This window comes from Podarcis gaigeae (genome assembly GCF_964106915.1).
Source record: "Podarcis gaigeae genome assembly, chromosome: 6".
In the NCBI taxonomy this organism is placed as follows: domain Eukaryota; kingdom Metazoa; phylum Chordata; class Lepidosauria; order Squamata; family Lacertidae; genus Podarcis; species Podarcis gaigeae.
Window position 1 is genome coordinate 46,311,475 of NC_139682.1, and position 143,394 is coordinate 46,454,868.

Sequence of the window (143,394 nt, forward strand, 5' to 3'; positions counted from 1 at the left end):
TCTTCCAATTTGAATTTCTTGAAATCTGTAAACAACTTAAAAATCAACAACGGTGAAATTAGTTTTCTAATGAAAACAGCTGTTTATAAGCAAATTCCACAAGTATGAAGAAAATCCACATGCTAATCATAAATCAGCCTGTAAACAAGAACAAAACACTGTGTTCAGTGTCTGTTCAGAGATAATGACAATAATTGGAGCATAAATAGTGCCAAGTATGCTGCATTTTAAATATTGTTTTGCTTATAATAATAACTTCTCTCTCGATTCTGCTACAGCTTTGGACTTGCGTTTGCAGGCTCAAAGATTAAAATATCATACCATCTGATAGGAAACATCAGATTAAAAAATATTCAGCTTTGTGGCTCTAAAATATTTTTTGATGACAAGGGTGCTATTTTTGTGGTCATCATAGATTCCCAACTGGGAAGTGAAAATTCTGCAGAAATCTGGCCCTCAAATGAATACAAGGGGAAATGAATAATAAAGTAATTAAAAGAAATGTGAGGGGGCAGCCTTGGACCCTCCGTTGGAAAAATCCCTGGGATGGATTTTTTTTTTAAAGTCTCCTGGCATGCACCCCCCAACCCTAAGGCCAGGATAAAGATGTTAGGGCAGGGGTAGCAAACATGGTGCCCTCCAGATGTTGTTAGACTCAAGCTCCCATCAGCCTATTTAACAATCAAGGATAATGTGAGTTAGTACAATAGTATCTGGAGGGCACCACATTGGCAATCCTTGTTAGAGGCTTGAACAGGCCACTAAACTCTTCATCCCCTCCCTGCCAACTCAATCACTTTTTCTTTTTCCAAACTTTCCCCCCTTCAACTAGAGCAAAGAAACTTCAGAAGGAGTATGCAGTGTGAAACATGCTATCACTTGTGGACTGAAAGAAAACAGAGGAGCTTTAGCATATTGTGTTAACTGGCCTAACAATTCTTGTGCTTTCAACTGTTTGATGGTTTAACTGGTTAACTGTATAATTATTATCACTGCACTTCCCCCCCCCCTGCACTTCATTTCCCTTTGACCTCATTGTTTATAATTCCTCCCACCCCACCCCACCCCATAGCTGCAAGTCAAAATAACAATTTAAGCTTCCAATAAAATGGACTATAACCCATGCAAATGTATGCTATTGTGTTAAGTCTTTAAGATGCCATAAGCCCTATGGAAATCTCAAGATTCTGTACAGCACAGGAACATAAGAGCATAAGAAGAGTCAATGGCCCATCTTGTCCAGCATCCTGTTCTCAGTTACCAACTAGATGCCTGTGGCAAACCAGCAAGCAGAATTTGAGCAGAAGAGCACTCATCCGTTGCGTGGCTTCCAGCAACTGGTATCTGGAAGCATTGCTGCCGCCCAACCATGAAAGCAGAGCATAGCCATCATGGCTAGTAGCCATTGATGGCTCCATGAATTTGTCTAATTGCCTTTTAAAGCCACCCAGGTTAGTGGTCATCACTGTCTCCTGGGGGAGCAAGTTCCATTGTTTGACTATGCACTGTGTGAAGAAGTACTTGAAACCACAGATACTTGAGTTTTTATTTTATTTTTACAAACATATATATTTCTGCTTACTTAGGGATTCCTAGGAGTATATAGAAATCACTACCTTCTTTTTGGGTGCCCCCGTTTTCTTTGCAAATAGACATGCACTCAAGCGCCTAATGGAGGGAATGAGGATGATGGTTCATAGCTATAGCCTACTTTCCTGAAATGACTGAATGAATGTTGAGGCAATCGCCAGGGAACCTGTTTGAAAATGTCATCTACCAACCCTGCTACACTATGAGTCCAGGGCTGGCAATGAAGACTGCAGTTCCGTGGCTCTTACTACTTGGAAGTAAGCCCCACTGAATTCAGCAGACTTAACCTCCACATACAGTACAGTGGTACCTTGGGTTAAGTACTTAATTCGTTCTGGAGGTCCGTTCTTAACCTGAAACTGTTCTTAACCTGAAGTACCACTTTAGCTAATGGGGCCTCCCGCTGCCGGAGCACTATTTCTGTTCTCATCCTGAAGCAAAGTTCTTAACCTGAGGCACTATCTCTGGGTTAGCGGAGTCTGTAACCTGAAGCATATGTAACCTGAAGCATATGTAACCCGAGGTACCACTGTATTTTGCATTAGGTTTGGTCTCACAGAAGCCATCCTGGACGACATTCTTGTCAAGAAGACAAGTAGTGCAAGCCTATTTGTGTCTGCTCAGAACTAAGCCCCCTCCCCCCCCCATGAGTTCAATGTAACTTCCTCCCAGATCTATCAATCTGGGACGAAGCCCCTTCATTCACACCCTAGACCCGTGCTTCCCAACGTGGGGCACACGCCCCACAGGGTGGCAATTTGATTTTTAAGGGGGGCAATTCGAGAATGAGTTATTAACAGTTAATGGTCTTTTAGGCTTCCTCCAGTGAATAGGAGTTCACGTTTTGAATAATAAGAATATGTCAGAGGAGGGGGTGGGAATAAGGATTTTAGAGATGCTTAGAAAGGAACCACTGCCCTAGACAGATGATGCCAGCCAGCATCCCGCTGCCAGTCACTGTGGAGCAAAACGGGCTCGGCGGGTTCTGACTCAGCTGAGTCCGCTTCCTCGGGGCGCAAGCCCCGCTGACCGCCAGGGTGCGGCCTTCCTCACGAGTAAACGCCCACGTGACGGGGCTGCACCGCACAGCCGGAGGGCCGCTGACCACCAACTGGCGACCATGGGCGGTGGCTTCTTGAACCGCGGCGAGCTAGAGCCCGTGTCCGGGGAGGTGGCGCGGCTGTTGGGGCGCCTCCGAGCGAGGCGAAAGTGCTGCGGGGAATCTGCGGCCTCGCTCCCGTTCCGCAGCCCGGAAGCAGGAAGCGGCAGGCCCAGCCCTCCTCCTCGCCTGCACGGGGAGCGTCGCTCCCATGCTCCCTGCGCTCCGCCTCTCCAGTCTGGTGGGAGCCACCCGGGCGGCGGTTCATGGGGTGAGGAGGCGCGTGGGCGAGCGAGGGCCGCTTTCAAGTGAAGGCGGGAGAAGCCTCCGGGTGGGGGTGGGGTCTCTTGGCCGCTTGGTGGGGATTGGGGCGGGGGGTCTGGTCGGGAGCCTGGGCATGACAGGGGAGAAGGGCAGCCCTAAAGGACTGTCCCAGGCCAGCTGCCCCCTTCGGAGGAGACCGGGGTGTGTGTGTGTCGGGGGGGGGGCAAAGGCCTCCATGCTCCTGTCAGTGGCCGGTGCTTTCCTCGCGCCCCACAGCTTGGAATGTCAGTGGCGGTCAGTGGGAGAGAAAAAAAGGGGTGTTTTAAGGGGGTAGCAGTAAGTTCCATAAATTGTGGTCCAGCGCTCCCTTAAGTGGGTTCTAACGTGTATGATGTTTCCCAATTAGCTAAGTATTTTGGATCCCCTGTTTTTCGAAAGCAAAGTCACAGAACCCCTCCTTTTGTAAATATTGATAACTCCAGGGTAGTTTTTGTTATATGAATGGTGCCACGGACCCTCTGGGTGGGTTACACGGATTCCCTGGGGTCTGCCGACTAGCAACTGGGAAGAACCACTGCCTAGCGGAAATCTGGAAGTTTGTGTTTGACATAAATAGGCCTGTGCTTTTGTCATTTGTGCATGTCGAGGATCATATTTCTTGCAGCTGGTGTTTACAATCTCACCAGTGTTACATAATCCCTAAAGGCGTATAGGGTTAGAATCTCAGGTATGTTGTTGATTTCATACAGGTGAATGAATGAATGCTAGAATGAGTTCCTGTGTCATTTATGCTGAGTCTTGTGAATGTTGGCAGTTTCATGAGACTTTTACAGTAAGTGATGAGGCTTTACCTCTTCATGCATATGCACATAAAGTAAAACAGGGCTGCATTATAGATTTGCAAAGTCAACCATGGAATGTAAATGCCCCATTTCAATTCAGACTCTGGAGTAGTGTCTCTAAGGCTTCAATCCTGTGTTGTTGGGAGGAAGCCAAACAGCGTGCCTTACTTCTGAGTAAACATGCATAGAAGTGTGCTGTTAAAACAAAACTGTTCTAACCATTATGGGGTATTCTTACTTCTGAGTTATCTCTTTAAGTCTGAATTATCCCTTGGCTACAAAAATGTGAGACCAGAACAAATCTGAAGGTCATATTGCCCATCCCTCTCCATTGATGCAGCTCCTTATTCATTTAACAACGGTAGAGGTTAGAATGTGGTACATTAAAGAAGTTGACAGAAAGCAGTGTGTACATCTAGTGACTGAAATCTAGGTGGCTCAAGGGAGCCACAGATGATCTATAGTTTTCCTTTCTTTGCTACAGAGGGCAAGAAAAATCTTAGGTTCTCAAACCAGTCTCACCTGGAGAAAGTTTGTTGCCCAAATCTAGATTCTAACTAGGTCTGTTGATGCAATCCTGTAAAATAGGAAATTGTACTAGATTTAATATCTAGTTGAAAACATATTAACTGATGTATATGATGTATATACTACCTTATGTAAGACAATTATGTGAACATATATTTAAAAAATCACTTTGTAAAGCATTATCTGGAGGCAATTGACTTAGAGCATGCCTGGATAGCTCAGGTGATTATAATGCCAATGTTGCAGGTTCGATCCCTGTATGGGACAACTGCATTGCAGGGGGTTGGACTAGATGATCCTCAGGTTCCCTTCCTACGATTCTATGATTCTATGCCAGTTTCCTCATCTCCAACAAATTCAGAGGTTGATTTGACCCCAGCCCCTTGTTCCCGATGTAGATCTTTATTCTCCCATTGTTTCTGATGTAGATCTTCACTCACTCTTTCTTCCTTGGGGAGGGACACACACACACCATTTTGTGGTTTGCCTTAGGTGCCAAAATGTACTGGGCTGGCCCTGCATCTGCACACACTTCCTATTTTGGGGAGGAATTTTGCTGGGTATTTTGTTCCCAGGGCTGGAACACTGAATCCAACACAGGATCAGGAATCGTGTCTGACTGTGTATGAAGATCAGAGCTGCTGTTGCCGCTTGTTTGTTGTGGAGTGTTGGATCTCACAAGGAAGTCAGAATTCTAAAGCACATCTTTTGCTGGGGAAATGCTATAAAAACAATAGTAATACAGCTGTAAACCCGTTGCGTCCTCCTGTTGATACATAGCTCATTTTGGACTCTCTCTCTCTACTTAGAAATTAAGCATTTCTCCCGCCAGTACATGATTGCAAGACCTTGAGGGGTACTTCAGGAATGGCTTGACCCTCTACATATTTTCTCCTTTCAGTATCCTCTTGTCACATTTTTAGTTGTACGTGGGTGGGTTGGCCTTGATACTAAATTGTTGAGAGTTTCATAAATAACAGAGTACCCTTGCAGTAAAGAAATCGTGAATGAAAGGTTTGATAACTGAATTGTAGTTTTGTGCTAAAACAGATGTTTAACAAATGCTAAACTATAAGAAGGCTCAAAAGTTTAGCTGTAAGTCTGCTTGTGTATGTTGTTCTTGCTCTCCCTTGACCAGAAATAGGTTTTGTGAGTCAGATCCTCATTTGTAAAAAATGGACCTTTTGTGAAATAGCTTTTGTGCTGCCTTGATATGGTATACACAATAAAACTTCATTGTGTATACCATATTTACTCAAGTCTAATACGCCATCGAATCTAACGCACACCTGAATTTTCGCAATGTAATTTGGCCAAAAAGGTGAGCATTAGATTCGAGTAAATACAGTGGTTTCTGTCTGTAAATGTATCTAATCCCGCATTCGCTATGGCTTCCCATGTTTTCTTGGAAATTCACAAGCAGGGCATGAAGGCAACCACTTCCTATTAGGTGGTATTCGTAGTTGTAGGACCAAGAGCCTTGGCCTAGCATGTTTGTAATGCCACAAGATTTTGTGCATTACAGTCCACTTCCTTAGATGTCTATGAAAGCTTTTACCATAATATGTTTGTGTACAGTTGCATCTAACTAAGACATTGCATGAGGAAAACAGTGAAACAGCTTCCACTGGTTTAATAGAAGTTCCTCTCCTTCTCCTACCCCCAGCTCCATCAGCTCTGGAGGGTTGGAGAACCCCCACCGTAGATGGAGGAGGGGGGAGGAAAGAGCGAAGTTATATTGCATGAGTGACATTATTCCACTTGCACAGTGACTTCATCCCTCTCTGTGCCAATTCGTGCATTTTCAATGTAAACAACGATGATACTTTTATAGTAGTCATTATGTGTTTTACTTAGATGAGCAAACTAGCCCTATTTTAGAATGTTTAAAATCAAGGATCTGGGTGGAGTTTAATGAGCTATGTTAATGAGACCTCACAGCCAGCTTTGCAATTTTAACACAAAGAAACCTTGCTTAGATTAGGAATTTGCTGTCCTCTCCTATGATATTCTTTGAGGCACTGGAATATCTTGTATCTTAATGTTTTGAATTTTCCTTAATAGGATTTTTCACCAGAGGACATGGAGCTTTCTGCCAGCGAACTCAGCATTTATGATAAACTCTCGGAGACCATTGACTTAGTGAGGCAGACTGGTTATCAGTGTGGTATGTCTGAAAAGGCCATTGAGAAATTCATCAGGCAACTCTTGGAAAAAAATGAGCCCCAAAGGGGACCCCCACGCTACCCTCTTTTGATGGTACTCTATAAGGTAAAGCATTTGTGGATGATCTTGTATGTGTGCATTTCCTTATACAAAGTGGACCACAGTTTGAGGTCAACCTAATGGAGTGAAACCTAACGGCCAGAATATATCAAGCGAGATAAAGGCTTGAATCACTGCAATGCCTTTCATTACCATGCCTGTTGTCTGGCAGGAATGTCAGAAAGAACTGGCACACAGGGTCAAACTTTTGGTGCCTGGATGCCTGACCTAGTTTCGTTGCTGAAAGTCTGGCTGCATATTTTGGCCACTACTGTATTATTAAATGCACAGGGACCACATTATGCTACTGATGTATAGGCAAGAGCATGCACTGAGCGATAATGCACTGCACGTAACATCCCCTCATTGATAACCATATTCACTAGAGTATTTGAGCCTACATTCCTGCAACAGCTTTTGCCAGCAGGCAGTGACACTAAAGCAGGGATGGGGAAGGCCAATGGTCAGGGCTGATGGGAGCTGGAGTCCATCCACATCTGGAGGGCCCCAGGTTCCCCATCCTCGCTCTGTAACTTCATGTTGCAAGCTTTGGTGTCAAAGTGATGTAGCTCAGCAGATCATAACCTACATGATTACCTGAAAGGGACAGTTCTCACTCTGAACAAGTGCCTGTGACTAATCTAATGCTTGTCTTCTCTTGCAGGGCCTGGTTATGCTGGGGTTAGTTTTACTAACTGCGTACTTTATGATCCAGCCGCATACGCTTTCGCCACCCGAAACGACGCTCTCCAGAACCTATGCATGGGGCTCCCTCATTAGTCATATCCGACTGCTGCCTTTACCAATTACCAAGAAGTATATGCTGGAGAGTAAGAGAGTTATTTGCATATTTACTTAACCATAACATATTTGGGGTGCATTGGTGGTAGCACACATGATGATATGCTAAGACAATACATGCTAGGGAAAAATATTCAGTAATGATGCCCCTACTTTTCATTGCAAAATAATACTGCTTTTTACAGGGAGCAAAATGAGTACTACCAAGGTCTATATGAGGTCTGCCTGGAGTAATCACTAATTAACTCATCAACATGCTCAAAGGCTTTGTTTTTGTGTTCACAACAAAGCTTAGCAAATTGCCTCCAGTGGGCATGTTCTGAGACATTACACTCTGCAGCATGGCAACCTGCTAGCATTTTTTTTTAATGTTCTAAAATGGTTCCAAACCAGTCACAAATGAGGATAGGCAGAGCCTAACGTCGTGAAGGAAAGTTTAGAAAGCACAGGGAAGTTTGCTTATTGTTGGGAGAGCGGTTTAGTTTGTTCTGGGTTTTTTGAGAGTGAAAACAAACCAGTTACCATTGGCCCCTTATTTAACAAACTCGTGCTTCATGAAATTGGCGCAGGATTGCACGTACAAACAGATTGTACAAGATAATGTGTTGCAAAAGGGAGGTTCTGGGAAGCCAAATCGGACAAGGTGAGGTTTTTCTCTGCTGCTATTAAGTCTCCTCCTAGCATGAGCAGCTTGCCCCAGAGTGGAGTTTCCAGATTTTTGTTTTTCCTGGATGGCCTCTGGCTGCACAACTAACAGGTGCAGCTTTTCCTGGCATGCTTTACTTATCACACAGCTTTACATTTTTTGGAGGGCTGCCAGGAACAAAAATACTTTGGTAAATTTGTCCGCAGTTTAAACTGGACTCAGAAGGCTTGTATTCATTTTTTTAGCAGTTGCATCAGACTTTCACCCTTTACTGCCTCTCAGGATGCAGAGTTCCTGGCTTTACACCTCCTCTATCAAGCACATATCCACAAACGATATCACCAGTTATCATTTTTTGCTATTTCAATACATTTAAAAATGTTAAAATCTTTAAGAATTGTTGTATGTTTTCCCACTTGGCTAAATATTTAAATCACCCATTTAGTTGTGCTTGGAGTATTTCAACAATGTCCAAGCATATAGGAAGAGCCTGATCAGGATGCTGCTAATGGTAAAGTGACCATTAACTCTGGTATTACCTGTAAAAACTGCTTGCAACATAATTCTGAGTCTTTCCATTAGTGCCCTAAAACATTCAAAGCAGCATTTGTACAGGATTACTCTGCACTTAAGGTGGTGCTTTGAGTTCTGCATGGAACTTTGGTTCAAAGTTCAGTACCGGTAAATCTGATTTCAGCAGGTAGGCTATGAAAGGTAGTGGTGCAAATCTCTTCTGTTTATTTTTTGTGGTAGTGATTGAAATGTACACGTCAGGAAATGTAGCAATCTCGGTCTTTGTCAACAGAAATGAGGAAGCCCCTCCAAGGAAACTCGGAATGAGACTAGTGTTTTGTAGCTGAACTTAGTATTCAGCTGCTGCAGGAAGGTTTCAGAGCAGTTAACTCTGAGATAATAAACCACCAAGACTTAGCATAAACCAGACATAGGTGCGGGCAGAACTGTCTAAATTGCAGAAAGGTCATCACAACTGTGCTGCCTTCTCGGGCAGATTTGTTTAAAAACCTTATCATGTCTACATGTGTTGCTTTTTTTTGTTTTGTTAGCACTCAGTTGAAGGAAATTTTATTTCTGGGAATGCTTGGCACACAAATGGTTGTTTTTCCTTTGTGACAGTTGAGAATAAACAAGGGGTGGGTAAGGCAGAAGATAGATTGGAATGTATTACTACTACTACTGCAACTACTACTATTTATTACCTGTCCTTCACCCTAGGGTCCCAGAGTGGGTTGCAATTAAAATGTAACATTAATATTAAAACCCATTATCACACAATATTAAAAACCAGTTTAAAATGGGTAGTTTTCTAGCTGATTGGCAGTGGATTAACAAAGACTATCTCCAAAATTATTTATTTTTAGCCATAGCAATAACAAAACAACCCCTTCCACCTAAATTAGGTTGTTGAAATAAGGAAAGGTTACCAGAAATGAATTTCTATGTGTGGAAGGATCATGAGCAGAGATCAGTACTGGTATTGAAACCAGTTCCTCAGCTCAGAATGCATATGTTGGCAAAAACCCATTCCTGCAGAAATAAACAAAACCACATCCTATTTTTGTAATAGGTCCCTAAATCTATTGAAGATGATTTCCTGAAATCTCACACTCCATTTAAAAATGGTGTGTGTGTGTTTAACCTTTCCCCTTCCAATCATGTCTCCTTCAAAATCATACGGTCCAGCTGCATCTACCTTTGCATAGATCAGGATGCATATTTGCAAGACTAAATAAGCATATGGAATCCCTTGGGTGGGGAGTTTTGACTGAAAAAAGGCCTAGCAGGGAAAGGCTAAGCACTCCCTATGCTGCTGCTGTGTTTGAAATTGTAGCCTCCCAATAGTACTTTTCATCAAACAAACAAAGAGCATTGGTGTTTGAATACACACAATTTATATGTGTTATGCAGTCTGCCACTCTCAAGTTTTAATCCTGGGCATAATCACTTCTAGGTAAGCTCTGATTTTGTACAATGAGACTTATACCCTAATAGGCATGCCTAGGATTACAGACTGAATTGTTTCATGACTATTCTTACATGTACATAAGAGAGAGGATCCTTTTTTTGCTTAGCTTTTCATACTGGGCTTCTACATGTTAAAGCAATGACTTTTCTAGCTCCCAATTATAATAGCTTATCTGATACTATTTGCATTCTGTCAAAAGCAAATTGAAGGAATGCCATGGAACATTGCCACCTCATTCTATTAGGTATCTCAAGGCCTCAAAGGAAGATGAGGCTTTAAGTGTAGTACAGCAGTACCTCAGGTTAAGTACTTAATTCGTTCCGGAGGCCCGTTCTTAACCTGAAACTGTTCTTAACCTGAAGCACCACTTTAGCTAATGGGGCCTCCTGCTGCCATCGTGCCGCTGCTGCACGATTTCTGTTCTCATCCTGAAGCAAAGTTCTTAACCCTCAGGTGCTATTTCTGGATTAGCAGAATCTGTAACCTGAAGCATATGTAACCTGAAGCGTATGTAACCTGAGGTACCACTGTAATTGGATGGGTTTCCTGACATATTTTTAAAGGAAAGACTGATGGACTGTGTAGTCGCAGCTGTTCACTGCTCTCTGATTCTTTCTAGCTTGGGAACTGTCATAGTTTCAGGAATCCTACATTCTGCAAAATCTCCCATCTTAAATTTAGCTCACTGCCGTGCCCTTGCATTAGTTGGTTGATTAGGTCCAGCCATGTAAGTCACTTCCTGCAACTCTTAAGCTGGGAAATGATAAAAGGGAGTAAAGGCTGCTGCCATATCAACGTGTGTTTCATAATGTACAATGCAAAGAGCAAATGTAACTAAGCAGCTTTGGTGGGATGGAGAAGAATCCTGTTTAGAGGCTGACTCAAGCTAGATGCCAAGCATCTTTGAAGAGCTGCTGTTTATATTTTCTGTTGCAATATCACATCAGTACATAATGAAAATGATTAGACATTAAAGGAATTGCTTTGGTAGCTTGAATTAGCTGGCAAATGAAAACAGGAGGGAGCTCTTTGAAGAGAATCGCTCTTGTTTGCGAAGGCTGTTGACAGGGATGGAAAACTTCTTCATCACTGTTGCAGTGCCCTGAAAGAGGAAAGTGTAGTGGGCACTTTATATTTCCTTTGCCTGGACTGATATGGTCACTGGAACTCAACGTTCTAGAAACCCTTTCTCCCCCACTTCCAAGAGACTAGATCTATCCTTCAATCACAGATTTAAATAATGAACTATATAATAATGTACTGGGTGAAACCCAAGATACGCAGGGCTATTTGGAGACATGATTACTCTTAGCACTAGGATGTGGTCCAGTGGGAAGCCCTCCATTTGTTCTTGGCACAGAGAAGTATCTTTAAAATGATGGTAGTATGGAGCTAGGCCAACATTCATTCGTCCCACATTTCTAAATTCCTTTGACATACCAAATCCAAGGCTAGAAATGATTATGTTCTTTGCCAGGCATTTCTGCTTCTCTGAAATTGTTTGTAAAAACAGGTCAGACTCTTGGGCTCAGTTTTGGCTGTTTGCAGAGGTGCATGATGTAAAGTGGTGGGCGAAATTCCAGCAGGTCACTTTTAAGCTGGCATATGAGCCACAACTGCCTTGTTAGTAATGAACTGCAACTGAGGTCTGAAATAATATGATTGGAAGAAGCAGTGAGGAGTCTTTCTACATTTCAGAACCCTTAAGCACTACCTCCAAGCTGTAAATTATGAACAAGGGTGCGGTTAGCAAAAATGGTTCATTTGGGAAGATTTGCAGCAACAATATCTATCTTTTTGGCTCTCTAGCTTAGCGTGAGACATGCTTGACTTCCATCCAACATTCAGGGCCCTCTCAGGCTAAATCATGTCTTGGATAGTTTCAGTTGAGTCTGCTATAGAGCATGCACAAAGATTTCCTTTGCAGATTAGTGTTCTTTCCCACCAGAAAATACTGATGCCTCTAGAATGTTGTCCATTAACGTCAGCCCAGCTGCAGCATCCTTACACCATTATGAACTGAACTGTAACTGATGCCCCAGGGCTCTGAATCTCATTGTAAACATCTCATTTTATTATAATCTGAGGCCTAATAACAGGCACATGTGTTGGTACACATTTTTAAAGGTCCAGGCTGGCTTTGTACAGATGGGTGGTGTAAATTCTTTTTAAACAATGACTTTATCTTGGCTATTCAGTAGTTGAACTCTTTGTTTGACATTTATTATAGCAAACCAGCTCCATGTTATTTTGGGAATCTGGAAAGTGGAAAACTCTTTTGCATTTTTTTGCATTTAGGGTAACATGATTTATATATATATATCTGGCCACAAAAGATGGGTTTGTTGTGGGGGTGAACTGTTGGGGTTTACCCAGTGGCAAATAAGGTTTGCCATTCAAAGCTTAGTGTTGAGCACATTCTAAGAGAGTTAGCTATTTTTTTAAAAAAATTCTTGAGCACTGCATTGTATAACGTGTTAAATTATTCTTTCAAGTTCACTAGACGTGCAGAATTGGGTATTTTAACGTACTGCTATTTGAAAACCTGTTTCCAACTCTTAGATGTAGAAACTAGCTATGAAAATGTTTGCTTATATTTCTTGGTAACCCAAAGCAATTGAAAGAGGTATTAACATGATTTCCCAGGGGATCAAGGAATGGGGCTTCTATTCCATCTCCATTCCTACCACTGTCTCTCCCACAGCATAGAACTGCGCAAGATACCCTTGTCTTACCCTCTTTGCATTCTTTTCTTTGAAAACATTGGGATTGAGGGGAGGCCAAAGAAAGTGCAGATTTAGGAGATGGAGTAAATGAAATAAGTAGTAATTCATTTATTTTGGACAAAATGTTGATATTTGAATGTGAGTGCACCTGGTGGTAATTCCACCTTGGTCGTGTTCAGCTTTGCAAAGTTGTGAAGAAGCAGTTTCTTCCTTGCTTCAGGATTGGTATGCTTATTATGTAAAACATGGTAGAGTGATGTGTCCCCTTCTTTCTCCCTCTCTCCATGCATTTACCGAGCATGTGCATTTCATAAAAAATCAGTTTTGACATCTGGTTTCCACTGAACCATGTCTGTTGTTCCAGCTGGGGTAATTTGAGGATGACAACACTAGAACTCTTGTGGCTTGAAATTTGAGGTTTTTTTAAATTGTGCATTTCTTTTTAATTAAATTCTAATGTTTGAGTTTTTCTGTTCATGCTAAAGCCCAGTTTCCAAGTTTTTATCTCCAATCTTAAACGCTAAAACTTCCCCACAAAAAATGGAAGTTATGATTTTGAAGTCACTGTTGAATACACATAGCACAAGACGCTTTGAATCCTTGCCATAAAATTGACTTTGATAATTAATGGCTATAACACTTAATATCCCTGTAAGGTGGTCATAACAGGAGCACCTTTCAGCTCTTTCTGCTGAGTCATGATATGCCACGATATTCTTAGAACCTCTGGTGACAGATAGAAATAAGAGAGGAGGATGACAGATGAGGTCTCCCCCTTTCAGTTATACTGTGACTGTGGCTAAGCTAGAAACTGGGAGGTGGGGGACAGACCTGTATCAGTTCAGTGCTTCAAAGCGCAATCTGCTATTAATTGGAGGTTAAGTACAATTAAGCTTACTCCAAGAGAAGTGTGCATAGGATTGTTTTCTTAATCTCCCTAGTCTTTTACTCTCAAATGTGAAGGACTCGTACTATCCAGGTCTCTGCAAGTTAGTTTTGGTGACTTTCAGATGCAAAATTGAGTCTCGCTATGTTTTCCCCCCCCCAATGTCTAAATGAAGTCAGAGCTTGTGCTGCTACTTTTAAATGAATGAAAATAATGGTTTTCTTTCCCTGACTAAACCTATTATTAGTTTTATTCCAATATACATATTTATCCTTGCAGAAAAAAACAAGTCAGTTGCAATGAGTGGCTTTATATTTTACCGCCACTGCTTCTTTCTTTCCTTGTAGAGTGCTAAGTTGTAAGACAGAGCAGCAATAGCAACGAGGGTATGATTGATTGATTGATTACGGCATTGGCCATACATCAAAATTTATCCATAAACAATACAATTTAAACAGTTCCAAGTTAAAACACCCCTATAAAACCAATTTTACTTCAATTAAGTAAACTATACACAATAAGCTCCCTCTATGTCAACCGCAATTCAAATCCCTCAGATTTTGGGGGATATGCGTCTTAGTTCCGGCACTTATTGATGGTTCTTAAGTTTGGCTAAGCTGTCAGAGTCATACAGTGATCCATTTCTCCTCTTATGAAATAAGACATTAATCAGGTATCTAGCGACTGCAAGGGATCTACTTGAGTCTTCGTCGTTTAATAAGTATATTATTTGGGCTTCCTGAGGTCTGTCAGCAATTCTCGATAAACATGGGGCCAGAAACTTGGACCGTGAAGCCGAATGTAAAGGACAACAGAAGATTATATGATATAACGATTCTATAGATCCACTTTTACAGTCACAGAGGAGTGAGATCTGTCCGTTGGAGAGTCTGTTACCCAACACATTTGATGGGAAAACAGCAACGAGGGTAGCAATTGTGAGTATTGTATGGCCATGTTTTGAGATTGAGGATGTCTGCTAAGCAGGGAAAAATCACTTCTGCTTGGAGTAATGTTGGCTGCTGCAGAGCATGGTGCAACTGGTGGGGGTTTTTTTGGCTAGTGCAGGTTATTAATGGTTTATGCTTTAAAGGATCTTAGCATCATTTTGAATGTGTGCACCTGCATAAATCCAAAGGAGGCAGCCACATTGCCTGTAGTGATCTCATCTGTTAGTGGAGATTTTTACTCTTCCTGAATCAAATAAATAATTTGGCACAGGATAGCCCAGTACAGGCATGACACTTCTACCTAGTCATGCCAAGAAATGGTGCAGCCTGTTACCAAAGCTATGCAGGGCGGATGCATGTTACAGATTTTGCGGGTTGGATAATCAAAGTGTGAGCCAACCCTTGGAGACCATGTGGCGTTGCTGAGCTTACTCAGCTCCTGATGTGCAAAAACGTTCTAAACGTGATGTTACTTGAGTTTATTTGTAGTATGATTTAGCCTATATAGCATGAAAGATAAATATTTTTTTTAAAAATGAATGTATGATATCAGTGTAACCACACACGCTATTCACCTAAGATTTATGGACAAAATGTCCAGTTCTGGTTTGTCTGTCCAGTTTCTATATAATTCTGGGGAAAGTTCTTCACACGCTTGAGGATCAAAAGGCCAACTTTAGATACATGCAGTGGGCTGTACATGCCAGAGAATTTTTTGAACATTTTGAAACATAGCCACTTTTGCTATATCTCAAACTGCTTTTGAAACTCTCTTTAAATTTCGAAAGCAATTTGGCATGTACCACAGGGCGCTGTTATTTGCGTATTGTTGGTCTAAAATCCCCTTTGGGGACTAGCTTGTCTGGGCTAGTTGGTTGGTTTTCAGATATTTACATCCCACACATAGGCGGACCCCTGTGGTGGGTAGAAAAGAATATTTAAAACACAACAATAAGGGAGCAGCAACTTAAGACCAGCACAGTTTAAAACCACATCCACAGCCAAAAACAAAACCAGTGACAAGAGCCAACTTGGAAATAGGAAGGGGTGGAGGTGACAACAATTCCAGCTCTGTGTGCCAAAGGCACATTGAAATGAAACAGTCAACTAGGCCTTGAAATGTCAACCAAAGAAGCCTCCCAGGACAGAAAGTTCCCCTTCCTGGGGACAATAACTATAAAGTCTCTGACATGCATACCCAGCAGCTGCACGTCTGTTCAGTGGTGGTGGAGCAGTATCCCCATTGAAGACCCAAGCACGTAAGAGATGATGATCCTTTAAATAAACAAAGACAATGAGAAACATTTTGGAGCTTGGAAACTGACTGGATGCTCCAAAAAGCCACCACCAACAAATTTATTTATATCCCTCCTTTTCTCCAGACGGTGCTTAAGATTTGATAAATTTAAACTAGCTACATATATAAAATCTATTAAAACCATACCAATAATTACAAAACAGCACAGCGCCAGCCCTTTAATTAATAGCAGTCTGTTCCCAATCAGAACATGTTTGGGCTAGTTGGTTAGTCCTTACTTTTGAGTGTTTTGCAGTTAACCAGCCAACCTAGGAGGTGTGATAGGTCCATCTTCTCCAGGAAAGGGCCCAGCCAGTGGCCAGTTGTGAGTTCTCTGGATCTAGACTGTTGTGTCTTAACTTCCCGACTCCCTTAGCTTTTGGGGTCCATCTTTCCTATCAAATTAGCTACTTAGCATGCCAAAAGTTGTTACTGCATGTGAAGTGATTTGAAGTGACTGAAAGATTAAAATGGTGATTATATGGATTAAAAACATAATTAAAAGTGCCTGGTGGTTTGTATGGATAGCCAAGAGAAACAGTTGGTAATGATACAGTACTCTGACCTCAGGTCTGAGTGACAGGCTGACTCCCATATGAAGTTGCTGAGCCTCTAAGGAGAGATGCAGAAACTGCTCCTGCATACACTTCTGGTCAGTAGGGGGAAAACAGCAACACAATTGTGATGCTCAGTGCAGTAGTGAGAAGAACCAGGGAGGAGCAAAGTGTCTGTGAGCTCCTCTCCAAGAGCATGTACATTTATGCTGAGCTAGGGTTTGGCTTAATGTGACGTGTGAACCTGGCCAAAGTGGGACTCTGCTGTCTAATGAGGATCAAAATATCCTCTTTGGTGTTTTGGCACAGAAATATACTGCTTAGTAACAGCACAACACAATCTTCCTCCTTTAGTTGATTTTAAATGATGTGGGTCTCCGTATTCCCTGTCAGATAAATGCAGAATTGCGTTATTTCAGCTTCGCTATCTCTTTGTCATGGTAACAGCAGCTCATTTATAATAACTTCTATGTTAGTCGAAACAAAATAAAAAAATTCCTTCCAGTAGCATCTTAGAGACCAACTAAGTTTGTTATTGGTGTGAGCTTTCGTGTGCATGCACGCTTCTATGTTAGTCTCAGCTTTGCAAAGCTCTTGTGTGTGCCTGGTCTCTTTAAACTGGCAGGCGAAAATATACACATCACTGCAAGTTACATGAATTAGGTGTTGGAAATAGCCTGCCTATTTTTAAGAGTTGAGAAGGAGAGCCTTCCCAGATATGTGGTATCTTAAGCTGCTTGTTTCAAGGATCTATGTTGCAGTCTTGGTGGGGATGCGATCCTACTGGTGAGAGCCTGTATGCATATTTGTAGGCCCACTGCTTGTACAGTCATACCTTGGGTTGAAGTCGCTTCAGGTTAAGACTTTTTGGGTTGTGCTCTGCGGCGACCCGGAAGTAACGGGGGACCGTTACTTCTGGGTTTCACCACTCACACATGCGTAGACGCTCAAAATGATGTCACGCGCGTGCGTGGAAGCAGCAGATCGCAACCTGCAGACGTGGGTTGCGTTCGCTTCAGGATCGGAAAGGATCCCGTTCGCATCCAGAGGTACCACTGTAGTTGCAAATGGATTGCTCTCAGAATTCAGACTTGTGAAAGTAGGGACTGGTGGTGGGGACACATCTAGAACTGGGTGCTGGCCCTGGAATCAAGCACAATTGCTCTTGAAACCTTAACCGACATGTTTTAACTACAGCATTCCAGCTTGAATATTCTTTTTTGAGAATTTACAAACTGGCTATGCTACAAACGGATCAAGGCCTGCTACACTTAAAGGTCAAATACACCTTGAGTGTGCCCACAGATAGACTGATAATCTCAAAGGAATGCAGAGGAGTATAACTGAAGGTAGTAGAGGAGAGAAGACTACTATGTCAAGCTCCAGTTCAGTCCTCTTCTACACTCCTGTGTTTGCATTGCCTCTGCTCTTTGCTCAGTCTGTTATTCTTCTATGTCACCCTTCAGTCTCTCTCCAAATCCAGGCTAGCCTGCTGCCCTCCCTCCCTTTTCCCACTGCACTTTTTATGCAAGTCACACACTTTCTGGTGTACAAAGGAACACCCTCAACAATAAATCTCAGATTGATTAAACAATTTTTTTTAAGCCCACTTGGAATACTTGAGTGGGTTATTCATGGCAAACAAAAACCTCCTGAATCATGCAATTGAGAATGCAAATACCCAGAATTGGCTGCAAAGATAAATTGGGCTCTGTTTGGTAGATGTGATTAATGCACACCCGTACAGATTGCTCTGTGCTTCTATATCTTGCGATGCTAAACATCTCAGTCTTTCAAACTGGGTAAACCTCCTGAAATGGATTCAAAGACTTTAAAGGCATCAGAAGCATTTTAACGGTCCTCCTTTTCCATGAATTTTGTATTGTCTTCTGTTAGGATGTACTGAAGGAAATCAAAGGAAGCATTGTTGATTGCTTGTTACAGAAGTTGATCCTTAAGATCAGGAGTGGGGATCCCCAGGCCTAGGGCCAATACAGCAGCTCCCCAGCCTCTCTGTCTATTGGGAAACCATCCCTCTGGCTAATAATATTACCGACCCTGATTTGTGCCCTTCCTGAGTGCATTTGCCTGGCTAGAATGTGCCCTTGAACTTTTAGGATACAGAGGAGTGTGCAAGTGTGTGTAGAACCTAGCCTATTGTACAAAAGAAAAATTCAAATTAATTGCTCTGTCCCTTTTTACCTCTGGCCGCACCCACCAATACCATGTGGCCCCCTGAAGGGCTATCATTTGCAACCTCTTTTTCTTGATTCTTTCTGCCCCATTGGGCAGAGGTTTTCTGTAATTTAGCCTCTGTGCAGTTGGGAGGTGCACATTGAAGCAATTGTTCTTGCTTACTAAAACATCAAGAATTTGCATGCGTGCTTAAGAATACAATGTCGTTATCAAGTATCTTTTTAAGAAGGCTCTGATGCAAGTTTTCCAGTAACAAACAAGTCATATTGTGATCTTTCTAGAACACATCCCAGAGGTAACACATGAAACACAGCATTCAGTCAGATACTGCAAGCTTTCCTGTGATCCTTGGATGAAGGGTGGTACAGAAATTTGATAAATAGTGATGATAATGAACAAGCCATAAAGAATTAACCACTGTGGTTTCTTCTGTCTCTTGAGAGAATCCCTTTCTCAAAAGTGTAATGATGAAAAAGCTCCCCTCTTTTCTTCTCCTGAGATGTCATTCTGTGTAACATGATTACAGTTACCTATTTGCAAAAGGAGGGGAGAGACCCTGGTGGGAAATAAGCCACCATCTCTTCATTTCCCCCCAATAAGGGGTCATATGCTAACCATCACTTCCAAGCTACAACAACAAAAAGTCTAACCAATAAAAGACAAAGCCTTACTTATCTTGTTGTATTATATGGTATTGTAAAATGACCATTTAAGCTAAGTCTCTCTAATCAAAGGAGATTGATTGAAATCCTTAAATAAGAGACACGGGGGAATGATTAATGGGCTTCAATGTCTGTACACTAATGCGCAAAGCATGGGAAATAAACAAGATGAGCTTAAGCTCTTGGTACAGCAAACTAAATATGACATAATAGGCATCACTGAAATCTGGTGGGATAAGTCCCACGATTGGAATGTAATAATGGAGGGATGCAATCTATTTCAGAGAAACAGACCAGACAAGAAAGGAGGAGGAGTGGCGTTATATGTCAGGGATGTGTATACCTGTGGAGAGATCCAAGATTTAGAAACTCAAAGCCAAAGTGAGAGCATTTGGGTCAAAATTAAGGGAGAGAAGAATAACAGTGACCTCATTGTGGGAGTTTACTATAGATCCCCAAGCCAAACGGAGGACATAGATGATGCCTTCCTGGAACAGATGGCCAAGCATGCAAAAGGAAGGGAGATAGTAGTAATGGGGGACTTCAATTACCCGGATATTTGTTGGATGTCAAACTCAGCCAGGAGCATAAGGTCAAACAGATTCCTCACTGGCCTTGCAGACAACTTCATTGTCCAGAAAGTGGGAGAAGCAACAAGAGGAACAGCCATTTTAGATCTGGTCCTAACCAATGTTGATGACCTGGTTAGTGGGGTAGAAGTGGAAGGATCATTAGGCGCAAGTGATCATGCTCTTCTGAAGTTTACTATACAGCGGAAAGGAGCAGCCAAGCATACTAGGACTCAATTTCTTGACTTTAAGAAAGCCGACTTCATAAAACTTAGGGAAGTGCTGGGTGAGATCCCATGGACAGTAATACTAAAAGGAAAGGGAGTTCATGATGGCTGGGAGTTTGTTAAGAGGGAGATAGTAAAAGCACAACTTCAGGCAATACCAATGAGACGGAAACATGGAAGGTGCCTAAAGAAGCCAGGGTGGCTATCTAAAGAACTTTTAACTGAGTTAAGATTAAAAAAGGATGTGTACAAAAAATGGAAAAGGGGGGAAACCACCAAAGAGGAATTCAAACAAATAGCCAGCACGTGTAGACACAAAGTCAGAAAAGCTAAAGCACAGAATGAACTCAGGCTTGCTAGAGAGGTTAAAAGCAACAAAAAAGGCTTTTATGGGTGTTCGTAGCAAAAGGAAGAACAAAGAAACAGAGGAGAAGATGGTGAAATGCAAACAGGGGACACAGAAAGGGCTGAACTCCTCAATGCCTTCTTTGCCTCAGTCTTCTCCGATAAATAAAACAATGCCCGACCTGAAGAATTTGGAGCAAATGATTCAGCAGAGGAAACACAGCCCAGAATAACTAAGGAGATAGTACAAGAATACTTGGCTAGTTTAGATGTATTCAAGTCTCCAGGGCCAGATCAACTGCATCCAAGAGTATTAAAAGAACTGGCAGATGTGATCTCAGAACCACTGGCAGTCATCTTTGAGAATTCCTGGAGAACAGGCGAAGTCCCGGCAGACTGGAGGAGGGCAAATGTTGTCCCTATTTTCAAAAAGTGGAAAAGAGAGGACCCAAATAATTACCACCCAGTCAGTCTGACATCAATACCAGGGAAGATTCTGGAGCAGATCATTAAGCAAACAGTCTGTGAGCACCTAGAAAGGAATGCTGTGATCACCAATAGTCAGCATGGATTTCTGAAAAATAAGTCATGTCAGACTAACCTGATCTCGTTTTTTGACAGAATTACAACCCTGGTAGATGAAGGGAACGCAGTGGATGTAGCCTACCTTGATTTCACAAGGCATTTGACAAGGTGCCCCATGATATTCTTGTAAAGAAGCTGGTAAAATGCGGTCTTGACTATGCTACCACTCAGTGGATTTGTAACTGGCTGACTGACCGAACCCAAAGGGTGCTCATCAATGGTTCCTCTTCATCCTGGAGAAGAGTGACTAGTGGGGTGCCACAGGGTTCTGTCTTGGGCCCAGTCTTATTCAACATCTTTATCAACGACTTGGATGATGGACTCAAGGGCATCCTGATCAAATTTGCAGATGACACCAAACTGGGAGGGGTGGCTAACACCCCAGAGGACAGGATCACACTTCAAAACGATCTTGACAGATTAGAGAACTGGGCCAAAACAAACAAGATGAATTTTAACAGGGAGAAATGTAAAGTATTGCACTTGGGCAAAAAAAATGAGAGGCACAAATACAAGATGGGTGACACCTGGCTTGAGAGCAGTACATGTGAAAAGGATCTAGGAGTCTTGGTTGATCACAAACTTGACATGAGCCAACAGTGTGACGCGGCAGCTAAAAAAGCCAATGCAATTCTGGGCTGCATCAATAGGAGTATAGCATCTAGATCAAGGGAAGTAATAGTGCCACTGTATTCTGCTCTGGTCAGACCTCACCTGGAGTACTGTGTCCAGTTCTGGGCACCACAGTTCAAGAAGGACACTGACAAACTGGAACGTGTCCAGAGGAGGGCAACCAAAATGGTCAAAGGCCTGGAAACGATGCCTTATGAGGAACGGCTAAGGGAGCTGGGCATGTTTAGCCTGGAGAAGAGGAGGTTAAGGGGTGATATGATAGCCATGTTCAAATATATAAAAGGATGTCACATAGAGGAGGGAGAAAGGTTGTTTTTTGCTGCTCCAGAGAAGCGGACACGGAGCAATGGATCCAAACTACAAGAAAGAAGATTCCACCTATACATTAGGAAGAACTTCTTGACAGTAAGAGGTGTTCGACAGTGGAATTTGCTGCCAAGGAGTGTGGTGGAGTCTCCTTCTTTGGAGGTCTTTAAGCAGAGGCTTGACAACCATATGTCAGGAGTGCTCTGATGGTGTTTCCTGCTTGGCAGGGGGTTGGACTCGATGGCCCTTGTGGTCTCTTCCAACTCTATGATTCTATGATTCTATTCTATGATTCCCCAAAGGGAGTGCTGAAATTTGATTTCCATTGAGGCCAGGCAAATTGCTTATGCTCTGTTTTTCCTATTAAAATTAGAAACAGAATGCCTGATCCTCAAATATAATTTGCCCGTAATTTAAATCACACGCTCCTGTTACATAAGAATGCTAGAAGAGCACTGTTGGTTCAGACCAAAGGCCCATCTTGCCAGTGTCCTTTTCCCCACAGTGGCCAGCCAGATGCCTATGGGAAGCCTGCTAGCAGGACCATATCGTGACAGTGCTTTCTCTGCTTGTGATTCCCAGCAGCTGGTGGTATTTAGAGGCATATAGCCTTGGATACTGGAGGTAGTACACAGCCATCAAAGGTAGTGGTCAATTATAGCCTTATTTGCTGTGAATTTGTCCAATCACCTTTTAAGTTATCAGTTTGGTAGCCTTTACTGTATCTTCTGGTAGTGAATTCCAGAGTCTGAACTATGTGCTTTGTGAATAAGTTCTTCCTCCTGTCTATCCTGAATCTTCCATCCTTCAGCTTCACTAGATTACTCCACTTCTAGTGTGATGAGAGAGAGGGAGAAAGAAAGGCTTTTCTCTATCTACTTCCTTCACACTATGCATACTTTTATGTTGTATGATTATCACCCCCTTACTTGCATTTTTCTAAACTAAAAAAGTCCAAATGTTGGATGATAATTCTGGTTGCCCTTTTCTGAAACTTTTCCAGCCCTGTGATAAGAGTATTTTAGATGCCTCACACCATAGGTTTGTCAATATTGCAATGCTCTTAATTTTTTTTATTTTCAGTCCTTTTAACATGGAGTTTGCTTTTTTCACAGCTGCCATTTTCACTGAGGTCTCATTTCTGGTCATTCAGACCAGATCAGACCCTATTGGCATATATGTGAAGACAGGGATTATTTGCACTAGTGTGCATCAATTACACTTGCTTACATTTGCCACTTTAATGCCCGTTCAACCAGTTGGAAAATATAATTTTGGATCTGCTCACAATTCCTTTTTGTTTGTGCTACCCTGAACAATTTGGTGTCACCAGCAAACTTGGCCACCTCACTGCTCACCCCTAACTTTAGGTTGTTTATGAAGAACTTAAAAAGCCCAGGGTTAAGCAGGGCTTTTTTTCTAGAAAAATAGGTGGTGGAACTTGTTGACCTATTTTAAGGGGAAATACCCACCCAAAGTTGTTGAGCTTTATCAACAGCTTTATCAAAAGCTTTTTGGCAGTCCAAGTACACAATATCTACTGAATCTCTCCTATCCATATGCTTGCTGACGCTGTTGGATAACACTCCAAGGTTAGTTACATGGAATTTACCTTTGTGGAAGCCATGCTAGTCCTTTATTAGGAAGAACCATGTACTACATTTGAGTAGCAAGTATGTACCTGTAATGATGTACCTAATGGTATGCATTGCCATCTGGGGGTGTTCCGGGGGGGGGGGGCGCTCATTCTGAGACAGAACTGTGAAATGACCACTTGTTTGTTCTCGAATGGGGTGACAGGTGTTGCCCATACAGTGGTGCCCCGCAAGACGAATGCCTCGCAAGATAAAAAACTCACTAGACGAAAGAGTTTTCCGTTTTTGAGGTGCTTCGCAAGATGAATTTCCCTATGGGCTCGCTTCGCAAGACGAAAACGTCTTGCGAGTTCTTGCGAGTTTTTTCCCTTCCCCCCCTTTTTCTAAGCCGCTAATAGCCGCTAAGCCGCTAATAGCCGCTCAGCCGCTAATAGCGCTAATCCGCTAAGCTGCTAATGGCCGTGCTTCGCAAGATGAAAAAACCGCTAGATGAAGAGACTCGCAGAACGAATTATTTTCGTCTTGCGAGGGACCACTGTATCAAGTTTAAAGATTCCTTTCCAATGAATTATGTCATGATAGTCCACGGCAATGACAAGTGTGATGTTTGGAATCTGTTACTGTTTGCTTAAGTGAAATCTTGGGGCTCACAAACCACTTATATCCTTTTGCTTCAAAGAGTGTCAAGACTGGTGGGGCTTGGATTGTAGACAGAATGTGTCTCAGACTGCCAACTGCTCCTGCTCCGTGAAGAACCTTGTGGCTGCTGCTGACCTAGGGCAGCTACCAGAGAAACTACTGCAAACTCAGCCTCTCTTCATCAAGGTAACTTCACAGTGTGGGATGCCTGTCAGAATGTGGCCTACTCATTGGTTGTATGAGAAAACACAACTCATAAAAATACCATTCCATCTCCTCTCTTTTTCACAAGACAGGACAGTATCGGTCTTATGCTGAAATGAAGCATTTTCAGTCTCTGTACCCCGGATTGACAGATTTCATCATACTGGAGGAATCAGCTGAGAGATGGAGCAGTCATCCAGGGCAAGGAGTTCACATTTTCTGGTGAGTGAGTTTGAGCTATTCACTGAAATTGTAGACACACACACTTTCTTGAATTTGACCCAAGTGAACTTTCTGGGATGCGTCTTCCAAAAGGCTAGGTGGGTGGGTGGCGGGTGAAGAACGCTAGAAAGGATGATGTGGATTTGCTGTTTTTGTAGCTGTCTTATTCTGATATGTAATGTATCATCTTGACCCAAATGGAAAATTGGTCTGCTCAATTTTATTTCCTTTATATATTTATTACATTTTTAATCCCACCATTCCTTCAAGGAGCTTAAGGTAGTGTACGTAACAACCCTGTGAGGTAGGTTAGGCTGAAAATGAGTGACTGGCCAAGGTCACCCAATGAGCTTCATGGCTGAGTGGGGATTTGAACCCTGGTCTCCCAGGTCCTAGTCAGACACTCTAACCACTACACCAGACCAGCAATCAAATTTATAATGTGGCATTTTGGCACATGTGCCTTGGGATTCTGAGAGGGCCTTTTGTGGTAGGATTCCTTAAGCATTTAAAAATACCAGCAGATTTCTTTCCAAACATGGTTTGACGGAAAGTTTGGTGTGTGTGTTGCGGAGGTGAAATACACAGAAAAATACAATGGAGTTGGGATGTGAAACTCAACAGAACTATTTTGGTTTCCCCGGTCAAATTCTGCCTCTTAGATGCCTGTATCTTCCCCCACATGCAGGGGCAGCAGAGGTCCAATTCACATTGTGCAGGTTACAGACTTTGCAGAAGCCTCTACAGTGCATGCAAGTGGTGCCACCAATACATGCCACTACTTACAGGCCTTTAAAAAGGCCAACTACATTGAGTAACTAATGGATTCAGAGAAGCCCATATTTGGCTGGAATTTGTTCAACCCCCAGAATTTCTGCAGAAATCTCTCCCTACCCCTGCAATTTAGAGTATTTTATTCCAAAAAATGCTGCTTGCTAGTTTTGCCAATTCTTGTTTAAAATGTTGTCTAACAGCCCCATACATTCAGGTTACAGACTCCACTAACCCAGAAATAGTACCTCTGGTTAAGAACTTTGCTTCAGGATGAGAACAGAAATTGCGTGGCGGTGCGGTGGCAGAGGGAGGCCCCATTAGCTAAAGTCGTACCTCAGGTTAAGAACGATTTCAGGTTAAGAACGGACCTCCAGAACAAATTAAGTTCTTAACCCCAGGTACCACTGTACTGAATTGCTCCAGTGTTGAGTATGTGTGTGAGAGAGAATAAAGGGCTCTTCAGTTGCTTGGAGATAAATTCTCAAAAGGCAACAACATCACCTAAGTCACTTTATTTAAGCTGCTCACTTCAGAGGCTGCTGCTCAGAGGTTGCCAAAGAAACTAGCATGCAGCAACAACTTAAGGCTACAATCTTAAACCGAAGCGAATGTGTGCATAGATACAGGACCTAAAGATTTTAGGCTTTGAGTCATATTTGGTCACTTCGTAATTGTGGGACACGGTGTTGTCTCTCATTCAGTGCTGTTCTTACTTTATGAACTTGTGCTAGACAGTTTGGGTGCAGAATATCAAGCTGTGAATCATGACGGATCCCCACACTGGGATTTCTAAAATGCGTCCCTGCCCTCCCTTTTCTTGGAATGGCGAATAGGCTAGGATTCCCAAACTCTTTCCCATGTGGTTTTAGTTAATGTTTGACTAGGTGACGCCTTCCTTTATTTCCCTTCATCAGCATTTTATTAAATGAACTTGACATTTATATATATATATATATATATATATATATATATATATCGTCGTTGCATCAGCCTCTTTGTTCCCTGAGCATATTGTTTTCTTGGGAGGTGATAGGTGATCTGAACTCATCCCAAGGAGTCCCTGTCTCTAGTTCAAGCTCTGGGAAAATCACATTCTTATGCTTTTCCCCGCTTTTTGGTCACTTTTGCAAAATGGAGGCAATAATAGTGATTCAGGATGACAGAGGTGGATATCTTTTGAAGGGACTTGGCAGCAATGTAAGATGCTAAGCACAGTCTGGTTCTCTAAAATGCCCCATAGGCAAAATCCTCTGAATAAAACTCGGATTCTGCAGGAGATTTTCCCCATCTTCTCTTCACTGCTGCTTCCAAAGACTATTTCTCTGAAAAGCTGTTTTCTCATTCACAACTCAAGACTTCAGGATAAGGTGAGCATTTTAATGCTTCTTGAAATATTTTTTGTGCTGCTTCTCCGAAAGTTCAAAGCAGTTTACATCACAATAAAATGCATAACGAAAACGAAAGAAAAAAAGGCACCTAAACATCAGCAGAAAATGTTTCCCCAGACAATGGCAGGGTCCCCTTTCTTTATATACTTATATACTTATATACGATATATACTTGCACCTCCGGGTGCAAGTAGATAAATAGGGACCGCTTACCAGCGGGAAGGTAAACGGCGTTTCCGTGTGCGGCTCTGGCTCGCCAGAGCAGCGATGTCACACTGGCCACGTGACCCGGAAGTGTCTCCGGACAGCGCTGGCCCCTGGCCTCTTGAGTGAGATGGGCGCACAACCCCAGAGTCTGTCAAGACTGGCCCGTACGGGCAGGGGTACCTTTACCTTTTACCCCTTTCTTTGGGGGGAATGCATGCACAATTTTCTGCAGTTGTCCCAATGTGCCTTATGCTCAGCAGTCTCAGATAAATGGTGGTGGTGATCATTACTTGTCCACATTTCTCCCCAAGAGCATAAGTGCACATGTAGGTTGCGGCAGTAGCATTCAGCACCTAGTCCATTCTAAAAGGCAAAGTGCTTCAGATGGTAGTTATGGGAAACAGCTCTGTGGTAGTCAGCTCTTCTGCATCTTTGTGTCACCTGGGTTAATTCGGCAGGGAAATGTTCCTTCATTCTCTTGCTTTCCAATAAAGCTCTGAAAGGGCATGGGATAATTTGAAGCTTCTTCATCTTCATATTTTTCAGACATACAGACTGCAGAGCACCTTTGTGGTTGGAAGTGGTCAGCTTACCTTAAATGTTATCCCTTCTCCATTGTGCAGAGAACATTGCAAAACAGTGATAGTGGAGCTGGAAGCCGGGGATATTGGTAAATACAAATACAGATGATGTGACACTGCAGCCATGTTGCATTCTGGGAGCTGTTCATTGCATCCCATTGAACCTTATACTCTGGAAAAAGGCAAGCAGTGGCTTGCTGCTCGTGATTATGCCCTGCTAAATGTTCTAATCTTTATTATGCAGCAGAGGAGAAAATGTATTCCACACCCTGTCTTTTGGGGGAAAAATATGAACTCTGAATACACAATGTGGTATTCTGAATTGGCTTTTCCCAACCTGGAAGGATGCCTCGCCATTGTGGGAAGCTTGAGATCAGCGCTTTGTAGCAGTTAAAAGCCAAATAACTGTTTAGAGTAAAGGGCATGCTATATTGCGTAATGTCGCTACGCCACTAAGCAAACCCATCTTGATATAGAACACTAGACTTAACATTTGCTACATTTCAAAGAAGAGAGTGTAGAAGTGGGAAAGGAACAGAGAAGGGCTCAGGTGTAAAGAGGCGTGCTAGCAAAATAATTATGGTGATCTACTGTAGTAACAATGAAGGAGTTTTGTGGCACCTTAAAGATTTAGAAATGTGGGGTGGAATCCTTTGCACTCATCCCTTTAGCACAACAGAACATTCCCCTGTCTTCTACACATGCCCAGAATCCTCTCCAAAGGTGCTGCAGAGGGTTGGGGAAACAGACTTAGGGAGCACTAGGGGAGGAAAGGGGGAAATTCTGTTGCACAGGTGTAAATCCTTATGCTAACAGAACGAATTACTTAGCACTACTTTGGATACAATCCATATTGTGTCATGGAAATTCATAGGACAGGATCCATCTTCACTGGGTGCATCTAGTGAAGTGATTTCTGGCTATGAAAGCATGTACCACAATACATTCATTAGTTTTTTACAGTAACGTGGAAGTCTCTGTAAAACTTTAGGGTTCTGAAAAAATAGAAGAACTGACCTATATGACTTGACGTAGTAAATGTTTTTAATCTTTAAGGTGCTCTATTATCAATAGAGATGGGACGCAGGTGGCGCTGTGGGTTAAAGCCTCAGCGCCTAGGACTTGCTGATCGAAAGGTCGGCGGTTCGAATCCCTGCGGCGGGGTGCGCTCCCGCTGCTCGGTCCCAGCGCCTGCCAACCTAGCAGTTCGAAAGCACCTCCGGGTGCAAGTAGATAAATAGGGACTGCTTACCAGCGGGAAGGTAAACGGCGTTTCCGTGTGCGGCTCTGGCTCGCCAGAGCAGCGATGTCACGCTGGCCACGTGACCCGGAAGTGTCTCCGGACAGCGCTAGCCCCTGGCCTCTTAAGTGAGATGGGCGCACAACCCCAGAGTCTGTCAAGACTGGCCCGTACGGGCAGGGGTACCTTTACCTTACCTTTATTATCAATAGTGTGGGGCAGGAGAAATATATAGAATGCCTTTCTTTGCTGTTAGGCCTAAGGAACTGTAAGAGAGGATTTTTTTAAAAAAGGGAAATTCTTTTTCTAATTTAATTTCTATGGGATGGAGTGAAGCCTTCAAGTCTAAGGGTTGCACCCAACACTGCCATTGCAGTTGTGCCATGGAACTTCCCACTCTTCTTCCCTGCCGTCCCTTCTGCATCCTCCAAATCTGCTTCAGAGGAACCCTCTAAAGGTTCCTCTGAAGATTGGGGAACCCTCAGGAGCAGATTTTGGAGGTACGCAGGAAGTGGAGAGGAAGGGACATCCTTTTCTGTGAGCAGAACTCCACACACACAGCATTGGATACAATCCTAACAGTATAAGTATGTTTTGAAAGGTAAGCTCAGTTCATAGACAAGACTGTCAATAGCATTGTCTTTACAAAGAATAGTAATGCAGATCACTTTTCCAATGTTTTCTCATTTTTCTCCCTAAAGGATTTGCAAATGTGGATTATTGGACAACAGGCTTTAACTCCAGGGGATCAGAACCTACTGTTGTTTGTGATGGAGCTGCCAGTTAAAAACTGTCGAGAGGTGCCTTTTGCTGAGTAAGAGCACTCGGGATCCAAGGCGAAGGAAATGGAACACAGAAGATTTAAGGATGGTTAGCCACCATTTCCAAGGATGTATCTTTACCCCGTTGTGTGCACCTGCAGTGAAGGAAGGAATACACTTTAGAAGGGCATCTTCTCTTGACCTTCAAGATAACTTTGGCCTTTCCTTCAAACATCTTGGTAGGAGTTGGAGGTGCCCCCCCTTTCCTTGTGTGTAGATTTCTCCTTGAAAGCAGATGTGTTCTGGTGTGGGGTGAGGGTGGAATTGCTCTTTTGACACACTGTACAAGTGTGCAATGCACTCTACAAGTTTCTTTTTCCACCTCTTCCCTAGTGTTGAGATACGCATTCTTGCTGCTTTCTTGGCCTGGGTCAGTTTAATGCCAGATCCAAGATTTTTTTCAAAATGACTAATAGTTGCGTCAAGCAGCCAAATTTGCTAGAGGGTTTCTTCTTCTTTTTAACATTTCAGAACATGCCAAGCACTACTCTTCTGAAAACTAGGTCTTTTTGAGCTGTCTAGGTTGGACTACTTTGGTCTCATTTAATCACTGCCTAGGAAATTAAAACGTTTTGTGCATATTTTGCTTGAACACTGTCCAGCTCTTGTTTCAAAGATGCTGATGGGTGGACGCTTTTGCGGGCAGGATTGGAACAAACAGATTCTTAATGCTTGGCCCATGAATAATCTTGCCCTCTTCTTTCCCCGTATGTTTTGTTAGTGTTTTCTCATGTCTTAATCCATGGTTTTGAATACATGTTGATTATTCTTGAGCTCCTTCCAAGCTTTGTGCGTTTCCTCTAAAGGCTCATCTGTGCCTTTAGAGAGGATCAGTTTCAAGCATGTGCTGTCTACATTTGTAGTAGTGCTTCCCAGGAGTGAATCTTTTAGGTTCCTGTTGTGTTAAGACAATTTGCAGATGTGTGAGGTTGAAGACGGATCCCAGTTAATGAGGGCTGGGGCATACAGTTTAGCATGTTTTATGTGCTATTGGGGATTATTTTGTTTCAACCAAGTTAACAATGCAACTTTCCACGTGAAAAGTAAAAAAAAAAGTTCATTTGTAAATATAGGTCAATTTTAAGGAAGAAATTCAAGCAATCTCTCTATCTTTGCTAGAAGATAAGGTGGGATATATTAATTTTATGATAATAGCAATTAAGGGCCCCTAACTGGGTCCCATTCTACTTGATTTTCTGCAGATATGCAGACTGCATCTTCGCCACCTTTTTTCTGTATATATTCTATTTTGGAAACATGCATAAACTGATTTGCAGTCTTAAGTGGGAGATGCATATGATGGTGAACTTAGCTGTATGTGTGTTTAAAAGATCAGTATATAAATAATAGGCAGCACTATAGAGACTTGGGTTTTTGGAGGGTTTTTGCATTTAATCTGCCTCATTCTTTAGCGTTTCCCTTAACCAGATGGTGAACCTCCCTCCCACCTTCCTTTTCTGCGTAGAGGAAATTCTCACACTTTTTATTAACCTACTTGGAAGTCCATAAAGAAAAACAACAACTCTACATTAGAGCCCCAGTATCATTTTAAGCAGGTTTGTGATAATAGCAAGTTCAGTAGGAAAACCGTACTTTGTTTAATTCTAATGAAAAAGCAGAGGGATTTAACTGAGACAGAACAACATGTTCATATAAGTTGAAAAGGACCACATTCCACATAAGTTAATAGAAGTTTTGCGACATCATCGTTTTACTCTCCTGGCACCTCTGCTGCTGGGATTTACACACTGAAGCCAGCAGGTATCAAAATTCTTATGTACCAGCTTTTAACCAAGGGTTATTGTAGATTTACACAGAGTACAGTTTGCCCTGAATTGTGGTGTGTCGGCATCCTCCCCCCCCCCCCCCCGTAAGTAATGCAAATAGCAACAAATCCAAAGTAGAATTTTACATGATGGAAGATACAGAGATTGATCAACCCTTACATGAACAAAGCTTTGATAAACTCTTACATGAACAAAGCTTTGATAGTGAAATGCCTGTATTTTAGAGAATTGTGTTAGTGATGCTAACTGCTTAATAGTTGGTAGGGGGTGGGGAAGAATCAGTGTTTCAGTCAACTCGGGGTCTCTAGAGAGGAATAGTTTTAAAGGCCAGTTTATACATGTGCTGCACAAGTGTTCCCATAAAAATGCTTTCTCTTTCCCAACCTCAAATGCCAGTCAGGAAATAGTCTCTTGGCCGAAGATAATGAATTTGTCCTGCATATGGACTGGCTTTCCACGTGCTCTTGGTCTTTGCATAGGTTTCCAGATCTTTGTCTAGGAGGTGCTATGCACATGTCCAAGCCTCATTCCCTCTGGAGTTTACATCATTTGTTTTCAAACTTCCAGTACATTTTCTCCTTCTCTTTCACAAGCTGCAAGGAATTAAAACAAGTAATTGCCCAACAAGAATCAGAGCTCCAAGTTCTCTGATTTTCAACTGATTAAGAGCATTCAATTAGATCAGAGTTTCTCTTGTCTGGTTTTTGCAGTACAAGCTACCATTCTGAAGCGTTTTTAAGCACCTGTTACTGTCCTTTTCGGCAATGGCTAAAGAAGTTGTGTCGGCACCTTTTTGCATTTATGGTTGGAGAATATGGAAAAGAATCTTTGCCTAGATGAGGTTCATTGCAAACTAAAACTTAGCACCTGTGACTAAGTATCTAATGATGCAAATATTAAGCGTAAGAAACCTATTCTGGAGACAAGTCAGTCTCATCAAAGCAAAACACTCAAAGTCATTGGTGTTTGTGATGCACAATCAAAGTGGAATAGTTTCCAAAAGTCTGCAGGAAGCATGTGCTGAGAACCCTTGGAAGTTGGACAAATTCCAAACGCTGTTGCTATTTGTGATGAAATGTTCTGGTGACACACTTTTTTGAAAGAGAAGCTCAGCAAGGAATAAATGCAAATATTGGCTCTCACTATTTTTCACACCCCTTGAATCCTATATATTGCTTCTGTTGCATGCCATTAATTCTTTCCTGAAGAAAATGTTTTTGGTTCCTTCTGTGATCTTAGCAGTGTACCTTGGCCTGCTTTGCTCTTTTCATCTTCTGAAGAAGCAAACTGTCTCATCTGCTGTGCTGCAATATTTACAGAGATCAATGACTGTCTGAAATTACAGCACATTCCTAAATCCTGTGACTAAAATCCTAAGGAGGGGCTCGTCATGGCGCCATGGGTTGGCAGGTTTAGTTGTTCACTTTGACAAGCCAAGATATGAAGATCATTTGCCAGTTTCTTAGTAATAAAGATTTTTCCTTATGAGCAAATCAGATTGCCTTGGTGAACTGAAGTGACGTGACATAGAATTATAGAATTGTAGAGCTGGAAGGGACCCCAAGGGCCATCTAGTCCAACCCTCTGCAATGCAGCCATCTCAGCTAGGTAATACATGGCAGATGGCCATCCAACCTCTGCTTAAAAACCTCCAAGGCAGTAATGTTCACCACCTCTTGTGGGAGCCTGCTTCACTGTTGAGCAGCTCTTACTGTCAGAAAGTTCCTCCTGCTGTTTAGTCAGAATCTCCTCTTATGTCCAACATGCCCCTCCTCTACATGCCCAACTCTCTCAACCATTCCGCGTAAGGCTTGGTTTCCAGACCCTTGATCATCTTGGTCCCCCCTTCCCCCCGCACACACTCCAGAATGTCAGTATCCTCCTTATGTTGTGCTCATAACTGGACACAGTACTCCAGGTGCGGTCTGACCAAAGCAGAATAGAGCGGGACTATTACTTCCCTTGATTGGGACACTCTGCTTCTGTTGATGCAACCTAGAATAGCATTAGCTTTTTTGCTTCTGCATCACACTGTTGATTCACGTTAAGCTTGTGGTCTACAAAGATCCCTAGATCCTTTTCACATGTACTACTGGCAATCCAAGTGTCCCTCATCTCATATTTGTGTAGCTGGTTCTTGTCCCGTTCCCCAGTCTGTTAAGGTGATGTTTTATCTTCAGTTTTATCTTCAGCGCCATTGGCTACCCATCCCAGGGTGGTGTCATCTGCAAATTTGATGAGCATCCCCTCAATACCTTCATCCAAGTAATGGCAGGAAGAAGTGAATGGGGTGGAGAGAAGCTTATTGGTCATAAGGCATTCAATAAAGGCTTTCCCAGTTGCCTAGGAACATGGACATCTATTGTTTAAATTGGCATGATTCCCTTCCACCCAGCCCCCTTGGCAACCTTCAGACTTAGTTTCAAAAAGCCCTGTGCAATTTTTCTGAAGCAAAGTAGAGTTTGGAGCATTCTTAGTCTTTTTCAACAATGATAAAGAGAGCAGAACCCTTCCTGATGCAGAATGGGAGAAGATTGTGTGTGTGTGTGTGTGTGTGTGTGTGTGTGTGGTATCTGGAGAGTTTTAGATTTGAAAGGGAAGGGGCAACCCCATTTCATTAAGACCTGTTATGAATTGGGCTTGCAGGATCAGGCCTTCCTTGAACCACTGTTCTGCCAGATGATGATCATCCTTAGGATTCATTAGTTACACTGGCGTCTCTGGGCTCCCTGGGCCCACAAAGACCAAATCACAAGTGTCAAGAAATTCAGCTGCTTTGTAACCAGTGAATGGAAGGCATTAGCATCTCAGAGTATTGGGCTCTTTTTCTTTGTTTATCTTATGTAGGGAAATGTATAGTTTGAGGAAGCCTGAAAATGATGGCTTTTAAAAAGGAAACTATGTAATTTGCTCTTTCATTGAATGTGGGAAATGCTGGGCTTTCCTGTTGTATTTGAGACTTGAACAAATGACTCTTTATTTTTTATTAATGTTTTTTGTCTGTTCAGGGAATATGGGTAAAATGGCTCACTGTTATACATAATAATGGCTCAGGGGTAACAGGGAAAGTAACTGTATGTACACATACAGTTTTGGACAAGCGTATACACCAAATTATGGAACTCTGTTTCTAATAAAAGAATGTAAATATGCAATTTTATGAACAATTATAGATTAATATATTGCAACAATTTGTAAATACTTGGGAAATGCCTGTAAATAATGTAAATATGTCAGATTTGTATGTTTGTGGGTGGGGTCAATTTCTACTTTTTGCAATTAAATACAGCTGTTGATGCACTTTCCCCCATATGGCTCTTTTTGTTTATTAAAGACACAGTGTCACTAAAAGCCACTGTTTTCTTTGTCCTCCTTCATAGATTAATGAAATCTGTGTGTGGGAATATGTTTTTTAGGAATCTCAAATACACCCTTCCGTGCAGTTCTGAAAAGACAGCATTTCTGCCAATAAATAAATACACGATTTATTTTCCAAGGAAACATAAATCTGGAAAACAAAGCCAAGTTACATTAGCTTGCCTAATTTTGATTGTAGTGTTTGGCTCTGTAGAACTTGGGGATAGTGTTCTTAAAGTTTGGGGTCAAAAAGAAGAAAGGGGGAGACGTGCAGGTGATATAGTGAAGACAGACACATTTGAATATTAGAGTGGAACACAAGGGGAAAAGATGGTTTCAAAAGCAGGGGCCCTCTTTGAAGAGACAGCTTCAAATCACGGGTAAGTGCCATTCTGATATCATTTAGTTGTTAGATTTAGATTTCCTATTTGTGTGCTACTTTTGTATGACTTGCTTTTGTACCATTTTGGAAAACTGAACAGAGCACGAGAAATGATGGGAGGAATTTCTTCAATTTCAGTTTCAGATCTGAGGGAATATCCATAGAGAGGAGGAAAATAATATATCAATGGTATGTGACCTCAGTGAAAGTAAATGCATTTTTTTAAAAAACAAACAAACCCCAAATGCTTTCAAATGTTGGAAATGTTATAATGATTACACCAAATTTATCTCAGGTTGATCCTTGGGTAGAAGGTGGTGTCCTTCAAAGAACAAGTATTTGACTTGCATTTGATGTGTTTTCTTTTGAGCCTTTGTTAGGATGGCTGACAAATGTTGTCTAAATCGTTGCAAAATGTGTTTATGGCAAAAATTAGAAAGTGGCATCAGTACCCACTGTTAAGGGGAAACAATAAAGTCCTGCGACATCTTAAAGCAGGAGTGGCTGAACCACCAGATGTTGCTGAGACTCTTAATTTCCGTCAGCCCCAACAGCATTGCCATTGGACAGGGATAATGGGATTTGTAGTTGAACAGCATCTGGAATGCCAGAGGTTAGCCACCTGCCTTTAAGACTAACACATTTTTTTAAAGGCATATAAAGTTTCAAGGACTTGAGTTCACTTCACCAGATGCATGAAATGTTATCCTTAGTTGACAAGTACATGTACACATGATTTGAAGATGGAAGGGGAATGGTCAGCTGTAAACAGAGTCATCAGAGGGAAACGAAATGCAAAATAAAAATACAGTGGTGCCTCGCAAGACGAAAAGAATCCTTTCCGCGAGTATCTTCGTCTTGCGTTTTTTTCGTCTTGCGAAGCAAGCCCATTAGCGGCTTAGCGGATTAGCACTATTAGCGGCTTAGCGGGCTTAGTGGATCAGCTGATAAGCGGCTTAGCGGCTTGGGAAAAAGGGGGGGAAGGGGGAAAAACCCGCAGGAACTCACAAGACATTTTCGTCTTGCGAAGCAAGCCCATAGGAAATTCGTTTTGCGAAGCACCTCCAAAACGGAAAAACCTTTCGTCTAGCGGGTTTTCCATCTTGAGAGGCATTCGTCTTGCGGGGCACCACTGTAAAAATGCAGAGCGTTACAATTATGCTACAGTGCAAATGGATATAAAATTATTAGACTGACCATTTCTAGTAGTGATACAGACATCCTGCCATCGTGGAATAAGACCTGTTACTGTCAGGCCATGGGTGTTAGAACTGACCCTGATAAGTCATAATTCAGTGGTTTTATAATGGAGTCTCCCTTTGACAGTTCTTCAGATCAGGAATGGCCTCCAGTAACCGTATGGAAATTGTTGCTGTTAAAGAATAGCTGATTTGAAGTTTTAGATATAGCCGAAATGAGTAAGCTATTGGATAAGGTGCAGGAAAGGACTAGTTGTGTTATTTCGGTTGGTTTTCTGGAAAAGTGAGACACACTTGTTTATGTCAGGCATGAGGAACCGCTGGCCAAGATAGGCCCACCAGGAGAACTTGTTTGATTCACAAGATCATTTCCCCCTAGCACTCCCAAGAGTTCTTCTTCAAGTGGGGCTTGCATTCAGTGCCTTTAAAATTTGGAGCCAGGTGCAAGCTCTGTTGGGATCGACTCCACTCGGGGCCTCCCAGGTGGAGCCCATCCCTGTGGCAGCGATTGTCTTTTGTAGACATGGCTTGAATCCAAGCTGCGCCTATAAAGGAAGAAAGGAAAGACTCAGGGGCGCAATCTGGATTCCTTTCCTTTGAAGTTCCCCCTCCTTCTGCATTTTTTATTTATTTAACAAATTTTAAATGCCGCTTGATTGTAATAAATCCTCTAAGCAGTTTATGGGAAATATTCAGGTTATCAGTAAAACAGTTAATTTTAATAATCTTTAAATGTTTTTTAACAGCAAATAAATAAATAAATAAAATGAAGCATATCTATGGGCCTGGATAAGCTTGCTTAAACGAATGTTTTATGCAGGTGCTAAAAATGATGTCAATAGGCAGGGAGTTCCACAGCGTAGGTCGTGCCACACTAACAGACTGATTTCCTACAACTGTGGAATGAGTATAGCGTGGCACCGGTAACAGTGCCATTTCCACAAATGGAGCGGTTGAGTGAGCATATATGGGGTAAGGCAACCCCACAAGTAAACTGATCCCAACCTGTTGAGGGCTTCCTATACTAAGGAACACCTTGAACTTGGCCAGTTACAAATCAGCAACCAGTCTGGAATAGAACCTCAACTATTTAGATGTTTTATAGAAATAAAACATGACATTGAATTGTCCTGCAAGACAATAAGATACAAATTCTAGGGCGTTCTTGTTGGTCCAGAGAAGTCAAGAGGCATATTGTCTCACGATGCAGCAACTCAAGCTCCTAACCTACCAACAAAGATAACAAACCTACCAAGAAACCTAGAACACATTCACTTGTTAGTAAAAGGAGCTTAAACATATTGCACATGCTCCTCCTGGAAGCACCCTCTCCTGTGGATCCAACTGAAGGAGCAGCAGAACCCCCACCGTCCAATATTCTCGCCCTATGCCGTGTTTGGTTTCCTCGGAGCTACAATGCTGATCTCCAGCATTAGGTAAAGTTTTCCTGCCCCAGGTTTTGACTGTGCATAGGGCTATGGGTGCTGCAAATTTCTACGTACACTGAAAGCTCATACCACTTTTTTATATACCGCTTCCCCACCTCTGAAAAAAGCTCCCATCCAATTGCTAGGGAGTCCTCTTGCTTATTGTAGTAACTGCGGCACTGCGTATTGTCCATGTGTGCCCCACGTGTCATCTCTCCCATATTTGCTTGGAAATACTTTTAACTACCTTGTTTGGGTCAGGCTTTGAATGACCCATTTTGCATGAAGGAGGGAGGGGGGAGAGAAATGGACAAATGTCTGACTTTTATGGTTCTCCAGTGATCAGGGTATGTTGAACTATGCCTATATAATTTTTTCAAGGCCACTCCCAACATGTGCAGGTTTTCCTTGCGATTTTGAAGCTCCAGTGAGACTCGAGCATCTCCACAGATTGTTGCACACGACTTGTACATGGAGCAATATACAGTGGTACCTCGGGTTAAGAACTTAATTCGTTATGGAGGTCTGTTCCTAACCTGAAACTTGAAGCACCACTTTAGCTAATGGGGCCTCCTGCTGCCACTGTGCCGCCGCTGCACAATTTCTGTTCTCATCCTGAAGCAAAGTTCTTAACCCGAGGTAATATTTCTGGGTTAGCGGAGTCTGTAACCTGAAGCGTATGTAACCTGAAGCGTATGTAACCTGAGGTACCACTGTATTGGAATACATACTGTAGAAAGATAAAAAGAGTGATGTGTTATTTAGATGTCAGTCAAAATAATGTTTAGAGCTTGGGCATTTAATGCATCTAAAAACAGCATTATTATTATTATTTGCCTTGATGCAATATCAAGCTATTGGATGAAGCTACCATGCATCTGGATTAGCCCACATCTGCCCACTGTGAGTTCTTGGCATTCTTCTGAAACATCTGGCTTTGGTTGTCCTTTGAGGGGATATGATAGCTGCATCCCAGCACTGAGCCAGTAGGACAGTTCATATGTTCCTAACGTTTTATGTGCAGAAATACAGGGCCTCACCGCATGCCTGTCATCTTGGCTCCCAGTCTACAATGTGTCAAAATGCGAAGCACATGCAGCTGTTACGTAGCCACATTTGTTTTTCCCCAGTTACAACCGGGCTTGTTATAGTTGGACCATACATTTCTGTGCTAAAGCACTTAATAATAATGAGAGCCACATTTTCATGCGCTTACCTAATATTTGTCTAGCAGGCCCCGTAGAAGACAAGTTCGTCAGTCTGTGGGTGGGAAGTCGATCTGTCTTCTAGAATTTGGTGTAACAAATATCAGTTCCAAAACAAACAGTTCTGGATAGGACCCTGAAATGGGGGGGAGGGACCCAACCCAACCTTCCCAAACCAATTTTCGTTATTGTTCAGCACAATAGCATAGGCAGTGTTAATATTATCCAGATGCATAGAAATGTTTCAATTAAACCACAGTCAGATGTAATATTGTGCTGAGTTGATGTACTGTGTTTGTTGTGATCTGCTCTATGACTGTTCTATGGAAGAAGGTGGGATATTAATCCAATAAATGATAATTTGGGACTCTGCAGCCTCAAGAGAAATGGGTGAAGTGCAGGTGCTGCTGGGTAATTGGATTCCAAGGTCGTGGGATGAAATTGAGGAGAGGATGGCAGCCTGGAAGCCAGATGGTTTGAGTACATAACGCCAGTTCTGACCTGACTGCACTGGCTGCCATTTAATTTCCGGGCCCAATTGAAAGTCTATATGACCTATAAAGCCTTAAACAACTTGGGACTGCAATGCCTCAAGGACTGCCTCTCCACATATGAACCAACCCAGACCCTGCGATCATGATCTGAGGCCCTTCTTCGTGTGCTTCCTCAGTGAGGAGTCCAGAGGGTGGCAACATGAGAATGGGCCTTTTCTGCAGTGGCTCCCCATTTGTAGAATGCTCTCCCCTGGCAGGCACGCCTGGTGCCTTCATTGCATATCTTTAGGTGTCAGGCAAAAGCATTGCTCTTTTTCCAGACCTTTGGCTAATTAAGCAAGCTATGGCCTTTAAACTCTGTTTGTGTGGGTATTGTTTTAGTTTCTTACTATGTTAGGTAGTTTTGTGTTTTTATATATTGTAACCTACCCTGTGAGCCTCAGATGAAGGGCGGTATAGAATAATAATAATAATAATAATAATAATAATAATAATAATAATAATAATAAATTTTAAACTGGGCTTTTCAGAGTGTCACTTCTGCTCTGATTGAAGTCACCTCATTTGTTTTTCTGCATTCCTCTTTTTTCTCTCCATCGCTACTGGAATACTTGCTCACCTGCTTGTTTATCCCCTTCGGCACATTCACTCACATTACAGTGTCCTGATGAAGTGCTGCAAGCAAGGATTTAAGCGGCTCTTTTTGGTTCTCCAGTTTCTTTTCTGCTGCTAATGAGTTTTCAAAATGTTTCCTGAGCTGTTTTCACTCTGAATATTTCCTTCTAGGTTATATTGGCCAATAAACTTGGTGCAATTTGTTAGTAGTACTATATTGGCGCTGTAACTCTCCCATCGGTTTGACTTCACCCTTGAACACGCACTCTTCCATTGCCTCCCGAGACAGACAGGTGCCAACTGACTGGTTGTTAAAATACTCTGTTAAAATTCCTGATGTTCTGAGTTTTAATCCCTGTACTCATTATAGTGAAATTGGTCTGGAGCATAATGGAGCATGTGTGTATACATGTTGGTAAAGTGAGTTGGTACGGTTATGATGATGATTACAATTTATGAATTGCTTTCTAAACTGCTGTTTCAAGGTGATTTGCATGTAAGATAATTAAAAGCAGATAAAAACACAAAAGCTTTTTTTTTTAAAAAAAGGTGTGAAACCTTAATAAGCGGACACTTTTATGCAGCTGGGAGAGACTGTTAAAACACTGCCCCACTCTTCCGTAGATAAGACAGAAAGATACCATGGTCAATGAAATCAAAAGCTGATGCAAGATTTGCAGAGGAAGGACTTGGGTGTTTTTCTGGGAAACTCAAACCTGAGCTGCACTCATGTTTGGTCATGGTAGCTGATCTTGAAGCCTTCCTTAATGGTCTCTGTGCAGTTCCACACATCAGGCATTTTTTAAAAAAGAATGCCATGGCTGTGGGAGCAAGCTCCCTCTAGGCACAGCTGGTTTGCCTGGGTGAGAAACGTCTTATAGACTCTTGCCCATGTTATAGGCTCTTGCCGCCCACTGTCAGAAATCGACAAAGAATGCATGTCATAACAGACTCTTGAGCAACTCTGTGGGAGCAGGCCATCTCTGCAGTTAAATCTTTGGCCAGGGCCACTATGACACTGAGTTCAGTTTCACCCTGTTTGCCCTTGCTATTGTCTCTTCAATCAGTTTCAGTTGCTGTGACAGCTCTCGTTGGCTACACAGTGAGCCCTCTTGCTTCCACTTATTGGTACTTACTCAAATGTCTTTCATATTCGATTGCAGTCTATAGAGTACTCAAGTAGCAAGTGGGTTGTGTGGAAGACTTCCCTCTTGGGTTTGAGACCACTAGGAGACCACTTGAAGACTTTTGTGTCAGATAGGCGTGAATGCATGAGATGCAGGATGAGGGCCGTCCACTTTCACAGAGTTGATTTGCCAATCTATTATGTTGTGTGTGTTTGGTGGATTTCTTAATATTGCAAACATGAGTTGATGTTCCTCCCACAGGCAAAATGGTTGTGCCAGTCAAAGGAAATTTACCTCCGAAGTTATTACCTTTGTTTTTTTGAAAAATATCCTTTAAACTATATATGGGACAGCACAGGTGACCACTCAAAGAATTAGATGCAGGTAAGCAACCTTCCTCTTCCATGAGGTTATGGTGAGAAACCACTGGCTTTTTAATTACTTGCAATAGCTGCAGATTATATACCATGGGCATTTAGGCTTCCCATAAGACTTAAATGTAAATTATATGTTGATCTCCAGCAGCAGTTTCTAGATCAACTCTGCATCCCCAAATGGAAACCAGAGTTAGAGGTCATACATTTTCTATTATTGGGGAATAATCAGGAGCTCACCAGGTTAGTGGCTAAATATCTTTATCTGGTTTTTGTCGTTGAAACACATTGCAGACGTCTGATCTCCCTGGAGTCCTAGAGATGTAATGTTAGACTGCTCTGCCTCTTTCATTCGACAAATGTTTTGTGTCACTGGGAAGGCAGTAATTCTGTATTGATTTGCTATGGATGTTTGTATGTGATGCCAATAAAAGGTTTGATGATGATAAGACTTACAATGTGTTCAAAATAAACTAATTAAAACAATCTCATTACATAGACTGCATTGAAACTAAAGTGATTCCATTCCCTTAGTTAATGAACTTTCTTATTACGGTAAATATTATATAAAACGGAGCTTATCGTGACCAGCGATGCCTGTGCACAGTCTGCTTCCCTTTAACTGTACCCCTCAATCTCCTCTATTCGCTCTTGTATTTCAGCTTCAGACGCCTTTATATTAATGTGAAGAAGGTGCCTTTACTGGACAAGATTTCAAGCTACCCTGCATATTCTATCAATCGTTGTAAAAAGACAGGTGTATTTCTCAGCTATAGACAGGGAATGGGCTTACCTATTTCTCATTCACGTATAGGAGTCAGATGGTTTGCAAACCCATTGGGATTTTATATACAATGCAATGACCTGCAGAAGGATAGGAATGGCCAGGTTGTCTTCATATAGCATTACAACAGATAGCCTATAAAAGGCAGTCCATATATTGTTTGGTGGATTATCCCTTTACTGGGATGCAACTGATGTGAATGAATAGTTGGAGGGTTTTGGATATGATTTGCTGGGGTGGTTATAATCAACACCCTGGGGCTACTTCCAACATTTTTCTTTGCTGCACATCACTTTTTATTGTATATAATTTTTAGGTCACCTTGAAACCTTCATGGTATAAAGCAGGCACCCCCAAACTCAGCCCTCCAGATGTTTTGGGACTACAACTCCCGTCATCCCTAGCTAATAGGACCAGTGGTCAGGGATGATGGGAATTGTAGTCCCAAAACATCTGGAGGGCTGAGTTTGGGGGTGCCTGGTATAAAGCCACAAATCTATCATCTATATCATCTATCTATCATCTATCTATCTATCATCTATCTATCATCTATCTATCTATCTATCTATCTATCTATCTATCTATCATCTATCATCATCCATGATTAGGGTCTTTCCAGATGGTTGTTTAACCATGAAAGACTGATTCAATCAATCAATCAATCAATCAATCAATCACCCACCCACCCAGATCTTAGCACTGTACTGTACACTATACTTGCCCTAAACAATGTTAAGTTTCATAAAAAGCAGAAGCCTTGCTTCAGAGGAATAACCTTGTCCCACATCCCACGTTTGCAAGCTTACAAAAATGATTAGTACAGATGTGCATTCCTTTATGAGAGAGTGGGGAGCAGCACACAGCCTTCAAAGAACTCGAAAGGAGAGAGAGATGGAGGAGTCACAACCTGGGTGCAGTTCTGAGGGAAGCGGTTAGCACTACTATCCCGTTTGAAGGTGTAGCGAGGAGCATAGCCTAGAAAGCCTTTTTTAAAAGGATATTATTAATGGTGGTGTTGGTGTTGCACAACTGTTCCTCATTTCATGTGATATCCCAGGCATATCTAACCAGTGTCCCCGGCATGCAGCCACATTCTACGGAGCATTCAAAATTCCAGTTAAGTTCTCATGGGGAAAAAAGCTTAATTTTGCTACAGTAAGCAATTACCACTTTTCCCAGAAGTAAAACTGTATTTCACACCAAGTTTTATCTTCTGGAAATACATGTTGCACATGATCCAGAAGTAACGACTTCACAATTAATATGCATCAATTGGAAAACACCGTTTGGAAGCACCAAGAAGCTATATGGGCTGCTTCTCTCTCACTAGATATTTTCTAAAAACTGTAGGTTCAGCTCTGTAGATGGCATGTCTTTCCACCCAAGCCTGATCTTCCCTGTTGAGTAACAGCCTCCTGGGTCATAGATCTTCATGTGGAATTCCCCTGAACTCTTGCAGACATGCAGATCTTGCCATATCTGGTTCAACTTCCAGATGATACCATCAGAGTATTAAAACACCATATGCCTTTCACTATTTTGTTGTTGCTGTCCTTTATCATTGCTGTAGGTGCAAAACTGCCAAAAGTCTTTCCCTCTGTTGCGCTGCAACACACAAGGGGCTCATTGCTGCTCAAACATATAGCTTATCCTTGCCCATTTCCCCCAGCCTGAGCCATGTAGATAGACAATGGTCTGGAAGGACCACAGGGTTGATCCAAGTCTGATAATGGCTTTGGTCCTGATATTATTATTATTATTATTATTATTATTATTATTATTATTATTATTAAACTCAGTGTTACTGGCAGCACCATCACATGCAGTCACTGCGTCTGGCATAATTTTGCTGATGAGTGTAGACAACCCTGAGGATAGTTTTTGAGTTTGGTTGACATGTAAACTATTTGGAAAGTGAGGGGGAGGGGTGGGTTATGTGCACAAATGGGCTGGATCATGCTTAGGGTTACTGGTATGCTTCAGCATCAGGTTACAGCACCATGACCCCTCAAGCCAGAGTTCCTCTTACTGGAGGAACAGTTGATGCATCATTTTCATGCACACAATTGATTTCATCGAATGGGCATGGCTCATCTGACCGTCCCTTAAGGACCATTATTCTCCTTCCATCAATGATACTCTGTGAGATGGGTGTGTCCCCTCTATGGCTCCGAAAGGCATTCTAATAAAAAGATAAATTTCCTCCTTGCGATCTTGGGCTTTGGGTGTTCCTTACTCTGGGAAGGGATTTAAAGCTGTCTGCCAGACCCGTGGGCTGTTAAAACAAGACAGTGCCACAATGCTGAGCTCAGGCCTGCAAATTCCCCCCCTCTTCCTCCTCCTCCTCCTCCTCCTGTTGCTCACAGCGATGGAGCTCAGCTGCTCTTTTACAGAGGAGGACAAGAAGTTACTCGTGGACCTGCACAATCAGTATCGGGCTAAGGTTTCCCCTCCAGCTGCAGATATGCTGAAAATGGTAAGTGAGCCTTGGGCAGCCCTGGACTTTGCTGTAATGTTGGGATTCAGAGACTTTCTGTCTTCTTGCTCAGAATATTTCTCTGGAAAGAGCAACTTTGTTTGTTTGTTTGTTTAATAAAATGATGGTTTAGAGTTTCCCTTTCTTTTGTGCGTCTGCATCTAAGTAAGTGACTGAGACAAGTAAGTGCAAAGCTTTTCGGTTCTAACTGAAATGAGCACCTAGACTGATTTTCTCTGTAGATCTCCATGGTGTACTTTTACATGCCAAATATTTGTTATAAGCACTGTGATCTATTTGTGTGTAAGGTGTTCTGTTAATTTCAGAAGTCTGTTTCCTTAAATGAGTTTGAGCTTTGTAGATACCGTAGCACTAAGCATTTCACTGGAGCTTTTCAAATGGAAGGATCACCTGCATTTTATCAGCTTCCTGTGATGAATTAGTTTAAGTTAAAGAAGGCATCTTGGACCCAGCCGCCACAATTCTGTGCCTGGTTATGATATCAAGCAGCTTTGTCATTTGGGGGCAAGTTCCTTTTCCTCTGTTCCCTCCCACCCTTATTGTTTGTACTGAGAACGCACAGCTCACAATTCTACCAGAGCATCATTTGGACTTCTATACATACTGAAAGAAAAAAGAAAAAAAAAGATCAGGCTGCACGTTTGTAACTCATTAGTTTCAGGGGACACAAAACAGACCTCTTGCCTTTTGGTTGTGCTCCTGTTGCCGGAGACTCGGCACTCAAACATCACTCTGGCATGGCTGATTACAAATGATTCTCCTTCCTTCAGCCCATCTGATGGTAGCACCATTATTAGTGAGACCCTGTGTGTTAACATGGTCATCTAGTTTCAACAGGAATCTATTGGATAGTGCCTGTGCCATCATTGTTGACAAGATCCGCAACACCTACTTCTACCCATCTCCACCCCCCACCCCCCCGCAAAAAGGTTTTGTTTTAAATTTATTTCTTCATTGCTGGGCTTAATGCTTCAGCTTCCCCTCCTATGATTCAGGTCTGTTTAGGTTCAGGAAAGGGGTGAGAGAACTCACTGCTTACCTGCTTTGCAGTGAAAGCTGAAGGACCGCCACCTGCACGATGTTTTGATGGAGAATGCAATTTATTGGAGGTAGGCTGGCCTGGCTGTGATGTCGAGGGCCTGCTGATTGGACATTTTAAATCTGAGTCCTGCCTCTTTGAACTGGAGGCAGAGGGAGGAACAAGAAATCAGGCTGTACTGAGGAAGGCTGGGCAAGCACAAGTGAGGTGAGAGAAAAAGGGGTTTCCCGTCTTTTGGGGGGCAGGAGAAGTGAGTCTTTGGGAGTAAATGAACTGATTGGGGGGTTTGCCAGTGGGAAATGTGGAATTATTTTTTGGGGGGAAATGATCCAGAGAGTTAATGTTTTGGGCTAGAATTGCACCTCTGCCTTGTACTTTTGTGGTCTTCAGTAAGTAACTCATCTGCATGTAACCCAGACCTCTTAAGAGTCAAAGTAGATGAATATGGGAGTCTGTCAACTGATTTCCCGAATATTGACTCTTTTTGAGATTTATAAAGCAACTGTGGGGAGGAGATCAGAGGCACAGTGTGATTGGGAAGCAGGTTAAACTTTGCTCCTATGCCTGTAACTAAATCTAAATTGCCGTCCTGCCACTGGTATTAGCCATGGGTGGGGAAGGGGGTATAGGCAAGCCCCTCCCTGGTGCCTGCATTTAAGTGTTGACCCATTGGGAGCCATCTAGGATGGCTCCTGCAGTGGCTGGCCAAATGTGTCTGTGATGTTTTCAGAGAGGACATGGGGGAAAGAGCACATAACTGTATGCTGCCTCTGAACTTAGCTATCCCATTTAGCTAGCACAGCTGGTAGGTGATGCTTCCATGGCTGGAGCAGGTAGGAGAAGCTTTGAAGGAACCTGGGTGATAAGAATGGCTTAGCAAGGTAAGCGGGGGATGACTTTGAACAGCATCTCTTCTTGGCAGCAACGGCTGCCCCCATTATGATACAGTTTTGTGTACAGTGACAAACCCTTTTTTCAAATATAAAAATTAACCCAAAGTTAGACTCACATTCAATGTGAGTGATAAGTGACGGGATGACAAATGATCACCAGCCTTAATTGGCTTTATCACTTTTCTCAGCTTCTCTGTGATGAGATTAATCATACAACAGAAAGCAGATCCTTAGATTCGTGTTAGCTAAGCAAGATATGCAACGATCATGTTTATTTTATTTACGGCATTTGTACCCTGCCATTTAGCCAAAAAAAAGTTCTCAGAGCTGCTTACGAAAATCAGTACTAAGACAGAGCCTGCCCTCGGGCTCACAATCTCTAGAAAGGCATGACACACAAGGAAAAAGGATTGAGGGGGAGGAGGGAGCACACACACTTAAACATACAGCCAACAAAAATACCTTCAAGAATAAACTGACCCTTAGTTACTTTGTTGTTGTTGCTTAGTGGACCATATTTGCTTGGGACAGATTCACACACAGGCTAAAATTTTACTACACGTTTTCCCCCCACATGGTGACTCATAGCTGAATATATGAACTGTCTCCTGTCATTGCAAAATCCTGGAAGCCATGTCAGACGTCACCTGATGCTACAAACATACATGGGTGGATTCCTTCTTTTAAGCACAAGTGTATAGGTACAATATGAGTTAGAAGTTCAATAAATTCTAAACTAGTCAGAAAAACAAATTTTAGCTAAATGCTGTTGAATTGTGAAATATGCTGGCTTTATTCAGCATAAAAACCACTTTTAAAAAGACATTTCAAGTGCATTGTACGTCTTGGGCATTTCTGGGCTGATACAGATGGATTTAATTTTATTTCACTTTTATACCTCAGCTGTGCCTGTATTAATCTTTTCATGGTTCTTGTACATATGCATATCTTTCTGAAATACTGCAATTGTTTTCTTTAAAAATACTGAATTTTCTGAATTGTACAAGCATAGCCATACACATCCTGATACGTCTGATACTTTAAGGAGGCTGGAGCTTGAGATAAGATTGTGTAGTTGCCTGTTGCAGGATGCTAATAATACTTTATTTTAAAAGTAATTAAAATATTCTATATCACTTTTGGGTGGCTTTAGAAGAAAAGAAAATACAATTCAAAGCAATAACAGAATTAAGCCAAACTTTTAAAACCAACATTAAAATAATGTCAAAACCCAGCCAGAATAAAAATGTTTTTACCCTCGTGCCAAAACAAAACTCACCAGGGATGGGGGCAGGTCTAACCTCCCTAGGGAAGGAGATCCATAACCAGGGTGCTGCCACCAACAAGGCCCTGTCCTATGTTTTCACCAACCTTCTGGTGGTGAGTTGCTTCCCCCCAAAAAAGCCACCAGGTGTCTGTGGTGAGTGACTGTAGGGGTGCAACCGAAACACAAAAAGAACAGCTCTTATTGAAGAGGATAACTAGTAAGAGTCTAAAACTTTTTAGAAGTTTTCTAACCTGGTGCTCTTCCAAGTGTTAATGGACTACAGCTCCCATCATCCCCAACCACTGGCCATGCTGTCTGGGGCTGATGGCAGTTGGAATCATGCAACATCAGGAGGGTCTGAGGTTACCCATCCCTGCTGTAAGAATTCTGCCAAGAACCATTCATAGCCCTTTAATTAGATATGTCCTCCTGCAGTTGGTTGTTTGGGTATGTGGTTCTCTCAGTAAGTGGAGCACAGACAGTAATGGAGCATGGAATGTGGTGTGCTTTTTCCTTAAGTTATTTCCTGTAGCAGGTCATGGATTTATTTATTTTTAATGATAGCCCACTTTTCCTCCGTTCTTGACTTCAGATCAGCTAACAACAAGACATTTAAAATAATACCCTGTCAATAAACTAGACCCATAATCAGACAGCAATATATAATCAATCTTGGCGGAACGATAGCTAGAAAAACACCTGTCTTCTAAAAAACCCCACATTTAGCCAGCTGGTGGAATGCATATAAAGATGAGACCGGACAGATCTCAGCAAAGACATTTCAACACATTGGTGCCATGACTGAAAAGACCCTGCTTCTTGTACCCACCCACCCCATCTCAGTTGTGGCTTCTGATGTCAACCAGAAAACACTGGAGGGAACATGCAGAGAAAAGCAGCTCTGCAGTACCTAGGCCTTGTAAGCTATTTGAACCTTAAGGTAAGAAGTAGTAGCTTTAAAACTGGAAGCAGTTGCAGATCAACAACTACCAGAACAATATGCTCCATCTGGCCTTCAGCAGGACGTTGTGAAAATGTGAAGAACTACTCGTCTGGACAGACCCTTTGGCTTATTAGTGGAACAAAACGTGCTGATGTGTATATATTTTGTTTCACTTCTGGCCTGAAGAGTGGGAAAGACCTGCTGATGTTGTGAGGCTGCTTCTAAGCTGAAGGCTTTTGAAATTATCAGGTGTGTCTCAGGAGTCTCGTGTTTGATTATACTTGCAATACAGATGGGAATGGTGCTGATGGCTGCTAGTCCAAAAAATGAACTGATTGGGTTCTGCTCAGGTGACATGGCAACTGTGGGGCTTAAATAATTTCAGTTATGTCAGCCCCTATGCTATACTTCCTAGATGTATCCTGTGTGGTAGTACTAGTACTAGTACTGCTTCTGGAAATGCTCCTTCTCTCTATTCAAAATGTGGATGCTAAAAGTTACCTCCATCTGCTTCAGGCTTCTCCCTATGCTTTCCACCCCTCTTTAAGATCAGACTTGCGGTCAGTTTCTTCTGTTCCCAACCCCCCCCCCCCTCTGAAGTCACACTTTTCAATTTTGTTTGGATCAGCAGAACTGGTTGCCTTGGAAATTTTTATATATGCATTAAGCTATGTCTGCCAAACTATATTCTAATGGAACAAGAAAACCAGCTGTTGGATCCTTATATATGGAGTCTGGCTCTGGTTCACGAAAAAGGGAATAATAAACTCAAGCTGGACCTGCCATTTCAGCCCCTCCCAAAAATTATGCAGAGGGCTGCCCCAGAGGGGGAGGAATTAGTGTCCCAGGAACTGACCTTCTGTTCTTCCAACCTTTCAAAGCTATTTTGATGAAGAAAAATGAGAATGATTGCACCACAGACCAAATAGTTTTAATGGTAACACCTTCTCCCCAGAAAACTATAAGCTAGACCAGTGGTTCCCAATTAGCGAAGTACTGTGGGCCCCTTGTTTTTCAAAAGTCAATCCATGGACACCCTACTTTTGAAAATGTTTTTGTTATGTGAATGGTGCCATGGACCCCCTGGGTGGATTATGTGGACCCCCTGGGGTCCACGGACCCCCAATTGGGAACCACTGAGCTAGGTTGTTCTCTCCAAGGCCCCCAAATGTGACAGCCTTGTTTGCAAATGGCCAGTTGGTGTTGCCTTCAGCATTCTGGGCTGGGCTGATCTTTTAGCAGTAGCAGTAGGACCTTTCATTCCTTTTCAAAAAAAAATCACCACCACAGATGGTGGCAGCAGACCTTCCCTCTTGACCCAGATGCCATGTTTATTATCAGAGATTCTGGTAAATTAAAGGAGCTGGGCTTGGAGACAACCTTGGTAGTTTGGAAGATCCTTCTCAAAATGTGTGGCCAGCATCCCAAACATAGCTGTCAATGCTTCCCTTTTGAAATGGGAAATTCCCTTATTCCGAATAGAATTCCTCGCAAGAAAAGGGAAAAGTTGACAGCTATACTCCCAAATCTCCAGCTTCCTCTGCCAGCACAGATCAAAATCCAAGTGTGAAGTCCACCTGACTTAACTGCCTCCTGCAAGCGTGCCAAAGCTTTCTCCAGGATCAAAAGGGGAAGGGCGTCATAATATTGTTTAAGTGAAGGGATATGTTGTACTATGGGAGGGGAGTGCTTTCAGGTCCAGGGCAGTTGTAACAGCCAGTGAAAGAACTGCACATTCTGTAATACTCTGTGCTACTGTATTAAAGCAGGCAGGAAGTGAGGACATGGCAGGCACCTGTGGTGGTCTTGGAAAGGCTCACAGGTGCCAGGTGCTGCTACTAGCACTGCATTCTGGGCAACCTGCACTGTGGATGCAGCAGCCAAAACAGGAACATAAGGCAGGCTTAGGCAAACTCTGGCCCTCCAGATGTTGGGGACTACAATTCCCATCATCCCTAGCTAACATTTTGCCTATGCCTGACAAAAGGCAATGGGGGTGGAGACTGCGGGCCTAATTAAGGAAGCTGTTTTCTCCAAACCATGCCCACATATGACTATCATATATGACATCTTGTTTGAAGCCAAATCAATCCAGGCTTGCACTTTGAGAAACATCCTGTGAACCGTAATGCAGCTAGCTTTTGAAATTTGCATGTATCTAAATTTTGCTATGCAGTTCACGAAACAGTTTTTTAAAAATAAAAATGCATACATTAGGGGAAAGTGTGTGTAAAAATGAACATATCGATGAAAATAGCACACAAGAATGCACGAGGTTAGGAAAAAATGCTTGCAAAAATGTGCACATTAGTAAAAAAAAAATGCATATAAAAATGCGTATATTAGGAGAAATCTGCACCAAAATGCTAATGATTTTTTATTTTAAAAATCCTCAATTGCTGCAAAATGTGGAGAACTGGATTTAAGCCTGGGAAAATGGGAAACGGAGAGAACCACAATCCTTGTAGCAGAATGAGGTGGGAATGAAGTGGCAAGTTCTAAAGCAGTCTTGGACAGCCTGGTGCCCTCCAGATATTTTTGACTCTATCTCTCAACAGCCACAGCCACAGCCAGCATGGTTCTGGTGGCTAAGCTTGATGAAAGCGCCAGTTCAGAACATCTGGAAGGCACCAAGCTGATGAAGATGGTTCTGAGAATGGGCTATGTCACTCCAGACTACAGGTGGAAGAATCACTTTTTACAACAGATCTTTGAATAACCAACTCCCTGCAAATAGAAAACTAGCACATAAAGGAACTTGAACTTTTACCCTGACAGGCTACCTTTTTATTGGCAAAAAGTTTTTGTTTTTTTTGAAACTTCCACATGTTGATGCATTCAAAAATGGTACTTTCCATGAAGTGATGTAGGGTTGGGACAGGAGAGTCCATTCTAGCAGCTCAGATTTCTACCGTTCTGCTGTATTTATATGCTAAGTCTCCATGTATTCCTATGGGAGTTTGAAAATTCACATCTGCAATGCAGGACTGTGAAGATTCCTGTTCTGCTTCTGTATGTGCTCCTTGGCATCCTCAAAAGTCATGCAACAAAAACCTCCCCACAGAGGTGTGTCTGGCATCTTCATTACACATGTTTTGGCAAATGCTGAAAACACACCCCTTCATCCTGGCTTTTGACCCTTGAGATGCATATTTTTAGGACCCACCTTGTTTCTGCGCTTGTCAGCTGTTTCAAGCTGTTTTCAATTATTGTAACCTACCCTGGGACATTTGGGTGAATGCTGGGCAATAAATTATAACAATAAAATAACAACAATAATTATCAATAAAAAAGACTAGCTACCCTCAAAGTGACCTTCAAGAGACCTACTGCTGGATCCCACTTGGGCTGAATAAAGTTCCAGCTGTTTATTTAAAAACCACAGGAGACTCCGTCTTTTAAATACTTTGATTTACTCAGACCTTCCTCCTTAAAACTCCACCAGATATTACAATAGAATAACTATGGGGAACTTAAATCTCACTTTGACATCCACCAAATGAAATATTAACATAGAGAGCATTAAAATGTTGTTATTGGTGGTGGTGGTAGCATTCATCTGTCTTGAGAGACAATGGAATGCACTTCCGGGGGTGAAGTCAAACCACTGAAAAATCATAGCAGCACTGGAGTGACCGTGTGGGGGTGTGTGGAGGTCCAAAGGGAAAGCAGAGCAATGCGTTTGGCACCAGCTTGGCTGCAGGAGTTGCCGAAAGGAGGGATACAAGGCGCCATCCAACCATCTTAGGGACTCAGCTCCAGATTTGTGCAGGGTTTACACCAGGGGTCAGCAACCTTTTTCAGCCATGGGCCGGTCCACTGTCCCTCAGGCCATATGTCGGGGGCCGGATTATATTTTGGGGGGGAAATGAACGAATTCCTATGCCCCACAAATAACCCAGAGTTGCATTTTAAATAAAAGGACACATTCTACTCATGTAAAAACACGCTGATTCCCGGACCATCTGCGGGCCAGATTGAGAAGGCGATTGGGTTGGATCCAGCCCCTGGGCCTTAGATTGCCTACCCCTGGTTTACACCTTGGTCTTTTCTTCTCCTGGAGATATCCTGCAAGGCAGCAGAGGTTTAGGATCAGAGTTTTTCTTCTCCAAAATTCACGTTGTGGTTACTGTAATGCACTCTATCTGGGGCTTCCCTTAGACTTGATCCTGAAACTGCAGTTAGTACAGGTCAGGGCGGTTGCTCACAGGAGTGTGACCTTTTCTGCATATATCGCCTCTGCTCAGAGATCTGCACCATTTACCCATTTGCCAAATTGTTGGAATATTCTGCACGGTTCAAGCTGTTGCCCCTCTGTAAAGGATATTGTAGGACAGGGAAAGGTATAGATGAGGGCAGCCAAAGTGATCCAGCAGCTGGAGCAGCTCTCCAGCAAGGAAAGGTTACAATCTTTGGCACAATTCAGTTTAGAGAAAAGTGGGGACAACTTAGAGGTGTATGAATTCATGCAAGGCTATTGTCTGCATGTCCTGTTTGTGGACTTTTCAGAACAATCTGGTTGGTCATTTTGGGTAACAGGATGCTGCACTAGGTAGGCCTTTGGCCTGACTCAGCAGGGCTTTCCCTCCCCTACCTTCCTCCACATGGTCACAGTCATACAATTCCATTGTGCATTGTTCTAGCTCTGTGCTGAGATTCCCACCCTTCAGTCTGCATTGTTTTGTAGAACTCCCCAATCCTGCCTGTCACATTGGAAAGGCAAGAGGAAACTCAGTGTGTTGAGTTCAACAAAACCTGCGGCCAGAACAGGGTGGGAAATTCACCATAGGGATGCTGGATTCCATGTCAAGAATAGCTTCACGCTTGGAAGCGAAGTGGAACCAGGACCATTTCTCCTCTGCCTCCACCAAAGCAAATTTCTCTCTCCTCCTGACCAAATAGATGACACACCATTCCTTGCGGCAAACGGCTCGCTCCAAGATGTCTTAGAGGGGTGGGCCTCAGAATTTGTTAGTCAAGGCTGTCTCTTGGTTTTGCTTGACTGTTTTGGATGGCAGCGCAGAAGCCCTGGCAGCTCCTTTGAAGAAGAAGAAAACATTGCCTCAGTTTTCTACTGTAACCTTCCCTAACCGCACTCTCTTGTGCGTAAACGCTCTCTGCTCTTCCTGCTTAGCAACTGCTGCTGCTAAAGTAGCCTGTGGAGCTCAGCTGGATAAGAAGGGACTGTCTATCACGGCACTAGAGGGATCTGCTGGCAAGCAGCTGTTGGTCTCTGTTAAGTAACAAGCTTTCCAGATGTTTGCATTGGCTCTGGCCAAGCACAGCTGTTAAACTGGGCATGACTTTATCCTCACAGTAGGGAGGAGTTCTGCATATTTACTGTACCTTCCTCTTAGCAGGGTTGTAAGGGAGAGAGGGGGCTTTGTACCTCAGCTCTGCTACTGGCCTCCGAACCCATCCTGCACCTTATGCCAAATGAGGTGGTAGGCTGTGAGAGTCCTGGATGGCGGCCCTCTCCCTGACGTGCTAGATTACGACATCTGGGAAGCATTTCTTAACGCTCCTCCACATAAAATCCTCACGGAGGATTTCAGAAACTGCCCTGTGAGGAAGAGCAGCAAACAATCTGCTCAGGGAGTGGGAAGTGGTGGAGTCAGCTGCCCACCGCACCAGGTCTACCTCTAGTGACAGGAGCGATAAGTAGCTGGCAGGTTCCATCTGGTCACCCAGAAGGCCAAAGCCTCACCCTATGAAGTCAGCAAATTCTGGCTGACCAGGAAGGTTGAGTCACTAGACTATTTCTCTGTGGTCTGACAGGCCTGCCTTTTGAACTCTGAGAAGCCCTTTTTCATCCTAGCTGACTGTTATAAAATCTTTTGTAACATTAAGAATGTTGTGCCTTGGTTTGCTTGTTTTTCCTCTTCCCTCCTCATCCCCTTTTCCTTTTGTGTCATGAAGGCAGAGACGGTGTCATTTTTGTTGACAAAAACCACTCTGGGAACATTTCTGGATGAAGAACAGGCTATAAATGCAGTTAATAAATAATAAGTAAATTTTTAAAAACCAATTTTTTGTAGTAAGCTAGCTCATCAGAGTGAGGACAGCACTAATTCTGTTTTGCTGGTGTAGTAGTTTATTGCAAACCAAGAGTTGGAGCCTTAAAAAAATGTAATCTCCAACTTGCAGTCTAGAGTGGCTGCCCCATAATTTTAGCTCTTCATCCTGCATAATGTTTAAAGCTCCCTGGCTTAAAAATGTTTTGCCACATCTAAAAGAGCCAACTGAACACTAATGTTTTGCATCTTTAAATTTATTTATATAAATGAATATACAGTAATCTGTAAGGTTGGGAAGCATCTTGTGCTGTCTGTGGTTCAGCCGGTTCGGCAGTAAAGCAGGTTAAGCGATGCTGCAATATTTTCACTATGGATATTGCAGACAGATTTGCCTTGGACTGGTATTTGCAAAGGCACCTGAAGAGGTCCAGTGTTCTCCAAATAGCCAGAAATGATTGCGATTGTGCCTTACAGATGCCTTGAACCACTCAGAGGTCTCTAAACAAGTGTGCTGCATCTGGATACACTAGCTAATTAGGAAGGGTACATGTGAAAACCATTTATAACTGAAGCTGGAAAAGCTGCCTTGAGGACTGACTCCCATTTTTCCTTCTGATGACAACAGCTCCCTCGCCTTGGGCTGAGCTCCAGGCCTTCCTATTGCTAGGCCGGCCAGGCACGCTGACCAAATTCCAGTGGGAAGCACTCCTGCGGTTGGCCTGTATGAGAAGCCGTTCTGCGTGATGGTGACGTCCTGCTTTGTCCTAATTTCAGAGCTGGGATCCAGAGTTGGAAGCCTTTGCCAAGGACTACGCAACAAAATGCATCTGGGAACACAATGCGGAGCGCGGACGGCGAGGCGAGAACCTCTTTGCCATGTCTGGCGACCTGGATGTGAAGATGGCGGTGGATGAGTGGTACAACGAGTACGCCTTTTATAATATGACAACATTAACCTGCCAAGAAGGGCAGATGTGTGGTCACTATACACAGGTATCTGATTATATCAGTGGTTTTCAACCAGTGTGCCATAACATCCCGGGGTGCCTTGAATGATGGTCAGGGGTGCCATGGGCAACACTGGCCTCTGTCCATCTTTCCTTCCTTCCTTCCTTCCCTCCTCTGATGCCCTCTCTCATCTATGCTTTCCAAAAGCTTGCACAGCTGTTTGTTGCAGCAGCCCTGGCTATAAGCTCCGAGGGCAAATGGTGCCTCTGGGGCTGGCCAGGGGGTGCTGGTTGCCAGGAGCTGAGGCGGCCTTGGAGTAAGCAAGCAAGCAGGCAAGGGAGCCCTTGCTATTGGGAATGGGCAGACAAGTCCCAGGCCCCTGTGGGGCAGTGTGCTTTTCTTTTTCTTTCTTTCTTTCTTTTTTTGCATTTTATGTTATTTTGAATAATGAATGGAACAGCTGTAATATTTAATAAAATCAATAAAGATCATGGGGGGGGGGACAAGTCCCAGGCTCCTGTGGGGCAGTGTGAGGAGGCACCTCTCTTTGGGGTGGGGGTGGGGGCAGCTCAGAGACCAGGGGTGGCAGCAGCAGCAGCATCTGCCCAGAGGACTCCCAAGGAGAGGAGGCTAAGGGAACACCTCTGGATTATGTCATCCTGGGAAGAGCTGAGGGTAAAGCCTGGGAAATGGTGGCATTATCCATGATGGCTGCGTTCTACCTCCTCTGTTGGAGAGGCGATGTGCCTCTGCCAGTTGCTGGGGATTCACAAACACTCATGTCCTGCATGCAGGCTTCCCATAGGCATCTGGCTGGCCACTGGGGGAACAGGATGCTGGAGCAAATGGGCTATTGGCCTGGTCTAGCAGGCTCTTCTCATGTACAGTGGTACCTCAGGTTAAAAACTTAATTCGTTCTGGAGGTCCGTTCTTTACCTGAAACTGTATTTAACCTGAGGTACCACTTTAGCTAATGGGGCCTGCTGCTGCGCCACCAGCGCACAATTTCTGTTCTTATCCTGAAGCAAAGTTCTTAACTTGAGGTACTATTTCTGGGTTAGCGGAGTCTGTAACCTGAAGCTTATGTAACCCAAGGTACCACTGTATATCCCCATATTGTTACTAAAATGAACCGACTCTGTCATGATGGGGCTCCATTGTTTGGGTCCAAAAGGTGGAGGGTATCTTGGCTTCAGTTTTAATTTGTGGCTGAGATAGCAATAAAGATGTCACTCACGTAGTCCCATGTGCTGTGCTGCCATCAGGCAACCAGTGGCTTCCATACAAATGCTTCAAGACTAGGGTGGCAATATCTGTCAATTCTTTTTCTGACTGCAATAGCAAACAGAACTTGCTCTTCCTTACTTCTATAGGTGGTCTGGGCAAGTAGTGAGCGTGTGGGCTGTGGGACGGTGTTCTGCGAAACCCTGGAATTCCTGAATGACACCGACATGCATTTGGTAGTCTGCAACTATCAGCCACCGTAAGTTTCATTTTGTTGGTGTTTTTTCCTGAGTGTTTTTTGCCTGGCTGGAATGGGTGCTTTGAGCCATGTTGATTCTTCCTGTTTGTGCAGTTGCTGCAATTTATTTTCAACTCTTTTTGATGTTTTATTTTACATTGCTGTGAGCCGCCCTGAGCTCTTCTGGTGAAGGGTGGGAGGGTGATAATACTAAAAATAATGCATAGTACTAAATTTCCCAAAACTATGGTAGTGGCAAGAGGGTGCCTCCCTTGGTCTTAGCAGATAGGGAGGTCTGTTATGGGAGAAGGCATTTCACCAAGTGTCCAGATCCTAAGCCATGTAGGGTTTTAAATATCACTACAAGCACTATGGGTGTGTGTGGGGAGAAATTCAATCCAGTTTGCATTTACAAGTGAATCTCCCTAACCCAAACCCAGATGCCTTTTGCAATTTGCAGTTCTCCTAATTTTGCAATGCAGTTTACAGCCAAGTAATACAAATACTGAGGTACATGTACATAAAAATGCATTAGTGAAAATAGCATATTATAGAAGGGAAAGTTGGTTTACAAAAATGTGTACATTGAGCAAATTTAATAATGTGTACATTAGGAGAAATTCTCATGAGGACTTTTTTGGGGGTGGGGTGGGGGTGGAATCACAAGCTGATATGGAAGTGTGAATGACTGATGGGGAGGAAAATGAGAAACTGAGAAAAACTAAAACTGACAGATTCATCTGTTCCCCGCTCCACCCAAAGCACAATAGCATATTGACAGTCAGTACAACTCCTTCAGAACTGTTGTATTATGTTCTTGGCAGCTTGGCTGCAGAGTTTTGCTTTTCTCTCATCATTGGGGGTGTGTGTCATAGAATTTATTGTGAACAAGGAACTATAGCAATGGTAGTCCAAGTGGAGCCTTTCAGTTATTCCACTCCCATCAAGACCAGGCAGCATGGTAAGAGGTTATGAGGGCTCCTGCCCATCATTATCTGGGGTAGGTAAGTGGACACCACAACAGCAATAGTTACAGATCAAGGTAGCAAACAGTTACTTGGATTTCATTGTATGTGTACTTCTGACAGCAGTTAACAGGTACCGTAAATATACAAGATAATGAAGAGCCACTTTAGGAGTCAAGCTTAGTTAAACTGCAGTTACTCTTGGCACCAGGTTTTTGTATTAATTCCAGGATTAACAGATCTGTGATGCTGCTGCTTCTGAAAATGGGGTCAAATTGGTCAGTATGTTCCCGATGATCTTTGTCCTTTCTCTGCCTTCCTTTACCTCATTTTAAAATGGCAACTTCCAATCACCTTCATAAGGTCTACTGGCTATAGAATCAAGGACAAAAGAGACACAAACAGGCACCAAATAACTGATGCCTTTTGGCAGTCCCTCAAAGCATCCTCTTTAGCTGAGCTGGCCACCTTCCATCTTCCGAGTGAAGCTGGGAAGGTAGTTACATGCTGGAGAAATGAACTCTTGGCAAAAGCAAAAACGGTGATCATAGAGTGTTCTTAGGTGCAGCTGTCAATGTGAGGGAGCAACAAAATGTTATGAAATTCTTATTTCTATTGTGTCAATGCTCTCCTTCCTTAGGGAAATGCCTAGTCAATTTTTTGGGTAACGCCTGGGACTTTTCACTTCCAGGGGGAACATAAAGGGACGCAAACCATACAAGGAAGGGGCTCCATGTTCCATGTGCCCAGATGGTTATTCCTGTAAGGACTCTCTTTGTGGTAAGTGAGTGGAACTAGAGGAGCCAGCAGATAAGGTGGAGAGCTCCTTATCTGCACCCCAAATTAATGCCACTCAAGGTTACTGTGAAATAAATTTCCACTGGCTGACAGGTGCAGATTATCCAGCCACCTAGGAGTGTAGTGATTTCCTTGGCTGCCTTCACCCAATGATTATCCTTGTCAAAGCTGTTCTCCAGCAGGAGAAGTAAATTCCTTCTTCCCTCTTGTTTTGCTGCTTTGCCAAGGATGGGCAAAGATGCTTGGAGGAACAGTTTCCCTTTCAGCTGCAAACACCTGTCTCCTGCCTTCAGTGCACCACCATTATACACAAGGACCTGCCAGCATTAATCCCCTTCCTCTCCCAGGGTGATGACAGTGTGTTTAAACATGCTAGCTTTTCTTGTCCTTACCATGGCACCAGGAAGTGGCACTTTGGCTTATATGAATTCATGCAGCACACGCACGCTAGAGGTCTTAGCCCTTATTGGTCCCCAGATGGATGGTTATGTCACTCCATGTACACAGGCCATGTACACCTTTAAAGCACATTTGGAACAGATTCTTTCCCTCAAAGAATTCTGGGCATTGAAGTTTACGAATTGACCATTGGCTGCCCCCTAATGCTGCTCCATCTGAAACAGACCTCCTCACCCTAATTGTAGGGATGGCACTGGAAGCCATGACATTCCTTTCATGCATTCTGTCTCTGCTTGGGGTGTCCTATGTCTTGAGTACTATGCTATATGCTGTTTCACTGAGTTCTGCCCAAGATGTTTTTTGCACCTTTGGGAGAAAATTCAAATGACATTCCAGTCCAAGTTATGAAGAAATGGATGGCAATGTGCTGCCCTTTAACGGCATCTAGAATCTGCTGCCTGTGACCCTGGCCACACTTGGTTTCAAAGGAGGGCTCACCTTCTGTGCAAAAGTGAAATATCAGCCTTCCGTTCTCACTGGTTTTCTGGGAGGAGGGTGTGGCTTTGTGCATCTGTTTGCTGATTGTTCTGCTGGTCTCTCTTTTTGCCCACCAGAATCCGGTGTCGACATGGGAGACGCCACCGCATTGCCTAAGCCAGAGCCAACGGCTGTCTTGACTGCAAGCCCAGCTCTGCAGACTACACCAGATTCAACCCCTGATACTCCAGACAGTCCCCAAACAGGAGCAGAATCTGAATCCCCAACAGCTGAAGGGCCAACCTCTTCGCTAGAGCTAACTTCAGACTTATCAAACTCAGACGCAACTGTTTCCTCTTTGGTGACAATGGGAGCTACAACTCTTCGTCCTGCCTCCCCAGAATCAAGAACTGAAAAAGCCACTTCCGCAGAATTTCCTTCGTCTGGTGGCTTAGCCACACCTGAAGCCACCATTAAAAAACCTGAGCCACCTTCAACTCCCCCCACACCAGTGCATTCTACCCCCAAGTCACCCTTGGTCCCTAAACCTGCATCCGCCCCTAAACCTCCATCGACAGGTAAACCTCCCTCCATGCCCAAACCCCTTTCAGCCCATAAGCACCCCTTCTTCTCCAAGCTACCTGCTCCAAAGAAGCCTCCCGTCTCTAAAACACCTGCACGCCATCGCTTGTCAGCTTACTCCAAAGCAATAAACAAGCACAGCAATGCTGCTCAGGCCTCTGCAGATAAGGTACCTGTTCACAACACTGCAGCTAAGGCAGCTTCAATCTCGGTCTGCCTGCCTTGCCTTGGATGCAAACAGATTAGCCACCATGAAGAAATAAAGACTGCGCTTAAAGAGCTGACTTCCAGGTACCCCTATGCTCCGTGCTTTTCCCCACTTCCCCGGTGGCAGAGGCATAGTAAGTGGGGCAATACACTTAGGAAGGCCAGGCCTTATTGGCTCAACAGTTTATAGCGGTATTTGATCCAACATATTTATAGGCTGAGCCCTCTGTCTTCTCTTTCTCTTTCTGCCCTTTTAGTGAGTTTGCCAGTCTGCTGGGAATAGCACTGTAGCATGGCCAGTGGCTGAAAATTCTGTAGATGGTGGTACAAATCTTGCCCAAGCAATAATGCTCTTGGGAGGTTGCATTTTATTTCCACAACCCCGTGTTTTCACCTCTTCAGGAATGTGGAGCACATCTGATTTCTTTTCCCTATTTTCCTTCTCTTTAAGCTTTGCTAGGGTCAAGCATGACATACTGTCATGAAACCTCATTCCACCCAATGACCCACCTGTGATCATCCTCCCTCTTGTCTGTGCTCTGTGCATCACAAATGGGGAATCTATTTATTTGCAGGACTGTGCCTGGAAGTCATTCCCAGGCTTCCCATTCTGCTTGTGAATTGGTGACAAGGTGTCTGCATTCTCCACTGGCAACCCATTCTTTACCCCAAAATGCTGATAAAAACCTGGATCTTGAAAACCTGGATAATGTAAAAAACCTGTATCTTGAAAGCTGAACAAATTGTGCAAGATAGGCAAAGGCCTGCACACCTACTGAATTCCTTTAGCTGATCCCAAAACATGAATTTGTGCTCCCTTGGTACAGACTCTGGAGCTTTGTGGCTTGGAATACAAACAGTTGTGTTGATCAAAGAATTGGTTGTGCCCACCTGAAATGTAAAGCAAACTGATATGGCTTGTTTGTAAGGAGGATGGAGAGAAAATGAATGACTGATTAAGGAGAGTGATGTGAGTCTCTATAGAAACTCAGTGCACAAGAGCTACATTAAGCAATCAATAAATAAAGTGCATGTGGACCAAATATTTGCATGTGAAAGTGAAGCGAGTGCCTCTGTGAGTGTTTGCATTTGTAGTTCTTCAACTCTGTTCATTACAGTAGATCTTTCTTCAATTGGAACCCTACAAACCACAGTATTTTGATCAGGCAGCATTATTAAGGCTCATTGATAAGGCTATGGCCCTTGCACTTCAGAGGACTTTTTTGACTAGGCATGCTTGCATATCAGAGATATGTATTAGACTGGACCCCCACAATAGCTGCATTTTGAGCTTTGCACATGTGTTTTGGTAGCATGCTGCATCCCTTCCTGTTTCTGTTGCACAGAACCAGGGCAGGTTCCTCCTCTCTGCAGCTGACCCGTCTCTTACGTTTTTTCAAAGCACAACCAGGTGCCAAAGATACCAAAGATCTGGTGACAGACCCACCCAGGAAAGATTCTGAGCAGGTAGCAGCCCTATTTTGCTTTTCTGTTTTCCATTCTTGAGTACTCCCGTTCTGATAAGCCTTCTCCTTTGATGGTTGTCTTATAAGAATATTTGCTCCTGATTGCCATTCTCCTATGCTACTTATGGTTTGTTTCTTCATCTTGCTGTGTTTGGGGTGCGTGAAAGACAAAGATGAAACTCTCCCCCTATTTCTTGCTCCCCCTGACCTCTGTGGCCATTCCGGTTAGATTAGAAACATAGGAAGCTGCCCTTTATCAGGTCAAGTCACCTAGCCCAGAATTGTGACTGGCAATGGTCCGCAGACAGAAGGATTTCCTATCAGCTGCTAACTGATTCTTTAAAAGAAGGAAAAGAGAGGAGATGCCAGGATAGAGCTTGAAATTTTCTGCATGCAAAGCATGCGATGTGCTCTAAGGTCCCTCTCAATAAAAAGGCCTGGAGAGTCTAACAGAGCTCCTACTTCTTGGCATCTAGCCTCAGGTGTGATGATATGGTTCTTTGTGGGTGTGTAAATGAAGGAGGAGAGATCATTTGTATGAGTCTGATTCACAAAGCCATTTTTATCAGTTGCTACAATGGATGAAACATGATGGTGTGAGATGCCTCTTGGCTCAGCTAATAACTGACTGAGCTTTCTTATCATGTGACTGTTGTACAATATGCAAAAGTACATTGCTTGATAACCGACTAGCATCTCAGCCAGGTATGTGAATATGCCTTCAACTTATCACCAAGTTCAACCTGAAACTACTTGACAATACTGGAATGCTATAGTATGCATGTTTGGTTGGATGACTATTCCACTCATTTCAACTGAGCTCACTTTCCGAGTAACTGGGCTTAGAACTGCAACTCTGCATCCCACCTAAAAGTGTGCATAGCTACGGGGGTACACAGAGCAACTTAGGCTGTCATAGCTACAGGAGCAGTCTTTGCTTAGTCTGGCCCACAGTATTTGCAGCTCCCTAAAGCAGAGGTGGCGAACCTGTGACTTTTCAGATGTTGCTGGACTCCAACTCTCATCAGCCCTAGGCAGCACAGTAAAATTTGCAGGATTGTACATCAGAACTTGCGCCCAGTTTACTGCATCTTTGCTACTTCCCTGGGTGGAATCCAGTGTAGTGCTAATGTCCTCATCCTATTAGCACAAGGATTTCCACTTGCATAATGGGATTTCGCCCCCTCTTCTACCTGTGTGCCCCCTGTTCTGGGGCTTCTCCTGACCCTCCACAACAGTTTGGGGGAGGGTGTGGGACATGCATGGGGAGAAGAGCGGGAAAGCTCCATTGCACAAGTAGAAATCCTAGTGCTGACGGAACGAGGCAGTTGGATACCGCCCCGGTATGGGGCCACACCACCTCCAAAGATCTGCGATCATGTGCTGCTCCTGAAGTCATTCAGTATCCCATCCTTTACTCCAGGTTAGCCAGTGGTGTGGTTCATAGGAGTGAGACCAAGGGACCAAGACTACATCAGTTCATTTCTTTCCTGTAATTCTGCAGGCAGTGAGCTGTACTACTGTCTCCAATCTGAGAGCAATAAGGCAAAGTTCTCCAGTATCCATATGGAGCCGGCCCTTTCCAGTTGTCTCTAAGGAAGGCCTAGCAAGGCAGGCTTGGGGAAGCTGTGGTCCCGCAACTCCTCCCAATCCCAGCCAGTATGGCTGATGTTCAGAGATGTGGGAAGCTGTAGTCCACTGACATCTGGAGGATCATGGGTTAGGTGCCTTCTCTTAGCAATGGCTGACTCCTAGTTTGAAGGAATAGCTGAAACATTGCACACCCCAGTTCTTTCATACAGGTCTTGGCATAGATCAGCTCTAAAGATCAGCTCATCAGTTTTGCCTTGCCTCTTGGGCACATTCCATGTCACCCAGCAAAACAAGGTGTGTTGGTTTCCAAAACACCTTGTGGGGTGGCTGCAGTATTTTAGATGGATTTCTCAAATTAGGGATATATTTAAAGTGAGATGCCAACCACACTCCTTGCCAAACCAGATGATACTGGCTCTAGCCAATGAAGAACGGAGACCAAATTGCTGGACAATTAGGTTCATTGCACGCCACATCCAGGCATTCTCCTCCCCCCCCCCCCGTATTGCTGAATGGTCCTTGCATTATACTAACCTCATCATGACAAGCCACAGCTGGCCTAGCTAAGATCCAGTTGAAGGTGCTACTTGAAACGGAGGTCAGCCAATGTGGTGTTCTTTGCTAACAAGAGTTGTGAAGACGGGATTAATTTTGAAACGGTGCAATGAAGTAACATTGTGAGGTGTGTCTTTTAATGCACCTGGAAAATCCTGCTATTAATAAATGTTCTTCTAAAAAACATTGGTCCGGAAAATGCACTGTTTTTGCTGGGTGGTTGCTGGATTCTCTTGTGGATACATTGCTAGAGCTGTTTTGAAAAGGAGGGTTTGAACTAGGTAGCAAGTGGAGTTGCCTGCCCTGCTGAAGGCACCTGAGAAGGGGAGAGTAGCTTGTCTACTAGTGCAAGTGACTCAACAGGTGTATAGGCCACAGATCAAGGAATGCTATATAGCATTTCCCACATCAACTAGTATCCTGGCCTCAGAGAAATGGGATAGTCAGGATTTCCTTACTGAAAAATATAGGCTCAGGACTATCTTTCCATCATTTGAGCAATTGAGATGTAAAGAATGCATGAACACTTAATCCTATTCTGCACCCAAGCAGAAAGGAAGAATAATGAAGGCAGAAATCCTCTTCACACTTACTGTATATGGAAATAAGTCTCATTAAACACTGCAGGACTTGCTTCTTAGTAAACACACAGAGGCTCGTGCTGCCACTATAAAGTGTGTTTTTTAGTTTTGGCTGAACTTTACACAAGAGTGCAAAAGCTACAAAGTTAGGGAAATTTCAGTGGTTATTATAATGCTTAAACAATAGTGAAACTGTGGCATTGGCGCACTCTAAATTGCATCAAACAGTGTTGAATGCTAACATAACTTGTGCACTCTTGTGTCATTATGGTTTGCATGGCATTTCAGCAAAATCATGCCCCAAATGGGCATTTCCTGAGTTTAGAGTCTGGTTAATTTGCATTAAAGTATGCAGAGTGCTTCTTTCATTAATATCTGTACAATAATGCAGCAGTTGCATAATGACGAGCTAAGGTTTTTTGAGGTCACATATTCCCACCAGCTGTTCTAACGTCTAGCCAGTAGATGGCACTGATGAAGGCTGACTGTATTTTTAAACGGCTGACAGTTTTTAAAAAGAAGAGGAAAAGCAACACAGATCCTTGAGCAGCGCCGAACAGACAGCAAGCCTGTTTCTGGCACAGATCTACAGAGACTTTAACTTCTTTAATTAATCAGGAAACTCACTTGTATTTAAGCATCAAATCAAAAGTAATGCCATCTCACACTTGTGCTCTGGCAAGCTGAAAGGAGTGTAATCTTGATGGTTAATAGGATTTAAGACCTACTGATCCTTCTCTCTTGTAATAACCATTAAACAACACAAACACCTAAAAGTGGGTTGTGCTGAGAGTATGGAATGTGCTGAAATGATCTGTCTGCCACGTGTGCTTTAGTTGAATGCTGCACAGACGCCATTCAACATGCAAATCTGGACACGTTGATTACAAATACATACCTTTACCTTTCACCCTTTTTTCTTTTGTACAGCTATTGCACCTGCTGCTGCTGGATGCTGGTGATGACTGGTTAATGGTCTGCTAGGCATCACCAATACAGTGACTAAAACAGGGGTGGGGAATTTGTGGCCCACTGTATGTGTTGGACTCCAACTCCCATCAGCCCCAGGCATGGTCAGAGGCCAGGGATGATGGGAACTGGAGTCAGAGCAATAGGGTTGCCAAACATCCAGATTTCCCCAGACATATCTGGAATGCTGCAGTCGGCATCAGTGTCCAGGCGGAAATCAGGAAAGTGTCCGGGGAAATCCGTATAGCAGCCCATGTTGACAGTGCCATTATTATTATTATTATTATTATTATTATTATTTTGCCGTTTTCCAATCAAAATAGCTCAAAAACAGTATTTATTTATTTTTTTCGATTTTGCCCACAAAGCTCAACAGCTTTGGGCAAAACTTTAAAAAGCTCAAAAACTTTTCTGTCCGGATTTTCACCGTTCGAAGTATGGCAACCCTACACAACAACATCCAAAGAGATATCAGACACAAGCTAACGGCTTTTAAAAGATGTCTCAAATACCTTTTGCTTTTCTCTTCCCATTCAATATATACACCATATTTGGGTGTAACAATAAATTATCATTAATACCATTTATAAGGGTTCATTGCTTCAGAAATAAGACTAGGTGAGCCTTGGGCTCCTATCTGCCCTGAATCATCCACTAATGTGGCCAAAAGGAGCATTTTGGATGTTTTCACATCTACTTTAACAAGGGTGGGGAACCTGTGGCGCTTTATATATTGTCAACCTCAACTCATTGGTCATGGTGGCTGGCTGGTGCTGGAGATGTAGATCAGCAACCTCTGGAGGGCACCAGGTTGGGGAAGGCTGCTGCAACATTTTGAAAGGAAACCCCAGGCCCTTATATATGTATTTTCTGCCACCAGAACACTAGCCAATAGAGGCTCAGAGGGTTGAAGCAGAGAAGCATATTAAAGCTGCTTTAATCACAACATCAACCTGTCTGGTTCAGTACAGCCAGCTCAGCCTGGCAGTGGCTTACTCTCAAAGACCTGGGGGCAAGGTCTTTTTCAGCATCTGAGGTTCCTTTTACACTGGAAGCGTCGCAGGGATCAGCAACCTTTTCCAGCAGGGGGCCGGTCCACCGTCCCTCAAACCATGTGGGGGCCGGACTATATTTTGAAGAGAGAAAAAATGAATGAATTCCTATGCCCCACAAATAACCCAGAGATGCATTTTAAATAAAAGGACACATTCTACTTATGTAAAAACACGCTGATTCCCGGATTGTCCGCAGGCCGGACTGAGAAGGTGAATGGGCCGCATCCGGCCCCCGGGCCTTATTTGTCTACCCCTGCATCAGGAACTTTTGCATGCAAAGATTCTACTGATGAATGTTGGCTTTCTCCCTACAACTCCCATCAGCCCCGGATAATATGATGGGAGTTATAGTCCAAAATGTCCAGAGGGCCCCAGGTTATTGAAAGCTGCACTACAGTCCGAATGCTGTTGCATGAATCCATTTTTTAAAAAGGTGCTTGTGGTTTTTTTTGGGTCAGATCACTGCTCTTTTCAAGATTTTGAAACACTTGAGATCGACAATGTGAAAAGCAGGTGCCACATCATTTGTTTCAGATGAGCTATGAATCTGGTCAGGCTCCCGAATGCAGGAACAGCTGATCCCAGCTTCTTGAGCAAGGCCATTCTTGCTTAGCTCTGACTTAGATTAAAAACAAATGAAAGAATAAACAAAACTGTGGAGTCATCCTAGAAGAACACTTTTATTAGGTGCATCTCAAGATCATCTAACTTCTTGTCTCGAATTGTGACTATCCTCCATGACCTAGAGCAGGGATGGGAAATCTAAGACCCTCCAACATTGTTGGTTCAGCCCCAGCAAGTGATCTCAGATGACCAGTGATCACAGATGATCCTAAAGCTTCTGGAGGGCTTCAGGGTCCTCAGCTTTGGCCTCGAGGAAGTCAGGGGAATATTGAGAAAAAATGTGAAATCCGGCGAATTTCAAAATATTCATATTTTGAACTCCAAATCGCCCATGCCAAATCTTGATTTATAAATGCAGTTCTTAGATCCTGATGTCAGATTTTGAAATCCAAATATGTATTTCAACTTTTCCCCTCTGCACGTTTCAAATTTTCCTAAAAGTCCCCCCCCCCCTCATTGGATTGTTTTAAGTATCCACCGTACTTGCTACTGGATGTCAAAACCCAAATGTTTACTCAGTAACCTGCCAAAACACACAGAGAGGAACTTTTGACATTTTTATTTAAATAAAAACATTAAGTTAAGGGATGAAACCCTTAAACTTACATTGCTACAATGCCTCTGTATGGCACAACCAGTGCTCAAAAGTCTCCTCTGGGCTCATTGTTGATGGTGATAAAAGCTACTTTAAAAAATCTACCAAGGTTATATAGATCAAGCACAAGAGCTGCAGAAGCTGCAAACCCCTCCTACAACCGTGGATTGCAGGCAAATGAGAGGGAGCTGGCAGTCCCACCCTCGCTTGCCCTGCTGGCCGTGGGCATTGATGACTCCCTTTTTGCCTAAACTTGCCTCTCCCGAGAGTTGCAGGATGGGACAGCTAACACTCTTTATCTGCAACCATGTTGCTATAGCAGCTGAAGCTGTCAAACACAAGCCCTTTTGTTAGCATTCATGGACCAGCTCCAAGCTACCCCTCCCTTCGCTCTGTCAGAGGCTTCACAAGTCTCTGAATTACACATTCTGCGCATAGGAAGGGTGAAGCTCCAGGGAGGCAGGACTGCGTGCAGCTGGGGTTTCAGCTCCCCTCGCTATGGTGACCCCCAATGGTGAGGTGCTTGCATGAGGCCCGGCACCAGAGAATTACCCATTTGCATGCATTTAGCAGGAGAGGGTGCTACGTTCGTAGGTCACTGCTGCTGAAGCTCAGAGTCACTTTATGGATTTTCATGACTCATGAAACAGCTTCTGCAAGCTCCCTGTCACTGTGATAAGAGCTGAACTGTTGGCATAAGGTGTTGGGTATCTACAGCAAGTCTGAGGCAAGTGTTGATTTAGCCACAGACAGCACACAAAGCCAGCCACGCACTCCAACGGCAGCAAAACCAATGAGAAGTTCAAAAATGCTCCATTCTGAATTCCCGCATCTCTCACTTCCTCCTCCTCTCCCCCAAGCGATGCAAAAATGTAAGGGTTTATATTACACTTGGCATTTGTCCTAGAAATTTATTGTCATGTGGTTGGCTGTATTTAAACTGGATTGGCCTGGCTGGGTCCAACCAAGAGACCATCCTGCCTAGTGTCTTGTCTGTGGCACCAGCGAGATCTGGATGTGTGGGGAGATTTGTATCAGTTGCTGTTACCCAACCTGATCTTACCACACTTAACTGGATTGTTGCAGTGCATTAATTGTGGTGCCGTCTCGGAAGGAAAAATTAAAAAACCTCAGTTGGTACAAAATACGGCAGCACAATTAATAACAGGGATCCATAGATTTGGCTGTTTTTCTCCAATGTTCAAAGACCTTCACTAGATATGAACGTGTTTCCAGGAAAACTTCAAGCTACTGTTTCTTGCACAAGAGCTGCCTGCTTCCATACAAACCTGCCCATGTATTATGCCTGTGGTGAACACGTGGTCTTCATGGTATCATTTGACTCCAACTCCCATCAGCCCCAGCCTGCATGACTAATCATCAGCGATGATGGGAGCTGTAGATCAGAAACATTAGGAGACCCACACAATCCTTCTCCCTAGGTCTCTGTTTCAAGTGCAACTTGAAGCAGCAGTCACAGTGATATGTAACAAGAGTTGGCCAGAGTTTCTTGTGCTCTATTCGTGTGCCTCTGTCCTGGTTCTGGGCACATGTCTGTGCTTCCTGGCCTGCTCAGTCTCTCTAGTCTCCCACCACAGTCATTCCAGAGGCCCATCCAGAAGATACTGGTTTCCTATTAGTTAGCCCTTTGACATCTCCTGAGAATCAAAAAATAAAGGCATAGAACAATATACAATCTTTAAGAGTTCCATACTTCACAACTCACCTATTTTAAAACATAACGTAAAATGTAAGACAAATACAATATACTTTCGCTTGTGTCCTACTTCATGTGAGGGAAAGCTCTATGGTCAGAGGCCCAAGAGGCATGGAACAGTTTTCATCAGATCAGGGTGCCGGTTGTGATCCCTCCTGGAGAGTTATAGTTTTGCTACAGTTACCAATGATCTGGTAAACTGCAGTTAGTACAAAGCACAACTGCCAAAATTGTCCATCTTCCATGTACGTAGGACAGGAACGAGAGAAAGTTAGTTCAGGATCTACTGGTGATTTGCAGTTGATCATCCAGGAATTACTGACCCTCAATTGTCTTAACATCATTCCACTATAGGCTTGTGGCCCTCGGAAGGAAATGTGACCTTTGGGCAGAAGAAAGTGGAAAAGGGAAGGAGGGAAAGTAGCACGTGAAGGACCCTCAAAAGGAAAACTCATGGTGTGCTTTGTAAGAAACAAGTTCCTGAACATAATGAGGGCCCTGTGTCATGAAAGGAGAAACCATTCTGAAGTTGAGTGCATCAAATTGTTCCTAAGGCAGATTTGCTGCTCCTTAAGGAAGGCAATAGACTGTATAGTTATCACCTGAACTGGGATGTAATCCCTCCCACAAACTATACAACCTACTACCTCACCTCCACGGGGCAGGACAGAGGATGTCCCAGAATTTCCAGCAGCTGTGGGAGCATGGGCCCAAAGGGGGCAAAAGCGATATTCTCCATGGCAGGTGAGGATGGGTGATCTGAAAGGGTGAGATGACCTGACTGTCTCCTTAGGAAAGACAGTAGATTGTATAGTTAGCTCAGAGGGAGAATATGGCTCCACAACTATTCAATCTACTACCTCAGCCTCAAGGACAGCATCATTTTGTTGATGATCCTGAATGGCGAACTCGATGGCGAAGCCATGGCAGAGGAGAACGGCGATGCTCTGGAGGCTTTAGGAAGAGGGAGCTGGTGAAGTGCAGCCTGTAGAAAAAAGAGACAAAGAAACATAAGCGCAATGTGAGGGCCTCTTACAACCACTCTGAGGCTGTTACTCCTTCGCTTGCCTTCCCCCAGTTCAGCTGTGCATTTGTCAAAAACATTGGATATGTAGTTGAAAGCACATGTAAAACCCAAAAGACATAACTTGCATGAATCTATGGTAATAATAATAATAATAATAATTTATATCCTGCCCATCTGGCTGGGTTCCCCCAGCAGCCACTCCGGACGGCTACTGGGTGTTATATAATGAAAATAACAATAGTAAATTAAAATCACTGAACAGACTGGACTATAATCCTCATCTTAATTTATTTATGAATTAAAATGATTCTACAGTTGGAACAGACCAGTGCTTTTTTCCCTGGGGGTATGCAGGGGTACACTTACCCCTAAATGTTATGTGAATCTTTGTACTTTTGTCCGTCCGTATTTATTTTTTCCTATTTGAACTATAAAATGGTGATTCTTCTTGAGTCAAAATGAGAGTACCCCTGAGCATTTTTTAAAATAAAAAAGCACTGAAACAGATCCATAAGGCAGCTAACGATATCTTTAAAAAGCAAAACATTCAACACTGCTCACAACTAAAACAATATAAATTTTTAGGCAAAAGGAGATACAGACATAATTTAAAACATGCCAACAGCTAATAAATCATATAATGAATGAAACCTAAAGAGCTAGGTCTTTGCTTCTTGCTGAAAAGCGAGCAATGAAGACCCCACACTAGCTTCCTGAGGGAAGTCATTCCAAAGTTAGTGGCCATGTTAATATCAGTCTAATATGAATGGGAACCTGTGGTTTTCCATATGTTGCTGCATTATGACTCCAATCATCCCTGAACATTGGTCATGCTGGCAGATACTGTAAAGGTAAAGGGACCCCTGACCATTAGGTCCAGTCGTGGCCGACTCTGGGGTTGTGGAGCTCATCTCGCTTTATTGGCCGAGGGAGCCGGCGTACAGCTTCCGGGTCATGTGGCCAGCATGACTAAGCCGCTTCTGGCGAACCAGAGCAGTGCACGGAAACGCCGTTTACCTTCCCGCCAGAGCGGTACCTATTTATCTACTTGCACTTTGACATGCTTTTGAACTGCTAGGTTGGCAGGAGCAGGGACCGAGTAACGGGAGCTCACCCCGTCACGGGGATTCGAACCGCTGACCTTCTGATCAGCAAGTCCTAGGCTCTGTGGTTTAACCCACAGCACCACCCGCTTCCCTTGGCAGAGACTGAGGGGAGTCCAAAAACCTGTGAGGGGGCCACAGCCGCCCTGCCTCGGAGCATGCAATATATTGGTATCCTGTTATTTTTTTTATTCTAGAGGCACCAATTCTTCCATCCCACCAGCCGATCATTGTCTAAAAACAACAAAGTTTCTCTCTTAACTTGTCTCCTGGCCAAAATGTTACCACGGGGATTAGTCTTCATTGAGCATTAGTATGTGTGAAGCTCTTAGGTTTGTTTTTTGTTTGTTTGTTTTTAAAGAAAGGCAGAAAATATTCTGCAGGCAGAATTGCCTTTTTGCTGGGTCTCGCCAGTTCAAGAAGTAGGGTTCATGTTAACACTGCTGTCAGACAAATTCAAGATAGCCTGTTTTGCGGATGAGAAAAAGTTGTGTGTGATAAAGAGCTTTCCCCCTTCCTTTTTCCCTTCAAAAAAGAAGTATGATTCATTAAACATGATACAAGTGCAGCACAAATCTACCTTTAGCAATGCCTGAGCAAATCCTCTTTAGGGTTGCCATCTGTTCATTCTCATTTTTAAAGCTTAACCTCAATACTAGGTCAATTTTATATATGTTATATATTTATATGGATTAATATTCTAGAGAATTATCTATCCTAATCCCTTTATTTTGGAGCTGTGAGACTACCACTCCCAGCAAGCTATGCTGTAGATCCAGGAGACTACAATTCCCAGTCGACAATGTTATATAAAGCAAGGAGCAACATGGAAAGCAAAGTATCACAATAACTTGCATTGCCCCTCATAGCAACAGCTAGAAGCTGATCCAGGAAACTTGGTTTTCTATTTTTAGTATTACAATAGGGGACAGAGGCGCCAACTGTAACAAGTACCCCGCCTTAACTTGAAACTGTGCAAGCACAGTTGAAAAGTGCTGTTATGAGGAAGAAAACACAAAACAACTAAATAAGACCATCAGAAAGACACACAAGTGGGCATTGAACCTGCGATCAGAGCCAGACGTTTTGTGGTGGCGGGTAGGGAACATAAATAAGTCAACATAAAACTGCAGAGGCATAAATATAAGTAATGTAATGTGTCTACAGTATTTAATTAAATAATGCGAATCTTTTTTTAAAGCCCCAGTAAAATTAAATAATTAATAGGCACTTGGCATTTATTATCTCCGTGCCTTTACACTCCTTGGTCAGAACACTGGAAATCAAAACCACATTTACTTAGTATTGTGCTAGTGAACAGAATATACTGTCCACATTATTGTTATTTAAATGAGATCTCCAAAAGAGCTAGAGACTTACTAAAATAATGTTTTCGGAGCATGGGAAAAACTTTATTGTTCCACCAAGCCAGCCTTTCTGACATGTGGTTTCAGTGTTTTAAAATGACTGCTTTTATTATTATTATTTTAAAATGTAACTTCTTTTTAATGTTTATTTTTTAAATGGCATTTTAAATAAACTCCTTAGAACGTCTTGCAAACCACTTAGAGGATTTGTGCTCCAGTAAACAGTATGCATAGTTAAACAAAAGATACATAAAAATGATGAAAGGTGAATGTTCAGGAACAGCCCTGCAATATTCTTGAGAAAGGCTGTCCTTCCACAACCCTGCCTTGCCCTCCTTATAGCAAGGGACCTGCTGTAACCTTGAAATTATGACATAAAAGCTCCTTTTCCATTCCTCTGATGGCTGCTACATTGTACAGTACAGGATGGGGAAGAACTACGGTTGGGGGGGGGGGAGAGGCAAATCCAGCAGCTAAAAGAAAGTGATTTTGTTTTGCTTTCGGGCCAATTGCCAGAAAAGCAGGCAGCAAGGCTGGTCCCCAGCCCACCCTTCTGAAATTATTGTTTCCTACTTGTTTAGTTGTTTTAGGCACACACAACTTGCTGAGGGAGGAAGGCATCCAGGAGAGCAAAAGAGCAAATGCAAGAATAATCCCAACATTGTGTGCGCGTGTGTGTTGTGATAAAAATAGTGAACATATGGCAGGAAAGAAATTCATGGTATGGACAAGGAAAATTTTAAACCCCACCCCTAATACCCAAATAACGTATTTATTTGGTAAAGTTTAGCATTCTGTACAGAAATAGAGCTCTTCGGCATGCTGGTATCACCGCCTCCCTCTCTGTGTAGATTTTAGAGGAAATATCTGCTCCAGTCTCCAGAAAGAGCATAGACCAAAACAGGATGTTCTTCTCCGCCCCCCCCCCCCCACGGCCACAGCTAAAAAGTTCAAGCAGTTTAACACAGCAGTGTGGGGCAGGGGGAAGCAATATGGTTTGCAAAGACTATTCATTGTGCAGACTGGGATGGTTCTCAAGATGTCATGGGTTTTTTTTTTTAAAAAAATCACCCATAGCAAGAAATCAGGTGCTTTGAATGCTGGTTTCATGCACATTTCTGGGGGATGGGGGGCGGGCGGGAGAGATGCCACAGCTGTGCTTTCCCTATGGCTTGGTATCAAAGCAGCATTGTCCATGACCAGCATATCTGATCAAATGTCTTAGAATTTGAGCGTTCGCAATGCCAGAAAGTGAAAGTCTGAAAGTAGTTAAGGCAGCAATTTAGAATGCAAACAAACTTGAGCCATTGTGAAATCCTAAGCTCACTTCAAAACCGAAAAAGGTTTTAGGAGACGTTTCTAAAAGCTTCAGGTGCTGATCTGGTTTATTAAGAGAGTCTGTCAAACTGAAAAAACAAAGAACAAAATAGCTCTTTTAAAAGAGGACGCTGCTTTCAGCTTTTGTGTAGTCACAGTCCGGAGAGGCGCTGCCAAAAAGATCCGGGGACATTTCCCAGAGAGAAAAATTTGTGCCAGTCTCTCCTAAAATCTTTTCAGTGCCGCACAGTGATAGCTAAATTGGGAGACAACCAACCTGAAAGAAAAGAACTGCATTAAGTCAGCTGTCTGCATTCCTACAAAATGGCTGACAGTCAGCCATTTTGTCATTTAGATTTGCCTATGGAAGGCTGCAGCGATTTGATATCCAATTTGTGTAACTGATTTCTTTAGAAAGCAGGAAAACGAAAAGGAATGAATATTTTTTAAAGTCACCCAAACTTTCAAAACATTGCAGTATTACTATTTGCATCCAGAGTACTTTCTAATCTAGACTTGGAACTATTTTATTTAAAACACACAGTAGCATCTTAACCGTCATGGGCTTTCTTCTGTGTGTGCCCAGTTGAAGTACCCAGATTATTTTAAATTTTTTTGCTTTCAGTTAGTTTGCCAAATGCCAAGCTCAATCCTTTATGGCAAGGATGAAAGTCCAAATAATAGGGAAGCAACGAAGCATCTGTAAAACATTCAGGAACTTTCTCGCAAACAAAACAAAACAAAACAAAACCCCATTTTTATATATAAAAAACTTTTACTTAAAATTTGAATCCACTTTATACCTTGTTTAAAAGCAGCTGACAGCCATAATCTGAAAACCAAAATGATCGCAAAATGCATACAGATAAACAGATCCGGCAGTCATTAATCCACAAGCAGAAAGGCAGCAAAGATCAGCACACAACAATGTGTACAGCTGTAAAATAAGGACTAGGTGCCGTAGGATAGCAGATTCTAGTCTGAAAGTAGCAAAGCAATAATTTGTCCCTTATCTGAGCAATGGACAATGGACTGGGGTGAGTATTGGCCTTGCAGTGGGTTATAGGGATGGAGGAGAAATTCAGTTCAATTTGCATTTAAAAGTGAATCTACCTAATCTGCATTTTCTAAAACAATATGCAATCCAAAACAAGCATCCTTTGAAATTCGCTCTTCTCTGAATTTTGCAATGTAATACTCTAGCCAAGTAATGCATGCACAAATTCGTATACTGTGGTAAAGTGTGCATAAAAAATGCATACATCAGTGAAAGCTGCATGCAAAACTGCATTACATTAGAGGGAATATATCCATTTGCCGAATTCTGTATATCACGCAAAATCGCATACGAAAATTAGGAGACTTTTACACTAAAATGCTGGTGAGTTTTCATTAGGATTTTTGAAAAACAACAGCAACAAACTGATGTGGAAATGTGAGGAACTCAGGTTAAGCTTGAAAAAAATCCGAAACTGAGAGATACCCAGACTCACAGATTTACCCATTTCTATGCTGATGGCTTTCTTTAAAAAAAATTAAAAAGAATTTTCAGCAGGGGAGGAAATAAAAATGAAGACATGGCCATCCAGAGCCCTGCATGTATTTGCTTGCATGCATTTATTTAACATGACCATCAGCTGCCTTGACAGCATTTTTGAAGCAGAAGGGTCTTCCTAGATGTGTGTCCATCTTCCACTTTTAGAAAGGCTTTATGAGTATTCCTGGGCTAGGAGGAGATACATATTGAATTAAACTAAACCAAGCCTTTATAGGAAGTGCACAATATGCTAAAGTTCTCATTCATTTCACTCAGCACCAGTGATGCTACAGGCACATTCCATATGGCAATAGCATGAGAAATGAGGGTAGTGTCAGGCAGTTCCCCAGCAACAAAGTTTTGCAATCCGGGAAAAAGCAATGAGTGACATCAGTGGACAAGTTAGTTATAAGACTGACTTAAGCCCATTTAATTCAATAGGCCATCTCTGAATTTGATACCACCCAGTATCACTGCAACAGAAGCACTACCTGAAGGGAAGATTTCTGGTTCACAACAATAAGCAGGTGACGATTGCTCATATAGAGTTGAAACCTAGGCTGGTCCTGCTCAGAGCAGTCCTACTGAAATTAATGAGCATGGCTAACTTAGTTCATTAATTTCAATGGGTCTACTCTTAGTAAACTTTAGTTGGCTACAATCCATATTGCACTAATAAATGAAACTTGGAAATGCCCTTAGAATGGCCCGTTGCCATTCCCACTTCTGGGAGGGAAAATATTTTCCTAACTCCGCAGGCAGCTCAACAGATTATTCAATGGCTTGACACCTCAATTCTTTAGACAAACTATGCAACTCATTCTATGTTTTAAAAATAGGAACAGCTCAAGTGAGAAATTCCCCCTTCTTTTGCTTCAGTTGTAATTCAAGTTGGAGATTAATGTGACGTTTGTAAAAACGACTCATATCAGAAACAATCACTGTATTAAGGAATATAGCAGTTGAGTTTACTGATTTACAGTGAAATCCTGTATGTGGCTATTCAGTTTAATACTGCTTGCTTCAGATAAGTGATTATAGGCAGTGCTGGATTTACGTTTACAGTAAGCTAAACAAGCTATAGTTTACGACCCCACTCTCTTGGGGGCGCCCCCAAAAAATTATAGGGGAAAAAAACCACCTGGGTGTACATTTCCAAAATATAAGATAAAAAACAAATAAAATAGCTTAATAATTATTTCACTATTAATATACTTCTTCTTAATTGTATTTCAGTTCAACAATTACTTTGATAAAATGCATATTTTGTTATGTGTAAATGGATTTAGATACCTATTAGGTCCATAAAAAAACACAAAAAACAGTGACAATTTGTTGTTGACAAAGGACAGCTGAACATATAAAGGGCCCCATTACCTTCAGTAGCTTAGGGCCTCATCAAATCTAAATGCAGCCCTGGTTATAGGTCTGCAGCTCTAAATATATTGTCACAACTTCCTTAATTACCTTCAACGGTTTTCACTATGATTACAAATTTCCATATCACTTTAACTGTTCCTGCATCGTGCTTATGATTTTTACTAACTCTTCATCAGTCATGTACAAAATATTTATACAGTGGTACCTCGGGTTGCAGACGCTTCGGGTTACGCATTTCAGGTTGTGTACCGCGGGAAACCTGGAAGTACCAGAAAGGGTTACTTCCTGGTTTTGCCATTTGCGCATGCACAGAACCGTCAAATCCCATCACGCCCATGCGCAGATGCGGTGCTGCAGGTTACGAATGCTGCAGGTTGCGGACGTGCCTCCGTCACGGATTACGTCCGCAACCCGAGGTTCCACTGTAAATGTAAACACAACACACATCATAGCTGCAAATTAGAGCCACTCTATATATCCATAATTTACTTTATTAAGTAGATTCCCTTTCAGGAGAGTCCTTAGAATGTAACTTCATGGCACTAATATGGTTTCAGCATGCTAGATACCATATAGTGAGATAAAGTACAGTATTTTATTTTATTTTATTTTTACTTTTTTAGTCCAAAACTTCTAGAGGGAACCAGACTAAGGAGGGCTGTTCTAGTCTATTTCCTGCCATGTTTGCAGTTACTCATCTATTGTATAGAAATTCATTGTCCATATATAAAAGGGGAAAGGCATTTTCTTCTCTATTCCCTGTTAAGCATTTCAAAAATGACTGTCTAATAACAGAATTGTAGTTATTGCCATTTTTTACGAATCCATTGTGATCTTTTAAATTTGCTTAAAGAGAGAGAAATTAGATAGATAGATAGATAGATGGAAACATATAGATATAAATACATTGCTGCTGCTAGTCTCAAGTTATCCAGTCCTTTAAAGTTTAAAACCTTTACAGTAGGTATTCATAAAATAGTCATGGACCACTTTCTTCTCTAGTACTTGCTTTTTGCTACTATTGAACAGATATACATTCCTTAACAGACTCAACTAACAGACTCTCTACACGATTTTGTAGAGAGACGCTTCAAAATGAGACCAAGGTCTTTACAACTGTTCTTCAGATTCTCCTTGCATGACACGTCATGGAATCCCACAATTTATTTCAGCGCACACACCTATTTCTACAAGATGTTTTTCTTACATTGCTAGCTCTACTTTTCCTATAAACAACCAAGAAATCATGGGCCCTGAGAAACCACCACAGTGCTTTTTTTTTAAAGTTAGATTTCCCTGGACGATAACATTTTTGAGAAAAAGTAGATATAGATAAATTGATAGATGCAGACCAACAACAGAACGACTATCAGACCCCCTAAAAAATACTGAATTCCATTTTCATAAATGAAATACAAGAAATGAAATAAGTTAAACCCTACCCTGCAGAATGGATAAGCACATTGCCCAACCACATATAATTGTTTACAATCCTAGAACATAACAGCAACTGATACAAGAAACATACAAGACTGACCGTTTCCCTTTCATACTGCGAACAAACCTTTCCAGCTGGTTCTAGGCACAGTCACACATTCCGAGTACTGTTACACCGATAACACAATAGCTCATTTGGCAACCCAGCCTATTTGCAACACTCGGCACACGCCAAAACTACCCACATGTGCCTCCAACTCTGGTTTTATTCCAAACTGGCTTTCTCGGTTTTGTTACAGATGGTGCCATGCAGAGATGAGAGCTAGGTCCTAAGATGGCCGAAGATAGCCAGAGAGCCACGTCCCAGCCTCTTCGCTTCCCCTTCCTGACGGAAGATATGTTGGCCAGGCGGCAGCCATTTTGCACGCCTCAAAAGAGGGAGACAAAAAACGAAAGGGAGGGGAGAGGAGAGCAGAGGGAGGCCAGGATATGAGTGTGTGTTTTCAGTTTAAGAAATAGGGAACATCAAAGCTCCACAGAGACACACCTTCCTTTCCTGCTATTTGAACAGAAGACCTAAGCCTAAAAAGACCAGCTTCTGAGGTTTCTAACATGCTGTTGCTCCTGAAGTTTGAATCTGCTGATCTTAAAGGAGAAACATGCCTTTCCTAGGACTAGCCCAGTCCTGGCACAAGTAGAAACATGACTCAGCTTATACGTCTTAGCCAAAAAGGGACATACAGGGGGAAAAAATTCTTCAGGAAAATTCCCAATGGGAAGAAAGTAGGGTAATGGAAACCACCTGGCAGTGTCAAACTTTTCCTGACCGGTGGGAAGCGCCACAAATATTTCAATAAAAGCACAGTTAGGGTTCCCTCAGCAGAAGGTCTGTGGCCAGATGGACAGCACTGACTCTAGATGGCTCCTTATGCCATCAGGAAGAGGGCTTGCAAGGGAAAATCTTTCATCAATACCTGCAGTAGTAGTAATTAATAGTTGAGCATAACTGAATTGTAGCTTGAATGTGAACCCCATATCTTGACTGCTAGCATATTCTGGTGCTACAGTCTTCAGCATGTCATTCGAAGTATCTACAATTCTATAATACAATATTGAAAGGTGTTTCTATGTAGAGAGTTATAATCCCTGCTGTTGAAATCCCCATGCTCATGTCTTTATGCCCAAATGGATGGATAAGATCAGTGAGATGGCACAAAACCAGTGATGGCAGTGCCTACCTCCCATGCTTAGTTAGGACCCCATCAAATGTTTCATTCCCACTACATTTTACTACTAGCATCACCAGACAAACCAGCTATCTGAAAAAGCTCAAAGCTTTATATAGAATATAATTGCCACTGGACGTGTTAAGTCCTCTTATTGTCCACTCCAAATCTAGATCATGGGGCAGAATGGGAAGCCTTTTTCATCCTGAGGACTGCATTCCCTTGTGGGCAACTTTCAAAGGGCAGTGGGCCTGCAGTGAATGGGTCCAGAGTGGGCAGGGCAATGGATGGGGCTCTTAGCTTTGTACAATAGGCTACATTCCAGCCACACAACAGTCAGAGGTTCTACAGACACTCCCTCCCACTTCCACATTTCTCCATCTTCCATCCAGACTAGCAAGAGGTGCTGTCCAACTTCAAGGACACATTCCAGCCAGGCAAAAACACTCAAGGAGGATGCGAAGGAGAGCTTTGGAGAGCCTTGAGAACCAGGAAGAAAGGCGTAGAGATCAGTATGAAGGTGGTAATCAATATAAAGCCTATGTTGTTATGGCTAAGGAATCCTTCAGAAATATTTGTGAAAGAAGCCAATAACCAAGTTCTGATGATTGCATAAGACATGATTTTCCATCACAACAGAAAAAGAATGAAGAAGAACTGACAAGGAGAAAGATGTTTCTCTTATAGTTCCTCTAGAAGAGCTCAAAACCCCTATATATATTATAAGTTACAATGAACTGAAGGGCAAAATTCAGAACCATCCTTGTTTGTTGCCAGTATTTGCAAATTAAAGGCTAAATACAAGAATTAATAGAAGTGTTGACCTCATAATGTATCTGAGAGGCTATTTCTCATCCAATTTGCCCCAGAGTATTGAAGGGAGATGTGCTGACCATTGAAACATGTGTAATGTAGGTTGACGGCATCTGCGTCCAGCTGCACATCCAGTTTATGCATCTGGTTCACAATCCAAAGAAATAGATCCACACATGGAAGATCCTTCTACATGCTGATCCCCTTCTTGGAATTTGAGTGCTTTCAGATAGGAAAAGGCCTACAAGTTGCAATTCTGAATGCTCACTGAATATATATTTGTAAGAAAAGGCCGTGATATAACTGAATGAAAACTCAGATAAAAATGTTTGCTGTCTCTTATGTCAAAGGTATTACATGCTATTGAAAATTAAAATAATTTGGTAGAAATTGGAAGTGAAATCACACAGATCTATATTTTATGCATATCCAGTTGAACTTCAAATAAGCGACGGATTTTTGGACAAATATTGTTTTAAAAACTAAAGATATTGTTGTATATAAGTCACCATCAGGGCTGAAGCTATATGTCATGAAAAAGCATACAGTTTTGGCAAGAAATTTATTGGTAATAGCCTGGATTTTGCTGGCAAAAGATTGAAAGCTGGGGGAGCTTTTGCTAGCAATAGTGAAACAAAAATAGACTGTATAGCAGATTATGTTAATGAACAAGTGGACATATTTAAAATGTTTATAGGAAGGAACAAACCACATAGCAATCTCATAAATGGACTGGTGATGACCCTTTTATTGTTTGGCATGCCATTAGAGCTGATAAGAATGCTTTGACAGTAATTTGAGACTAGTGTAGCAACATTTGTAATATTTCACATGATGCTTTTATCAAATGCAAATATGAAGGCATGGTCTGTTAGTTCTCTCGAAGGCAATTCTTTCGAACCACCTTATTTAGCTGTATAATTTATTTAGTTATTTACTTCTGCTGCTAAGGCCAGAGACATCCTTATATAGTTAATGGCAGATTTATTATAAATGAAGAGGTGCTTGCTCTGGGAGTAATCTTCATTTTTTTTAATCATAGCGGTGTGACAGCAGAGCGCAGATTAACTCTTAGTGAGAGTTATTTAGTAGGGCCAGATACCAGACGTAAGCTATAATGGTCCAGAGTTAGAAATGTTTCAAAGCTTGGTGCTTGGCAGAATGGGGTAGGGTGCCACTCTAAGGCCAAATATCTAGTGAAAACGTTTGGGATCAAATGTGGGTTCAAATGTTACTCTGGAAGCAAGCAACTGGAAACACAGTCTACAATGCCCCTCCATGGAAGGTGCCAAAGCAAAAAGAAAGGGGGGACGACGACAGGTGACAGGGGTGCATAAATCAGCTGCACATCCTTTTCCAGAGATGATCATGTGATATTGGTCTCTTTTGGGGGAAAACCAGTTAGACTTAGTTGGTAGCATCAGCTATATGGTTCATCTAGCATACAGCAGTGAGTCAAGTCTTACAAGCAACGGTCAAGAGACGATTAGCTAGAACTGCTTTCTCAGCACATCCCAAGGAAATTTGCTGAAATCCAACCTCATAAGCCAAAGTCTGTTCAGTTAATAGCAAGGATCAGGACAGGTCATTGTGTAAAAGCTACACAAAGCACCGAAGGGAACTTAATTCCCAGCCAGGTACGTTAGGAAGATCATGGAAAAAGAGAGTCAAGGCATATCTGTCTTGTTTAATTCAGTTAGTCTCTAAAGGTTATATACTAGATCAGGACATGCCCCATGGAGCCTCTTCCGATTTTCAATTTCCCACTAAAAGAATAATCTCTAAGCTGCACACTTAATAGTATTTTTTCCTGCTGCAAGTACATTAACCAGGTGGATGGTGGGCCTAGTTTGAAGACTGGCATAATCATTGTGCATAGGTGGGGCATCAGTGGTGGAATGGCATGCTTGCTGCATGCTTTAGGAATGACTATTAATCTCTGTACAGAACACATGCATGATACAACCAAATCACAAAGCAGCTGCTCTGATTCCAAGGACTCCACTGCATCCCAAATTATGTTTCCTTCTTATGAAACTAGAGGTGGCCTCCTCCTCTTTAAGGAAAAGGGCAAGTTTCAAAAGATCATAAAGGGATTTGGGGGTGCTAGACTTCTCCCAGGTATAAATAGCCATTGGAGACACCCCATTTAAAGGTGCAAGACATGACTGGGCATTATGATGTGTAAGTCACTCCTATATATATATATATATGTTGGACATACTAAATTTGTGAATCTTAACTGTGTGAACTGCATAGCATGGGATAGATTGACAGATTGCAATGCAACACTCTCCATTTCCTTTCCCCACATAAATGCACATGGGAAATACACATCTATGCATAATTTCAAACTAAACAAGTCCTCTAGGTACATCAGAAATGAAACAACATGAAATATTATCAAAATCTTAACAGGATAGGGCCCTGCTATAGATCAGCTTGGGTTACAGATCACATGGGCAGTGCACTGGAAGTCCAGGTAGGGCATGAGAGGAGCTTATGGCCTCTTGAGAAAAGGAGAAACTTTGTCATAGTCTCTCTTCTACTCAGCACATTTTGAGAAACCAAAGCAATTGATTTAAGAGGCTGTTTACATAGACCTGTTAGTATTAGAGACATGGGAATAGGCAGAAATAAACATGTACATAAGGATGCACAAACAAAAGGGAACAGTCAAGCACCAGTGAGATAAACCACATAGAAATGCTCCCACCTGCTTTGATAAGTGAGGTTTTCAATCAAGGATCTGGTCCTTACTTATTATGGCAATTTTAAGGTAAGTTATGGGGATTTAGAACATAACCAGCACTTTGTACTCCAGTGAAATATTCAGCTTATCACATTTACTTTAAATTAAAAAAAATTCCTTCCAGTAGCACCTTAAAGACCAACTAAGTCAGTTCTTGGTATGAGCTTTCGTGTGCATGCACACTTCTTTCGTGCATGCACACGAAAGTTCATACCAAGAACTGACTCAGTTGGTCTTTAAGGTGCTACTGGAAGGAATTTTTTTTGTTTTGACTATGGCAGACCAACACGGCTACCTATCTGTAACTATTACTTTAAATTGTGCCACAAAGGGTACATGAAAAACCAAATAAAAGACAGGGCACCCTAGTAATAATATGGTATATTAAATACAGTGAAATAATGATGGTAAGAGAAATATATTAGTGACAAAAGTACAGGCTGAAGATAATAAATTACATACAATATTCCACTCATGATATTGCGTTTAATGCGCAGTCTGACTCCCTTGTATTCACAAATAGGGATGGAATGATCTGTCGGTTTTGGTTCTCTCACTTTCTTATTTTTCCAGTTTTAAATGCTGTTCTTCACATTTTGTGGCTGATTATATATATTTTTAATTCTTATGAAAATTCATCAGCACTGTCCCCAATAAACATTTTTATATGCAGTTTTGACTGCATACAGTCATACCTCATGTTGTGTCTGCTTCAGGTTATGTGTTTTCGTGTTGTGTCCTGTGGCAGTCCAGAAGTATCACTTCTGGGTTTCGCCGCTCATGCATGCGCAGAAGTGCGTGTGCAGATGCAGCACTTCGGCTTGCGTCAGTTACGTGTTACGGACAGGCCTCTGGAACAGATCCCATCCGTAACATGAGGTTCCACTGTATATACATTTCTTGCATGCAATTTTCTCCAATATAATGCATTTGTGTGTGTTATTTTAACCAATATATTCATTTTTACGCAACCTTCCCCTAACATATGCATTTACATAAGCATTGGTTGCCGAACTGCAAAGCAAAATTTGGGTAAGTGCGAATTTTGCAGGATAGCTGTGTTTTGGGTTGCATTGTTTTGGAAAGTGCACATTTGATAGATTTAGCTTCAAATAAGACCTGAACCAAATTTATCCTCCATCCTATTCAAAAGTCCATTTCAGCATTACAGCAGATAGCTACCCACCGTCTCCTTCCTCTGCTAAGGACTCCTAAGGACAGTTTGAGCATCCTAGGAGCTCAGTCCTTGACACAATCACCAAATTAATGTTATTGTACTAGATTTGCCTGGTAGATGAGAATGAACCAGATAACTCTGTTTCCCTTACTCAGCATAGCAATGCACTTTAGTTGTTGTGGATGGTTCAAGCCAATATGCCCAGCTAAAGTGAATTAATAGGACTAGGCTGGCTAAGCACAGCTGAGGATGCTTCAGCTATACAATTTCCTGTCTCAATGCCAAAGGCTAAGGAGATGGTGCTTTGCACACCTATGATTAAAAAGAAGACCCACACTTATTTAGAGTGGAGCAAAGAATAACAAAAGTGTGCAGAAAAAATACAAGATCTCTTTACAGTCGAAAATCAGTGGTGTGCAATAAAACTTTTTTCTTACTTCATTCATATTATTAAAGCATGCTTTCATTTCATTTGTTGAAATCACAATCTTTTATAATGTATTAATTGCACCCACATTTGGTTCATTGTTCTGTTTGTTTCCCTTATATTCTTTTCCTTTAAAAAAGAAGAAAATAATGACAATAATTTCTAAGGCTTTTCCAGAGGGGTGAGTGCACTATTTTATTTACCCAGAATCCTCTGGATGTTTCATTGCTCTGGGACATTACTGGGATAACAGCTGTAGCTCAGTGGTAGAACATCTGACTTGCATGCAGAAGATCCCAAGTTTAACCTCTGCCTGAAACTCTGAGGATCCACTGCCAGACAATACTGAACTAGATGGATTAATGACTTGGTGTAACACAGCTTCCTATGTTCCTAGAAGATGGCAACTGCTCCAAAAACTTGCTTCTCCTACTGACAGTTGCTATCCCCACAGAATGCTTTGGGATCACACACCAGGGACATTTTGAGTAAATGAAATGGCAGCAGCCCAAAGGGGCTCTGCTGCCGCCATGAGAGAGAGGCGTAAGCCCTTTCCCCAAGCGGCACAGATGGGTGCCAATTGAATGAATGGGACTCCCGTGTATACCCGTTCATTCTTCTTTGTGTTGATTTCAGAATGAATGGGAATTGAACCGAACAAGCCCACATTTTCTTCCATTCTGAAACAAATGCACACACCCACAAATATTCCCCTGTCATACCTGTGTTCTCCTCCTCCCCTGATGTATAGCTTAGCTGGAATAAGACAATAAGAGGAACAGCAGCAGCATATTGGATATTAACTGATTGGCTATGGAACAAGCTTTTAAAGACAGGAGCTCATCAGATCTGCTAAGGTTGTGCATGTGGAGGATAAGCTATGTAAAAAGGAAGTCCAAGTTAATTGGATGTACAGTGACAACAAGCCACACACATTTTTCGCATCTAAATTCTGAATTGTGCATTCTGGGGTGGAAGGAAATGCAGACTTTGAAGTTACATTTACACACACACAAAATTAAAGGGGTACGCCACCAGGCTAAATGGATGCTGCTCACCTATAAGGCCTGAATGCTATCATACTAAACGCTTGTAACATTAAGATCACACCATGCATTTAAATCAAAGAAGCCCACAAACTGTGGTACATTAAGGGTGCTGAAATGTCACCTGTTGGAAAGTGTGACAAAAGACAAAATAAATGGAAACTTTGAGGTTTTGCTGGATAAAACATCTGTATTTCTTCAGGGAAATTCAGGGATTTTTTAACGTTCGATGTTGTATTGTGTTTTAATTTGCTGGAAGCTGCCCAGAGTGGCTGGGGTAACCCAGTCAGATGGGTGGCATATTTTAATATTATTATTATTTGGTGGTAATAAATTCATTGACCCACAAAATGGATTTGTGCCTAGAAAAAGAAAGGACCTACTAATGTTGCCAACTAGAAGGTGTTCATCAGCAACAATGTCGCTCAATAGTCACAAGGTGGAAAAGGGCTTATGTTAGCCTAGCATGCCTTTATAAAGAGATGGCATAGTTCTGCATTAAGCTTTACAGTCTTGTGGGCTATGTTGCATTCATTTATCACAGAGGAAATTCTAGGAGAAGTTCACTGGAGTCAATGGAGATGCTTCATGTGGGCATAAGACTAGATAGGGCAGAAAATGGAGCAAAGATGTTAGCGATGTTGAATTTTGCTTCCCACACAGGAAATTGGGCTCAAAGCAAAGTAGTCAATGAGAATATAATCACCAACCACTGATCTATGGAGCTATGGTGATTTCTTCCTATAAGGAATACGGGGGAAATGGCAAGGGAGAGAAATGTGTTGGGAAAAGATGGAAAAGGAGGTGGCAATGACAACAGCCAAGTACAGCAGCCAACTTCGGAGGAAGATGAACAAGATCCCTGCCCTACCTTGGCAAGCCTGGTGCCAGTCGCTAGACCCAGTTTTTAAACTGCATGCAAAACCAGAAAAGGTGTCACATCTGTACAGATGAATATTAAAGATCGCGCGAAATTTCGAAGGAGCTTAAAATATGGACTCTTTCTGCTGAAAACATCTATTTTGAACTGTGTCCAGTTCCTTCTGAACTACTCCCAACTAGAAATGGGGTTGATATCTTGCTGCTCTGATCTTCCCAGCAGCCTGCCCCATCATTACCAAGCAATTTGATCAAATGGGCTTTTTATAGCGTTGCTACTGAAAGCCCAGGGAAAAAAACTTTGAGCCTTTGGGGGCATTTGACGGGAGTGCTCCAACTGATTACTGGGGAGAGCTGGAATGGGCTCGTACATCACTATGGAATATATTCAGTGGTGAGTAACTGAGAAAATATGACTCAGTGAGATACAGATGTTTGAATTTATCCTTCCTGGTGATGCTGAGCATTCCCATTATGCACCTTGCTTCCAGCTGTTGTGTGCACATTCATTACTTTTGCCTGTAAAGGTCACCGTGCAGTATTTTTAATGCATCCACACAGACTGTGTTAAGTATGACTTACATTATTTCAGCATGATTCTAAAGCTTTCATAAAAGTACACTCCAGGCCTTCAAGAGAGGTGTGTGCATTGTGAGGGAGCTGGGGCTGATGGGAGTTGTAGACCATAACATATGGAGAGTATCCGTTGGGAAAGGACAATTTAAAATATTTCATGCTACCCTTGGCCTACATGATAGGGCAGGAGATACATTCAAACAGTTAAATAACAGTGAGATCACATTTACATTGGAATAGATGAGCTTGTGTTAACACTTAATCATGGCAAGAGTAGTGCATTGTATTCTCTGGCCAATTTAGAGTTGAGGACATCAAAATACAAGCTAGCTCTTGCTTCTGCTGAGAAGCAAAAGGCAACCCAAAATGATGGGTTCATAGCAAATGTGCAAGCTATGCTCCTGCAACAGGAATCCAGGTTTGCAAAGGAGTATTTTGCTCTCAATATCCCAATCCAGATTTATTTAACTCCATGCTCAAAAAAGCCCTCTGAAGCAATAAACACAGCCAAAAATCCTAACAAATAACACACAGAGAAAATTTTAGGCATCCTAACTTTCAATCACCTCATTCTGAGTCCTTAAACACAACCCACTGGGTTATAAACACTATGTGCAGAGGACCAGCGATTTTCTTGTGCAGAAGTTACTGGCAAGCCAGAGGGGAGGAGATGGTTCCACAGGTTGTGAAGGGGGATTTCTCTTCAGATTAGGTAGTAAGTCCTTTTTTGCAAGTCCTTTTGTAAGTCCTCAGTGCCAGAAATCTCTCTTTCTCTCTGGCAACGGGGAGCAGGGTATTTAGAGAAACTAAGATTTTGTACAAGGCCCGGTTTTCAGAGAGTTTGAGAAGTCATGTTTGGCATTCAATGAGAGTTCTAGCTGCGGCACTCCTGGGTCACAGAGCATTTGTTCCTTTGCATTCAACACTAGCATTTAGAAGCCCGTGCTGAAATTTCTGTTTATTGTTCCAAGGGTTTGCCCCTCATTTTGGGAGCTTTGTTAATCACAAAACATTTAGAAGGAAGCAGTTGTCTGTAAGAGGAATCTGTTACTCTTGGGGAAACAATATTCTTTTGTTTTAGACAACAGGGGCCTAAATTAAGCTTGACATAAAGAGGCCAGATTTACAGACACTAAGCACAGCCCCTGAGATCCATTCCTTCAGTGTACGTCAGGAGGGGCTCCGTTTGCTGTGGTGGAGTCCATCAAAGTTTACACCAGTGGCAACGGAAGGGTGGAGTTACCCCTACGAAAGGACTAACCTTTAAACATGAAGTGAGGTGGGCACTGTGGAAAAGCATCCCATTTTACTCTTTCCAGTTGCCTCCATGCTACATCTAGATTTCTGCCAATAAAGACCAAGTGATGATGTCATCCTTCAACCCTGAAGGATGCCAGAAATCTACCAAACGTGCACCAAATCGCTCTTCCTGCCCTCCCCAAGTCCAAAATCTATGCCAGCTAAGCCAAAACAAAGAAAAATATATTAAAAAACGGTATCTAAATGATAGACACAGAACAGCCCGTAAATGGTTAACATTTTGCAAAACACCAAGATGAGGAATAACATGGCCGAACTTTTCTTCTTGAAGGCTATGCATAAAATCCCCCTCCCTGAAAAAATAAAAATAAAAATCTAAGGGAATATTTATGCCACAATTCTTGGTCAACCCAGCTCTGCCAAATTCCATGCCTTCAGAAATAGACACTTCTTGCCATGAAAGACATTTCTTTCGACATTGTAAAGCCATACTTTCTCAGCTAAGGCTGCCATGTTGAATTGCAGTTCTGACATGATTCAACACTTTCCTCTCTGCTGCGTAGTGTGGCAAAAATCCAGGGGAAAAACCCCCAATCACCCAGCCCCCCTCCTCCCGGTACCCATAATCGAAGCATTTTTTTCCGGAACCAGAATAAAGAAAAGAGCCCTGATCTATGGCTGGGCAGTACAAATAAATTAAAAAAAACACACAACCCACCATCAGTTTGTCTGGTTTTTTTGTTTTTGAAAAACCTTGTATGTTTTAGCCCCACGAAAAGCGGGAAGGTTGCGGCAGGGAAAGGAGGATGTAGCAGTAAGCACGCGCCAGAACATTTGGACAAATAAAAAACGGCATTTTCAAACATTTCTAAAAGAGCTACATTTGATTTCGTACCCGAAAGAGACGTGCCATGAAGGAGAAAGGTTTTGTTGCTCGGTAGTCGCTCTCTTTAGTTCCGATTATCTGGACAATCATCAGGAATGGTTTTCTCCCCCCCCCCCACTCCGAGCAAGGCCAGTTTGAGTGAGACAGCCCCCACCCTGCGTTCCCTTTTCCTTCTCACAGCAGCTCAGCGCCAAGAAATGGGCGGTGCCTGCATGCCAGGCTTCATCCGAATGAGACGCCAAGGCCGACAAGAGGCTGGCACAAAGGGAGGCTGGCAGGAATTCCAGCACTTGGAACCGTTGGTTAGCGTGCCCCTGGGACGGTCTCCCATTATTAACATGGTCTTTAAACATACTTTTAAAAAGACAACAAACCCACAAAAAATCCGGCCGAACACTCCAGTGACTTTTCAGGAGCTAGTGCACGGAAAGTTTTGCAGCTTTTTGTGGGAACACCCTCCAAAGGGCCAAAACGAAGAACAAAAAACCCCCCCAACCTCAGCAAACCAACACCCTAAACCACCCTCTTGCTTCCCCAACAAGCATTCCCCGGTCTCCCCAATGTACGCACGTAAAATAAATCTTGGCTCCTACTGTCCTGAACTCGGGATGCTGGTGGTGGCACAGTTCTTTAACCCAGCCAAGAGAGATACGAGGGCGGGAAAACAAAAACAAAAACACAAGACCCACCCCCCCACATCATCTTAGTTATGCAAGAAGCATTTTTGCTTTTGTGAAATGCCTCATTTGCCGATTGAAAAATGGAGCTAAGAGACAACAAAAACAAAACAAAAACGGAGGCAGGTGAGGATGATTTTTTTTAAAAAGGGAGAGAAAAAAAAAAAGACAGAAAGAAAACCAACCCACCGGGACATGCCAGAGGAGAGCAGACAGGCCCCCACATTTTCCATTTTGTCCGTGCCAGTTTTAGAAAGAGAGAGAGAAAGAAAGAAGAAGAAGAAGGGGGCAGAGTGAATAGCTGCCTCGTTCGAAAATGGGCCTACAGCCACTTCCCACTTTGGAAGCCTCAGCAGTCATTCTCTCGCTCGCTCTCTTTGCGTTCTCCCTGCCCACTCTGGCTCGGCTGCCAAGTCAGAGTTGGCACAGCTTCCCAGGCAGCGCGGAACAAAGCCCTCTCCCATCCCTGAACAGGCACTGACAGTAAGCAAAGTGACAGGCACATCTTCTGCATGTTAATCCAAACGGAGAGGAGAAACTGGCGTGAGAATTCAATCCCTCAATATCTCTCTCTATAGAGATATATAGTCATGAAAAACAAAAAAAGCCTCTATCCAGCCTGCTTGAAAGGATCCTTAAAACAGAAAAAATACAGCTAGCTGCAATAAGGATTGGAGAAGGGAGGGAGGGAGAGGGGGGGAGAGAAGGATTTACCCACCAGCACCTTGGCAAAGAAGGCTGCTTTGCATCTGTTGTACCTGTTCCTGTTGCCTTCCTTGCCTTTTGGATTTGTGACAAGAGAGAAAAGTCGCCTCTGGTGGGTTGCTCAAAGCTGCGGGTCTGCAGCCCTGTGCAGGAAGTTGGCACCGATCCCAGGTAGGACTTTACTCCCACATTTCTACCCTCCACCTCCTTCCTCTCCTTCCCCTCCCCTTCTCCTTCTTTCTCTCCACCCACCCACCATCTCCCTTGGTAAATCCCCCCCTGCTCTCCCTCAAAGCCTGTTCTTAACTTACCTCTTTTTCCACTGCACCACTCTGTGCGTGTCTGTGTGTGTGTGTGTGTGTGCGTGGGTACATTATGGATCGATCAGATGCACTCAGCACCCTCCAGCATCCAAGCTAAGAAACACAAACACCCTTTAAGGGTGACCTGGGCAGCAAAGACGGCAACAGCTTCCTGCCTGCACTGGCTCCCCTAAATGCCTGTTTCAACACATGGAGTTGGGCAGTGGTTGGGTTAATTCTCTCCCCCCCCCCCCCGTGCTGCCAAGGAGACTGGACAGAACGCAAGGGAGGGAGAAAAAAAAATACTCCGAACTCTGTACAGGGCAATGAAAGGAAAATGTTGAGCTTCGTGAAACTCCTAAATCCAATCCCCCCTCCCCCCCTCTTTTAATACTGCCTGGGCTTCTGAATTGTTTGAGCCCACAATTGAGAGGGAATGTACAGTACAGACTCCCTGCGACTGGCAAGAGTCTTGCAAAGGGGGGGGGGAGAGAAAGAGGAGGAGAGTTCTTACAATCAAACAGCGAGAAGAGCAAAGAGAAATTAACATCCAATTAGTGCCGTGTTTAACGAAGGAGACAGAGGCAGCCGTTGTTTTATTGCCCTGTTCTTTTCTTTCGGCTCTGACAGGCAGCGCGAAAGGCACCCCCAGATCGCGGTGACGTCATTTCCCACCCCCCCTTTTCTCCTCGTCCAAGTTTCTCAGAGCTTGGCCATCACGTTTGCTGGAAAAGTTAATTATATTTATGGCTGAGCTTCAAACAAAAAACAAAACCCCCCAAAAGGCATGCTCTTCTTTCTTTTCGGCAAGGAACCCAAAAAAAATTAAAATAAAATGGAATATATCAGCCCTCTTTCTCTCTTTCTGTATCTCTCTTTCTTTCTGCTTGCCTGTGTGCCTTTGCTTGTTTTCCTGCTCACTCAGCTTGTAAAAGTTTGAGCTGTGTGACACTCTACTCGGCCTCCTTTGGCAGCGTGACAAGAACTGCTTTGGTGTATCAAAGAGAACAGGCAGCTTTTAAGGAAGAAACTCAATTCAGAGAGATTAAAGAATTATAATGTTTTAATCAAGGGAGAGCAAGAGGATGAGTGGGAGGCTTTTCCTTACATCTGGATCAACATAAGTGGCCCTCTAAAGGCTTGCAGCAGCAATTTGGAATTGGGGAGGGCGGTGGGGGGGAGAGGGAAAGAGATGAACTTAGAAGCAGGAATCCAGCATTTATAGTCTCCCTCTTTTCCTCCCCCCTTTTCTTTCTCCCCACACACCACATGAACTCTGTGGGCCGCTGCCTGAAGGAGACGAAGAGACGCCATGATGGCAAGGCCTTTGTATACTGCCGCGGGATCCTACAGCACGCTCAGAAAAGACTCTTGTGCTTTTGTAGTTGTGGAGAAAGATTATTTCCCACCACACAGAAGACCCCTTGCCCAACATGGCCACCTTTCCACAGCACCCAACTGGGAGGAATCCAGCTGCTTCCTTTTTACCTCAGTATTATAGCAACGTATTCCCTCCTACCAGGAAGGACTCTCTGATCAATAATGGGAGACGGCATTCTCAAGCAAGGTGCTTTTAACCTCGCAACGCCACGAGCTTTCCTTCCTCTTTCTTCCCCCTCCGCCCCCTTAGTTTTCGCCTCTTGAATCCTATCCAAACTGTTTGGAACTGGATTTTTCCAGCTGCTGGAAGGAAAGCAGCTGAGCTTAAGAGCAACCTCCTTGGGTTCTGACTGAAGTCGTTTTATTCCAGTGATGTCCCTTCTTGTGCTCAAGTAACGGCTGCCATTTCAGGCTGCAAGTCTAGGCTCAAGTGGAGGCCTCGGAAGGTAGGAGTGTATATCCGGGGCTAAAAAGAATCTAGTTGAAACATACATTGAAAATGAGATTTATTCAAAACCATAAAGTCAACTTGAGTATGTTGGCAGGAATGCAGTATATAAATAAACAGGCCGATTTTTATTAACAAAGGAAATAGAATGCTTTTAGAACACAAGAGTAGCCTTGCTGGATCAAACCAAAGGCTTCTCTAGTCCAGTATTCTGTTCCCACAGAGGCCAATAAGATGCCTACTGGTGGGACACAAGCACAGTAGCATTTCTCATGTTCTTTTATAAGATTTGCCCCATCTATTTCATTAGGTCAATGAATGACTAGATCAGCCTGTTTCTGGCCCATGCCTCTTTCTGATGTGTTTATTCAGAAGACTATCCTGTCCCGTTTCGACATCAGTCTATTATATTTCTACCTAGCTTTATAGTTTTCTATTTAATTTTCTAAAAAATGCATTTAAATAGGTATCTAAAATAATATGCATTTTGAACATATTGTCTCATGAAACACACCTTTCGGAATGCATTTCCTCTCAAACCACACATTTAAATGCATATTTCACTGAATATGCAGCTTGAAAATGCCTAGGAATCGCATCAGAAATTTTGGAAAAGTGCAAAATCCAAAGACATACGGGTTCCAGTTCTCACATTAGTGTGGGAGGTACAGATTGGGACTGTTCATCATCTGAATTCGCAGAGAACGAATTTTCCAAGCATTCAAACTACCAGTGCAAAAGTGAGCCCTGCAAGTGTTGCCCAAACACTGTTTCAATTCCTTACTGAAGATTTCATTATGCTGAAATTCCAACAACCCTCAGTCTTGCAAGGCACCATATGATATTGGAACGGAACAGTGGGGGAACCAAGGTGGTCATTAGTTTTTTGCCTGAAGATTCGTTCATTTACGTAACTTGAGTCTTGGCTTGCAGCAAGTTCATGAGGTACACAGAGATGGAGCATCCATTTAAATGTATCCGTTTAATAAATTTGTATATAGTTTTTCAAGAAAGAAAACATGTCCCTAGAGGCATTTACAAGCGAAACAACAGATGTACAATAAAATACAATTTAAGAGCATGAGTTAGGAACATCTCCTGACAGACAGTATGGCTACTGTTCTCAAAGAGAAGGGGTACTGGGAGAATGAGGTGCTAATGACTGCAAATTAGCACTTCAAACCTTCCACATCAATCTTGGGCAGGAAAGAAAAAGAAGCAGCCAGCAGAGCTGAATGCAGATAATATAGATTCAAAGCTCTTATTGCCCCATGGTACGCACATTCATTTTCTGTGGGCCACCATGATCACTGATCAAATATTGTCTTAGGTTTTCTTGGCACTTCGCACAGTACCTAGGAAAAGCTTCAAATATCCCCAGCGGTATGGCTCATATTATGGCAATATATTCAAGACAAATATCACACTAATCTAGCAATGCCTGGATAAATTTTGGAAGCATTTTAAAGTATACCGATATAGATAGATAGATAGATAGATAGATAGAGAGAGATAGATGATAGATATAGATAGATAGATAGATAGACAGATAGATAGATAGATGATAAATGATAGATGATAGATAGATAGATAGATGATGATAGATAGATAGATAGATAGATAGATAGATGATAGTTATTATTTGTGTCAATATGTTAAAGGATGGATACATATTTTTACAGAGAGAAAAATGTGAATTTTCCTTTGGGAGAAAAATCAACAGCAGCACAAGTCTGCTTTTGGCCCAGACTTCCATTTACTGATAATATCACATTAGGGATGGGGAGAATTTTGATTCAATTCAAATGTAATGACAAGCCTACCTAATCTGCACTTCCTGAAGCAATACCCAAACCAAAACACAGCCATCTTTCAAAATTTGCATTTCTCTGAATTTTGCAATGCAGTTCTCCATCCAAGCTATGTGCACAAAAATGCATATATTGAGACAAAGTGTGCATTTAAGTGTACATGTTAGTGAAAGTGACATACAGACATGCATTTTTAAAGGGAAAACTGCTTTGCAACAAAATGTGTACATTCAGTAAAACTGAATAAGAAACTAGGAGAAATTTGCAGTAAAATCTATTACGATGTTGATGAATTTCATAATTTGTTTTTAAATTTATTTTTTTTAAAAAAACTGAAGCAGGAACATAGACATCTGAATTTAAGGCTGGAAAAAGAAGAAACGGAGAGAAACAAAAAATAGGCAGATTAACCGATCCCTACTTGACATTCACATTGACCTGAAATACGAATTCCTTGCCTTCCAATTCCCTGCTCCAAGGAAAGGAGACCCTCTAGGACTGTAGCATAGCTAGCTGTCTGCCCTGCACTCTCTCTTCCCTTCCAAAGCCAGCCATGCCCTTCAAGCTGCTCAGTGGGAATGTGAGGCCTGACCCCACCCCCTCTAGCTGGGCTCTGCTGTCTTCTTGTCTACGTGCTGCCTGCTCTGGCACAGTACAACAGGAGCAGAGAAAAGCAAACATTCCTATCGCTCTGGGCCAAGGGCGTGCTCCACAGCCTCAAGAATGGCTCCTCTGTTTAGCATGGGGCAGTGCGTCATCTCCACACACTGGTTCTGCGTGTAGAGCAGCCTCCATAATCTTGGAGCACAGGTAGGAGGCGGCAGCTGAAGCACACCTTGCCGAAGCCTGAGGCCCTGAAAAGGCCTCGCTTTTCCCTCTGTTTGCTTAGAGCAGCTTTCCTCAACTTGGTGCCCTCCACACGGTTCGGGTTATGGCTCTCCTCAGTCCCAGTCAGCATGGGCTGGCTGCAGCTGGTGAGAGTAACAGTTCCAGCATCCTCTGGAGGGCAGGAGGCTGGCAGTCCCTGCCTACAGGATGGCTTCAGAGCAGAAGAATCCAAGCTTCAGCTGAAAGCTGTTTGCTTTCAAAAAAGATTCCTGTCGAATGCCGGCACTGAATAACACACCAGAAATTCTCTGCATATTCAAGTGTTTGTCAAAACATTTGAAAGCACGGCTTGACCTCTAATGCCATTTGATTTCAGTTGCTTGACAGTGTCAAACAGTAATTAGCAACTGGGACCTGCAACAAAAGGTACAGCATGGATGTCTTACCAGCCAATCAGCCACACCGTCTTCCAAGGTAGTCCATATTTTCCCTCCTCCATGGTCCCCCCCATATTTTTCCAGTAGTGTTCTGTGGTCATTCAGCTTTGGGCCCCGTTACATTTTGTTCCTAAAAGTTTTGTAGGATTCCCTTGGTTCCCCAAGTCTACTACTTCTTTCCTCTTTTGCACGTTGACCACATAAAGGCTGGCATTCAAATGAGCTTCCCAGTAGGTATGAAGGTATTTGATAACTACTACAGTGATGTCGAGTTTAGACGCGGGTGGCGCTGTGGTCTAAACCACAGAGCCTAGGGCTTGCCGATCAGAAGGTCGGCGGTTCGAATCCCCGCGATGGGGTGAGCTCCCGTTGTTTGGTCCCAGCTCCTGCCCACCTAGCAGTTCGAAAGCACGTCAAAGTGCAAGTAGATAAATAGGTACCACTCCGGTGGGAAGGTAAACGGTGTTTCCGTGTGCTGCTCTGGTTTGCCAGAAGCAGCTTAGTCATGCTGGCCACATGACCTGGTAACTGTCAGCGGACAAACGCCTCGGCCTATAGAGCGAGATGAGCACCGCAACCCCAGGGTTGTCCACGACTGGATCTAATGGTCAGGGGTACCTTTACCTTTATAGTGATTTTCAAGTAGATGATAGAGTTTACGGAAAGATGATCTAGAATATCTTCACAACAGGAGCTACACAACATAAGCTCTTTTAGCGTCACAAAAACCCATAGCTGTGATAGCAATAATCCGAAAGCAAAGGTATCAGCCTGATCCTACAGATTGCACATGTAGTTACTTGCAGCTGACGCCTGTGAAGCAAGGCAAGTCCAACTGGTTCTAATCGTGAGCCTGTGACCAGAGGCTATCTTCCATTTTACTCCTTGCATTGCACTTAGAACACCCTTGCCATGGTATCTGGTAACCGACAATAGCTGGCAATAGCTGGCAGAGCTGTTTTGTGGTTCATACCTGCCAAAAAACAAAACAAACCACAGCATACATACTGCCACCTTCTCATTGTAAAGTGCTTGATTTTTAGGATAAACATTTCGGATCCAAATTAAAGAGCATCAACATTTGAAATTTGGGCAAACTTCAGACGTTTCAGCTTTTATCTGAGAACTCAGGTTTCACGACAAATCCACCCAGATCTGTCTTTTTGCATGGTTCTCAGAATTAAGAAAGCTGCTCACTTGAAATAGACATCTCAGTGGCTCTGGTCTTCAGCAGTCTTTCCACCATGTGGCAACAGAAGCTCATTGGGAGAAAAATTCATTGCTGATAAGCTTATCAACGCGAATACTCCACTAATGGGTCATCTAAAGAGGGGGCTCTGAAGATATGGATGCCCATGCGACTTGGGATATCTAAGCGAGTCAATCTGCTTGACTTTTTAAAAGCAACTAACATTCCCCTGTAGACTGGTCCCTTTTTGGGGGGGGGCTATCTGGTCAGCGTACGGGCTGGAGATGACCCAGGAATCTCCTTTCCTTGGACCCTGATTGTTGTAAACAAAAGAGCTGCAAGCCACCCACACGTGCCACAAATGTTCTTAGCTGCAGCTTCCTGCAAAACAGCAGCTCTGCATCATGCTTGGGGGTGAAAGAGACACACACACACAGAGAAAGCCATTGGCTGTTCAGGACAATATGCCATGCACTCAGAGGCACCAGACGGAAGTAGCTGCCAGAACCAGATATAAAAGGGGAAGGAAGCAGATGCAAAAGGGGAGGAGAGGAGGGGGCTGTCCCTGGGGGTAGACTGTGGAAGGACGTGAAAATGGATGGGAACAGAGAAAAGGGAAGACGAGAATTTTGTATAACAGGAACATTCGCCTACAGAAGCCCCTGCAAGGCAGACTTTTAAACTGGGAAGGGCTGATCCACACTCCCCTTCCTCTCCAGTGAATGAATTTTAAAAAGGGAACATACTGAGCAGTTTCATAAGAAGAAATCCCTTTGAACACTCAGAACTGAACCACTTCAAGTTAAAAATAGGAGATGGTTGGCACGCTACGTACTGGCCAGAGGTACCAAATTTTTACAACCGACTGTGTGTGCTCTCTTTCAGCGGAGCCAATGTATTGTTTTAGTACTTCCAACCCCCTCAAACCAGAAAAGCTTGTGCTTGTCTGCCCACCAATGCATGGCTGGATTTCTACAGTGAACTGATGTAGTGCTGACACAGAGAGAAAAGGGTCTTTCCCAGGCTATTTCCCCAAATTCTTGATGGTGAACTGCAGTGTGACAAGAGAATAGAAGCTTATTAAGCCTCAGAAGATGTGATCCTCAAACAAAGTACCCTGAGCACGATCACCACAGTGCTATTGGAAAGCTCATAAACAAAATCTGCATGTAACTGGGGAAAGCGAAGTTTGCTTTATATACAACCGCGTATATAAATTAGCACCTTTACTAAAGGCTGAAAAGTGACCCTGACCCTGTCACTGCTGTTGAGATCTTACTTTTTATTAATAATAATTTAGTAGTCGGTTGTATAGTAAAACCACTGCCAGAAGCCAAATGTCTACCTAATCTAATATACATTCTTTACCAGATCTCTAAACAAACTGAACTATGTTTATGAGTTGCCAAAGCCTGGGATCTGGTGAAAAGAGGATGTTTCGGCAAGGAAGACAGCCTGGAGTCCAAGACAGTCTATTGAGGCTATTGTCTAGGATAGGGGATGGCAAACTGTGGTCTGTGAACTTCATTCAGGTGACCTGAGGTGCACCTGAGGATTTGTAGCTGAAGATGAGAGTTGGCACATCCATCATGCTGAATATTATTTGTATTTTTATTGAGTCTTTTATTTCGTATACTGTATATTACAATTCAAATTCCTACAACAGGCAAAAAAGTAATTAAGTGGTTGACCAAGACCCTAAGCAATTTTGAAGTGGTTGATGGAGAACCACTGATGTGTAAAAATCTTTAGGCCAGGTGATATGAAGGTGACTTATACCAAGTCAGACCACGGAACATATAGTCCCATATTGTCTACTCTGGCTGGCAGCAACTCTTTTAAGGTCTCTGAAAGGAGTCCTTCCCAACCCTGATACCCATGTTCCTATAAATCAGAGGTGATCTCCAGAGGTTGCGGGACTATTATTCTCATCAAGTCCAGCCAACATGGCCAATAGCCTTAGTAGGGCATAAATAAGGAAGGTGGGTATGCGAAAACTGACTTACTGAAAAACATACTAGTACAAGTGGTACCTTGGTTCTCGAACGTAATCCATTCTGGAAGACCATTCGAGTTCTGAAATGTTCAAAAACCGAGGTGCAAAGGACTGTCTGCAAATTCAATTGAGAAAATTGAAAAACAAGCAGTGGAAGCCGTTCGACTTCCGAGGTGCCTTCGAAAACAGAAGCATTTACTTCTGGGTTTTCGGTGTTTAAGTTCTGAAACGTTCGTCAATGGAGATATTCAAGAACTGAGTGAACATTTCATTCTAGTTTCATTGTTCTGATTGGGTCTGACCTTTACAGTCTCATTTGAGCAGGATGGACATAGCACATAACCACAATGGGTGTTTTTGTGTGTGTGAACATTTTAGATTTAAAAACAAACAGACTAGGCGGCTGAGATTTACAGTCCTTGGGGTCATGCATAACATTAAAGAAGCTCAAGGGATGTCATTTTCCACAGTTTTATTTCAAAGTGAATTCAATTAACAGTTATAAAAACAATAGCATGCAGTTTTATGGTAAAGATAAAAGCATTAAAGTGACAGGTTGGGTCAAAGGGATAAGGTAGCAGATATTTTAGATACAAGAGCCTCCCACATGTACTAATAATACATGTACAAATATGCTATACAGGACAAGATCTCCAAAGCATCAAGACAAGTATCTGTTCAAATGGCATTGTTTGGAAAGTAAAAGATTTGGAACACCTATCTGGAAAACAAATGACCCTATTCCTCCTCTGAGGAATTGTTGCGGTTCCTTGGATGCAAGAAGCAAGACCAGGCTCTTCCTGGGCTCCCCAAGGATTTAGAGGGGGGGAAATCACAAGACATCCATATCATTTTTCACTGTATGACATTACAAAATTAATGCCCTTCCTTCTGACCCAGAAAGAATCCCCAGGCACTGCAGAAGCCAGCACAGATGCATTTGGAATTACTTAGTAACACATACACTACTCATGCACATACAACAAAGAACTAACAACACAGCAAATGGAACGGGGAAAGCCTATGTACAGCAGCACTGGACGGGAATATAGCCATTTTTTGTGTGTATAAATAAGCTCTAATCACAAAACCAGGAATGCCTCTAACACTTTTACTGGACAAGGAGTTAGTTGCCTTTAGAATCCCAATGCTGGATTTTCACTCCCTCATCACCTAGTTTCCTGAAGACAAACACTAATAGTTGAACTTAAGTTGAGCCAGCGTGCTACAACCACATCCTTGCTGAAATGAAACACTACTTTAGTGCAATTCACAAATAAACTGACCTTTCTTATATACAGTTGTGGCATACAAGATCAAGTAGTTTAAAAGTTGCAGAACCAAAGCAACCACAAAGCAACCACATTAATTGACAAGAGTTGGCTTGGCCTTTGTCTCAAGCTCAGCACCAATTCACAGAACTAAAGTGTGGTGAGAATATGAGTTTAGCAGAGAAGTCTCAAAATTGTTGGTAAAGTAGATGCTTTGCCAGGAAGATAATTTCCCAGCGTTTGCCATGCTACTGCAAAGATGCGAAAGTGGGGGAAGCAGTCAGCTGTGGACTGAACTGTCAGCCATGCTTGTGGCGAAGTAGCCGCACGACACCCCCTTGACTGTGGAACTGATCTAATAATGAAAGTCTTCCTGTCAAACAGAGCCAACTCACATGAACTTCTAAAGCAGAAATTAGAAAAACTAATCATGGCCCAAATTCACATGATCAGAAGGCAGCCTTAGCTATGACAACCAATGTGCAAAAACCGTTCTGTTCTATACAACAAAGCTACAAGTCCTTAACACGGCAGACTTTCTTGCCCAGCATCATCTCACAGTGGGGAGCACTGCTGAACTTAGGTCTAGACCAGCAAGTCTGACAAGCTTATTCACATACAGGTCAGCGCAACATGTGTGTTTTTGTCCCAGAGAAAACATTTCCTTTCTTTGCTTACATGCTATCTCAGTTTGACCACGATTCACCCCCAGCTGCATCCCCTTGTGTGCCCCAGAAGGTCCCCTGGCTTCATGAGTGGCAGAAGAGCCCTAGTGTACATATGTGGTATCCACATGTGGCCCTGTGGACACTATTAGTGCTACCTGTTTCTTCACCAAATGCTATACCCAGGGCTTTTTTCAGCTGGAACTTGCTGGAACTCAGTTCCAGCACCAATTAGGCGGGTGCTGTTGCCATTCTGAGAGAACAAAGGAGGCATTCATGGTGAGTTCCAGGACCTCTTTTTCTAGAAAAAGAGCACTAGCTATACCAATTCTGGCTTAAACATCTCATTAGTGAGCAACACTCAGCTCAGTCTTAAGGTGCTTGTAGTTATGTTCCCTTAGGAAATGTATCTTCCCTCTTAGTGTTTAACACCCCCTTCCCGTGCTCAGGTTGTTCAAAACCCAGATAAAATTGATTACTCTTATGTGCCAACTTAAGAGAAGAACCCCATAAAAAATTTGGGTGGTGGAAGACCTGAGAGATGCTATGTTAAACCAAGATTCAGCTCTCTGCATGTCATTGTTAGGAAATGAATAATACTGTCACTTATGGTACGTTTTCTGTGGCTCTCCTGAATCCTAAGTATGAAAAATATTCTAAAACCAGTTGGGATTTTAACATGTAGGCTAGCCAATGAGGCAGAGGCCAAAGCTGACAGAGCTAAGTTTAGCTTCTCCAATTTGTCTAATGTTTTGCTGGTCCACAGACGAATGCAATAATGGCTATTCTATTTTACTTGTCTAACGATGGCACCGAGGAGAGACTGCAACCAACTGAAGTCTCGGCTGGTTTAGGCAGTGCAAAGAATGATGTAAACAAACTTCTCATTGTGTCCCTGACTCCAGAGAGCCATGTGCATGCCAAGCCTTCAGAAGCTATAACCGTTCTCCAGTAAGGCTGTCCCTTTGGACTTTAGGCTTGGCTGGCACTGAAAAGTGTTCCTGCCCCACCCTGACTGGCAAGATCAGCTGGCAACTTAAGTCAACATGGTGCAGTTAGGAAGCCAGTCCAATTTGCTGGGGAGAAGATGCTCTTGCTCTTTCACCTTTGACTTCAAAATTAAAAAGGAAATGTCAAAGCAAGCATTGAAGGTTTCTTCTACAAGAGTCTAGGTTGACCTCTTTCTCCCAGATGAGATTAATCAATAAGATATGCTGGTGCAGATGCTCTACGAAAAAGTAGGCTGGAGCCTCTGAAGAGCTGCCCCTAGGGAGAAGAAGACAGGAGAAGTGTTGGAAACCAACATTTATAAGAGCTGTCATTTTAAAAAAAATGTATAGTAAATAAGGGTGCTGGATGCAGCAACAGTAAACCAGGAGCAAAATACAAATAGTAATCCCCCATATGCATTCATTTTCCCCTCTTCCTCTTACAGTGGTACCTTGGTTCCTGAACGGCTTAGTCGTCAAACAAATCGGCTCCCGAACACCACAAAGTGTTCCGGTTTGTGAATGTTTCCAAAAGCTGAACGTCTGATGCAGTTTCCGGGGGTCGAATGGACTCCCGGAACAGATTAAGTTTGAGAACCAAGGTACCACTGTATTTTATACATGTCTAGGGAAACCCTGCATAATATTACTGTGGTGTAAAAGGACCAACACCAAATCTCACAGGAATAGACTTTACTAGGAAGATTATCCTTACTGATGTTAGTCTGAACAAGATTTTAAAGATTATGAAAACACTAAAGAGTAAAAATGGCAGGGGAGTTGGGGGTGACATTTTGCTTCTTCTGTGGCTAAATTTGCAACAGCAGATTTGCTAAAAGTTAAGAATCATCCACTTCTGTTCAGGACAAGAAAGGATGCATGCTTCTGCTATCCATCCGTACTGAGGAACTGCTCAGGAACCAAAGCTTTACTTTCTCTGGCTAAACTCATCTCAGAGTAAACACGGCTGCTCACCTGAGCACTGAGGTGTCTCCAGCACTGAATCCAAGAGGAAAACACAGGGGTGCGTGGAGGGAGGCCAGCAAGTAACCTATACAGCAAAGAGAGCAGTCAAGGAAGAGAACAAACTGAGGGCGAGAGAAGCAAGCAATCAAGGTGTAAACAGGAATCAACATCATTACTGCCTTCAGATGCTCTCATTTATTCAGGTATGACAGACACAAATATACACAGTCCCTGCTCTAGAAAGGGGGCAATACGCAACAGAAAACCAAACCCTCTCATTGTTCTACAAGCTGCAGAAACTTTACAAAAAGCCACCGACTTAACTCCATCTCCTTCAATGACCATGAACATTCACAAACCTGAGAGAGACACAGAGGCTGTTCACTTCATGTTTATTGACCTAAAAATGCTGGCTGGCTAGCAAAAATAACTGTGGGCTATTTCCACATATACACACAGCCAAGGTCTTCTCTTCCTCCTGGTTCCTTCAGTGTGCATCATCTCCAAACACATCAGCCTGAAGTCTGTCTGTCCCAAATCACTTTTTTAGGTGCGTGCAGGGATGCGAGGGCGCGGTTTTTCATGCTGTGTGTGCATATGTCCAGGCTAAGCTGTTCAGTATAGGAAAATATGACTAGAATAAGTAGTTCTGCCAACTTATTAAATTTCATTAATGACGCTGGTTGGGGGTGGGGGTGGGGAGAGGATAATCACATACCCACAATTGTTCACCGCCATGAGATCTCCCACAAGAAGAAAGGGGTACGTCAGCATGCTCACAGCAATCTGAAACAAAGACATATCTAAGGCATTCCCTTCCATACGGCAGAGCGAGACACTGTCCCCCACCTCTCCCCCCAAAAAACAATGAGCAGGAAGCCTCATGCAACAAGACAGGACCAGCATATTTTGAGTGTGCAGAGAGAGAAACTTTTTCACCTGAGGCAGCTTAACTGTCAGTTATGTAGAAAAGCAGCATAACAGGCCCAGATACACATCAACTGGCAGGAAGAACTGCAGCTGAAAGATGCTTAACAACAGAGCTGCACATGCCTGTTAAAAATTACACATGGAAAAAGATCCATATGCATTAAGGATAAGTTATGATGACAGCTGGTTTCCCCACCCACATCTTGCACTTTATTAATTGTGGGTTTATTCAAGTCTGGTGTGGCAGCATGGCAGTTTCTCGAGCCCAAGGAGAATCGGGGTTGACCAGCAATTTTTTGGCCACTCGCCAGTTGCAGTTTCATAGGACTTACAGGTAGGAGACTTGGGCCTTTCATCTAACTCACCTCGCCTCAAGCAGACCAGATTTTTTAAAGTGGCCAACCTGTGGCATAAGCACCATCGTTGGTGGAGCAAGAGGCAGTGAATGTGGGAGCCAGCACAGTGGTACCTCTAGTTGTGGACTTAATCCATTTCGGGGTGCCGTTCACACCCTGAAAAGTCCGCAACTAGAGCGCCTCTTCTGCACATGTGTGCGGCGCGATTGAGCGTTTCTGCGTGTGCACGAAGCGTGCTGATCGCTTCTGCGCATGCACGGGTGGCGAACCCGGAAGTAAACACTTCCGGGTTTGCTGCATTCGTAAGCTGAAAGTCCATAACATGAGTGGAACACAACACAAGGGATGATTGTATATGGGAGAGAGCCAAGTCTACACAGCCTGCCTCCCTCTGCAAAGCTATGCTGATGAGAAGAGGCCAGGAGCAGAGGCCTGGGATGGGTTACAGCTACTAAAGTGTGCAATAATGCCTGTAGCGGCACTGTTTCATACTTTGGACCACATTTGAGGCACACTTGCCAAAAAGGCTGCCAGTTATGGCTTTAAGTCAGGATCATAAATCAACCGTTCAAACCCTGAGATCTGAAGTTCCCAGTTGCTGGGACTCAGTACTTATACAAAGTCATACATGGGTGTGCACTATTTCCCTAGAACAGTGGAAGAGAGAAGGACAACAAGTCATATGTCGACCAATTCCCCCAACAGGCACAATCGCTTACATACCCCCATCACAAACTTGGTGTAGCTTCGTATCACAGAGGCTTGGCTGAACTGAAACAAAGAGAGATCAGAGGTTTCTTCAGGCTCAAACCATCACACACATTGAGCAAATACAAGCAGATCACCGGTTATCAATAAGGCTGCGTGGAATATGCAAAGAGACTGGCATAGTTCTAGATAGAACCTAAACCAGATCTGAGCTAACGCAGGTAGCAACAGCTTTAAACTGTCAAGAGGCACCTACTAAACCAGGTGTGGGGAACGCTTGGTCCTCCAGATGTCACTGAACTACAAGTCCCACCGACTCTGATCACTGACCATGCTTGCTGGGGCTGATGGAAATTGTAGTTCAGCAACAGGTCAAGGGCCAAAGGTTCCACATACCTGCACTGAATTGAAGACATTGTAAACACAACTCCACAAAGACTGCTGAGTTGTTACATAAGTACAGGTAATTCAGCTTGCTCTTCTATGGAAATAACTTTTCCATAGTTACACCCCACCTGTCTTAACATTTGATCTCATGTCCCCAAAGGGGAAAAGACTTCATGAGCCGTATTAACAAGCAGCTCCCAGCAAACAGGTCTGTGAGTTTTGATATTTTCTTAGCCCAAATTAGCATGATGCAAACTAGGCAAAAACTGAATATGGGGAATCAATGATGCTTAAGAGAAGCCATATGCACTGAACAGAAAAAGTTGGCTAGAATGTGGCAAAGGCACTTCCTGGCTGCTATATGGTGACGGCTCGAGCTTGTAAAGTTTACAGACTAGGAGAACAGTATTGCTGGGTGGGGGGAGGTTCATGTTCTCTGCTGAGATTTGTCAGCTACTTAAAACCATGCTCAATTTGAGCTGTGAAAACAAAGCAGAGGGAGGCCTAACAGATGACACCCCTCCTCCTTCAGTTTAGAACATTCTGCAAATCAAGGCTTCAACCTAGGTCCGAATAAGCCATTGAAAATTTCCTGCTTCTCTCTCTCTCTTCACACTTTTGCTATAAAAACATAGCATGTTTTATTTCAGCTATAAGCAAGTCTGCTAAGTTTTTCCGACCCATATGTTTCTGTGGTATCATTATTAACTAGTAGTCCCTAAAGCATGAGTGCCAGGTGCAAAATAGTAGCTCAGTCAGGTGGACATACACTAAGAAGTCCAGAAATTCAAGGATAGTATCAAAACCAAGTTTAGAAGTCCTTCCATACAAAAATCCACTCCTGATTTTCTCCCAAGCATTCTTTTACACAAGTCAGATGTGTGTGTTTGTGTGTGTGTATGTGCATGCGCTGATTCAGGGAAAATCACCCAGAGATCCACTGTTGCACTAAACCAACAAGCAACTCAACAGGATGAGAAACCCCACCACTCACGTTGTCATCCACTGCGTAGGTGTTGATCAAGTGAGCCAGAAGGTTGCAACACCATAGAAAGATGACATCACCTAGGATATGAGGAACTAAACCGCTGAAAAACCAAGAAGGAGAATTGGATAACAAAGACTTGAGTTAAACTACAATACCTTTGTGGCTATTTAAAACAGAACCGTTGCCTTTAAAAAAAAATAAAGATGCAATTTAGACAAAAATCTCATCGAGAGTGACCAGAAAATGTGGTTAACCCCTACCCTGATACAGAGATTTCAATCCTCCAGTTCTGTTAATTCAAAAGGAAATCACTAACTCATTCTACATGGCATTCTACAGCACAGATGCATTTTAGAAACCTCAGTGCTGATTAAAAAGTAATCACAGATAGAATAAGATTTGTTGATCTCCTTATTGCTGTTTTGACCGAGCCATTCCTAGTAATTATTGTTGCTTAAGTAGTAAGTCTGGGACTCCTTCCAAAAAGTGCCTTAGGCTCTGACATAATGCAGGGAGGAGCTCCAAGGCTGAGGTGCTGCCTATGAAGCCCCAAGTCATTTGCTTTTGTTGGTTTTAGGTGACATGCAAGAGACACTACTGCCTGGTCACAATGGGCAACAATTTATCTCTGCTATGTACCTGCAGAGCTTTACAATTCCAAAGGAGTATCTTATTTGGAGCAGCATCCTATGTACTGTCTGATAGAAAAATGTTGAGTGCAGAACTGAATCCTAAGGAATGCGAACAGCAACCTCCCGTTCTGCTGGCAGATGACTGTTTGGAATAAGAGCTGGCCCAGGGTGTGGCAACTGATCAACAACAAAAGTTTCAGATTGAGTAAGGTTTGCTAGGAATTCAGACAGACTCACGTACACAAAGAATCCCAGCAGCCCTTCTTCCTTCCAAATTGTCCCAATGGAGCTAAGCACGCCCCTGTTGAGAAAGGAAATGGTTAAGACTCGGGGAAGCAACTCTCACACGCCTCTGCAGTCAGCAGCACATTTATGCAGCTGCTACTTGTATGCTTCAAGCAGGGGAAAGAAGAATTGTCTTCCTCTCCTTGGAACAAACCAACGGCTAAATTAGCATTATGATTCTAGCACAGGGGTGGACAACCAGCAGCCCTTGGCCTAATTTCAAAGCCCTCAGCAAGCAGCAGTTCAGACCTCTGGCCAGGAGTAATCTCTCCAATGCCAGGGAAGAAAAGGGAGCGAGAAAGGGGGTTGTGGGGAGGGAAAGCTCTGGTCCTGCCCACAGCCACCTTCAGTCCCACTCACACAGCCTCCAACCAAATACCCTCTCTTCAGAATGCATCTCTCCCCTCCGCCCCCGGTCTCTCTCTCTCAAAAAAATTCCCATCACCATAATAAAATAACAGTTTGCAGCATAAAAATGTCCAGCAGGGATGAATCAAAGCATATTAATAGCACATAAGTGCAATTCAGAATACTCCTACTCACAGATACCTAATAGGCCTGTGTTGTTTTTTTTTTTAAATCCTGACCTGGGGACAAAAGAACCCTAAGGAGGCACCGAGCCAGCCTCTCTCAGATGGGCTGGGGTGCCACCACACAGAAGGCCCTCTCTCCTTAGTAGCCCCCCACTTCACTTTGCTTAGTGTAGACATCTTCTTCAGTAGAGTCGCTGAAGAAAGAATCAAGGAATCTTGTAGTCCTACTTCGGACCAACTGCAGTTTCTGGATTATTTTTGAAAGCTGCTGTGTATATGCTGCATTGCAGTAAGCTAAGCATCAGGTTACTGGGAGATGGGTAGCTCGCAACCAAGCTATCTCTATTCAGGTGGAACTTTCTCTCCTAAGAAGTGTGCATGGCCTCTGCACTGCAGATTTTTACATGAAGCCTTAAAAGCCATCATTTACAAGCTGCCTTTTGCAGAAGCTGCCTTTTGCCTTATTTCCAGAATTGGTACATACTATAGCGCTCTTTAGCTGTTTTATTAGTCTCCGTAACTGTTTTAAATGGTCTTTTTAATAACTATTAAGGCTGCAGCCTTTGCTAGTTGTGATTAGTTTAGAGTGCTGTATTTATTGCGTTTTTACAATATTGTGAGCTTTCTTAGGTGGAGTATGTACCCCAAAGCATCACATGCATGTTTTTATAGAAAGCAAATAAATACTTAAAATTGTGGTTGCATAGTTGCACTATCTTAAATTTCTGCACAAGGAGACCATTATGAAATTGTATTGGTGTTTCACCTCCTTTTTGTCTGAAATAGAAGATGCTGAAACACATAAAATTCTAGTGGGACAATGGATACGTAGCGTCAAAGACACAGTGGAGTAAGAGGAAGAACGGTGAGCTGTTCATGCTGGTGCTGCTTGGTTCACATTGAGCAAATAGTTTATCCAAGACTATTATTCTCAGGTTCAACTCTCAAAGGGCAGAACAATCTCACCTGTACTTCACTTCCCGTCCTACAAACTGGACCATACAGCGCATTGAAATTACTGCAGGGAAACAAAGGCATTTAAGCAACTGCAGTTGCAAACCATTGCATCATTTCATCGGGATCTATCAAGCAGTATATGAGGCACGAAATCCACCCCCCAAAATGCAGCATTCTATCAGTCATAGTTCTTAGTTCATTATGCTTAACAGAGATATAAATGCATACCTCTCTAAGAGCCCCCAGGAGTTCCTTGTGGCTCCTTAAACATTAGCAAGTTGCGTAAGATTTCACTGATTATGGGGAACCTGTGGCCCACCTGATGCTGCCACACAACAACCCAGCATCCCTGATCAGTGCCCTTGCTGGCTGTGACTGATTGGAACTGTAGTTCATCAATGTCTGGAGGGCCACAGGTGATTCATCCCTGCATCAGAATCCACCCTGTCAGATGTATGAAATATTTTCTTCAGTTGTAGAGTGAATATCCCTCTTACACTTCAGCACATGCACCTATTATTATGTAAGCTGTAGGACCAAAATGTCATGAAATGGAACAAGTCCCAGTCTCTTGTATTTCTATGCAGAGTCAAATTTACTTCAGCAATCATTAGTGACAGCAAACTTCCTACTCTATAGGTTTTAACACCTGAAAAGGGGGGGGGGAGAGAAATGTTTTCTTTAGTAAGTAAGAACATCTCAAATGAGTCTGACTCAAGATCAGGCTCTTGTCATGGCTAGGAATATCTTCCCCAATTTTGTTTAAAACAACTGCTTCAAGAGACAAACTAAAAGCTAGTCTTTCTTTTTATCAAATTTTTTATACCACTCGACTGTAAAAAACAAAACAAAAACCCAACATCCCTCAAGGTTAAAAAGAGACTGAAAGACAGCAGACCACACAACTCACCATGCAGCGGATGAGAGATAACCCGGGATACGCACTGCATCATCATCTCATGGGAGGTCTGAGAAAGAAGGTCAAGCAGAGTGCAGTATGAACCACCTTCTGAGAAATGGCATGGCTGCAACTGATCACACTGTCATTAGGACTATGTTGGGAAACCGATTGCTTTTAAGTGTTTCAGTTTTGTGTTTTGAAAAACAAACCTGGGGGGGGGGGGAACTACACGGAAGGCAGCAATTTCTAGAGTCTCATTACCTCATGCCACGACCTGCCTCCCGCATATCTTTATTCTGATGTAACCGTATACGAGATAATTCAGAGAGGAGAGATTGTGAAGCTTTGGTAACACAAACAATTTGACCTCAGAGGTATACCCATGTCTGAAGGCAAATTTCTGCTTTCTTCAAAACTTTTCAAGCCTCACAACATTATATGTGTTGGAAGACCACTTTCAGGTCTTTTATATTCTCATTATGCCATTTTCCAAAAATCATTTGATGGTATCTAATGCTGCCACAAAACTTGTACAGCAGGCTCCTACTTGAACAACAGAACTTCCCCCTTCTCCTCAACCCCTCCATCTCAAAGGCTCTTCCAGAGCATTGGGGGACCCTCTGGAGCAGATTTCAGGTTGCACAAGGGGAGGAAGGGAAGTCCCTCCCATGAGTGTATTGTGCAATACTCGGTTGTGTAAGTGCAGAAAAAAATTCTACCATGGCAATAAAGCTTCACTTCCCTCTCCCCACTCATCTGCCGAATCTCCTCTGCAGGTTCGCTCTACACTCTGAAGATTTTGGGGGGGTGGTAGTAGTGAAATTCCATTGTGCTCACAGAAATTGTTCTGCAATTATTTAGTGAGATTAAATCCATTCATTTTAATTTTTAATTTCTTGGGTGGCAGAAGAGCCAGAATCTGAAGAAATCAGGCTGACCCCACGTTTGCATTTTCAACCTTTCCAATCTTCTCACAGCTTTAGCCCCAGGCAGTTTTCCAAGCTAGGTTTAGCCTTACAGGAAGTTGGGGAGAAATGAACCATGTTAACTTTCCTAGATTTATTAGAATGCAAAGTTGCAAAACAGTGTTGCTTTTTTCCAAACACTAGGTGAAAGATTAAGTAAAGAAAGATTGCTCAATAATGGATCCCACCTCTTTTGCCACTTTCAGGAGGGACGTTTTCACATCATCCTTGTTAGAAACATGTTCTATATCCTCCAAAGGAAATGCCTAAAAGACATAATAATAATAATAATAATAATAATAATAATAATAATAATAATAATAATTTTTATTTATACTCCGCCCTTCCTGGTTCAGAAAACCGGGCTCAGGGCGGCTAACAACAAAATTAAAACACTTAATTGATGCAACAAAAAACAGCGTAAAATACAGTATAAAACGTGAATAACAATAAATTCAGAATTCAAAAATCAATTTGGGGGGAAATCCACCCAATAAACATTAGATGATCACCAGGGCTAGCTGGCTAAATTAGTCCTACTTGGGCCAGCGAGGAGACCAGGGGAGAATTAGCTGTGGGATCCCAGCGTGGGTAATCTTCATAAACAGGGGAGAGGGAGGGAAGGAAGGGGAATAAAAGATCAGGCTAAGTTCAAATTGAAAGCCAGGCGGAATAGCTCTGTCTTACAGGCCCTGCGGAAGGAAGTGAAATCCTGGACAGACATTAAGCTCACCTCCCTTGAGAGACTTGGCTATGATGAGCAATGGCACTTGATGCATCTGCTCTTAGGGGTGTTGAGGGGAAATGGGAGAGGAGCTCAGAGGACCATACATGAGGGGGGATCACCATGTTACACAGATTAGGTTGAAAGATAGTGACTTTCCCAGTGAGCTACACCCCCATCTTTGCTTCCTCCTTAAGGAAGTAGGAACCATGTCACTCCATTAGCCAACCTAGCTAAGTGTCTACATGCATTGGCCACAGCTGTCCAGTCCTACCTGAAAATGCCCAGAGTTGAACCTCTGACCTTTTGCATGCAAACCACATGCTCTATCATCAAGCTATGGCCCTTCCCCAACTTCCTTCCCTTCTCCCTATGCTCTTGCTGCAAGGGAGCCATGTTGGGTGTGTATGTGTGTGAGTGTGTGTGAGTGTGTATGCGCGCGCACACACACAACTTTTTCTGCCTCACAGAAATGGAGAAGGAAGTTGCTCTCCACTTTGAAAATGCCCAGCTTGGAAGCATGCACTTGCCTCCTGCTCATCACCCTGTGTCTAAAGCATCATTAGCAGGAAGAGAATCAGCATGAGGAGGCCCAGACTCGAAAGCACTGAAGGAGCATGAATGAGCCTCTCTTCCCGCTTCCAAGCAATGCACAGACGGGAGGGAGTGGCAGCCAGCGCAGGCTCCCAAACCATAGAGCTGAATCAGGCAGTGTTGAGCTTTCCTGTGCACAGCAGGAGGGGACGGAGTGGACGGCAGCCAACTCATCTTGGCAGGAGACAGAGCAGCACTCCTCCCATCCTTAATGAGGAGCTGTCACTGACGATTAGAAAAGTGAAATCAACAGCCCCACTGTCAAAGACTGAGCAGGCCAAGAAGTGTCAGACTAACAGGCTTTCACAGGAAATAAAAGGTCACTAAGAGAGGATCAGCACATCATTATTTTAGGGAGGCTGAAGGCACTCAAGACATTCCTAAAGCAGCCTGATGGTGACTTAATAATCAATTAATTTAAAATATGGTCCAAGAGGGCCATCAGTGTAGGACCGTAATAAAACAAATAAATGCTGAGGATTCAGGAAATCATTCACATAATGAAAAAGGGGGAAAGTTAAAAGACATGCTCAGAGGGCCTCCGTTCAGCATAAGGCCAGCAGCTGCTGCTCTTTCAGCTCAGCAACTCAGGATCTTGCAAAGGATTTACTGCCTCTGGTTGAAGGAAAGGGGCTGTTTGCCACAACCAGAGAAGTGGCAGTGGCGGTTGCTCTTGAAGCTCATTCCTTCTCACTCCACAGTGGTGTCAGCTGACACCTGAGCTATAATGAAATGCTGACCTGACTTTCTTTTTTAAAAAAAGTCATTCACAACTAGCCTTCAGTACACTGAGTGCAGAGAGCAAACTTGAACCTTACCTTCTTTACTCGCCCTCTGCTTACGGTGGATAAAGTGCTAGAGAGAATTCGAGGAGCAAGGCCACGGAAAAGGCCCCTTTTCCCATCCACTTCCACAATGTGTCTGGCTAGGAAATAAACGATTGTGGTGTCACATCATCGTCGTTGTCAGTCTTCAGAAGCTCCAACTTGCAGCTGACTAAACATCTATTTGGAATAACACGTCTCAGGGCATTAGACTATCCACTGATACTGAAGATCCCATTGTAAAATCAGGAGAACCCTGACATTGCCAACTAAATCTTTCAGCTGTGGTCTGCCTACCTTAAAGAGTTACACTGGATTTTACTGGGCTAGGTCAGAGTGTGAAGATTCCTTTAACTCCTGCTTAGCTGTGTTGCCTCCTTCCACCCCAAAGGGTTCAGGTTATAATCTGCAAAACGTTTTGAAAGGAATTGCATAGAGCCTAAATTATTACAAGCATCAGATGGTAAGACAGAGAGGAAAAACTCAAATGTGCTCCTAGTATAGTATAATGCCGTGGTTGTTTGCTACAGTGGAAATATAAGACTAATTCCACTTTTCCAACCCTCAGGTTGCTGTAAAGCAGTATTTTTTCCTAGCTGTATTCTTTTTTTCAAAAGAGAGAAAATGTTTCTGTAAAAGCAAATCTACAAAGTGATCTTCATTAAACAGCTGTATTAACTAGCTCTTCAGTTGACTGTCATGCTTCACACAATAAAACAATCACAAAGAAATGCATTTTAAAAGCTTCATTAGCAAAAAACACCCCAGATTCTAAGTCACAGTATGGTTGCTCTATACCATTATATAAATAGAAAGCAAGGAGTATTATAGATACATGCAGTGATGTATACACATTTTGCCTCTCTACATGCTATAAATGTGTCTGTCTTTTAAAATTCTGTTTTATTCAAAACAGTTTGCTAATGAATATTTTTTAATAGGCGCCAAACATTTCTCTAAGGGAAGCACATAAGTGGTATGGCTGAAAGTAGCAAACTAAATCCTCAACAATCATACCACTACTCATAGTAACACTTCCACGGCTAATATCTGTTATAACGAAATGATTTATTTTATAATTTGTTTTATAAAATGTATACACTGCTTGATTGCAAAACAAACAAACCCTTCAAAGTAATTTACAAAAAGGATGTCCCCAAATCAAAAAAGGTACAATCAATTAAAAAGGGTTTTCTGGCCTAACACTAGGTATGTTGCTGTTGTTTTTCCTGTAATTTTGTTGGAAGTGACATAGAGTGGCTGGCGCAACCGAGTCAGATGGGTGGGGTATAAGAAATATTATTGTTGTTGGTATTATATTATTATTAGCATTATTCATATAAGTAGATATTAGTCACACCAAACTGCACTTTTTGCAGCACATGCAACCCTTTTCTAAGTCAATAAGGACCAACAATGATTCCATACAATCTATGGCACAGACAATACTTTTTTCCTGTTACAAAATGACTAGCAATATAAATGAGATAAAGAGTGTTGGCCTGGTTTGCATGCAATACTAAGCCAAACCATGGCTAAGCGTGTGGGTACTCACTGTAAAAATTACAGCCACTTTGTTCCTCCCCCAGTCCTGCTACTGTGCTACTCAAAATGAAGACATGGTTTGGCTTAGCATTATATCTGAACCCAGCCTCATGATTTGTCTGGAATGAGGCTAGCTATGTGCCTGGGTTCAGCTGTAGTAGTGCCAAACCATGGTTTCACGTGTAGAGCAGCAGCAGCAGCTATTTTTTACTGCAGGTAGCTTCATATTCATGCATTCATGCTTAGATACAGTATGACTTAGCATTACATGCAATTGGGCCACTGCCTACAAGATTTAAAAGGCAATAATGCAATTCAGCACATGCCTACTCAGAAGATAAGGTCTACTGGAGAGTACTCCCAGTTTCAACTATGAAAACCTAGTGCACCATACAATTTTAGCTGTAACTTTTTTGTTGTCTTTGTCTGTGATCATTGCATATCAAGAAGATCTAAGCAGTATTCCTCCTGCAGTATCTATATTCTCATAAAAAAACAATTTTGTTCACAGAAAAGGCATTTTTTTAAAAAAAGAACTGATTTATCACAGCACTATACTACTGTTGACTTATCAACAGTATTATCCTTATTCAACTACAGTGGTACCTTGGGTTAAGAATTAAATTCGTTTTGGAGGTCCGTTCTTAATCTGAAACTGTTCTTAACCTGAAGCACCACTTTAGCTAATGGGGCCTCCTGCTGTCGCTGGCACACAATTTCTGTTCTCATCCTGGGGCAAAGTTCTTAACCTGAGGTAGCAGAGTCTGTAACTCAACGTGTTCGTAACCCGAGGTACCACTGTACTGACAAACTTTCCTTGGATTTTTATTAAAGTATGCTCACCATATGTAAAAAAGCCAGGTAGGTAAAGTACTTTTCTTCCCAACAAGTTTCTCCCGACAGTTGGAGGAAGAGGTTCATGCCCAACCTTTAAAAGAGATACCAATCAGGCAACATCTGCTTCTTGGAAGACTCCCCCATACCAGTGTTCTTCATTCATAAGTTTACATCCTATATAAATGGTACATTTCCCCATTTGTTCTCAGTTCTTACTCAGTTTCACCAACACCAACCGTTTATTGAATTAAAAGATTTACAGGCCCGGTGCCTCATAGCTAATTTTAGTATTGTCTTTTTGCATTGTTCTAACCCACTCTGAACCCTTATGGTGAAGGGTAAACAGTCCAAATCATCCTCATAGACACACCATTTTTAGTTGTGACTGTGTCATTTTATACAGCAAATGGAACAACAACGTTCTTTACAAAATCTAGGTAAATTGCAAAAAGAAGATAAACCTCATTTATGAGGTACTGACCCTCCGCCATCTGTTGCAAGGGGTCACACCTACCACAAAACCCGGAAACTGAGTCCTAATTAGGGGCAGCCCCAATAATTAAGACGAAGGCTGCACCTACTTGCCCAGGGATGCCGGGAGACACATCCCAAGATAAACAGCAAATACCAATAACTCTAATTAATTTTCGGGCCCTGCTTCGCAACCCCCAAATTCTTGGGGCTGCCTGCTCCGTCAGAGGCCCACAGAGACTGCCCACCCGGAACCGGCTTTCGGATGCGACCGCACCTGCACCAGCAGCTTGACATAGAGCAGAGGGTGGCTCAAGGTCGTGAAGCCGGCACTCAAGGCCACGAAGAGAGCGTCGGCCCCATCCGCCGGTCCCGGCCCCATTCCTGGCCCAGCGGCTGCGGGAGGTAGCCCAGGGCCCACCGTTACAGCCGCCATCCCCTCTGCCCCCATCCAACAAGGGAACGCACTTCCGCGTACAGCTCCTTGCCCTCGTCACATGACCGAGTACTTCGGTCACCGGGCTTCTACGTCATCACATCACGCAAGAGGAAGGGCTGCGGCAGGGAGGAGGAACTGGCTGCTTTATTGCATAGACTCAGAAAAATAGTAGAGTGACCACGGCTAAGGATAACTTCCGGGTTCGTTTTCATGCTACCCCCCCCCCCAATCCTGGGTCGGACGTGAAAGCGGGCTTTGGCGAACAGTAATAATAATGAACCAGAGTTTCAAGAATCTAACCCTTAAAAATGTTCAGGGAGGGAGAGAGCCTTACGAAAGCGAGGCTTTCCGCTGCCAGTACTGCAGTCTGCGGTTGGAGTGGCCTTTCTGCGACCCCCGGTCTGCATTAGAAAACGCAGAAAATCCGTCTCTGAGGCCACTGCTGGCCGTGTTTGCCCAGGCACGGATCCCGGATTCCGTGTTTGTTTTCTGCTCGAGCCGTCATTTCAACCCAAAGCGGGGAGGATATGGCGCTCGAAGTGCACCCCAAGGCAGAGCCATGGAACCATTCGAAGTCTGTTGTTGTTGTTGTTTAGTCGTTTAGTCGTGTCCGACTCTTCGTGACCCCATGGACCAGAGAACGCCAGGCACTCCTGTCTTCCACTGCCTCCCGCAGTTTGGTCAAACTCATGCTGGTAACCTCGAAAACGCTATCCAACCATCTCGTCCTCTGCCGTCCCCTTCTCCTTGTGCCCTCCATCTTTCCCAACATCAGGGTCTTCACCAGGGAGTCTTCTCTTCTCATGAGGTGGCCAAAGTACTGGAGCCTCAGCTTCACAATCTGTCCTTCCAGTGAGCACTCAGGGTTGATTTCCTTCAGTATGGAGAGGTTTGATCTTCTTGCAGTCCATGGGACTCTCAAGAGTCTCCTCCAGCACCATAATTCAAAAGCATCAATTCTTCGGCGATCAGCCTTCTTTATGGTCCAGCTCTCACTTCCATACATCACTACTGGGAAAACCATAGCTTTAACTATACGAACCTTTGTTGGCAAGGTGATGTCTCTACTTCTCAAGATGCTGTCTAGGCCTGTCATTGCCCTTCTCCCAAGAAGCAGGCGTCTTTTAATTTCGTGGCTGCTGTCACCATCTGCAGTGATCATTGAGCCCAAGAAAGTAAAATCTCTCACTACCTCCATTTCTTTCCCTTCTATTTGCCAGGAGGTGATGGGACCAGTGGCCATGATCTTCGTTTTTTTGATGTTGAGCTTCAGACCAATTCGAAGTCTACATTTCCCTATCTCTGTAACCATTGGACGATACCATTGTTATGCAGAGGGGAGAGTTGAAGGCTGTCGTTGGAAGCGCCCGATTCCTTCTCAGGCATGTTTCCTTCTGGCAAATACCTAGTGGAAACGAGTCCAAGGGCGCCCTTGGGCGACAGGAGCCCCCAGCTTATTAAGGGGACGGAACCATTTAAAGCTGTTTAGGGCGATAAGCAACGTAGAGATAGCGAAGAGTTGACGCTCAGCCTTTTGGTTTGACAATCTCCATTTTACGCTCCTCGAGAGGTAAAAATCTCGGCGGGTATGTGTGGAAAGAGCCGAAGCGCCATCTTGCATTCGCCTGGGTGGTTGGAAGAGACCGTTTTTGGTGATGGAGAACATATCCACGCACGCACCCCATGTCTGTCTTTGTTTTAACACAGTCGTGGGATGGTTTCGGTTGGTCGACAGTAGAATGCTCCGCATTTCTACTCAGGTTGTAAGTCATGCTGAGCATTCGTGCAAGTGGGCATTAGGATTGCAGCTGCAGACACGCAAAGCTTGCGTGGTGAGTCCGAGTCCGTCCATCTTGCATAGTGCGCCCCTGTGCAACTGCTCCACTGGCCGTCTCTGCCTCTTGACAGCTTTTGGTGTGTGAATTCTTGCACCGGAATCCGAAGAAGAGCTGTCCAAAGACCCGTCTCATCTAGCATCTTCTCCTCACAACAAACCAACCAGATGGCGATGAGAAGCCCACAGATAGGACCCCCTGAGCACACAACCCTCCTCACTTGTGATTCCTACCAACTGGCATTCATAGAATCCTAGAATTGGAAGGGACCATGAAGGTCATCTCGTCCAACCCCTTGCAATTCTGGAATCTTTTGCCCAACATGGGGCTCAAACCCACAATACTGAGTCTCATGCTGTACCAAGTGAGAGACACCTACTGCTTCTCAGTAGCAACCCACCTGGGGCGGCAGTGTTCCTAACATCAACATTGCAGAAGCTCATCTGGATCGTGGTGGGGTTGGGACAGGGTGGTGGTGGAGTCAGGACCGTGCAGACACAGTGGCTGGGGTGGTGTGGTGTTGTGGGGCGCAGATTTGCTATGCTCATGTGTCAACAACACAGCCCTACCGAAGAAGAGCCCTGCTGGATCAGGCGAATGGCCCATCTAGTGCAGTATCCTGTTTTCACTGTGGCCAACCAGATGCACATGGGAGGCCTGTAAGTGGGATCTGAGCGCTCTTCCTTCCTCCAGTTTCCAGCAATTGATATTCAGAAGCATACTACTCTTCTGAACCTTTTCAAGCTCTTCAGTGTCCCTCGTAAGGTGCGCTGACCAGAAATTTACAGTCTTCCAAGTGCGCTTGTACCACAAATTTGTACTAGCAGCTGTATTTATTTCATCAGTAAAGACTGAAAACAGGACAGTTTCTTCAAGTCTTTTTAACAGAGTTGCTGTTAAGCCAGTATCTATATGTCTCACCCTCATTTGGAGATCATAATAAACATGGGTGGGGGCAGCTTTCCCCCTCCCCCAATCAATATAAATCAATACAAATCTGAGGTTCTGTCCCCCTCCCAACAAAAGCCTGCCCAACAACAAAATTCCTGGCTGCACCCACATAATAAACAGTGGTTTATGGCAACCTGCAATATGGGGAGAATGTGTGGGGCTAAATTGCAGGGAACTTGGAGATCACTTGCCACCTAACTCCTCATTCCTACTGCTTGCTAACTGGATATGCAAGAGTTGCCACTCTGCTTCAGTCTGCAGAAATGGATGTGATACTGGTCTACATTGCAGGATTGTTGTAAACTATTGTCTACCTCAGCACGCCTTCTTATAGCCACAATATAGGGGAAATAATATTTGACAGTTTACTTCTCCCTTCCTGCCCTGGTGCAAAAAACATTGGCAGAGCACTTTTTTAGATTAAAATAAAAAATAAAAATCTCAAATTTTCCTCACATAGGAAGATCTGAGTGAGAAGGAGTATGAAAACCTGTCTTCTCTAGTCTGTTAGGTAAAACTATAATAGTCCTGAATTTTCCAATTGTCTCCTCTGAGCAGTTGCTACTTTTGGTCCTCTGAGAATTCCTCTCCCAGTGGTGTCAGACTTAACCAGGAAGTTCTGTCTGTAGAGTAGGCAATTGAATTGCCAATTTATATATGTACAGTATTGTCTATAGTTGGGAATTGCCTAATATTGTACATGCTGGAGTAGCTGTATGGAGCCCCCTGGCGTTCAAATTTGTCAAGCACAGGATATTGTGAAAATACTTTCTAGACTAGAGCAGCCTTCCTCAAATGTTTTGGACTACAAGAGATAAGGAGCAAAATCCTGAAAATCTTACATTCTACATATGTAATTAGTTATTCTGTCACAAATAATTGTAATTTCTTTCTTTCTTGCATTGCTGATGGTGGGAGGTGGGAATTGCAAGTTGAAGTTGTATTGCAGCAGAAATATTAGATACAGTGCATGACCGGAACAAGAGTCAAGGCAGAGCCAGAATTAAAAGACCACTTCCGATACATTTCCTTAAAAAAAATAAAATCATATACTTAATAAGAGGCTTACATTCCTTGCATACCCTTGTAAATCTTGCTCATTTTCTGCCAGTGTTCTGCTTTTCAGTACTTCCTCATATTTTTTTCCTATTTATGGTAAATCAGAAGGGTTTCCCCCCTACATACCACTGAAGGCACCAGTTTGCTTGCAAACTGTTCAGTAATTTGAATATTCTGCCCAGTGGTTCAAAAGAAATTATTCAGAAATACCTCAAGCAACAGAAAGACTGAGCTGTGAAAAAATCACACTGCATCCTCAGTGTGGGTTCTGCTTTGACCATTACTTCAGAACAGCAAGTCCAGTTTCAGACTGACAGGTCTCCGTACGATGGAGGAGCAGAGCTATACAGCCACCTCTGTGGTTAACCTTGTGGATGCGTTTGAGAAACTCAGGTACAATAAATCTTCTCTCTCTCCCCCACACCCCTGGAGATGTTATAAGAGACCAGTTTTTTAAAGAGCAGTAAGGATCGTTTCAAGTAGCATGGTAAAAAAAACACCCTATGGTTTTGCTGTTTATTTAATACTGATTATCCTTTGGCAACCAAATTGCTAAATTCCCCTGATTCCTGCCTCTGGCAGAGAATATGCCTGAGTCATGGACACTGCAAATCTCATTCAGAGTCACTCCCAGAGACATCAGTGCCAATCCAAATTGTCACCTAGGAATGTGGTCTGCAGCCACACACCATACTGGGAAGTGTAATGAGGAATTTGCAGTCATACAAGCAGCTTTGCCTTTGCTGTGTCCCACAGAGGCAATCATCTAGGGCTAAGAAGAAAATTCAGACTTTGTGAACTTCAGGGTAAAAAGCAGTATTGTGTCAGATGCTGAAAACTTTTTAGTTTTAACAGGCTGTCCCAGCAGGATCCGTTTACTGGTGGAGCAGCATCTTTTTCTTCTTCTTATTTGTAAAATCTGTTTTAGCTGTTTCATTTTTGTATACTGCTACTACGCCGTTGTTGTGATGCTTAGCTGTTTAAAAAACATTCCTAATAGATAATAATAATAATAAATAAATAAATAAATAAATAAATAAATAAATAAATAATGGGGTGGCTAGCTTGTCTGGCTACATTTGTGAGATCAGGATGCTGGACTAGGTGGGCTGTTGGCCTGATTCAACAGTCTCTTATTCTATTCTTATGTGTCCCCCCATTGTCTCTGACCATTGGGCATGCTGGCTGGGGATGACTGAATCCAACAATATCTGGAGGGCAACAGGTTCCCCATCCCTGTTTTAAAGGGTCATTTAAACTGTTCTAGATAGTGTTGCAATCCATGCATAATTCTGACACGTTGCTGAAGTGTGGAAGCTTTGCCCGTAAGAAGCAGAAATCAATGTGGGTGGGTGTTACTCTTTATTTTCTCATAAGTAATACAAGTTTACTGTAAGCTGCGGAGGAGCGCTCTCCTTGCGTAGCCCAGTCTGCTTCAGTGCTGGCCACAGAGTGAGCAAAGCCATTTCCTCTGCCAGGAAACCTCAGTGCTCCCTGTCTTCTTTGCCAGCTCAGACACTCACCTAAATGGAATTCTATGAGCTTGTCTGTGCAGGATGTTGTGGGTGAAGGTAACCTGGGCTCAAGCCATGGAGGGTTTCAGACATGACAAGCAGCACTTCAGATTTAACCTGGACATGTATTGGCAACCAGCACAGCTATTCCGAAAGGGGAGCAATATGTCCACACACCAGTGTTTCTGGGAGCACCTTTGCTCCTGCATTCTGCACCGACTTGAAGTTTCCAGAGGCCCTTCAAAGGCAGCTGCATGCAGAACATATCATATCACACAGTAACCATTGCATGTCTCACTGTAGATAACTCCAAACTACTGATTAAATGGGTGCACATTTTTGGCCGCAGCTGTTCGCTGGGCATCCAGAGGGGTAGCCTGATCCAAAAAAAAGCCCCCCCCCATTTGCCAAGTTTTCCTGCACTCTGACAGTTCTGCTATACATTCATCCGTTGCTAACATGATATTACAGTGCTAAATAGGGAAATCAGAGCACAGGTTTGTACAAAATGAAGAAAGGGCATTTTATAGTAAAACCAAAACAAATTAAGAACCAACAGAAAACTGCAGGGGGATTTGACCCCATCACTCTCAAGAGCCCTGGCACTCTGCAATGGCTCAGAGAAGGAAGGGATTTCCACGTAAACCCTTGAAACGCCACATCCCTTCTCCTGCTGATAAATCCGGTGGCTGGTCTCTGTGCTATGTGTCACATGAAAAGATATCAGCCTGATTTATATTTTAATGGATTTGGATTTTATGAAGACTGCCATCTGGTTGTCTTTTTGCAGCACCCTAAATCTAGATGTGGCTTTGCACTTTTTTTTAAGTTGGCATCCTTCTTTTCTATTATACCTCAGCATTAGAATTACATTGCAAAGTGGCATGATTTCATCATGCAAATATGAGAATACACACACACACCATGCAAAGGACTACAAAACAAAAGCATATGTGAATGCCCCTTGTGAAATAGTCCTGAGAGTTGATGGGAGTCACACCCTGACTTCGTTGAGCCTCCTTTCCATCTTCCTGGCTCTTGCTTCCAGTTCTTTGGCTTCATTATACCAGTCCCACCCTACAGTTTGACTGTCATCTTCATTTTCTAAGCGCTTAACCTGGTGGAACACTTAAGGGCTGAATTTGTAAAGTAGAACCCTTGAAACTCCCAAGATGAAATGGTCAAAAGCTCCGGAGCTGCATTTGCCTGGGAGCTTCTTTCTTCCAAGGTAAACTGAACAACAGGAGAAGTTTCTCTGAGACAAGGTGCTGATGGCGACGGGGATAGGGAAGATTCCTGTTATGTACTGAAGTTCTCACCCTGGGCCATCAGGAGGATACTGTAGATAGTTTTCACTCAGGTCCACATATGCAAATAAGGGATTGAAAGTGACGTTCAGTGATTGGATAGTTACAGAAAGTGGTTACTGTTGTGTTGTAGTGGAGCTCTAAGGCTGGCTGAACCCTTCAGTTCAGTTTTGTTCTGGCCTGTGAATAAACAAGAGCTGTTGAAGAATCGCTGTGTCGTCTGATATGTTCACCCACAACTTAACAATTCCTGTGGTGTTTTTATAGGCCCTAAGCAAATTGGAATATGCCAGTGGGAAGAGGACTACCTTTTTTAATGTATGTGTGTGATATTACTGTGATATTTTCTTCAAAGTGTAAAAAACCTCCTAAGCACAAACTTCATTCAATCACAAGTGAATCATAGAATTGTAGTGCTAGAAGGGACCACAGTGTGGTGTAGTGGTTAAGAGCGGTGTACTCGTAATCTGGTGAACCAGGTTCGCGTCTCCGCTCCTCCACCTGCAGCTGCTGGGTGACCTTGGGCCAGTCACACTTCTCTGAAGTCTCTCAGCCCCACTCACCTCACAGAGTGTTTGTTGTGGGGGAGGAAGGGAAAGGAGAATGTTAGCCGCTTTGAGACTCCTTCGGGTAGTGATAAAGCGGGATATCAAATCCAAACTCTTCTTCTTCTTCTTCTAGTCCAACCTGTTGCAATGTAGGAATCTTTTGCCCAATGTCACCCTCAAATTAAGTACCTCATGCTCCATCAACTGAGCTATCAAGGGGAAACTGAAGGAAGCTTACACCTTAAAGAAGCCCATATTTCCATAGACAGTAGACTAGAAAAGAGGAGCTTATTCCCTCAGGTATTTAATATGTACCTATGCTTCTTTTATATTCAAGCACACATACTTCTCCGTCAGCAACCACTCTGGGTTGCCAGGCATCTTGCCTTGAGAAGTGCCTCTAAAATCTCTTGGATCCATGTTCTTGAGTATACACCCTGAAATTAAATCGCCATAATATATTACACCCGCAGTGTATCTGCTTTTAGCACTGTTGTCATCTCCTGGCAACTATCGCCCTTTTCAGATCTTCTCCACACTTCTATGGGATGTGCAGAGGGAAGGGTGGCTTTTGCCCATTGGACTCACTCCCTGACCTTCCGCATTCGGGGGAGAAATTCCAAAAAGCGCCTCTGTGCAATGACAGCTGTAAAGGCACCTAGGCCCTTCAGGCAAGCTGCCACCCTAATGGTGCAGAGTTCCCACCATGCGACAAACCCATAGCCCTGCAAAGGCTCATTTCACGCTTTCTGCTGAATGTGTGATGGCAGAAGGGTGAGGGCAGCGGGCAGAATTTGCCTTCTTCTCTGGCCCCACGACATGTGCTGTGGTCTCTGGGTGGGGAACATGCAAACACTCTACCAGCTCCTTCCCTTAACTTGCCCATTCCCTATGTCAGCCCAGAGGGTGTTGTCCCTTTAGCAAGACTGCTGCCTCTGGTTTCAATCTTGAGCTGTGGCTTGTTTTGGAAAGGCAAAACTTTGCTTCGGAAGAGGAAATAAAAGCTGACTTTTGGATACATGAGGAAGCTTAAGGATAGTTATGACAGCTGATTGTGGAACAAAAAAGAGGATGTAGCCTTCAGTAGCTACTCTCAATGTAAATGTGAAAAAGACTTCCTCAGCCCTTGTGTTTCATACATTTTAAAGCACATCCCCTCCCCATTGCAAGAATCCCGGGAATTGTAGTTTTTAAGGGCCTTGGCAAATAGCTCTGTGAGGGGTAAATTACAGTTCTCGGGATTGTTTATTTATTTGATTTATAGCCCAACTTTTTCTCCAAGCAGCTTTGGGTTGCATGCGTGGTTCCCTCCCTCTCCATTTACTCCACACAGCAACCCTGTGAGGTAGGTTAGGCGGAGAGGCAGTGACTGGCCCAAAGTCACCCAGTGAGCTTCATGGCTGTGTGGAGGTTTGAACCCTGGGCTCCCAAGTCCTTGTCCGGCACTCCTGGTGTTCCCAAAGCTTGGGTTTCCAGCTGTTGCTGGACTACAACTCCCATCATCCCTAGCCAGTAGGACCAGTGGTCGGGGTGATGGGAGTTGTAGTCCTACAACAGCTGGAGACCCAAGTTTGAGAAACACAGCTCTAAGCACTACATCATGACCCTTAATGTGCAGGTACATAGCTTTCACATGATGTTTTGGTCTACAAGAGGCACAAGCAGTTCTATGAAAGAGAAGACAGGCAAACTGTTTGGTTTTTTTAGCTTCTCATGGGCCAATGTATTGGTGTCCCGTGGTACACTGTTCACATATGTAGGCATGATGGTCTTCATACAATGGATGCAAAGCTTTTGTGCATGCATTATGCATCCATGCCTATTGTGTTATTTACAGGGTTGCAATGTTTATCAACTGATTAGTGATTTGGCTGCAGTCCTATTACCCACTTACCTGTGAAAGTGAATTCAACAGCACTTACTTTCTGGTGTAGGGTTGCACTGTTAAATATTTTTGTAGGTACCAAAAAAAGATGCCCTAGATTAACTGGGTGCAGATTTTTGAAAATAAATGCTGAAATCCAATGTCACATGGGCGGACTTCTGCTTATGTTGTGCGATGTCCTCTTTCTGACCTCCTGCCTGCAGCTTGCTGCCCTAAAAATCTGTACTGATGCATTCCCCAACCATCTGAAGCAAATTTTGTGAGTGCATGTCAGCTGCAGGAGAAGGAGAGGAAAGGAACGGCCTGTTTGCACAAGAAGAAGCCTGTTCCACTGGTAGACAGATCTCTCCCATTATTTAAGAAAGAAAAACTCTGCAGATAGCATGCACTTCTCCTTTTCTCTCAGGTACGATAGTATGCCTCTTCTAAGTTGATGCCTGCTGTGACACATGCATGCATTATCCAAAAAACCCCACCAAAAACCACCCCAAAGACAGCATTAAAAATGTTTGCAATCAGTGCATTAATCAATGAATCAACTCAAACTCATACAATTAATATCTTTGATTGCATGAATTGCAACCTTAGTTATTCAGCTACAATTGCGGATGCTCTTGTGTAACTAAGGATGGAGAGCTTTTGTTGCTGTCTCAGAAGTCCCTGTTCCCCAAGGCCCAAACAGATCATGATGTGGATGTGGGAGGCTAGAGATCTGATCTCCTGGTTTTTGTTGTTCTTTGCTTAATCTTTTATTTTAGTTCTGTTTTCTGGATGTAAATTAACCCACCCCCAACCCCAGCTACTGGTTAGGTGGGAAGGAGGAAATAGGCAGTCACGATACAGCTGCTTGTATTTAGATGTGGGTAAAACTGTCAATCCTAGTTTGTTTCAGTTTCTCATTTTTCCAAACTAAAGTTCAGTTCCCCACGTTTTGACAAAAAAGTCCTCATGAGAACTCACCAGCATTTCAGTGTTAATTTCTCCTTTTTGAAAGGCAATTTTGCCTCCCACGTACATTTTAACAGTGTATTTCCCCTAATATTTACATTTCTCCTACTATAGTGTGATTTTGAATGTTATGTTCAGTGACATGAACATTTCCTGCACCTTAGTGGATGCTTCCATTACAAGGCTGGAGAACAGCACTGTAAAACTCAGAGAGGTGCAAATATTGATGGTTTGGTCCCCATGTTGCCTCTGAATGTTTTGTTTTTGCTTTGGATCTCACGATACAGACTGCTTGGCTGTGCACTGTGTTTTGCAGAAGTGGGCTGAATAATGTCATTCTAAAACTGCTTGTCTTTTCTGTGGCTAGAGCTTGCCCGAGTCCCAGCAAGGAGCAGATCCTTCCTCAGTCTGGGCCCTGCTTGAGAGCACCGAATCTCATGGTGTCCTACCTGCTTCCACCTGCGACTAGCAGAAGAGCTATGAGCGAAGCTAACCAAATGCCTGTACAGCACAGTCAAATGCCCTGCCATGCAGAATCAGCGATGGAGCCACGAGAGGTTCCCAGAGGGCTCACAGTCAAGTGTCTCAGCTCTTTCCGTGGCAAGATCAGTGCAGGCAACTGGAGGATTCCACAAGATGCAGACTTCCAGGCAAGCCTCAGGACAGACTCCAGCAGCAGCGGAAACCAGGTCATTAACTACCAGATTACTATTGTTGTTGTTGTTGTTGCTACAGATCACGTAGAGTAGGGCCAATGTTCTGGGCAACTGGCGCTGTCAGGCAAGGAATGTCTAGAGTGAGGAATTATCTCTTTATTATCAAAAGTAGACTTAGGAAATGGCTTGTCTATCAGCCCAACCCCTCTCTGCTGTTCCTAGGTGTGCGCCCAATGAGGCAGTTGCAGCAACTTAGAGGCCCCACCCACAACCTAAGTTGATGCATCTTCCCAAGCAGGTGCAGACTTTGTCTACGCAAAACCATTTCCTGCTCCTTCTGCTCCAGTCCTCTTCTGGTCCTGGGAGAGAGTGGAGCATGAAAGGTGGGGGCAGGAGGAGGAGGTGTGGCAGCCAGAGGTGCCGTATTGTGCTCAAGATTGGGGAGGGGGGCGTCGTGCATTGTGTGTGTGAGGCGTCATGAATGCGGTGCATGCATGATATTGCATTGTCAGGAGAAGGCTGATCTCAGAGCCCAGCACGGCACAATTCCTCTCTTAAGCTCAGGAGGAGCTAGCCACTGAACCATGCTGGCCTCCTCTGCCCTCTCAATATTGAGGGGTCTCGGCCCCCTGCCAGCAGATATTGAGGAGGCCGAAGACACCTCCACCCCTGGGGGTGGACACACCCTCGACTCTACACCTGCCTGACTTATCTTTCCCTCCTCCTGCACCTGTTTTTCTTTTTTAATGCTTTTTATTGGTTCTTCATTTCAAACAAACATAATACAGTAATATTCAACAATCATCTACCCACTTCCTTACCCAACACTCTGCCGACCACTGACTTCCCTCCCTCCCTTCAAGAGGTTTTCTTATTTTAGTCTCCTTTCCGCTGTTTCTTGTTTTATCCAGTCCACGTCGTAAGATTTATTTCAGTCTTCAGGTTTCTACAGTTATTATTTATATAATCCATAAATTTACTCCAGTGTCTTTGGAATTTGTTTCCTCCTGCTTTCAGATCCTGCAGGTCAGTTTTGCTAGTTCCGCGTAATCCACCATTCTCATCTGCCACTCCTCCACTGTTGGTAATTCTTGTACTTTCCATTTTTGGGCTAACAAAGTTCTAGCAGCAGTTGTAGCGTACATAAATAACCCTTGGTCTGCTTTTTCTATTTTCTCTCCCATCAAGCCTAGCAAAAAAGCTTCCGGCTTTTTTGGGAAAGTATATTTGAACATCTTTTTCAATTTGTTATAAATCAATTCCCAGAATAGTTTTATTTTCTCACATGTCCACCACATGTGGTAAAAATCTCCGTCCTTCTCTTTACATTTCCAGCATACTTTACAGCTCATCCTATACATTTTTGCCAATTTAACAGGTGTTAAGTACCATTGGTACATCATTATCATTATATTCTCTTTTAAGGTGGTACATGCTGTAAATTTTAAACTGGATATAGTATGGGCTGGATATAGTATGGGACGCGAGTAAAGCGGTAATGAGAGGTTTTCTGTTACAGAAAAATAGCTTCCAAAAAAAGAAAGAAAGAAAGAAAGAAAGAGAAAGAAAGAAAGAGAGAGAAAGAAAGAAAGAAAGAAAGAAAGAGGAAATCCTGACTCATCTCATGAAAAATGAGGAAAGAAATTCAGTAAAACCTAAAGATGAACAAATAAAACAAACAAACAGGACCATCACTCAGTGATAAAGGACTTGCTGCGCATGCAGAAGGTCCCAGTTTCGGTCCTTGGCATTTCCAGATCGGACTGAAAATGTCCCATATCTCACATCCTGGAGAGCCACTGGCTGTCACTGTAAACAGTACTGACCTAGATAGACCAATGGCAGGACCCTGTATGAGGCAGCTTTCTATGTTCCTATGAATATGCATAATTGTGTACACACACAAACACAGCCTTAGTTAGAGAACCCAGCCCTACTAATCTGCAGTGCCCCCACTGACAGGAGAGCAGGGTCTACTCCACTGGGCTCATGCTTAATGCTCCCCATGATCAAACAGTTTTTCTTTATACACACAGGAGCCAGAAGAGAAAAAAATAGCATTGGAGCTCCTGCAAACAGAGCAGGCCTATGTCAGCCGCCTTCATCTTCTGGATCAGGTAGGTTTGTTACAGGCGACAACAGATTTATGTGCTTCAGATTGACACATGATTGCGCATGCATGCACCGGTCAACATCGAATCCGGAAGTATCCCTAAAACATCACTGAAAGGGTGGAATGGGGGCTAGGCAGACTGCTTTACACGCAGGTAATGGTGTTTTTGTTTCCAGAAATGGGGGTGGTAAACCAAATAAGTTTGGGAACCTCTGCTCTAGAGGGACAGGTGAAGGGAAAGTTCACTTTGAAAAATTGTGCATCCTAAAGTAAAAGTGCATGGAAAAGCTGGTGAATTTGCAAAATAAATGAATAAATCACAAGCTGATGCAGAAATGTAGATGAATGAACTTAAGGCTGGAAAAACGAGCAACTGAGAAAACCCAAAACTGACAGCTTTGTCCATGCCTGGGTTCCAGGTGTTTTTCTCAGAGCTGCTGAAGGAAGCCAGGAGTGGAAGAACATTCCCAGAAGAGGTGGTGAAAATGATATTCTCCAACATCTCATCCATTTACCAGTTCCATGCTCAGTTTTTCTTGCCAGAGCTGCAGAAACGTATGGAAAACTGGTGAGTTATGGCAGCCATACCCCTTTCCCCATAGCATTCCTGGAAAGGGAAGTGAGAGGGGTGGGGTGAAGATTTACGCAACTGAAACCAACTGCTGTATTATTTGAAGTCTAGAATCTGAAAAGATACCGTACAAGAGGTCTGTGGAAGGGTCACTTGGAGTTAAAACCTTAATTCTTTTTCCCACCATGAAATAGATCTCTATTATAGGTTGTATAAGGGACGCGGGTGGCGCTGTGGGTTAAACCACAGAGCCCAGGACTTGCCGATCAGAAGTTTGAATCCCCGTGACAGGGTGAGCTCCCTTTGCTTGGTCCCTGCTCCTGCCAACCTAGCAGTTTGAAAGCACATCAAAGTGCAAGTAGATAAATAGGTACCACTTCGGCGGGAAGGTAAACGGCGTTTCCGTGTGCTGCTCTGGTTCGCCAGAAGTGGCTTAGTCATGCTGGCCACATGACCCGGAAGCTGTACGCCGGCTCCCTTGGCCAATAAAGCGAGATGAGTGCCACAACTTCAGAGTCGGCCACGACTGGATCTAATGGTCAGGGGTCCCTTTACCTTTATAGGTTGTGCCATCTGACAAAGGACTAATCTTGGTGTGAAAGAATAGATATTACATACTTCCTTTGTCTGCAAAGGGCACTTTGGCAAACATTTGCCTTTATAGAACAAAGACTTGCAATTATATGATGAAGGGCAATGCAGAAATACCTTAGATAAATAAGAACTAAATCAGCAGTACTTCTCGCATGTATCTGTTTGTCTTCCTGTGATGGGAGGACGTATGAGGACAATCATTTCACTTCCTAGCTTTTTTCTTTTTTACTGAAGAAGTTAATAAACAGAGACAGCCAGCATTGTTTGTGCTGTGATGTATTGTTAAAACTGTGTAGAAGCTGGGCGGCATCCAGCAGGGACTCCTGCAAATGTCACAATCCAGTGCCAGCGATGCTTGGGCATTGCAAATGAGACCGGGATAGAGGCAGGCAGGCATTGCCCAAAGCATCTTCCCTGGACCGTTTTGGCTGCCTTTCCAGAGATGCCAATAGTACACCTGTTCTCTTGGCTTCTGCCTGCAGGGATTCCAATCCCAGGATTGGGGACATCATCCAGAAGGTAGCCCCTTTCCTGAAGATGTATAGCGAATACGTGAAGAACTTTGACAAGGCAGTTGAGCTGATCACCACGTGGTCTGAAAAGTCCTTGCCATTCCAGGAACTCATCTCAAGCATTCAGGTGAAAATTAGTTTGCTATTCTTTCATTAAATGTTTATACTGCTTGTTTGGGGTGGGGGAACACAATGAAGTGGTTTACAAAAATAATGAAAGAGGGTTATTCTCAATTAAAAAAAAAATTGAAACCTTCAAAACATAATTAAAATCAATGATAAGCCAGAGAGAAACACTGATAAAAACACATGTCAAAATTCTACATATCTAGGCAGGCTCACCTGAACAAAAATGTTTTATTTTTATTATTTTATTTTATTTTAAATTTTTATTAAGCATATACATATAAGAAAAATGTTTTTAGCAGACTCTGACAAGAACAGGAAACACATTTTCTTCTCCTTGAGAAAATACTGGAAGGACACCCCCTTCTCCATCCAGACTAGCCTGCCTTCACTCATTTTGCCTAGCCTGGTGACTAATGTCTTCTACACCAATCTTTAGCCAGCTTCTCTCAGCTGGGATAATAGGCTCTATAGTTCTTTCTGTGCTTCTTGGTGGGCCCTGTACCCCAGGTCTCAAAAGATTGCATTGGTCCCATGTCTCACGTTCTTCCTGAGACACTGGACTCCTTCTGCTGCAGTGGCTGGGAATTTCTTGCTTCCAGAGGACCTCAAACATTCCATCGCTGTGCTGTAGAAAGACTTGAACCAAAGCATGAAATTTCTTCCATCTGTTACACCACCAAGACATGATAGATAAGCCTTCACCCAGCTGGTACCCTCCAGATGTTTGGCTTAGGACTCCCATCATCCTCAACCAGCCCAGGGGCTGATGGAAGGTGTAGTCCAAAACATTTGGAGAGCACCGTGTTGGTGAAGGTTGTGGTAGATGGTCATCTTGGTTTGTGAAGTGGTGAGGCCAGCCAAGTATCTGTAGTTTAATGTTTATACACTCATGTCTATGATGCCTTCTGCTTTCTCTTTCTGCTATTGTTACTATCCTGAGCAGAGACGGGAGATCTCAGCCAACTTAACCTTGCAGCATCATATGCTGGAGCCAGTACAGAGAATCCCTAGATATGAACTCCTTCTGAAGGATTACATACGAAAACTACCTCCAGAGGCACCGGACAGGGAGGATGCACAAAGTAAGAGCTCCATTCGGTCTGTTCTGTGATGTGGGCAAAGAAGGAAGTTGACAGAGGAGTTGTTTTGTTGGAGGAGCTGTCCTTTAGCCGTGACACACATGTACCTGCTAGCTGAGCGATTCTAAGGCTTTCATACCAGGGTTGATTTGAAATTCCCCTGCTAGGCTTGTGCCTCCCTTCTCCTGCTCAGTGCCATGCAACTGCTAGAACCTTGGGAAAGTGTTGGAGATTGGGCAATGAGCTTACTGCATGCATTCCATTCAGGTCAGGACTTCTGTTGCTTTAAGAATTACAGAGACAGAAGGTCCGGCAATGTGTCACTGACGTCATTGTTTTGAAAACTCCCTGCACCTCCTAAATATGATCCTGTTTCATCTATATCTTTTTTATTAAATTTAAATGTACGTATGCATAAGGTAAAGGTAAAGGTACCCCTGCCCGTACGGGCCAGTCGTGACCGACTCTGGGGTTGCGCGCCCATCTCGCTTAAGAGGCCGGGGGCCAGCGCTGTCCAGAGACACTTCCCGGTCACGTGGCCAGCGTGACGAAGCTACTCTGGTGAGCCTGCACCAGCGCAGCACACGGAAACGCCGTTTACCTTCCCGCTATAAAGCGGTACCTATTTATCTACTTGCACTTAAGGGTGCTTTCGAACTGCTAGGTGGGCAGGAGCTGGGACCCAACGACGGGAGCTCACCCTGCTGTGGGGATTCGAACCGCCGACCATACGACTGGCAAGTCCTAGGCGCTGAGGTTTTACCCACAGCGCCACCCGCGTCCCTTATACGTATGCATATAAACATCATCCAGTTAATCAAAAGGGGCTGATGATATTTATGCAATTGACTCAATTCAATATTCAAAAACCTGATCACACCTATTGGTTACCCAGGATTGCTCCATCTTCATATTTCCTTCTTTAGATTTATTCTTAAACAGGTAAAGGTACCTCTGCCCGTACGGGCCAGTCGTGTCCGACTCTAGGGTTGTGTGCCCATCTCACTTAAGAGGCCGGGGGCCAGCGCTGTCCGGAGACACTTCCGGGTCACGTGGCCAGCGTGACGAAGCTGCTCTGGCGAGCCAGCACCAGCGCAGCACACAGAAACGCCGTTTACCTTCCCGCTGTAAAGCAGTACCTATTTATCTACTTGCACTTAGGGGTGCTTTCGAACCGTTAGGTGGGCAGGAGCTGGGACTGAAAGACAGGAGCTTACCCCGCCGTGGGGATTCGAACTGCCGACCATACGATTGGCAAGTCCTAGGCACTGAGGTTTTACCCACAGCGCCACCCGCGCCCCTTAGATTTATTCTTAGCACATATTAAAATACCAGTCCATGGCACCAATGTAATTTTATCATGGGGGCTGTGGGCACAAGGGGAAATACTCAAAGGCGCACAGAGTGCCCCATTTACAGATGTGTAAATGGGATGTGTGTGAGAGCCCTGAGAGTTTAATGTTTCTCTGGTGTTTTTGCAGAAGCCCTGGAAATGATTTTCACTGCAGCCAAACACTCCAATGCTGCCATTGCAGAAATGGTGAGTGCACTGACCTCATGTGAGTGACTCCTTGCAGCCAGAGACCTTTGCAATGGAGCTGTTTGGTACCTGTCTTGTTCATCTTAATACTGATGGTCCTGCAGGAACGACTCCAGAACCTTTGGGAGGTGTATCACAGGCTGGGGCTTGAAGACGACATCGTGGACCCTTCCAATGAGCTGATAAAAGAGGGACCCATTCAGAAAATCTCATTCCGGCACAACAACACAACAGAGAAATACCTGTTCTTGGTAAGAGATTAATCAGGTTGGGGGATGGTGGGAAGGGAAGATAGCAATACATCGCTCTTGGGCATCTGTGTTCTTTTGCACAACTCAGAGCAGTTGTGCTGCTGTTTGGATAAAAGAAAGAAAGAAAGAAATATTTAGGAGTTTGCAAAGATATGCAAGGTATGTCTACAGTGTATAAAGGTAAAGGTAAAGGTACCGCTGACCATTAGGTCCAGTCACAGACCACTCTGGGGTTGCGGCGCTCATCTCACTTTATTGGCTGAGGGAGCCGGCATACAGCTTCTGGGTCATGTGGCCAGCATGACTTAGCTGCTTCTGGAAAACCAGAGCAGTGCACAGAAACGCCGTTTACCTTCCTGTCGGAGCGGTACCTATTTCTCTACTTGCACTTGATGTGCTTTCGAACTGCTAGGTTGGCAGGAGCTGGGACCAAACAACGGGAGCTCACCCCGTCGCGGGGATTTAAGCTGCCAACCTTCTGATCGGCAAGCCCAAGAGGTTCAGTGGTTTAGACCACAGTGCCACCCACATGTATAGTGTATAAAAATAAAGGTACCCCTGCCCGTATGGGCCAGTCATGACCGACTCTAGGGTTGTGTGCCCATCTCACTTAAGAGGCCGGGAGCCGGCGCCGTCGGAAACGGAAACGCCGTTTACCTTCCCACTATAAAGCGGTACCTATTTATCTACTTGCACTTAGGGGTGCTTTCGAACTGCTAGGTGGGCAGGAGCTGGGACCGAACGACGGGAGCTCACCCCGCCGTGGGGATTTGAACCGCCAACCTTACGATCAGCAAGTCCTAGGCACTGAGGTTTTACCCACAGCACCACCCGCATCCGTATAGTGTATAGGGAAGGGCAAATAATAAGAGCCTTGGATCTGATTCCCTACAAAGAAAGACTTAAAACTCCTGAGACTTTTTCATTTGGACAAAGGTGACTGAGACTGTGACAGAGGCTTACAAAGGCGGTAGCCTTATGCATATCCACATGGGAGTAAACCTCACTGGATGCAATGAGACTTGCTTCTGAGAGTAAGCATGTGCTGGATTGCACTGAAAATTATGTGCAGTGTGGAGAAAATAGATTGAGAAGTTTCTCTCCCTCTCTCCTTATTCTAGAACCTAGGAAGACAGTCAGCCAATGAAACTGATTGGCATGGAAACACTTCTTCACCCAAATAATTTTTGGAATTTGCTGCCTCAAGATGTGGTGGTGGACATTAGCTCAGATGAGTTGAAAAGGGAATGAGAAGAATTCATGGAGGATAATTTCCTCAGTGGCCACTAGTTGTAGTCATGGTGGCTATTTGAAACATCTAGGCTTAGAGGCGATATGTTCATGAATACCATCTGCTGGGGGGGGGGGCAATAGCAGAGCAGGGCTATTGCCCTCCTGCCTCTGAAGTGCATAATCCAAATGATAATTGTATTCTGATTTTCAAGCAACTAGGGAGAATGAGCAGTGTGCCAGCAATAAATCGCCCCTCCCCTGCAGTAGCCAAATACCTCATTAGTTGATGGAAGTTGGTGTCCAGAATATCTGTAGGACATGTAAAGGCTGGCATAGCACTAAGTGATGCATGCACTGGGTTCTTTCCTGACCCATTGGTGGCAACAATTCCTTCTTCTCTTGTTTGCAGTGGTTCATAGTATTCTGAAGTCTCTAGTCTTCAGAGGGAGAGATTAACTGAGACAAACCATTATTGTATTGACTGGTTCATTTGACCTTTGCTCTCTTCTTTTGGCCCTTCTTTGTTCAGACTTGATGTGCCCCCCTCCCACCAAGGCTTTATCCTTTCCCACCTCTTGTCTCTCTCAGTTCAATAACTTGCTGCTGTACTGTGTGCCAAAAGTCATCCAAGTGGGCGCAGCATTTCAGGTGCACAGCCGGATCGATGTGGAGGGCATGAAGGTCAGAGAATTTCATTGCAGGTTATTCCTTTTAATTATACTCGTGGGGTGGGGGGTGGCCCTGCCCCATATTTTCCACAGGATGGCGACATCTGGAGAAACATAAAACAAAAATATAACAAGCAGAGCAGGAAGCAGAGTACCGCCCCCCCCCCGAAATACATATATGTGTGGGGGGGGATGATAAGGGGAGGAATGCAATGTGGTGTTAAAGAGATCACAGTCTCAGTGCAATCATTTCTGCTTGCTTGAAGGAACAATATTCCTTCTATTCTCCCTGCACCCTGTTCTGGGTCTTCTCCTGAACCCCCCTCAGCCAATTTGGGGGTGTTTGTGTGTGCAGGGAGGAAAGCCCCCTTGTGCTAGCAGAAGTATTTGAGTGGGCTTTCGCCTGCAGGAGCAGCTAGCTGAATCTGGCCCATGGTTTTATAAATGCTACCCAAGGAAGGGTATGGCATATATCTGACCATATTGGGACTTTTAAATATTTGTATGCTTCAGGTGAGTTGTCCTCATTCCCCTCCCTGCCAAACTTTTGCATGTGGATTGGTTCAGGTGTTTGCTTGCTGCTCTCTTCCCTTTGATTTGTTGATTATTTACTTAATCAAATTAGTAGCCCATCCCTTCAACTTCCAAAAATTACCAGGACAGCTCACGGAACAAAGCACGAAAAAATAAAATTCACTGTGTGTGAAAATATCCAACACTTGCATTACTCAGAGTAGACTGACTGAAATCCCGTTACTTAAGTGAGAGGTGCAGACTCCTTGAAAGACCCGTTACTAAAGTCCATTGATCTCAGTGGTATGGATGTAAATTGAATATGACAGCAGTGGAAGCCATCAGAGAAACAGCAGCAGCAACTTTTGACCCACATCAGTGCTAATTGTTTTACTTATCTGGACTTGCAGGTTCGGGAGCTGAATGATGTGCAGTTTCCTTATGCTTTCCTTGTATCAGGGAAACAACGAACTCTAGAATTGCAAACCAGGTAACTGACATAAGAATTTTGCCTTTTCTGATTCTCATGCAGAACGATGAGGACTATTCTTCTCTAACAGGTGACTTCTCTTTCTACGCAGGTCCCAGGAAGAGATGAATGATTGGATAAAGGTAACCCATGCTTCTACCCTTTACCCTACGTCAAGGTCCTGCCCCGTGAGAAAGGCAAAGTGTTTGCCCTTTTTAACAAAATCAATGAAATCGTAAATGATTATTAAAAGAACTTGCTGGGAGGAAAAGAGTAGGTAACGTTTGGTATGGGGACAGGGAGGAGGGGGAGAGCTTAGCACCCCTTGACTGCCAGCTCCCCACTCCATACTTCAGAAGTGAGTGGGGCAGATGTGGCTTCAACAACTTGCATGTGTGGCTTGAGCCTCAGAGCTTTATTTCAACTTCTGCTTTTCTTCTCCAGGCCTTTGAGTCTGCCATTGACAAGAAGGAGAAAAGCAGTGGGACCTTCAAGGTGGCAATCCAAGGGCCCGAAGCCGAGATGCAAGATTTAACTGTAATCCTCCTGACTGTACTCACTCATGGAATTATAGAATCATAGAATCGTAGAGGTGTCCAACCCTGTGCAATGCAGGAACCCACAGCTAAAGAAACCCTGGGAGATGGCTATCCAAAACCTTCTGTGAAGGACAGTCCACTACTCTCTGAGGCTGCCCATTCCACTTCTCTATTCCTCCTCATGTCTCCACCTCACTTCTAAAAGCATTTCCTATATTATTTTAATTATTTCACAAAATGTATAGATCACTTAATAGAACAAAAGACCTCTAAGCAGCTTACTTTATCCTGTCATTTTTAAAAATAAAAATAAAAATACCAATAAAGCACACACACACACACACACACACACACACACACACACACACAAGTTACATGAAAAATATAAGATAAAATGGGTAATCTTAAAACACTTTTGTCAAAAATGACGTGCTAAAATGACATGCCTAGGTAGGCTTGCTGGAATAAAAAAGTTTTGAGCCAGTGCTAAAAGCAATACATGCCTGCCTAATAGGAAAGCCATGAGTGAACATTCTGAAATCTGCAACAGGGAAATGGAAAGTGTGTGATGATTGGAGGACAAGACAGAGGAGTGGAATGTGCAGGAAAGAGGTAATTATACCTAACAAGGCTCTGGCAGTGGTGCCAAGCAATATGGAAGAGGCTTCATACTTGTCTGTGTCCTGGACCCTGTGAGCTGTAGCCATAATTGCCTTCATTGCCAGAGAGTCCGTCTCAGTGGTTCTTTGATTCCACCCCCCTTCACACAGTACATAGCTTAATTGTGGAATTCGCTCCCACAAGACGTAGTGATGTCCTGGATTGCTTTAAAAGAGGATTAGACAAATTCCTGGAGGAGAAGTCCTATCAACGACTACTAGCCACAATGGCTCTGTCCCACCTCCACTGTAGGAGGCGATATACCCCTAAATACTAGTTGCTGGGAATCATAAGTTGCTGAAAGCACTGTTGCACTCAGGTTCTGCTTGTGGCAGGGGCAGCCCGTGCATTAGTTTGTATTTTGCTTCAGACAGCAGATCCACCCCTGCCATTATGCTGTTGCCAGCCCGGCTGACATTGACTTGCAGGCTTCCCATAGAACCTTAGTTGCCACTGGGAGAACAGGATGATAGACTACATCACCCTGTGATCATATCCACCAGGGTATATCTTTACGTTCTTATGGTCTGTTTTACCCCCAGCATTGCCAGTTTGATGAGCTGGGCAAGAGGGCTCCTCAGTGGATCAGGGACAAGCTGGTGACCATGTGCATGCGTTGCAAGGGCCCGTTCAATGCGATCACACGTAGAAGGCACCACTGCCGGGCCTGCGGCTATGTGAGTACACCTCCTCCGAGTTCCTTTGGGTAGGGCAGCCACATGGAAGGGCCTTGGGACTCCAAGTTGGTTTAGGGCCAGTCCAGAGAACTGATCCCAAGAGCGACCATGCTTGGTCCAGCCGCATCTGGGTGCCGGTGGTGGTGGGGACAGGTGCTGAACTCTTCCAGTTCTGTGTTCAGCTTTGGTTCAGGTCTTCTTTAAAGAAGAATGGGGGTTTCCTCTGTGAATCTACACTGCAGCAACCCTTTGGTTCCTCTCCTGGAGGCAGGTGGTGTGTGGCCGGTGCTCCGAGTACAAGGTCGAATTGCAATACGACAAGAGTGGGCCCAAACGCGTCTGCGTGGAGTGCTACATCTTCCTGACGGGGCATTTGTTGCCCGATGAGCGGCAGGCAAGGCATAAAGGCATCCTGGAGGTGAGGAGGAAGCAGAGCTGAGACGTCTCCTTCCTCTCTGTCTCAGTCAATTGCCCATCCCATTTCCTGCCTTTCCTCCACTTCAGCCATGGCTTGGTCACCTGTGCTGGATTTCCTCCTTTCAGTCCATTCAGGTTCCTCAAATTAGGCAAGTAAAGTAAGTAGGAGGTGATGCTTACACCTAACGGAACGGGATGAAACACTGGAGTGTCCTGGCAAATAATGGCTCCCTACAAGCATCTGCTCATTGCGCCCTACATATTTACTGCCGGAAATAGCGATGGAACCTGGTTGCCACAGAAAAGATGTGAAGTGGAGCTGAAAGACAGGGGACAAGGGAGTGAGAGGGACTCTGTCCATGGTACTGAAGATTTAAAAAACCAATAGACTAGACCTCCAGCCCCTATTATGTTGACACAAGGCACTGAAGGTTTTCTATGTATTATTTATTTATTACATTTATAGCCCATATTTTAATCCCTGGAGCTCAGTGTGGCTTACGTAGTTCTCCCTCTCCTCCTTTATTCCCCACAACAAGCCTGTGAGGGAGGTTAGGCTGAGAGGGAGTGTTGTGGATGAAGAAGAGTGGTGGGAGGCACCAGTCAGGAACGCCCCCCCCCCCAGGGAACCCCCAGAGGAAGAATGCTCAGAGACAGGGGATTAGTGGTCAGAGGGAGACTCGGAGGAGGAGATGTCAGCAGCAGGACAGGAGACAGGATTTAGTGAATGTGAAGAAGCCATGGCAGAGAGCAGCTCACAATCTGGTGCTGAAGCATAGGCTGGAGGGAGGGTGGCCAAGAGGCAGAGTAGAGACAGGCTGCAACCAGCTCCCCTTCCCACTTGTTTCCTAGAACTCTCAGAGAAATGAAATGGGCAGAGCAGGGACTGGTTGTGTGCAGACGCAGCCTGAGACTGCGTTGGAAAGACCCTGGAGAGGAGTCCTAGTGAGCATAGGGAAGGTGGGGACCTTCAGTCCTTGCAACTGCTTCATCAGGGCAAGGCCTCCTAGAAAGAGTTGCTGAGACCACTAGGCCTGAGCTGTGGTTGTTTCCTTGAATAAAGAGTTTACTTCACTGGCCCAGGGTGAGTTATTGCTTTGTTGATGACCTATGCCTGACTCCAGCCATGACAGGTAGTGCCTGGCCCAAGGTCACCCAGTGAGCTTCATGGCCAAGTGGGGAATCAAACCCTCACCTCCCAGGTCCTAATCCAACACTCTAATCACTGTACCACCTTTACATTATGACCCAGAAAGGAGTGAAAACAGTCATTCTCCCTGCCTGTTTTATCCACTGGTGCAACCAGGACCAGGGTGGAATCTACACACATAAAAAACACTGTGAAAATGCTTTTCTAAAAAAATGTTTTGAAAAATACATTGAATTTTGCATAGCTCACTATCACCATCTAGTGTCCCATTTGTATATTGCACTTTACACCACTTTTAAAACGTTTTATCTGCAGCTCTGCAGCTGAGTCCCTGAACTGTTTGTTGTGTTCTATTCTGTAGATTGCATTCTATAGACACAGGAGCCAGTAGGAGCCTCTGGGCTAAAGAGCATTAAGGGAATGGTGTGGTGTTTTTGTTTAATTGGCAGAAAGAGTCTGCAGAAATATCGGGGCAGAGCCTGATGTGCAGTTTCCTGCAGCTGTTGGATAAGAACGGAAAGGGGAGCATGCGTGGCTGGTTTGTGATCCCACGAGATGACCCTCTTGTGCTGTACATTTACGCTGCACCCCAGGTATGTGTGGGCTTATTGAGAATTTGTTCTTGTGTGGAAGCTCAGATGGTTCCCAATGGGCGTGGCTAACCTTTGGCCTTTCAGATGTTGCCAAACTACAACTCCCATCATCCCTGGCCATTGGCCATGCGGGCTGCATCTGATGGGAGTGGGAGTCCAATGACACCTGGAGGGGCCACACTGGTTCTCCATCCCTTGAGGGTACTTAATTGCCAAGATATCCCAAGCTGCTGTTGCATAAACAGGAGCAGAGGCTCCCAGCTCTTCCTCTGGCAGTTCCTGATGGGAGAAACCTTGAGTGCAAAAATGGCTAGAGAGGAAAGGCTTAAGTGACTGCTTCCCCTGCTATTTCTCTGCTTAAATTACAGTGGCCTCTTGAGGCTGCCTTTGGTAAAAACCAAGAAATAACCACATTAGTAAGAAGATACATGCAGCTGCATGCCATGAATAGTTTTAGTCCTTGAACATTGAAAAACCAGCTCACGTTGACAACAATCCCCTTGTTAAACAGGGAGCAGCTCTGGGTGGTTTTGTAGAGTTGGTTTGGAACATCTGGAATTGCTTCCTTTTGAGCCTCTCGTCCCCCCTCTCTTCCCACTTGCCTCCCAGGACGTCAAGGCTCACACTTCCATCCCCCTGCTGGGCTACCAAGTCAAAGAGATGCCCCAGAGCGACACCCGTCACATCTTCCAACTGGTGCAGTCCAAGCAGGTCTATACGTTGGTGGCAGAGACGGAGGAGCTGAAACAGCGGTGGATGAAGGCCATCACACACTCGGCTCGTGGGGAAGAGGAGGAAGACTCGTTTGATGAGCTGGAATGACTGGAGCCTTGCTGAGAGGCTGTTGCATATCTTGAGCCACCATTTCAACATCTGTAAAATGAAAACAGTATTTGGATTCTTTTAAAAACTATTTTTTCCAGCTGTAACTTTCCAACCAGTTTTGTAAGTCACAGTATTTCCGCCTAGCTCAGATTTCCATAGTTTGCTTATGAGCCTGTCAAGTGGAATTGTGTCAAAAGCATCACTCAAGCCACACCCAGTACATTGTTAGAACTAGAGACTTGCCAACATTTGCGGATGTGTCTTCCCATTCACATGCTTACCCACACACTTAAACATTGCTGCAAACGGGATTTCCTATACTGTATGCACCTAGACTCCCACTAATTCCCTATAACCTGGCCAGCAAAACTAACATCTTCCTAAGGATGCTGCCCCTGTACCTCTTTATGCTGCAGAATCTAGATGTTCCTTTCCATCCCCGCCACAAAAAGAACAGCAGATGCACCAAGAAAGCTTCCATTAGCCTGATGTGGGAATGGGGACAGTGAGAGAAGTGTCGACTCCCTCGACTTGTGTCTATCAGCAAACCTAGGTGAGTTCTTTGGCCCATAAGAACAGAATGGCATAAGAAGAGCCCTGTCTCGTCCAAAAACTCATCTAGCCCAGCATCCTGTTCTCACAGTGACCCACCAGTCTCTCCCTCCTGCTGCAACCTGCTCCCCTCCAGTCTCCCAAAACACACACAGAAATGAAGAGGGTGGAGCAATGAGAAAAAAGATGACAAAGCTTTCAGCTGCTTGGGAAGGAACTGGGAGAGGAGCCTTAGAGAGTGGTCCTCACAACTGCCTCACTGGGGCAAGACCTACTGGGATGGGTTGCTGGGACCACTAGGGCTGAGTTGTTTTGTTTCTTTGAATAAAGAGTTAGCTTCACTCACACCAGTGTTTTTTATTGCTGACCTGCTTCTCACGTCGGTTCCTGACAGATTGAAACTACAACATGAAAAACCCAGTTATAAACTAGGCATTTCTCTGAGGCATGCCATACCCACAGCAGTGGCCCATCTGAGGAGTGCAGACAGGGCAGTCCTTTATGTCACCTGGTTCCAAATTGTTTAAGGCTTTAACTTAAGGCTCGGTTAGCATATTGGAAGTCAGTGCAGCTTCCTCAGTGGGGTACCACAGTCAACAATCTAGCCTCTGCTTTCTGCACCAGATGCAG

The 143,394-nt window shown here is 43.5% G+C and overlaps 4 protein-coding genes and 1 long non-coding RNA gene across 13 annotated transcripts; 4 read left to right on the forward strand and 1 right to left on the reverse strand.

Moving 5' to 3' along the window:
* The first annotated feature begins 2,568 nt into the window (after positions 1–2,568).
* LOC310847353 (bombesin receptor-activated protein C6orf89 homolog) lies at positions 2,569–34,764 on the forward strand. Of its 4 annotated transcripts, XR_014565774.1 has the most exons (9): positions 2,569–2,960; positions 6,388–6,594; positions 7,253–7,418; positions 24,230–24,375; positions 24,482–24,615; positions 26,630–26,756; positions 27,531–27,654; positions 29,507–30,549; positions 30,581–34,764. XR_014565774.1 is itself a non-coding variant. In XM_083745055.1 (8 exons), exons 1-8 carry the CDS (start codon positions 2,901–2,903, stop codon positions 29,590–29,592), a joined length of 1,050 nt encoding a protein of 349 aa, XP_083601181.1. In that variant the 5' UTR covers positions 2,569–2,900; the 3' UTR covers positions 29,593–34,764. The 4 variants fall into 4 exon arrangements, 3 of the variants coding, with proteins under 3 accessions (XP_083601181.1, XP_083601182.1, XP_083601183.1); XM_083745055.1 differs by having other exon boundaries at positions 29,507–34,764; XM_083745056.1 differs by lacking the exon at positions 2,569–2,960 and adding an exon at positions 3,307–3,680 and having other exon boundaries at positions 29,507–34,764.
* A 9,658-nt stretch (positions 34,765–44,422) lies between these two features.
* PI16 (peptidase inhibitor 16) lies at positions 44,423–63,436 on the forward strand. Of its 2 annotated transcripts, none has more exons than XM_083745005.1 (5): positions 44,423–44,853; positions 55,808–56,026; positions 57,355–57,464; positions 59,100–59,188; positions 60,220–63,436. In XM_083745005.1, the coding sequence occupies exons 1-5, from the start codon at positions 44,677–44,679 to the stop codon at positions 61,059–61,061; spliced, it is 1,437 nt and encodes a 478-aa protein (XP_083601131.1). In that variant the 5' UTR covers positions 44,423–44,676; the 3' UTR covers positions 61,062–63,436. The 2 variants fall into 2 exon arrangements, with proteins under 2 accessions (XP_083601131.1, XP_083601132.1); XM_083745006.1 differs by lacking the exon at positions 44,423–44,853 and adding an exon at positions 54,004–54,118.
* A 27,515-nt stretch (positions 63,437–90,951) lies between these two features.
* On the forward strand, positions 90,952–94,829 carry LOC310847383. The gene is made up of 2 exons (XR_014565784.1): positions 90,952–91,789; positions 93,217–94,829. It is a non-coding gene; the product is annotated as an uncharacterized lncRNA (long non-coding RNA).
* A 5,637-nt stretch (positions 94,830–100,466) lies between these two features.
* MTCH1 (mitochondrial carrier 1) lies at positions 100,467–117,064 on the reverse strand. 3 transcript variants are annotated; one of them, XR_014565780.1, is made up of 13 exons: positions 116,815–117,041; positions 116,073–116,157; positions 113,679–113,785; positions 111,731–111,808; positions 110,587–110,644; positions 109,686–109,737; positions 108,143–108,202; positions 107,276–107,369; positions 105,910–105,957; positions 104,619–104,686; positions 103,910–103,985; positions 102,435–103,211; positions 100,467–102,360 (listed from the first exon to the last, which is right to left on the reverse strand). XR_014565780.1 is itself a non-coding variant. In XM_083745093.1 (12 exons), exons 1-12 carry the CDS (start codon positions 116,986–116,988, stop codon positions 103,143–103,145), a joined length of 969 nt encoding a protein of 322 aa, XP_083601219.1. In that variant the 5' UTR covers positions 116,989–117,064; the 3' UTR covers positions 100,467–103,142. The 3 variants fall into 3 exon arrangements, 2 of the variants coding, with proteins under 2 accessions (XP_083601219.1, XP_083601220.1); XM_083745093.1 differs by having other exon boundaries at positions 100,467–103,211; positions 116,815–117,064; XM_083745094.1 differs by lacking the exons at positions 100,467–102,360; positions 102,435–103,211; positions 103,910–103,985 and adding an exon at positions 104,279–104,511 and having other exon boundaries at positions 116,815–117,042.
* A 1,202-nt stretch (positions 117,065–118,266) lies between these two features.
* On the forward strand, positions 118,267–143,111 carry FGD2 (FYVE, RhoGEF and PH domain containing 2). Of its 3 annotated transcripts, none has more exons than XM_083744972.1 (16): positions 118,267–121,214; positions 127,391–127,712; positions 129,716–129,796; positions 130,212–130,360; positions 131,440–131,596; positions 132,542–132,680; positions 134,159–134,217; positions 134,322–134,468; positions 136,290–136,382; positions 137,293–137,372; positions 137,464–137,494; positions 137,796–137,888; positions 139,093–139,227; positions 139,499–139,645; positions 141,244–141,387; positions 141,997–143,111. In XM_083744972.1, exons 1-16 carry the CDS (start codon positions 121,150–121,152, stop codon positions 142,207–142,209), a joined length of 2,055 nt encoding a protein of 684 aa, XP_083601098.1. In that variant the 5' UTR covers positions 118,267–121,149; the 3' UTR covers positions 142,210–143,111. The 3 variants fall into 3 exon arrangements, with proteins under 3 accessions (XP_083601098.1, XP_083601099.1, XP_083601100.1); XM_083744973.1 differs by lacking the exon at positions 118,267–121,214 and adding an exon at positions 123,493–123,563; XM_083744974.1 differs by lacking the exon at positions 118,267–121,214 and adding an exon at positions 126,284–126,481.
* Positions 143,112–143,394: the final 283 nt, after the last annotated feature.

Coding starts and splice junctions, on each gene's coding strand:
- LOC310847353 (XM_083745055.1), top strand. CDS start 2,901: ATGCTCCCTGCGCTCCGCCTCTCCAGTCTGGTGGGAGCCACCCGGGCG. Junction 2,961..6,387: donor CCCGGGCGGCGGTTCATGGG/GTGAGGAGGCGC, acceptor TTTCCTTAATAG/GATTTTTCACCAGAGGACAT. Junction 7,419..24,229: donor CAAGAAGTATATGCTGGAGA/GTAAGAGAGTTA, acceptor TTTGCTTCAAAG/AGTGTCAAGACTGGTGGGGC.
- PI16 (XM_083745005.1), top strand. CDS start 44,677: ATGCTGAGCTCAGGCCTGCAAATTCCCCCCCTCTTCCTCCTCCTCCTC. Junction 56,027..57,354: donor TGTGTGGTCACTATACACAG/GTATCTGATTAT, acceptor TTACTTCTATAG/GTGGTCTGGGCAAGTAGTGA. Junction 57,465..59,099: donor GTCTGCAACTATCAGCCACC/GTAAGTTTCATT, acceptor TTTCACTTCCAG/GGGGAACATAAAGGGACGCA.
- MTCH1 (XM_083745093.1), bottom strand. CDS start 116,988: ATGGGGGCAGAGGGGATGGCGGCTGTAACGGTGGGCCCTGGGCTACCT. Junction 104,687..105,909: donor ACACCAAGTTTGTGATGGGG/GTATGTAAGCGA, acceptor TCTTTGTTTCAG/ATTGCTGTGAGCATGCTGAC. Junction 103,212..103,909: donor GGAGACACCTCAGTGCTCAG/GTGAGCAGCCGT, acceptor TCTTCTCCCTAG/GGGCAGCTCTTCAGAGGCTC.
- FGD2 (XM_083744972.1), top strand. CDS start 121,150: ATGGAGGAGCAGAGCTATACAGCCACCTCTGTGGTTAACCTTGTGGAT. Junction 137,495..137,795: donor AGATGAATGATTGGATAAAG/GTAACCCATGCT, acceptor TTTCTTCTCCAG/GCCTTTGAGTCTGCCATTGA. Junction 141,388..141,996: donor ACATTTACGCTGCACCCCAG/GTATGTGTGGGC, acceptor CTTGCCTCCCAG/GACGTCAAGGCTCACACTTC.